At 35.8% G+C, this 143,407-nt stretch overlaps 13 protein-coding genes across 21 annotated transcripts; 9 read left to right on the top strand and 4 right to left on the bottom strand.

Moving 5' to 3' along the window:
- Window positions 1-14,310: 14,310 nt before the first annotated feature.
- On the top strand, window positions 14,311-15,951 carry LOC106434328 (probable calcium-binding protein CML20). The gene is made up of 6 exons (XM_013875168.2): window positions 14,311-14,461; window positions 14,858-15,012; window positions 15,095-15,122; window positions 15,231-15,383; window positions 15,472-15,574; window positions 15,665-15,951. The coding sequence occupies exons 1-6, from the start codon at window positions 14,459-14,461 to the stop codon at window positions 15,730-15,732; spliced, it is 510 nt and encodes a 169-aa protein (XP_013730622.1). The 5' UTR covers window positions 14,311-14,458; the 3' UTR covers window positions 15,733-15,951.
- Window positions 15,952-31,900: 15,949 nt separating this feature from the next.
- LOC106434341 lies at window positions 31,901-46,281 on the bottom strand. 2 transcript variants are annotated; one of them, XM_022695048.2, is made up of 36 exons: window positions 45,849-46,281; window positions 45,666-45,759; window positions 43,410-45,595; window positions 42,765-42,879; window positions 41,421-42,194; window positions 41,089-41,338; window positions 40,549-41,015; window positions 40,306-40,429; window positions 40,101-40,225; window positions 39,325-39,956; window positions 39,089-39,206; window positions 38,899-39,015; window positions 38,695-38,789; window positions 38,259-38,479; window positions 38,109-38,164; window positions 37,800-38,013; window positions 37,132-37,551; window positions 36,783-37,060; window positions 36,622-36,707; window positions 36,463-36,549; window positions 36,120-36,384; window positions 35,627-36,022; window positions 35,441-35,537; window positions 35,015-35,334; window positions 34,771-34,887; window positions 34,519-34,686; window positions 34,194-34,319; window positions 34,012-34,101; window positions 33,795-33,901; window positions 33,558-33,706; window positions 33,380-33,462; window positions 33,200-33,295; window positions 32,977-33,099; window positions 32,685-32,768; window positions 32,433-32,573; window positions 31,901-32,348 (listed from the first exon to the last, which is right to left on the bottom strand). In XM_022695048.2, exons 1-36 carry the CDS (start codon window positions 46,127-46,129, stop codon window positions 31,995-31,997), a joined length of 9,456 nt encoding a protein of 3,151 aa, XP_022550769.2. In that variant the 5' UTR covers window positions 46,130-46,281; the 3' UTR covers window positions 31,901-31,994. The 2 variants fall into 2 exon arrangements, with proteins under 2 accessions (XP_022550769.2, XP_013730639.2); XM_013875185.3 differs by having other exon boundaries at window positions 38,259-38,401.
- Window positions 46,282-51,275: 4,994 nt separating this feature from the next.
- LOC106434338 (GDSL esterase/lipase At3g50400) lies at window positions 51,276-54,106 on the top strand. The gene is made up of 5 exons (XM_013875182.3): window positions 51,276-51,605; window positions 51,706-51,836; window positions 52,310-52,555; window positions 52,637-52,895; window positions 53,753-54,106. Exons 1-5 carry the CDS (start codon window positions 51,344-51,346, stop codon window positions 53,974-53,976), a joined length of 1,122 nt encoding a protein of 373 aa, XP_013730636.1. The 5' UTR covers window positions 51,276-51,343; the 3' UTR covers window positions 53,977-54,106.
- Window positions 54,107-62,776: 8,670 nt separating this feature from the next.
- Window positions 62,777-63,898, bottom strand: LOC106350234 (glyoxylate/hydroxypyruvate reductase HPR3-like). Its single transcript, XM_013790142.2, has one exon. It carries the CDS (start codon window positions 63,883-63,885, stop codon window positions 63,241-63,243), a length of 645 nt encoding a protein of 214 aa, XP_013645596.2. The 5' UTR covers window positions 63,886-63,898; the 3' UTR covers window positions 62,777-63,240.
- A 336-nt stretch (window positions 63,899-64,234) lies between these two features.
- On the top strand, window positions 64,235-66,720 carry LOC106351721 (dof zinc finger protein DOF3.4-like). The gene has a single exon (XM_013791477.3). It carries the CDS (start codon window positions 65,824-65,826, stop codon window positions 66,538-66,540), a length of 717 nt encoding a protein of 238 aa, XP_013646931.1. The 5' UTR covers window positions 64,235-65,823; the 3' UTR covers window positions 66,541-66,720.
- Window positions 66,721-67,760: 1,040 nt separating this feature from the next.
- On the top strand, window positions 67,761-71,501 carry LOC106434329. Of its 6 annotated transcripts, none has more exons than XR_007318580.1 (14): window positions 67,761-67,911; window positions 67,991-68,053; window positions 68,116-68,169; window positions 68,239-68,337; window positions 68,507-68,596; window positions 68,686-69,246; window positions 69,360-69,791; window positions 69,885-69,946; window positions 70,025-70,124; window positions 70,242-70,321; window positions 70,530-70,775; window positions 70,856-70,913; window positions 71,038-71,148; window positions 71,234-71,501. XR_007318580.1 is itself a non-coding variant. In XM_048745968.1 (13 exons), exons 1-12 carry the CDS (start codon window positions 67,855-67,857, stop codon window positions 70,893-70,895), a joined length of 1,884 nt encoding a protein of 627 aa, XP_048601925.1. In that variant the 5' UTR covers window positions 67,761-67,854; the 3' UTR covers window positions 70,896-70,913; window positions 71,234-71,501. The 6 variants fall into 6 exon arrangements, 1 of the variants encoding a protein (XP_048601925.1); XR_007318579.1 differs by having other exon boundaries at window positions 71,038-71,152; XR_007318577.1 differs by having other exon boundaries at window positions 71,033-71,148.
- Window positions 71,502-83,205: 11,704 nt separating this feature from the next.
- On the top strand, window positions 83,206-86,643 carry LOC106434334 (salicylate/benzoate carboxyl methyltransferase-like). Its single transcript, XM_013875174.3, has 3 exons — window positions 83,206-84,900; window positions 85,180-85,834; window positions 86,187-86,643. The coding sequence occupies exons 1-3, from the start codon at window positions 84,863-84,865 to the stop codon at window positions 86,565-86,567; spliced, it is 1,074 nt and encodes a 357-aa protein (XP_013730628.1). The 5' UTR covers window positions 83,206-84,862; the 3' UTR covers window positions 86,568-86,643.
- Window positions 86,644-94,327: 7,684 nt separating this feature from the next.
- On the bottom strand, window positions 94,328-96,655 carry LOC106345726 (LOB domain-containing protein 28-like). Its single transcript, XM_048745967.1, has one exon. It carries the CDS (start codon window positions 95,491-95,493, stop codon window positions 94,951-94,953), a length of 543 nt encoding a protein of 180 aa, XP_048601924.1. The 5' UTR covers window positions 95,494-96,655; the 3' UTR covers window positions 94,328-94,950.
- Window positions 96,656-99,189: 2,534 nt separating this feature from the next.
- LOC106434340 (phosphoglycerate mutase-like protein 4) lies at window positions 99,190-104,919 on the top strand. 2 transcript variants are annotated; one of them, XM_048745964.1, is made up of 3 exons: window positions 99,190-100,428; window positions 100,502-100,577; window positions 100,669-104,919. In XM_048745964.1, exon 3 carries the CDS (start codon window positions 102,184-102,186, stop codon window positions 103,450-103,452), a length of 1,269 nt encoding a protein of 422 aa, XP_048601921.1. In that variant the 5' UTR covers window positions 99,190-100,428; window positions 100,502-100,577; window positions 100,669-102,183; the 3' UTR covers window positions 103,453-104,919. The 2 variants fall into 2 exon arrangements, with proteins under 2 accessions (XP_048601921.1, XP_048601922.1); XM_048745965.1 differs by having other exon boundaries at window positions 100,669-101,039.
- A 1,616-nt stretch (window positions 104,920-106,535) lies between these two features.
- On the top strand, window positions 106,536-107,834 carry LOC106434336 (nuclear envelope-associated protein 2). 2 transcript variants are annotated; one of them, XM_013875176.3, is made up of 4 exons: window positions 106,570-106,674; window positions 107,061-107,114; window positions 107,255-107,357; window positions 107,480-107,834. In XM_013875176.3, exons 1-4 carry the CDS (start codon window positions 106,622-106,624, stop codon window positions 107,618-107,620), a joined length of 351 nt encoding a protein of 116 aa, XP_013730630.1. In that variant the 5' UTR covers window positions 106,570-106,621; the 3' UTR covers window positions 107,621-107,834. The 2 variants fall into 2 exon arrangements, with proteins under 2 accessions (XP_048601923.1, XP_013730630.1); XM_048745966.1 differs by lacking the exon at window positions 107,061-107,114 and having other exon boundaries at window positions 106,536-106,674.
- Window positions 107,835-110,987: 3,153 nt separating this feature from the next.
- On the top strand, window positions 110,988-114,241 carry LOC106434344 (CDPK-related kinase 5). The gene is made up of 11 exons (XM_013875187.3): window positions 110,988-111,934; window positions 112,032-112,162; window positions 112,230-112,271; window positions 112,350-112,458; window positions 112,540-112,618; window positions 112,703-112,999; window positions 113,068-113,180; window positions 113,260-113,367; window positions 113,444-113,506; window positions 113,587-113,754; window positions 113,836-114,241. The coding sequence occupies exons 1-11, from the start codon at window positions 111,425-111,427 to the stop codon at window positions 113,971-113,973; spliced, it is 1,758 nt and encodes a 585-aa protein (XP_013730641.1). The 5' UTR covers window positions 110,988-111,424; the 3' UTR covers window positions 113,974-114,241.
- A 229-nt stretch (window positions 114,242-114,470) lies between these two features.
- On the top strand, window positions 114,471-115,852 carry LOC106434333 (glutamic acid-rich protein). Its single transcript, XM_013875172.3, has 2 exons — window positions 114,471-115,544; window positions 115,611-115,852. Exons 1-2 carry the CDS (start codon window positions 115,399-115,401, stop codon window positions 115,765-115,767), a joined length of 303 nt encoding a protein of 100 aa, XP_013730626.1. The 5' UTR covers window positions 114,471-115,398; the 3' UTR covers window positions 115,768-115,852.
- Window positions 115,853-116,654: 802 nt separating this feature from the next.
- Window positions 116,655-119,810, bottom strand: LOC106434331 (3-oxoacyl-[acyl-carrier-protein] reductase FabG). The gene is made up of 5 exons (XM_048745963.1): window positions 119,369-119,810; window positions 118,212-118,483; window positions 117,579-117,672; window positions 117,372-117,483; window positions 116,655-117,038 (listed from the first exon to the last, which is right to left on the bottom strand). The coding sequence occupies exons 1-5, from the start codon at window positions 119,508-119,510 to the stop codon at window positions 116,834-116,836; spliced, it is 825 nt and encodes a 274-aa protein (XP_048601920.1). The 5' UTR covers window positions 119,511-119,810; the 3' UTR covers window positions 116,655-116,833.
- Window positions 119,811-143,407: the final 23,597 nt, after the last annotated feature.

Here is a 143,407-nt window from a genome sequence, read left to right as displayed (position 1 = left end):
GTAGCCCTATAAGGGTCGGGGCGGGCTTTGAATTCTAGGCCCAAATTATTTTCGGACCGGGCCGGGCCGGGCTCAAATATTTACGGACTTAGCGGGTTTGGACCGGACCGGGCCGGGTCAGCCCGAATTGACACCCCTAGGTTCAATGTCGCAATAATAATTATGAAAAATGTCAAATCTCTTGGTGTGATAAGTTTGTTTTCGTAACTGATTTTTCTTGTTGGTTGATGTTAAGAGAACATAGGAGCTCAAGGTTTGGTATATTATACTTCCTTTCGACTGACTGAAAAGATAGAACATGAAAATGACCCAAATAATATCATATATAATTACATATAAGGATAAATATTAAATCTACTAGCACTGGTAAAAGATAATTACCAAACCTAGCTAGTGCATATTCTAACTAATTTTTCGAGACTGGTCGGACGACTAAGCCATGATAATTGTATTTGTCCAGAAAGAGTGGTATGTGTTGGACTTTAGTGGACCAAAGGAGAACGATTCGACCACTAAGGAGGGACCGGAACTGCACCTCCAAGCTTTCCAGAGCGTATATGTTGGTTGTAGCCTACTCTGAAGGATATAGTATTAGTTTCCGCTGTTTTAAAAATAATTATACTAAGCGAAATCGAATCTGAGTAGTGTTTGTATCCTATTCAAATTGTAATATGGAAGAAAACATTAAAAAATGTATTGATTTGATCGTTTATTCTTTTAACCTTCATTTATCGCATTTTAAGGCGAACCACTCAATATAATAACAAAATTTACAAAGAAGACATATCTTAGTCATGGACTAGTATTAATTATGCTGAAACCTCATAACCAATACTAATGATATATAGTTATATATAAATTGCAAGAGGGTTAAAAGCTCGATCACGCAATTAAAATATCACTACCAATGTGCTCAGCACCTTATCACTACCTTCCACGGTAAACCTACTTTACGAATAATGATGAGAAGTAGACCGTATTATAAATGTAAATAGATATATCAAGTTGCTATTTATAATTTTAACTCATATCCACAACAAAATACAGTATATCATGTTCTAATCAAATATAGTTACAATCTATTACAGTTAAAGTCTGAATTCAAAAAAAAAAAAAGTCGTCTGAATTCAAAAAAAAAAAAAAAGTCGTCTTAATTCTATTTAAGGTCTTATGAAAATTTAAAATAAATATAATAGCAACACACAGAGGCGGCCTATATCGTTTCAACGAAGACTAGTATGTATTACAATATGAACAAAACCTAGTTTCATCCCTAATGTAAACCTTTAAATTCACATCTCTTCTTATTACCAATCAAAAATGCACATAAATTAATAATAAAATACATTATTTTTCTTTTAAAAAAATTTAAAATAATTCAAAAAAAATAATGACGTTCATTTTAATGACGATAACGCCACTAACTAAACCCTAAATCTTAAATTCTAAACCCTAAACCTTAAATCTAAACCCTAAACCCTAAATTCTAAACTCAAACTCTAAACCCTAAACTCAAACCCTATATCTTAAACCCAAATCCTAAACTCAAACCGTAAACTATAAACCCAAACCCTACGCCTTAAACTCAAACCCTAGATCCTAAACCCAAACCTAGACTCTAAACCCAAATCTTAAACCCTAAAGAAACAACATCAGCATTAACCCAAACCTTTAGGATATAGGATTTGGGTTCCGGGTTTACGATTTGAGTTTAGGGTGTAGGGATTAGGTTTGGATATATGGTTTGAATTTATAGTCTATGATTTGGGTTTAGAATATAGGGTTTGGGTTTAGGATTTACGGTTTGGGTTTAGGGTTTATGATTTAGGTTTAGGATATAGGATTTGGGTTTAGGATATAGGGTTTGAGTTTACGGTTTACGGTTTGGGTTTAGAGTTTATGATTTAGGTTTAGGGTATAGATTTAAAGTTTAGGGTTTAGTTAGTGGCGTTAGTATCATTAAAATTGACGTTATTATTTTTTTCAATTATTTCAGTTTTTTTAAAATAAAATTAATCTATTTTATTATTAATCTAGGTGATATTTTGATTGGTAATAAGAAGAGAGGTGAATTTAAAAATTCACCCTAACCTAAATCTTGTGCTTACAATATATACTAAAGATGCATAGCAATACAAATAAATTCAAATAGGCTTAATTAATGCTTCCCCATGTGCTTAATACATCATTAGTTATTATCCTCCACATAACATGTCTGCAAATAATTATGAGAACACGTAGACCGTATTGAATACGCACGTAGTTATATAATGTTTATTGTAACTTTTAGCGTCGTAGCCTAATGGTTAAGGTTCGAAAGCTTTTACATTCAGGTCTGGAGTTCGAATCTTAGACTATGTAATTTCTTGCAGATTATAGAAAATCTAGGTTTCAAATCCCAGAGAATGCAATTTATTAATACAGACTACAAAATAAAGGCTTACAAGGAATCTTCAGCATCGCACAAGTAAAATCTGGTCAAAAATGAATCTTTATAGGACGGCTCAGATGATACAGTTAGGCGTAGATCTTCATAAGGCAGATAATATTGTCGGTTATCGAATCGTCTATGTAATCTTTCTCATAAATGTAATGTCATAATAAATCAGCGTTAAAAAAAAATATATATATATATATATATCATGTTGCTTAATTTAAATATTTCTCTAACTTTTGGTTTGGTAATATTACAGATATAGTTATCATTACTATTTCAATTGTATTGGTAAATAGTGCCAATATTTTATTGTTTCTAAATGAAACGGAGAGACTTTGATCGATCATGCAAAAAACAACGGTACAAAGTTCATTTAGTAAATTTTCTTTGTTATGGCTATGTAGTTACAATTCATAATTTTCTTTTAGGAATTGACATTAAATATTAAATATAACCAACGATTCTTTTTTTTTTGACAATACAATTCTAGTTTCTTCATATTACTAATGCAGGCCTATAATATTAAAAATAGACGATTCTATTCAAAGTAGAAGACACTATATTGCTTGATTCGCTACCACTTTGTTATAAATCATTCACACTTTGTTGTTATTAAATTAACACTCGTGTGGCTGATATATCTCAGATCTCTTCTTTACAAATCGATTCTTGGTAGGTTATATGAAGGCTATAAAGCCTACAACTGTAGAAGCAAGCGTGCTTGTGGTGGCGAGGAATAAAGTGAGTTTCTCAATGTTGTCTTCATTTTTTGTCCAAGATATGTTTTCTTTTTTAGTTTTGAATTTTGATATTTCTTTTATTTTTATGTTGGAATGAGGTTTGCAAATCGCAAGTGTGAAAGTTGGTTCACTCTATTTTTTTTTTTCAAAATAGATTAACTTTATAATAGAGTTGAATTCTAATCAAATAATATTTTATTTGTGAAAAATAAAGTGATGAACAAAATTTAAAGAAATTTTTTAAAATAAAGTGTTGAACAAATAAAATTTTAATTTTTCTCAAAATATTATATAAAGGAAAGTTTTAATTCTACAAGTTTGATACTACTTTTCAAATTTACTTTTAAAGTATAATCATTTTCGAAAATACCACAAAATTTTGATTAAAAGATTAAATTAACTCTCATAAATCATTTATAAATATTTAAGAATGATTTATAAAACATTTGTAGAAGTTTATAAACTCAATCTCACCCCCTAAATATTAAACCCTAAACAATTATCACTCAACCTTAAACTCAAAGGTTATAGTATTTTTTGACTGAGTGTATTTTGTAAAGCGGTAGTCAACTTAGGATATTTTAATCAATTTCTTATGAGATAATAGTTTTTTTACATTTTCTGTTTATATTTAATATACGAATTATATATAAAATAGTCTATAAATATATATTATTTTTATGCATTATCATCTATAAATATGTTAATAGAAAATTATACATATTTAGCTAAATATACAAATATTTTTACAATATAATTTCCTTCCACTAAGTTATTATGCATGTTGTTTCTACATCATCTGAATATGTAACTTTAGTGTTTGTTAGTAGGTTGTAAGGATATCAGAGAAAGCCTTCGGCCATTTGAAAAGAGAAATTTAATATGATAATCTTCAATTTTTTAATTAAAAGAAATATAACTCATAAGCACATCACTGTAGTCTCTATTTTTAATCAAATACAAATAAATCTCTTTTTTTACCTGTCCATTTTAGTCTCTTTAAAAATTAGATCATTTAATTTTTTTAGTTATATTTAATGAATGATTTTCGATGGGACTGTAATAGCGTAGTCAACAAAATATAATAATTTTTGGTTCCAGTTTTAAAATTTAAAGAGTAAAATAGTATTTTAAAATTCAAGTTTTTTCAAAGAATTATGAAAATTTTAATATGTTACAAATAAGTTAAATTTTATGAACAATAATATTCAATAAAAGTTTGTATTTGTTTACAACATATATATTATGACACATGTATGCATATTTTATTTTCTTTTAGTTAGAACTAATATTTTGTTTATATATCTAACTTACATCATATTTAAACATTCAATATTCAATCAAATATAATAATTATGTAAATTAGTTTGATTACTTAGATATACATGTATTCTACTTAGTGTTTAAATAGACTGTTTCTGTGTTGTCATTCAACATTTACTCATAACTATAAAGTGGTTCATTTTAATAAATAATAAAATATTTCTGATCTGCAAACAATTCAAATATATTAGTAAAATCTTGATCCATAAGCTAGAGTACTAGCACATCATGGAGTGTTTTCAAGCATTCTGGAACCTTTCATTTTATAATTAAACTACTTCTTGAAATATTATATAAATTATTTTAATTACTTATAACTTTTACAAATGTATAGTTTAGTAACCATATATATGTAATATCAAAATAAAAATTTAAATATTAATTTTTATAATTAGGTTATATTTTGCTTTTTAATTAAATTTTTGTTGTACTGGATCTATTTTATTTTATATTTTAATATGTTTTCTATATATTTTATTATTTATAAATTAATTTATTTTTGGATAGTAATGTAAAAATAAATATTTAGTTAGATATGAATATTACATATTTATATCTTATATATATTATTATGTAATTATTATGATTCACATAAATTTTAATTTATATGTTATATAATTTATTCTAACTTTGTACAGAATTTTAAACTGTTTTTCTCATTTTTACCATTTAAACATAAATTTTAAAGTTTAAACTATTGAACCCTTTTGATCTACTTTTGCACCGCTTGATTTATTCCATCTTCATTTCTTCAGTTCGTTGTCAATGGATATTTTACGCATTTTCGATATAAAAATCCGCCGGAAATTCATCGGGTATTTCAGATGAATTTTTTGTCTTGTTGAGAATATGTGAGAAATTATAACGGTTATCTAACAAATAGTTTGTTCTTCTCATTTCGTCAGAAATTTTCTAACATACATGCTTTATGATGAATTTTGAACAAAATGTTATTAGTTGGGAATTCCTTACGGATTCCCGACAATTTCCCAGATTTTCATTTTCATTGGAGTTTTATTAAGAATTCTTGACAGATTTTTTCGCATCGGAAACCACCTTATCTTCTTGTAGTGTATTTGTTTTTTATTGTAATCTTTTTATTTCAAATAATCTGCTTTATTTGAAATGTTTTCCTGTGATAAAATGTTTGATATATTTTATTTACATCTCTTCCACTTGATTTGCTTTGATATGTACATTTTAAACTGTTTTTACCATTCGAAGCCTTAATGTTTGAATGGAAATGTAGAATAAAGACTGTTCCTATACTTAGACATGAAAATTGCTATTGTGTTGCCATTCAACATTTACTCATAACTATACAGTGGTTCATTTTAATAAATAATAAAATATTTATGATCCACAAGCAATACAAACTAATTTACCGAATCATCATAGTTGATTGAATGTTGTAAATTTTTAAGATAATGAAAGTTAAATATATAAAACCAAATATTAGTTTTAATTATAAAATAAAATAAAAATACTTACATGTGTTGTAATATATATGTTAGAAAAAAAAACTTTAATTAAATATTATTAGTCATAAACTTTAAGCTATTTGAAACATATGAAAATTTAATAATTCAATAAAACATAACTAACTGAAAACATATTTTATTTTTTTTTTATTTGAATGGATGTAGATATATAAAATAGCATGAAAATATAAAAGTAATTAATTAAACAATAAATAAAAATGCATGCATGTGTTATAATATATAGTATTCAATTATTACCAACATAATTTATATTTAACTATCTTTCTGAATATTATATAAAACAGCCTAAATTGATCAAATTAAAAAATGCGTACATATGTCATAATATATTTGTAGACATTAAGTAAAATGTTTACTGAGTATTATTGAATATAAATTCTAAATTTAACATATTAATTTTTTAATTATTCATTGAAAAAACTAATTAAAAGCTTACCTTAATTTTTGAATTATTTTTGTTGGATGTAGATATATGAGTCAACTTGAAAAATATAAAAAAATTAATTAAACACAAAATAAAAATACTGCATGTATTAAAATATAAAATTGATGAAATAAAATATAGTGTTTGTAAATGGTATAATATATTTTTAGAGAATAAGTGAAACTCTTATCATATTTTTAATCAAAATAAATAATATATTATACTATTTATAGATAAAAAAAACACTACATATTGTTTTAATCAAAAAGCTTCACATGCCCATCGACATCCCTTCTTATCTCTCATTTACCTGCTGTACAAAAAAACAACACATTTAAGGATTTAAATGGTAACGCAGATCAAACAGAAAATATAGATCAAAAAGAAAAAATACATCTCAAGTAAATTGTTTAGATAATTAATCTATATGCAGATCTTCTGTTATTTTATAAAAAAATTGTTATGCTTTAAATATGCAGAACAAATACAGATCAAATAGATTGACTTATAATAGCAAAATCAATTCAAGAAGTACATGTTACGCATATCATGTAGGATAAGTGCATATGTACATCAAGTGGGACAAATGCATACACGCAAATCAAATAGTTTATTAAAGTTTTGAATGATAAAATCAATTCAAATAAAGCAGATTATATATTAAAAGTAATTATTATAATAAAAATAAAAACTCATAATATATAAATGCACTATACAAATAGCAGTAGATATTGCACTAAATCAATGTTACTCCAACTTTAAAATCAAATACGAAAATGTTAGAAACAAAAAAATACATATCTCTTCTATACATATTTAAGCTACAATATAATATATTTAAATAATACATATTGTAATTAAAACCATATACATTATATAGATATAATAATTTTAATAAATGTAAAACTAATATGAAGAAAACAAAGAAGAGCTAAATAGACAATGATAGTTTTTTGTATTGTTAGAGTTGTGATTAAATTAAAATGAAAATATGGTATTTGTAGAAGAAGTTAATTTATAAATAATTTAGTATATATAAGACATTTAAAAAAATATCAATAAAATAAATTCAGTTAATGTTAACTTTTAATAAAAATTTGAAAATATAACTTAATTTAAAAAGTTTTGTTTTCGATATATTATTATAATATATGTTCACAAAAATTTACATTTTTAAAAGCTTATAAGTAACTAAAATATTTATTTACTATTATTAATTTCAAAAAGGTAAATTATAAATGTAAAGGCAAAAAATGCTTGAAACACTTCAAACATGCGGTCTAAAAAATGTACATGAGGAGAGAGACAAGAAAAATGCAAAATAAATAATGATGTAGAAGAGATTGCATTTTGTACTCACTCACAAATTAAAACCCAGAACTAAAATAATTAATAAAATATTAATGTACTTCATCTAAATTATTAGATTTCGAATGGGAATACAAATAATAAAATGCAGATTAAACAGATAATGCAGTTTAAGTATAACAAATGCAAATTAATTAAAATATGCCGAAAAAATACAAATCTAACTGTTAAAACTAATTTATCAAACCAGCATGTTTGACTGAATGTTAAAAACATACAAAACAATGATATATAATATATAAACAGAAATATAATTTCTAAATAAAAAAAATAAAATATATGCATATGTTATAATTCATTAATTGAGAACAAACATAAAATTTATTGATTATACAATTTTTTTTACCATATTAAAATTTCATAATTTCTTGAAACATAACTAATTCAAAAACTAAATCTTGATTTTAGAACCATTTATTATAGATGCAGATGTATTAGACAATCTAAAAATGTAAAAAATAAAAATAAAAATTATATTCAATACTTCATTTTGTAAAAATATTTATTTCTTCTTTAATAATGCATTACATTTTTAGAAGATTTTAAAAACATACATAACTACTTATTGCATTGAAGTTATATAAAAATGTGAATATATAAATTATAAATAAACTCTTCTAAAAGGAGTTATTACGTAATACAAAAAATTGAAATAAAATATTAAACTATAGTTGTAAAATATTTTTTGTTTAATTTAGAATTGTTTGGAATAACTCTAATAAAAATATCTATAAAAAGCTAATGAACACAAAATATACTTATATGCATTGACCATCTACATGTTACCCACCAAATTTTCTTATATTTTTGCAGATCAACTATTCAACGACGAACATTAATCTGCATGCAGATTTGCAAATATCTTATGATTTCGATTTGTTCTGCAATTAAATGGATGAGCAGCAAATAAATGGAGAACAATCTTCATAATAAGGGTATGAATGTCAAGCAAGAGAGAGAGACATGACTACATTTAGTACTCATTCACCACTAAAATGCAGAATTGAAAATAATTAATGAAGACCTCGAATGGTGACACAGAACAAAAAATATAGATCAACCAGAACAAATGCAGATCTAGTAAATTATGCTGAACAAATGCAGATCAAGTTAGGTATGGGCATTTAAGCTTTTCAGGCCGGATTTGTTTCGGTTCCTACTGGGTCTATTCTTTTGGATCTAATACTTTTGGATTCAGCTATGTATTTAGAAATTTTTGGTTTGGGTTCAGATCAGTTATTAATGAATTCAGATAGGTTCAAGTGTAAAATTAAGATATCTATAAAATGCATATTATTTTGGGTACATTTTAGATCCGATTATGTTCGGATATTTAGGACTTAAAAGGACCTAAAAACTCGAACTCGATCAGAAACCCAAAAATATTACAAAATCCAAAAATACTTGAAAATATTCATTTATCCGGTAAATACAAAAACATTTACCCAAAATCTGACTTAAATACCCAAAATACCGAAACTTTATCCGATACCCAAATTATATTTATAGAAATGGAATTTATACCCAAAATTATAGCCGAAAACCAAAACCCGATACTTCAAAAATATCTTTAATACCAAAAAGTACCAAGATACCGAAACTCAAAAAGTATCCAAAATCCCAAAAAGAATACCCGAAAATACCTTAAGATATTCAAATACCTGGTAAATACCCGGTATTTTATCCGAAATCAGATTTGAAGACCCAAAAATGATGAAAATTTGATAAAATGTTGAAAATTTAAAATGATGTAAGTTACATATCTTAAACACTACTTCTAATTAAAGAGAAACAAAATTGCATTCATGCTACATATGTTATAATATATTTTCCAAAAAATCAATTAAACAAAAGATAAAATACATGCATGCATTATATGTTGACAAAACATGTTATAATATATATGAAATAACAAAAAATATATCTGATATTTTACTGTGTAAAATATGAAGTAACTATAAAATAAAATTTAAACTTTAAAAAGATATTCAAATAAAATAAGAGTTATTAGATTACATGCATGAATTCATTAAACTAGTTTATGTTAAAATATCATAAAATAAAAGTTATTTCTTTGTAAACAAGTATTAATTAATTGTCTTATTTATATTAATTATTGCCAATAATAAAAATTAAAGAAATATAACATGTATGTTTCTCTTTTTACGTAAATATTATATATGATTCTACAGTGAAGTTATATATTTTAGATGATATAAAATAATATATGTAAAAGAATAAATATTTGAAAACTATTTTTATTAATAAATTTGTAATTAAATTAATAAATAAAAACAGAAAATGTAATACAATGTTAAATCATATTTCTGAAAGAATATTGAGTTTATTTTTAGAGTGAATGAAATAAGTTATTAGTAAATATATTTTTAAACAACTAAAAGAGAGAAAATTTAAGCATATTATTTTTCAAAAAACAATTAAAGCATGCATCGTGATTAGCCCTCAACAATGTCTTCCTTTTTTGCTCTGCATATCAAAATATTAGTACTAGTAAATATTCTTCTTACAGTTCATTTATTATTTTATTGTTTATTTATGTTATGCATTTAAATTTGTGAATGGAAAAAAATGCATTTTAATCTGCATTTTACATGTAAAGCATTTAACTTTCTTTGTATTGTGTTCATATTCAAAGCCTTCGGCCTTGAAAGTGAAGTAGAACTAATGCAAGAGAAATGAGAAAATGTTGACATGCAGAGGGAACTATATATACTGTTCATTCAGCTATGAAAATGCTGACCTGAAATAAATAATAAAATATATATAAACTGCATGCATAAGATTTTTCTATGTTCTTTTTAAATTTATTTTGCATGCAGAAATTTATATTTTATACATTTTATTTTTGTTATTCAATTAAATAGCTGAATAATGACAAAATGCAGTACAATCTACAAATATTAATGGACTGTATTTTTTAATTTGGATTTGTTCTGCATGCTCATTCAAACCTTTAAGGTATGAATGAATATATAGACAAATTTAGTACAAAAGCAGTTTATATATATGCAGATTGAACTACATTTTTTTTTTGTTATTCACCATTCAAAAGGTAAATGCAAATCAAATGGTATAGATCAAATAAATCAAGTGGGATAAGTGCAAATCAAGCAGATCATGTGGGATTGATGCAAATCATGCAAATAAAAAAATATTATAGTTGTAAATGGTAAAAGCAGTTCAAAAATGCATATCATATATTTAAATAAAAAAATTACAACCAAAAAATCAAAACACATAATGTAGAAATACAATACATAAACAAGGTAAAATAATTTAATGAAAAATATTTTGATTTGCCCATAAAATATCTACAATATTATCTATAATGTTTGTCATATGATTTCCAAGAGCCATATTTGCTATATTCATGTCACTTAGGTCACTTTTAGAATATTCGTTGCTGGTATATGTGTGTCTCATTACTTCAACAAAATTTTCAATAAAAAGATTTGAAATTCTAAAAAAAAAAATGTAGTCTCATTGTAGCATTTACAACTCTTGTCTGAAAATGAATATTGTATTCCAAAAAATCACACAAAATCCTCTATTTCTCTTCCAGACTCCAGATATCTTTTCAATAACACAACGTAGAGATACATGACATCGATTAAATAGTTCTTTTTATTCTTAAGAGGAAGACCATTGTTGAAATGAGACATGTGATACCTAACAACCCATTCCGAAAAGATTTACAGGGAGCTAAAAAACATCTCGTATTTACTTACATGCATATGTTATACGTAAAAACTCTAAAATGTATCATATATATAGGATTTTCCAATTAGCTAAACTATATTTTCAGTTATTAATATGTATTATATAAATATAATAAAATAAAAATAAAAGGGTAATCTTACCTTACACCAGAGAGGAGCATAATACACAACAACAAGAGAGTTTTATTTTGACAAAGTATAGAACTAGTAAGATTATATTTATGGATAATGAATCAATATTTATAGAATTAATTTATTTCAGTGAAATTACCTATTGGCTAGAAAAAGAGTGAAATAGTTAAACAACATCAAAAGCACTAAAGGTAGAAGAAATACATGCAGGTGAACTGTATTTATGCAGAAAAACAAAAAAAAAATTATACTTTATGGAGTTTTCCTTCTTTCTTTTTTTAATTTTACATTAAAAAACGTGAATGATTTTATAGTACATAAAAACCCATGTGCATGACACTTGTCACTGTACTGCTTTTCTATTCAAACACTTTGATCTGCATTTATTTTATTTGACGTGCATTTTTTTAATTTACATCACCATTCATTCGAAATCTAAGTGTTAAATTGTTTAATATGTAAAGAAGGAAAAAAAATATAGGAAAATTGCAGATGGCCAATGAATTATTAACTATGTATATCCTACATAAGTATTTGGTCAATATTTATTTAGCTTGCATTGAACTGCTTTTTAATTTATAAGAAAACATACATTTCTTTTTTTGAACAACATATAGAAGTATCATAAGTAAAGAAGGTTCAGTACATCAAAAAGAGTTCGGTACCAAAACCGATTTCGAAAGAGGATCAGCAATGGAGTTATACTCCCTACGGATAAAGGAAAATACAATGAAAGAGAAAGACGAAGATAGAAACTTGACATCCATGAGAACTCCAAAAATCTCCACCGGATATGACTTCGAGTCTATTGCTCTAGTGAGCTCCTGAGAGTCGGATCAAAACCAGACATTTGGAAGAGAAAGGTTGTTAGCCGCTGCCACTGCTTCTCTGAGTGCTGCTAGTGCTTCGGCCAGCAGTGGTGACTTAACATGAGTAAGAAGTTAGTTCCCCGTAGGGGTGGGGGTTCGAGTTCGAAACGGGTATTTCTGATTTTTGGATATTTCGGTATAGAGGTATAAAACCCGTCTAAGTATTTCTACATTTTGGGTCGGGTTTGGGTATTTTAAGTTTGGGTTTGACTATTCCAGATCGGGTTCAGATATTTAGATTTTGAAGGAAAAAAAATAAATTCTTCATTGTTTAATTTTTTTTGTATTTAACATATATACTTTTAACTTAACTTGTTTTCTAATTTTTAATAGATTAAACTATTAATAGGTTTAAAGAAAAAACTTTAAAATAGAAAGATACTAATTAAGTTATTATTTTAAAATTTTGGATGCAACTTTTGTTAATGTAAGAAACAAGAGCTTGATATGTATTTTAAGTGAGTAGCAAATAATTTTTTCTATAATTATATGTATATTTATCTGATTTTTAGTCATGTGCAGCATCAATATAAAATTTTGAATAAAAATTAGAGAAGTAAACTAGAAATATAAGGTCAAGTATTCATATGTTCGGTTATGTTCGGATATCCATTTGGGTTCAGATGTTACCAGTTCGGGTTTGGATATCTAATTTTTCCTAATTCACTACCCGCTCTGATATTTTGCTATTTCGGTTCAGATTTCGTTTTTGGTTTTTCAGGTCGGGTTCGGATATGGGTTTGGATATCGGGCAAAATGCCAACCCCTAGTTCCCGGGGTCGCATTATCCTTGGAATAAAGGTCGAGGATCCAACCTAGGCCCGCAGTAAGAGAGTCACGGACCCACGACGCATCAGAGTTGCAGCGGATCGTTCCCGAAGGCAGAGATGGTGGTGTCATCGCTCCGATGGATGAAGGTTGTCGAAGGCTATTGTCTTCAAGTTGAGCGAGCTGCCACTCTCGAGCCCCATATATAGTCTTAATCATCAGATCACTAGCATGAGAAGCTATGTTTTCGAATAAGAATTTGTTCCGTGTAGTCCAGATTTGCCAACAGATCCAAGCAAAGAGATTCTGAGTGAGGCCGGTTGGAGGCAGTCGATTGATTGAGCATGAACAAGAGCTTGGGTGTACCAAGTAAATCAGATGTGCAATCTCAGAAAAAAAAAATACTCTATGTGGTGTCTGTTCCAAGAGTTGGAACCTCTAGTAAGCAAGTCTGAGACCATAAGGTCTCCCTCCAGATCACGCGTCGGACCAAAGGGTATGATGTGCGTCGAGGAGGAGATCCAATTATCTGTCCATGTGTTTGTTGTCTCGTTGTTGCCGATAGATTTGCAGAGTTGTGTCTTGAGGAGATCTCGGCGAAGAGAATCCCTCTCCACACATGAGAAGCTGAAGTAGAGCAGGATATCGACAAGAAAGATGGACCGTAGCAGTATTTTTCAAGGAGAACACATACGAATAATCTCCTCGGATTTTGGACAATCCACCAAGATAGTTTGCCAAGCATTGCAACGTTAAAGGCGTGTATATCCCTCATGCGTAAACCACCATCACTCTTTGTGTTCACCGGCAAATCTCACGCTACCCAACACATTTTTTTGTTGTATTTGAGTCCTACCAAAAAAATGGGTCGAAGCAGATTGAATCATGTTGCAAAGTCTGATAGGTAAGGCAAAGCAAGACACGAGAGTTTAGCTAAATGAATTAGTTAGTTAGTTTTGGATTCATGAGTCGCAATTTGGGCCGGCGTATTTGTTTTCGTTAATGGGCCTTTCAGTAATAGGCCCATCTGATCGACTTTTTCCTGGTATGAAAGAAACGAGGAAAGTAGAGAGAAACGTTTAGATTACTTTTCGAGAAATCGACGCGGAAAGAGCTTCTTCTTCTTCTTCCATCTCTCCGATTCGCAAAGAAGGAATGGTTCGTAACTTCGATTTGTCTCAATATGTGTGTTAACGATCAGCAATTTCTTGAGATTGGATCAAAGTTTTTGTGCTGAGATATAACGGCGAGATTGTTAGAATCAATCAAGGATGATTGATATAGAGTGTCTAGTAGCTTGGAGATTTTTATGCTAAAAAGATGTCTTTTCTTACATGCCCGTGTTAAAAAAGTTTAGATTTTTAGTAAAATTGAGATGTCTTGTCTTGTGTTGGTTTCTCTATGAGTGCTTCCTGTTCTTGAAATTTAATCGTGTCTTAGTGTTAAAAGTTTATATTTTTCTTTTGTTTCTAGTATAGTTGAGCTATGTCTCGTGTTGTGTTGGTTTGGTTTCTCTATGAGATGATTGATGTTGTTTAATTGTTTCTTCTGCAGTCGAGTCTATACAGAGGTGTTTCAAGGAAAGAGAAACCCAGACGTCATCATGGGTTGAATCAGCAGAAGAGGCAAGAGATCAAGGAAGCTTTTGATCTCTTTGACACTGATGGCTCTGGTACCATCGATGCTAAAGAGCTTAATGTTGCTATGAGGTGAATCTTTTTTGGAGTTCTGCAATGTTTTATTTTTATTTTTAAATATTAATCTTTCAAGTTACTACTCTGTGTGATTTAGGGCGCTTGGTTTCGAGATGACGGAAGAGGTAACATAAGTTTCATTTGTAGGTTCTTTTACTTCTTTGAAGAATGAAGGATTCTGATATATATATCCTCTTTGTTTTGTTTTGTTTTGTTTTGTATAATGATTGAAGCAAATCGAGAAAATGATAGCAGATGTGGACAAGGATGGAAGTGGAGCCATAGATTACGATGAGTTTTACCATATGATGACTGCTAAAATTGGTGAACGTGACACCAAAGAAGAGCTCACCAAGGCTTTCAAGATCATTGATCTTGACAATAATGTATCTATAATGCTTTCTTTCTTTCTTTCATCTCTCAGAGGATTACAATATCTAGTACAAAAGTCATTCTTTTACATATTTGTTGCAGGGGAAGATATCTGCTGATGATATCAAACGCATGGCAAAGGACTTGGGTGAAAACTTCACTGATGCTGAGATACGTGAAATGGTGGAAGAAGCTGACCGTGACCGTAAGTTGCTGAAATTTCTCTATTTTTTTCTTGGGCAAAGAACGCTTGGTGAAGAAACATGATTGACACTAAAATAAATACAAAATGCAGGTGATGGTGAAGTTAATATGGAAGAGTTCATGAGGATGATGAAGAGAACTGCTGCTTATGAGTACTAAAATATAGTTGTTGTTGTATTGGTACTGATGAGGTCTCTGTTATAAATACTTCCTTTTAACCGTGGCATTACTATATGTCTTTACTGAAGATACGTGTTTCCGTTTTTTTATCTATTTTATGAGACAAGTTTGGTCTTTTGTGTTGGTTTATGTTGTATCAAAAGACTTCGGATTAGTTTGCAAAAGTTTCTTAAATGTGGAGGAGGTTGCTTTGGTTTATTCAGACCCCTTTTACTGCGCAAAAGAATGTTGGATTTCATGTGAAATTTGATTTTAGATAAACCGGGAGAAGTTTTTCTCGTTTTTATGTTTTTGACCCCATATGAGATATCATCTCTGTTTAGCCCACAACTATTAGTTTTTATACAGTAAACCCAATTCTGTGTCTTCAATCATACAAACTTTGTTTTAATGACAATCAATTTGAATAGGGGTCTGTTACACAATTGTTACCTCGACGACATGATAGTACTTGACCTCGACGACAACAGCAACAAGAGAAGAAAAACATTATACTTGGCGATTCACAAGAATTTGTTACACAATTGTTACCCTAGTCTCCATATTAAACCATCATCTTTGTATAGCCCCCATAACTATATATCAGTTTTATACATTAGAAACCAGTTATGTATTCAAACCACGCAACTTTGTTATATAGTAAACAATCAAACATGACAAAAATTGAACTAGACAGCAACAACAAAGAGATTCACAATAATTCGTTAAAACATTGTTCAGAAAATAAAACCCTAGTTCTTATACTCGATCTTCTCCAAGCTTCGTGTCTTCCAAGCAACAGTACCCTTCTCTTCAACTAGTTGCGAGAAGTGAGTAATGTTTGATCCAAAATGGTGTTTATGCCGGTAGTGTTTGTTGAATCAATACAATAAAAGAATTTAAGAATAAGAATTAGATTCTTGAGGCATAGGAGAAATCTTGAAATGAAATCAAATGGAAAAAAGAATATAAAAGAGATTTCATTGATTGAAGGTTCATCACCAAGATGATTACAAAGGTAAAGTGAACCTTAGAATACAAAATCTCTATGAAAATATGTTCTTAAAGTCTAAGAAGAGGAGAAGATCATTTCTCATAAGGAGGTAGCTCCTTATTTATAGAAAGATGAAGCCTAGGGCTTCCTAGCAATATGAGCTTAGTTCAATGTCTAATGGGCCTTTAGGAGGATGTAAATCCATCCCCAACAGTAAGTCCCCCCAAGTTCGTAGAGAGAGATGAAGTCGATCTCTGTGAATTTTACGAATAGGGTTTATTAGACAATGAACTAGACACATTCATGCCTATGACGGTTTAGGCGAGTTTATTTTGAACTTGTGCCTAGTAATAAGCGAGTTTGCTTTAAACTCGTGCTTAGCGAAAGACGAGTTTACTTGACTCATGCTAAGACAAAGGCGAGTTTACTGAGAGCTCGTGCCTAGTAGAAGGAGAGCTTATGTAAACTCATGCCTAGCCAAAGACGAGTTTCTGTAAACTCGTGTCTAACAATAAGCGAGTCGACCGCAAACTCGTGCCTAATAAAAAGCAAGTTCAATTTAAACGTGTGCCTAAAATACACATTTACCGAACTATTGCTGATCCGAAGCCTCGTGTTGAGATCGTGTGTGCCAAACAAGTTGTTGGCTTGTGTGTTCGTCGGGCTATGATGATGTTGAGAAATGTGTCGGCTTGTGCTGTTAAGTTGGTGATCAGTGACGATGAAGTCGCCAAGAGAGTTGTGAGGACTGTGACCAAATCGCCATCATTTGCAAAGAGCGTCTCATATTCTTCGTCTTCTCTACTCTGTTTGTATAAGGGAAAGTGCTTGTCTCGTGATGATAATCTGGAGTTGTTCATGCTTTGATGGAAACGTGATGACACGTGTTGAAGATGAGTAAAAGCTCGTAGAACTTGATTTATCTGAAGCTTAACGTGTGACTGCGCATCTTGTTGTCTCTTTCCTCGTGACTCCCATGATCCCTTGATGACACTAGTGGCGTGTGCATACTTTCTAGCCGGGCAATGGACATCTCACTGTATTCTCTATTAATCATGGTGTCTCCTCGGTGAAGATACAAAATGAGTGACGAGATGAGATGAATGCCGAGAACAAAGCCGGTGCGGAGTCTTGAGAACTTGGCGACAAGCTTCTGTTGACGGAGCTTTTGAAGACGTCATGGCGGTGAAACGTAAGAAGCCGGGTGCGGAGATCAGATCGTTACTACCAAGGTCATCACGTGATTGCTACTGTCCGAGGCCGAGCTTAAAGACGGATGAGAGAGGCGACTGGAATGAGTCTTGAGCAGTGAACAAGCTTGTGAAGCTGAGTGGAATCACAACAGCGGCAGTGACAAGCTGGAGCATGCCTTGCGAGATGTTGCAATCTCCACTTCTCAAAATCAGTCATGATGAAGAAGAAACACAGACTGTCTATTGACGTTGGAGCTCAAGTCTTTGAAAGACAGAGCTCAAGTCGCCAAGAAGCTGTCCTTTGTGGAGCTTGAGAGCGTCTCGTTTCCATCCGAGTGAATGATCATAAGCTAAGCTCTTTATTTCCAAGTGTACTCAAGCACGAGTTAATACACGTCTTGCAACGAACATCAAGCATGGACCTGCCGAACTCAACTCTAGCAAGCTTGTGAAAGACACGCCTTTGGTGGAGGCCTCGTCATGACAAAGAACAAAGCTCAACTCTGCTTTCAGCTGCCGTTGATGGAGCTCAAGTCTTTGAAGAACAGAGCTCAAGTGGTCAATAAGCTTTCCCTTGTGGAGCTTGAGAGCTTCATCATCAAAAAGATAATCTTCACAAAGAAAATCTCAATGTATCGCTCTTATCTGAGCTGAGATGGTGGTGAGCTATGTGTACCACAGAAAAAGCCGACAAAGAGAAGCAACAACTTTCAATGGAATGTGATGGGATTTCGTCACTGACACTGCCACTGCTTGTGGCGAGATTATGCTGGGGGTCAAGCACGTTTGCTCGCCATTGCTTTGGTACAACGAGAAGCTTTTGCCAATTACGGCAACCTTGTCTCGAGAGCTTCAGCGAGGAAGCAGGGCCTTGATGGCGAGAAGAAGCGGTGTCTGTGTCCCGGTCCATCAGCATCCACATAGACCAGAGATCGACGATATCGAAGCTCAAGACTTGTTCTAGACAAAGCTCAAAACTTGATCTTGATAGAGCTCAAAGACGTTGTCACTGATGGAGCACGAACGGCCGAGCCGAGAGGTTCGTCGGAAGCTTCTTGGCTCGTTACTGTCGGGAGATCATAAACTTGATGATGATGCTCATACTAACGTGGCGAGCTCTTGGTCATTACCCTCCATTCTGCTATGCCCACTGATCGAACCCTCGTGAGGAGATGATTGATTGCTCGTCACGGCCACAGCCAGAAGTCTTCAAAGTTAACGAGATCGTGATCTTCGTCGGCAAGGTCGAGGTTGAAGTCGGCAAAGAGGGAAATAGCCATTGTTGCTTCACGTTATTATTAGCCCACCAAGTGTTCGACGAATTGATGCAGAAAGCTTCTAATTGCATTTCTTCTCTTTGATGAAGAGACTGTAAGCTGACGAGAATCTTTCTTTATCCCGAGACCACCGTGGTTTGCCCGGATCTTCTATTTGTCGGAGACTTTGATTTTTTTTTTTTTTTTTATAGCTCGGGCTCTGGAGCTAACCAGTCACGGGATTCAGAGATAGCTCGAGCTCTGACGGACGGCGAGGATACGTCGGGAAGAGAGTGAAGGAGATGGCTGAAGCGAGGATGGCTCGTTTTCTCGGCGGTGGCGATCGAGATCATTGTCTTTGATGTCGTTTTGTGGGATTACGAACATGAATGGCCATTGTTGCTTCATGTTACCATTAGCTCACCAAGTGTTCGATAGAATTCCCACAAGAAGGATCAACAGCAGAGCTCATGAAAAAGTTTCTTCCTTTATCCAGAGACCACCGTGGCTTGCTGAGATCTTCTAGTGAAAGATCTTTTTCTTCTCTCCTTCTGTCACATGTTAGATCGTTACCGGCGACCATGGAATGAGACTCGACGGATGTGAGAAAGCAGCGACGGCCTCGTCCATTTAGGAGAACCATTCCATTCTCCAGGAGTTGCAGGTTGTCGTCGGGATGGAATGGAAGTCAACGGATCTCCGTTTTGACGGCGACTCCTAAATCCAAGATAAGTTTTTTTTTAAAAAAATAAATTTCTTTCCAAAGGTTAAGCACATGTATATTATGCTGTGGTTAGTGAATCAAAATTTAATAATGAAATATGATTGTGTAAACTTATCTTTTAGACAATGACTTTGATAGCTTGTCGCCTAGATGAACCGAGATCGAGATCGATAGATCCATGAGTTGTTCCCAAGTTCGATTCTTTGAGGATAGTTCTCCTTGCCCCCTCCTTCTAGCGCCAACTGTTTGATCCAAAAATGGTGTTTATGCTGGTAGTGTTTGTTGAATCAATACAATAAAAGAATCTAAGAATAAGAATTAGATTCTTGAGGCATAGGAGAAATCTTGAAATGAAATCAAATGGAAAAAAGAATATAAAAGAGATTTCATTGATTGAAGGTTCATCACCAAGATGATTACAAAGGTAAAGTGAACATTAGAATGCAAAATCTCTATGAAAATATGTTCTTAAAGTCTAAGAAGAGGAGAAGATCATTTCTCATAAGGAGGTAACTCCTTATTTATAGAAAGATGAAGCCTAGGGCTTCCTAGAAATATAGGTCTAGTTCAATGTCTAATGGGCCTTTAGGAGGATGTAAATCCATCCCCAACAAGTAAGAGCGGATTTAGACTCAGACCTTATTTTAGGGTTACCATTCGTGGCGAGGAATTGAAGAGAGCGCAAGGCATTAGTTTTGGTGATGAGTCGAGGAGTGAGAGGCAAGCTTCTCATCATTCTGAGAACTTCAACGCACCGTATTGCTTCGGGAGAGACGGTGTAGTATCCTTTGTCTTTTGCGATACGAGCGACTCTTGTAGCGACGCTGAGAAGTACTTCAACGTCTTTGCTTTTCACGCTTCTTCTTTTTCTGTTTCTTCTCTTGACATCTTTCGTGAGTTGGGGAGGAAGATCATCTGACAAAGTCATCTTTTTTCTTGAGACTCAAACAAGACAAAGACAGAGAGAGAGAGAGAGAATGAGGAGTAGTGGTGGGTGTGAGAGGAGAGGAGACTCCGTTTGTTTACTACTCTTTATATAGCTGGACTTATTTGGTTTTCGCAAAAACAAAGGAAATAACGAAGAAAATAATTTTAATATTTTCCTTTTTTCTTTTAAAACGAAAACTAATTTCTTTTTTCGGTAGCTTGGGGTGTCAAGTCTGAAAAACACACGGTTTTACACTTTTACTTGTCTGAAAAAAACACGGTTTGGAGATTTATCATTCGGTTCTGTTGGTTCAATTTCCCGGGTCTTAGCTGTTTTCCCGGTTTAATATGCATCTTTTAAATATTTTGGTTTTTAAAACCGACGTAATGGTACTAGTTTTTATTTATATAGTTTTTGTTTTTCTAAACCTTTTTTAAAAATATTTATTTCTATTATGTATTAATTTTGGTTATGGTTTTCATCAAATTTATTTCAAATTCTTTAAGTTTCATTATGATGAAAAAAAAAATTTCTGTTAGATTTTGTTTTTGGTGACCTTGAGTTTTGAATCTTTTGATAAAATTATCGTAAATATTTTTTTCCCAAGTTCTTCAGTGCCCCACCCTAAAAGATTCTTTTAATCTCTCTTTCTAAGATTCTAAAATGCTTCTTCATCTTAGACACTAACCCGTGAAGCATATCATTGTTTTCCAAAGACAATACCTGCAGCTATATATCCGACTCTGATAAAGCAGCGGAAAGGATAGGAGAACGAGCCCCGAGGCTCAGAAACTAACAGTGTCCAAAAGACAAAAAGCTTCATCTTATATCTACAACCAGAAAACTAATATGTTGCACTTACTGCATAGCTGATTTATATTTCCGCTGGTAAGTAAACATGCATGGATGGTAGACCCTCCTGAAACAGGTCTACAAGTGAAGCGTCCACACCAGAAACAGATCTAGTTTCTGATTCAGACACTCCTTCTGTTTCTGCCCGGACGCACAGAGAAGCCTTCACCAACGTTCGTTCAGCTGCACCCCTTTAAAAAGGATCATCTTTGTTTAGCTCATAATTAATTACCTGTTTTATGATTGCATTGTCACCGAATTGTGTATCGTAATAGTAAATCGCGCAACTTTGTTATAGCCAGTGGGGGAGCCAAAGGGGGTTCAATTGACCCATGTTAATTTTTGAAAAAAAAAAATTTGCTTGTATTTCCAAAGAAAAATCTGATGAATTTAGTTTATTGACCCTTGCAAAATACATTTGTTATCACATTGACCCCTCTAAAATAAAATTCTGCCTCCGCCACTGGTTATAGCTAGTAACAATATATTTGATCCGAACATGATAAAACGTTGCACTACACTAAATTAGTTAGCGATTCACAAGAATTCATTCGATCGGTACAAATTTGTTATAACACTTTTTTCAGAAATAAACCCTATTGCTAGTCTTTTTATACTTTCTCCCGATCGATGTTTGAGATCTTTTGTTCGTCATCCTCGTCTTTCCAAGCTAAACCCTTGTTGATATGTGATCTAAGCTTTAGTCTTCTCGGGTTAGTTATAAGTTTGTTACTTGGGTAGATTAGGTTGTTGGTTAAATACGGTTATGTGTTGAGCCGGTTTAATACTTAATCTTGGTTAGGCTTTGTAAGTCCTCGATATATAAGAGGATATGAGCTCAGAGAGAGTAACAGATTAGAGAGAGATCTGAGAGAGAAGAAGACGCGATCGATCAGAGTTGTAGAAGATGATTTATGTTCTAGTGGATTTGCTAGATTGAATCTGGCTCCAGGGATTAGTTCTCCACATCTGAGGGATACCCTGGGTGATCAAAACTGTGTGTTCATCTTCTTTGTTCTTTCTTTTACTTGTTCGATTTTGAGTGTTTTCTCGTGAGTTATTGTGAGATTCAGATCGAGCGTTAGTGAGTTCGATTGAGACTCTGATTCATCTCGAATCTGAGTGTTTCCGTACAACAAGTGGTATCAGAGCCTCGGCTGTCAAGATCCGAGGGTTCCGATGACGACGAAGAAGATACGGGCGGAGGTGGAGCTATTCGACAGAACCGGCGATTTCTCGCTATGGACGATTCGAATGATGGCGCACTTCGGAGTATCGGGATTAAAAGAAGTCGTGCTTACGATAACTTCGAGATCAAAGTTTCAGCAAAGAAGGAAGAAGGAAAGAAGGGAGACGACGATGACTCCGTGACTTCAGAGTCAAAGACGATTCTTGATCCAGTAAAGCTGGAGAAAGACAAGAAGGCGAAAGATATGATCATACTCAACATTGGAAACCAAGTCCTTCGCAAGATCAAGCACTGCACTACTGCAGCCTCAATGTGGCCATCACTTGAAAGGTTGTATCTCTCTAAGTCTTTGCCTAATCGCATATTTGTTCAATCTCTGTTCTATACGTTTAAATGTGATAGTGCTAAGTGTATTGATATAAACGTAGATGATTTTCTTAAAATCGTTGCAGAGATGGGAAGCTTGAGTGTCAGCGTCACAGGCGAGATTCAAGCTATATTCTTCCTGAGCTCGTTGCCTGCGAGTTACGATCAACTCAAGCACACGCTCAAGTATGGAAAGGATTCCCTCACCTTGGAAGAAGTCATATCGGCTGCAAGATCCAAGCAAAGAGAGATTCAAGATAGTGGAAGAAGTGAAAAGGGAACCACTACAGTTCTTTACTCTTCCGAAAGAGGCAGGCAGGGCAATGATTCGCGTGGCAACAGAGGCAGGAGCAAGTCCAGAGTTAGGAAAGTCACCTGCTGGTACTGTAAGAAAGAGGGGCACATCAAAGCGGATTGTTTTGCGAGAAAGAAGAAAATGGAACCAGATAGCGATGGTGACGCAGTTGTTGCCATAAGCCAATCAGACGTTCAGGATGCTTTAATGGTGACTAGAAATGGAGCAAATGACAACTGGGTGATTGACTCAGGGTGTACTCATCACATGACATGTCGTCGTGATTGGTTCACTGATTTCAAGGAGATCCAATCAAGCAAGATCTTATTAGGGGATTTCCACACAGTGGAGACGCTCTGGATTGGAACTGTGAAGATAAATGCCCGTGGTGGTACTGTGAAGATGATGCAAAACGTCAGATATGTACCATCCCTCCGCAGAAACCTCATTTCTACAGGAACCTTAGACAAGCTGGGCTTCAAACATTGTGGAGGTGGCGACAATATCATCTTCACGAAGAACTCTAAGGTCGCGTTGCAGGGTAGTCTGATAAACAGTCTCTACATTCTGGATGGTGAAACGGTTATTCCTGAGATCTGCAATGCAGAAGGACTCAGACTAAAGGTACCAATCTGGCACAGCCACTTGGGACACATGAGTTACAAGAACCTTCAACTTCTTGTAAGGAATGGGATACTAACCAAGAAAGATGTCGGAACGGAGTTCTTCTGTGAGCACTGCATAATGGGAAAGGCCAAAAGAGTAAGTTTTGGTACTGGTAAGCATGATACTACTAATGTGCTAGAATATATACACGCGGATTTTGGGGATCACATAATGTTCATCCATCATTGTCTGGTAAGAGGTATTTTCTATCCATAATAGATGATCATTCTAGGAAGGTCTGGCTATGGTTTCTTAGAACTAAGGGTGAAACATTTGCTAGTTTTAGTGAATGGAAAATGCTTGTAAAGAATCAGGTTGATAGGAAAGTTAAATGCCTTAGGACCGATAATGGTCTAGAGTTTTGCAACCGTGTGTTTGATGGGTTTTGCAAGAAAAATGGCATAACTAGGCACATGACTTGTGCCTATACGCCGCAACAAAACGGCATAGCTGAGAGGATGAATCGTACAATAATGGAGAAGGTGTGATGTCTACTAAACAAATCAGGCCTCAGTGATGACTTTTGGTCAGAGGCTGCAGCATTCTCGGTGTATACTATCAACAGATCTCCAACATCAGCGGTAGGCCTGGAAATTCCAGGAGAGATATGGCTTGGGAAGAAGCCATGGTACAAGCACATGAGGAAGTTTGGCTCCGTAGTGTACGTTCACTCAGATCAAGGAAATCTGAAGCCAAGAGCAGTCAAGGGTGTCTTTATTGGTTATAATGTGTAGTCAGCAGAAACGTGAAGTTTTGTGAAGACATGATGTTCAAGGACATACCTAAGGACATTAAAGAAGGAACGTCGAAGGAAACTGCTGAAAGTAGATATGCCCCTTGTGAAGAAAACTGTCCAAGAAAGAGTAGGCAGCTCAGATCAAGGAGGAGATACTACAAGCTCAGCTGATGAAGGCGAGTCAGAAGACTACGAAGAAGCTGGTGTGGAGAAAGCAAGGACCAGTCTGACCAACTATCAATTGGTCAGAGATAGACCAAGGAGATCTGTAGTACCACCAGTCAAGTTCAATGATTACGACTGTTCTGAAGTGGCCTTCGCGTTGTCTATGTTCGAACTCATGAATGTAGAAGAGCCTAAAGACTATGCTGAAGCAAGGGTAAGTGCAGAATTGGAGAAGTGGGACTTGGCGTCTGATGATGAGATGAACTCACTGATCAAGAACGGTAAATGAGTATTGGTGAAAAGACCTAAAGACAGGAAAGTAATCAGCTGTAAGTGGCTTTATAAGATCAAGCCAGAGATAACTGAAGAAGATCCTAAGAGGCATAAAGCACGTTTGGTAGCTCGAAGCTTCACGGAAAAAGAAGGCATCGACTACCACGAAGTGTTTGCTCTAGTAGTCAAGCATGTGTCTATCCGTACACTGATGTCACTAGTGGTGAACTTAGACCTGGAACTAGAGAAAATGGACGCGAAGACTGCGTTTCTGCATGGAAACTTAGAAGAGGATTTCTACATGGAGCAGCCAGAGGGCTATGAAGACAAGTCTAAGCCGGATCATGTTTGCTTGCTAAAGAAGTCCCTATACGGTCTCAAGCAGTCACCTCGCTAGTGGAACAAACGGTTTGATGAATTCATGACCCTTCAAGGTTACAAAAGGAGTCAGCATGATGTGTGTGTCTACACAACAGAAGGTTCTGATGGAAGTCTGGTGTATCTCCTACTTTATGTGGATGACATGCTCCTAGTATCTAAGGACATGAGAGATGTCAAGAAGCTTAAGAATCAGTTGGAGTCGAGTTTTGTGATGAAAGACCTAGGACCAGCTCGACGAATCTTAGGAATGGATATCTACAGAGACAGGAGTAAAGGCGTGTTAAGACTGTCCCAGTCAGAGTACGTCAAGAAGGTGGTCTCAAACTTCAGGATGGAGGGAGCAAAGAGTTCTCTAACACCAATGGGAGCACACTTCAAGTTATCAGCTGTAAAAGATAAAGATGAAGGCATCGACACTGAAGTTGTACCTTACTTGTCAGCAGTGGGTAGCATTATGTATGCTATGGTAGGATCGAGACCAGACCTCGCATATGCAGTGGGTCTCGTAAGCCGATTTATGAGCAGACCAGGGGAGATTCATTGGGAAGCTGTGAAGTGGCTTCTTCGGTACATGAAAGGATCATCTGAGGTTCAGTTAGTCTGCACTCAAGAAAAGGAATTTAAGATTCAAGGCTACTGCGACTCAGATTATGCAGGAGATAGAGATAGAAGCAAATCACTGACTGGTTATGTTTTCACCATAGGAGGAAACGTGGTGAGTTGGAGGTCATGTTTGCAACCAGTGGTGGCATTGTCGACGACTGAAGTAGAATATCTTGCTTTAACTGAAGCAGTAAATGAGGCGATATGGCTTAAAGGTCTGCTTGAGGATTTTGGGATTGTTCATGGACCAGTTCAGGTGTGGTGTGATTCGCAGAGTGCTATCTGCTTATCTAAGAACGTTGTGTTCCACGAGAGTACAAAACACATGAGAGTGAGACATGATTTCATTCGGGAGGTGGTTGATGAAGGAGAGGTTGAAGTGCTGAAAATTCATACAAGCAGGAATCCGGCTGATATTTTGACGAAGGTGGTTCCAGTGAGTAAGTTTAACGCAGCGATAAGCTTGCTCAAAGTAACTCAAGCTTGAAGAAGCTTGGACCGTGCCAGATGGTGTAAGTCTAGAAGGTGAATCCTCTGAAGAGAACAGAGGTGACAGTTTGATTGTTGCATCAAAGGTTGAAGTGTCAGGTGAAGCTTAGCTCAAGGAGGAGTATGTTGATATGTGATCTAAGCTTTAGTCTACTCGGGCTAGTTATAAGTTTGTTAGGTAGATTAGGTTGTTGGTTAAATATGGTTATGTGTTGAGACGGTTTAATACTTAATCTTGGTTAGGCTTTGTAAGTCCTCGATATATATAAGAGGATATGAGCTGAGAGAGAGTAATAGATTAAAGAGAGAGCTGAGAGAGAAGAAGACGCGATCGATCAGAGTTGTAGAAGACGATTTATGTTCTAGTTGATTTGCTAGACTGAGTCTGGCTCCAGGGATTAGTTCTCCACATCGGAGAGATACCCTGGGTGATCAAAACTGTGTGTTCATCTTCTTTGTGCTTTCTTTTACTTGTTCGATCTTGATCGTTTTCTCGTGAGTGATTGTGAGATTCAGATCGAGCATTAGTGAGTTCGATTGAGACTCCGATTGAGACTCTGATTCATCTCGAATCTGAGTGTTTCCGCACAACAACCCTCTCTTCAACCGCTTGCAAGAACACCCTTCAAGTGATAAAGAAGGGATTTAGACTCAGACCTATTTTAGGGTTACCATTCGTGGCGAAGAATTGAAGAGAACGCAAGGCATTAGTTTTGGTGATGAGATGAGGAGTGAGAGGCATGCTTCTCATCATTCTGATAACTTCGACGCATCTTATTGCTTCGGGAGAGACGACATGGAATCCTTTGTCTCTTGCGATATGAGCGACTCTTGTAGCGACACTGACAAGTAATTCAAGGTCTCTACTTTTCACGCTTCATTTTTTGTCTCTTGACATCTTTCGTGAGTTGGGAGGAAGATCATCTGACAAAGTCATCTTTTTTCTTGAGACACAAAGAGAGAGAGAGAGAGAGAGAGAGAGAGAGAGAGAGAGAGAGAGAGAGAGAGAGAGAGAGAGAGAGACTGTTGCTAGAATGCTAGTGAGAGGAGACTCCGTTTGTTTATATAGATGAACTTGGGTTTTCGGAATGAGGAAAGTAATTTTACTAATTTCCTTTTTTCTATTAAAGCCTATATCAGTTTCTTTTTTTTTCATGTAGCTTAGGGGCCAAGTCAAAACACACACGGTTTTGCAAAGTTTAGCTGTTTTCCCGGTTTAATATGCATATTTTGGTTTTTATTGATACTTCGAACCAGAAAAATTACCGGTCGGGTCTGGGTTTCGAATCTAGATACAAAAGTTAATTATTGTTCATGTCCGAAGAAGCTATCATCGTTTTTTTTTTTTTTTTGCCAACTGAAATTTTATTAAGAGGGACAAGGCCCAAACAGCCGAAGCCCAAAAACAAACATTACACAAAGAGGCCCAACAAACATGCAAACTACACTTTACAAAACTATGGGCCGTAAGCCCATAGGAAACGCCTGTTGAGGAAGAAAGCGACACGTCGCCCACCAGATGTCTGATTGCCCAGTGATCAATGGACACGCGTCAAGGCACGGATCACCATCTTCCACCGGAACCAGAGGTTAGACACGACGGAGCTCCGCCGTTAGCGGAGATGAACCAAAGGAGAACCGTTCAACGGAACCGTCTTCACAGAAGCTCGACCCGAGGCATCAGTCTGGGGGATCTACGAATCACAAGAGAAACTTCAATCGCCTTCAATCGATCCAAAAAGTCTCCGACTTTTTTGCATGAATGAACTGGCTTCTTTAAAGATAGAAGTAAGCTTGAAGAAGCAAAAGCCCAAACGATTAGGGAGGAAGAAACATCGGAGGATTGGAAGGAGAGGTAACTTGAAGAACCCTAAGATAGGAAGGATCACTTTAGCTGGGTGTTGGATATGATCCGAGAAGGCAAACAGCACTTCTGGAACTGAGATGGATTGAAAGGATCGTCAAGAGATGCGGAATGACTCTTGATATACCCACGATCTAAGGCTAACCACCAAAGAAAGAATGAATGTGTTGGCTAACCACCAAACAACACACAAAGATGAATTGGCTGACCACCAAATCAACAAGCCGGTTCACACCAATGAACTAGCTAAAGAACTTTCTCTCTCACTCAGAGAAGAAACAAAATAAACAACCAAAATTGAACTGATTTTATTGATGAAATGGACTACATATTTATAGTGTTTTGTAGATCTAGGAATTAAATGAAAAAGTAGATCTAGATCTAGTCTTTAATACGAAAATAAAGAGATAAGACTAGACAAGGTGACTGTTCGGCTTCTGTCCAGATTCGTTGTATCATGAAGCCTGAACCGCGGTAAGGAGAACGACGGATGTGGGACTGTCCGTATGAACCACCATGTCCGGATTATGAACCAGACTGGACCAAGTGCGTCCTATGTTTTCAGAAAGGTGAAAGATCCTTGCCTTAGTGAGATTTGGCTGATCAAAGTGCATGAACTGATCAAAAGGGTCGATCAGTCCATCAGTACGGTCGCCGGTACGTGCAGTATGATCCAATCGAGCCAAAAGAGAGAAGTCTCGATCATTTTGTGAAACCTCATGATCCAAGTCAAGTCTGGCATGATCTTTCTCAAGTCTGGCATGATCCAAGTCAAGTATGGTACGGTGAAAAACATGAACCTCGGTTGAAATATTCAGAACGTCCTGAACTCCATGCTGAGCTGGTTCCATGTAATGATCCGTGGACTGCGGCACATCATTCCCTTCCTCTTAAAAAAGATTTGTCCTAAAATCTGAAACATTAAAAGGAAAATGATTATAAGCAAAAGAACCATAATCAGAATGTTGCTCACATTAGTGTTCAAATCAGAATTTGAAGGAGAAGAAGAATTACTTTGTTGTTTTGGTGCAGAAGAAGTGTTGTGTTTCCCTTCTTTTTGAGTTGCCGGACAACATGAATCGCCTTATGCAACATCTTTTCCAAGCTGGCATAAGTCTGAAGCTCGTTCTGATCAGACACATCACGGTTGCTTCTCTTGGCTTTGGTGAAGGGACAATCACCACTCCTGATCCACTTCTCATCATCATCGAACTTGTTTTGTCTCTTCCTTTGGTTTCTTTGTTTCTGCACAAAATCAAACCTATTAGAAGCAAATTGTTTCTTATTTCCAAAAATCATTTTCTCTTTTTCTAACACGGTTTTAAAAGGAAAGTAAACGTTTTGTTGTAGTTTTGATTTCTTGAGAAGTCCAAACATCCTGAAAACACTTAACAAAAGAGTTAGCAAATAAAAAATCCTCACACTATCAAAGTGTTTAGCTCACGATTTTTAGGTGATCACTCAGAGTTCTTTCCACTGGTTCAAAGGATGATAGGCAGTCAAAATTCAGCAATCAAAACCCAAAACAAACTTTTGTGGGAACAAGAAAAGAGAAAGAAAGATGAAGAGAATTTTGATATGGATCCGCCTTAACTGTCCTAAGGCTGGGTTTCTCTTCAGCCAGCAGGGTTTCTCTTCCACCACTCCCCCTGGATTTCTCTTCAGAAGTGATTCAAGCCAAAACTTTTACTCCTTTTTTTTTTTGATAGATTTTTTTCTCTTTTTTTTTTTTAATAACTGGCGATCACAAGGGAGTAAAAGAACAGCCCGGATCCAACAAGAAATAAGAAAATAAAATTGTGGAGAGATGAGAAGATGAAAAGATGAATTGAAAACAAACCAGCCAAAGTGGCTCTGATACCAATTGAAGAACCCTAAGATAGGGAGGATCACTTTAGCTGGGTGTTGGATATGATCCGAGAAGGCAAACGGCACTTCTGAAACTGAGATGGATTGAAAGGATCGTCAAGAGATGCGGAATGACTCTTGATATACCCACGATCTAAGGCTAACCACCAAAGAAAGAATGAATGTGTTGGCTAACCACCAAACAACACACAAAGATGAATTGGCTGACCACCAAATCAACAAGCCGGTTCACACCAATGAACTAGCTAAAGAACTCTCTCTCTCTCACTCAGAGAATAAACAAAATAAACAACCAAAACTGAACTGATTTTATTGATGAAATGGACTACATATTTATAGTGTTTTGTAGATCTAGGAATTAAATGAAAAAGTAGATCTAGATCTAGATCTAGTCTTTAATACGAAAATAAAGAGATAAGACTAGACAAGGTGACTGTTCGGCTTCTGTCCAGATTCGTTGTATCCTGAAGCCTGAACCGCGGTAAGGAGAACGACGGATGTGAGACTGTCCGTATGAACCACCATGTCCGGATCATGAACCAGACTGGACCAAGTGCGTCTTATGTCTTCAGAAAGGTGAAAGATCCTTGCCTTAGTGAGATTTGGCTGATCAAAGTGCATGAACTGATCAAAAGGGTCGATCAGTCCATCAGTACGGTCGCCGGTACGTGCAGTATGAACCAATCAAGCCAAAAGAGAGAAGTCTCGATCATTTTGTGAAACCTCATGATCCAAGTCAATTCTGGCATGATCTTTCTCAAGGCTGGCATGATCTTTCTCAAGTCTGGCATGATCCAAGTCAAGTCTGGTACGGTGAAAAACATGAACCTCGGTTGAAATGTTCAGAACGTCCTGAACTCCATGCTGAACTGGTTCCATGTAATGATCTGTGGACTGCGGCACATCATAACTGAGACAGAGAGACTCAAGAGTCGCAGATCAAACGGCGGGAAAAGACCCCGAAGATAGCTGGCGAATACGGTGCTTAGGAAGTCACCGCCTCCCGGAAACAGAAGCCGACGAAGCCAGCGCTAAAAGAGCCACCGCTTCTCAGAGTCGAAAACCCAACGGACTGGGTATAAGACGGTTTTCGACGGACTGGGTACAAGCCGGAAAGGAAACCGGCGTAAGGTTTCATCTCAAGAGAGAACAGAGGAAGGAGAGAGAAACCTTATTACAAAGAGTTACTTATGTCCTCTCGGTTGAAAGTTACTCGTGGAATTTGTAAATTTATAGCTATCGTTTTTCTTGTGTGGAGAAGATAAAAAAGAAACATCAAACTAGACAGATGCAACTAGAAGAATGATGTGGCATATTTCTTACTCTAATTTTGAACATTATTACTCTTTTATTATGTAAAGAGCATTATTACTTTTACACTGTAAGGATATAATATTTACTGAGGAAGCCATTATTATATTATTGGTCATTGCTTTTGTCAAGAAAACTTAACAGAAACCCACTTACAATCCGACGAGCTATTGGATTAGGAATCTGTCTACACAGACGTCCGTCGATGTAAGCTACGATGCCTGAAGCTACGAACTGACCAATACCAGCTTTCCACCTAAACTTCATCTTCTTTTTCTCTTTGTCATCAAGTACCGGTACTATTGCAGTACTGGGACCAGTGTCACTAGCCTCTGCTTCTTCTTCTTTCTTTGGCCTACGACCGGATATGAACTTAGTGGCTTGCTGTCTAAGCATGCGAATCGCAAAGCTTACGAAGAGATGTTCACATAATGTCATCACTGTTGGCCCGATCTTCCATTCCTGATCATAGCAAATGTTCATATATTACTCAAGAGATCCATCAAACAATCAAAGGAAAGAGTACAAAGGGATATGAGTTTAAACCTTATCTCCATGGAGACGGCGGCGAAGACGAGAGCTTGAAGGATCTCCTTTGAGCAAACCCCTGCTTTCCAGAAAATCTTTGACTCGGTCTATCATCTCATCTATCAGAGAGTTGCTCGGTGGCAGGTTTTTCAGGAAAACCTATAAGTGAGTGTATATATATATATATATATATATATATATATATATATGTTTGGTCAGTCAGGAAAATAGCATCATGGCAAAGCAAAATCTAAGTTCTTGAAATTTTACCTGATCATCAATGACTTTGACTCTGAGATACTCCTGTCTATACATTGTATCCAGCATAGCTTGAAGGTATCCTTCGATGTATAACTGCAATGAGTGAATATGACCATGAGCATACATACTAACTAAGTCTCGCAAGAATGTGTGACAACGATTCTAAATATTTTTAAGAACTTAGTAGATATGACGAGAAGCTTATTCTCTCTAAGTTTTACATGTTCAGGAATCCGTGTAATCCTTCTATTATAAAAACGTTAGTCCCAAGTGGTATAAGATAAAGGCCGTGAGACATCACCTCATCAATACCGGGACTACGATCAAGCTTGATTGTTCTATCAGGTCCACCTTCCATCAAAGCTGTTCCTATCACCGAAGGTTCCATCGCTAATTTTAGGACTCCATGGTGGAAACCGCTAACCTGGGAGAAGATAGAAAAAGAGATGATTAAAAAAACGACTCTATTGCTAATGGAACTTCAGCCTAACTGATCATCAGTATGAAAGGAGAAAAGTCCTCACCAGTCCATCAAGCCCTTTCATTTCTGCACCCCTCAGAATAGAGTCTGAGATTTCAGTAAGAGCAGCGAAGACGACATTCGATCCTGCTGTTCTTAGCTGCGACATGGTAGTTTCATAAGAAATTTAATGGAAGAAATAAACTGGGAAGTTCATGATCTATATATATTATATGGTACGTACAGTTTTCCCAAGATCACCAAAGTAACGTCTTGTCCCTGACAATCCTTTGTTATCAATAAATTTGCTGAGGAGTTTGAAGGTGCCTACAACAGATATAAGCAAAGTATATTTACACCTTAAATGATGCATATAGAAGCCAAAGATGAAGGTACTGATACCAGAGATGCTCATATCTTACCCACTGTCAAACCAGGGACGTTCACCAAGCCTCGAGAAGGATCAAAAAAGGCATCAAGAGAGGAAGATGCAAAATCATCAAACATGGATGCGAAAGCTGGCGGAAGTAATGGACTGCCTTTTGCAATGTAGATTGCTCTCATTGCATACCTAAATAGCAGTTATCCAAGTTAATAGTATCTGAAAACAGAGGGAAGTGTACTTAGGAACTTTTTAACATACTAGCAAAGGATTATACCATGAGTAATGTTTTACACATCGGAGAACTAGCTCGCGAACCGTTATCAATGCATGAGTGACCAGTACACCATTTAGCTCGACAACCATGTTTTTTATCTGTGGAACCTACAGAAAACAAAGTGCCGGACACGTATTAGCTCATAAAAAATGATTTACACGTGAACACACGCAAAAAGGAAAAAATAAAAAGAGATGAAATTTTTTGATGCACATACCTTAACAACACTATGCAGCAATGACCTCAGAGTTTCTTGAGCGGAATTATAGCTCGAGTATGAACTCCCAGGAACAAAATTAGCAATTATCTAATCGAAAAGATGAGAAACGGATGTAGTATTTTTAAACACAGTATACAATAATTGAAAAGAAGACGGTTAGAACAACTGTTAGAACAAACCTTTATTGGGTGAATTTCAAAATTGTCAAAATAATATTGACTACTTTGCGTATTTGTACTGAGAGACGATCTCCAAAATGGCACAACTCTCATCAAAGTCTCTTCGTCTAGGTTCAAATTGACTGGCTGCACATAACACATTCAGAATATAAAAATCCAACAGCACAAGCAGGAAATGTTTGGATCGAATTGCTCTAATATACTCAATACTTGAAGAGTCAGAAGTTGACTCTAGCTGTCTATTTTCTACTCATTGATTTAGACAGTGTGGGGAGAAAACGGTAAGGTGAAATTCGAAGGGAGTGACACCGTAACCGCCTAATACCTGCAAAACTATTGAGGCGTGCTTGACTTGTGTGACGCTGGATCCGCTCGATGCTAGAACAAATACACATTTGAATAGACAACCATTTCCGTCACTGGAATCTGAATGATGCTGACGAAGCATGGCTGCAAAGGGTGCCCCTACCCATTTGTGATCAACATTCAGAGCCTGCAGTATCCAAAGACAAAAGCCGTGTTTTATTTCTGCAACCAGAAAACCACGCCAACCTATTTGCACTTCATAAAAGTATACCTCTATACATAGTTGGTTAAATTTCTGTTGGTCAGTAAACATGGATTGTAGACCAAAATTATCTAGCCTTGCCACTAGGATCGGAGAATATGACAGGACAGTTTTCTCCTCTGTATTCTGCATAAACATTTGAACACAGAATCAAGTATATGAGGCAAAGGAGGTCGACAAAAACTAATGCAGGAATAGCTACATAATACAGATATGATGGTGCAAAAGAGAGAGAGATAGAAGACCAACTTACTTGCTTCACTTTTTCAAGTATCTGAATTCCTAAATGGGTTATACGGAATTGAACTTTTGAACGTGAACGGAATACTGAGTCTCCCTTATGGCTTTTTGAAACTTCACAAATGCGAATGACTCGAGTCAGACCATCTGCATATACTTCATATCCGACCTTTACCATCGGCATGCTACTCAATTGCTCGTAGGCCGTTTTGTGATCTTTGGCTTTCTTTTCCAACATTAAGTGGGAGGCTATGCTTCTGTGTTGAGTTGCCTTGAAAAGGGGTTTCCATGGACGAACCTTATCTAAGCTGACTTCACGCAGAGGTATCATGCCTGAAAAAAAAATCAGCTTTTTGGTCAATCAAAAATACATATGACTGAACATGGAATATACTGCCATTTTTAAGACGTTATGGAAGCTAATAACGTGTACTATTACCATCTACTATAACTACAAGCTTGTGAGGAAGGGTCATATCATCCCATGCATAATCAGCACCATTTCCGGGTCCAAGTACTTCAATCTCTGATGAATCCTGCAATTCAGCAACGGACACTGATTGATGTACATCCATTTTAAAAAAAACACATAGGTAGCGATGACGTTAATTAGGATGTGACCAACCTTTTGGTAGTAAGTGAGAGATGCAGACAAGAAATTCTCAATTCGATATGGTGGTGGGGTATTTGGTGGTTTTTGGAAGCGCACAGCAAGAGTTGATCCTTCTTCAGTAACATTTACAGTTGCGAATTCAATTGCGCCTCTGCCTGTTTCAGCTGACTGCTTTCTGAACTTGAGGAAAAAACATCCAATTGATGTGATGCATAGTGGGCCTGACCAACTCCAATCTGCCTTGGTCAACCGGAACTGAATGAATGTCAAAGGATTAGCATTGTCACTTCCGTGCTTTCTGATAAAATTTTCGAACAGATGACGTTCTTTTCTCAGTGTAGTTTCCTCCTGCAATCGTAAGGCTGCTCTCTGCTTACTTTTGATGGTGATTATGCCTACAGAGTCATCCTTCCAAGAAAACCAAAAGTGATAGAAAGACAAGTAAATAAATCATGTTCCCGAGATGAAAGCCAAAAATATATATAAAAGGGGACACAACAAGAACCTGAAAATAGCGTTGGCGGATGTTGATGGTCTCCTCCGATTCATTGGTTACAAGATGTCTCGGAACAAAAGTCACAATCCGCGATGGAACAAACATCTTACTTGAGATTGATTTAACTGACAACCCAAACCTTGTTATATATCGAACTCCAGAGTCATCTTTTGTTCCCAAACTAATTTCTGTAAGTCCTGATAAAGCATCCAAATCCAACACTGCTTCAGTTGCCCCATGACCATCAGCCAATATAACCTTAACCTTGCGAGATCTGGCCAAACAAGGTGTTGAAGTAGTTTATAAAATGATATCGGGTAAAATGACTATATGCTGAGCACGGATAGCCTACCTTACAAACCACGACCCCTCTGTCTTTTTGGGCAAATACAATCCAAACTCAGGGGGTACAATATGATCAAGTTTCTCCAAATCTTCCCTGCATTTTTTTACTTTAAATGTAAATAGCCATCACCAGGTAAAAAGATATCTTCTTTTAGATTTCATGTACCCGGATAGAGGCTTTTGATCAGGGGGGTAGAAAAACAAGGTGCAATCTGAGTCGTTTTTAAGAATGTACGGCGTGAAAACGGCTGCCTGCACCAACCAGAAAGATATATTTTAAAGTAAAAGCAATCAGGATGGAAACATAATTCAAGATAAAATCATGACCTCCAGTACGCCTCTTTTTCCTAACGACAATCTCAAGGAAGCAAAGTATTTCCCACCAGCAAAATCAAGACCAACATCCAAAGATTCTGCATCATTTTTCTGTTTCTGTAACTTCTTAACCCACTGACCACTGTTGACTGGTTTGCAGTTCGTTTGGGTAGCAGTGAGAGTAACTCTAAAGTATATCATGTCAGGATTAGCATAGAAATCCATTGTTTTCCCGCTCTGTACTGTCGCATGCTTGCCAATGCTGTGCTTCTCCATCGACGTTAACTGATCTGCGAGCAAGATAGCAATGTTAGATGCAGAAATATAGGTTCCCTAAGAAGCGCATACTTTTCTGCAGTACCAGTCTCTGTCAAAAAAATGGCTGCTTCGGAGGACAGGAAGTTGGACACCTGCACGGTGGGCAAAAGAAAAATTTCCTTCTGCTCTCGCAATGCAATACATGCATTCCGTCTCCCAAACACATCAGAAGATGCATCAGGCCGTATAATAGATACTTCCCTCCCAATGCTGTGGATCAGAAAATGCACCTTGTGGACAGACTGATTTTCAGATGTGACAGAGCAATATGTAGTAGTCAAGGAGACGTTCACTGATTTGATAGCTAAAGCCCTTTTAACTCCATAACTTAATTTATCAAAAATTCCTGTTAGGCGTACCGCCTTCCCTCCTTCTAGCTCTTCAGACCATTCACTTGCCAGTGACTTCTCACTCTCAGAAACTTTTTCCAGAGATTTAGGTCTGAACGAGAGTGAAAAATTACCTGCCATTTAGTTTATGAAACCAATCAGGATGCCACTAATAGCAATCAGTGTGGTTAATCATCAGGTCTTATAAGAGAAACTAGACAATTGATATCACCTGCATAACTAAAAGCAGAGAATTATAGAGAAACGAAGAAAAGCAAATTAATGGGAAACCTAGTTGCATAAGCTATAGTGATGAGCGGACATTTCAACCTTACTTAAAAGTTCAAGTTATGAATATTGTATAAACAAACAAAAATCCTACCAACAGCTAAAGATGTCAATGCCTTCTTCAGATCTCCCGATAAGCTTATGGCGTTAAATGCTGCCACTGAATCATCAATTGAACCACCAGGCTTCAGAGGTACAGAAGCAAAAACATCTTTCTTCTGCTTAGATCGTTGGAAACGTATCTCCATCGGAAGACTAGTTTCATTATGAATCCTTGTCAAAGGAGAAACTGAGATCGATAAACCATCCTACAGGTAGTAGTCAAATACAAAAAAATAAAGGAAAACTGCAGTAATTATTAAATCATTTTATAGAAAACCTTGGGAATCAGCTTTAGACATACCTCAAATCCCTTCTTAACATCAACAACAATAAACGGTCCAGGATGACTCCTTGAATCTATAAAACATATATAATGTTCAGCAGTTGCTGCAACGTACGCTTATTCAGGTGGGAAACCATGAACATATAGGTGTGAGAAGCATCAAAGTACCTTGGAGTGATACCATCCTAGTTCTCCAGGCTAGTGTTCTGGCTTCTAACAAAGAAACGTTGATAGAAGAAGTTACGAAATTTCCAGAAGATAGCTGGACCGCAGCCACTGGAGGAGTTTCTGATTGATGGTTCATTGAATGCCTTTGAAAGATATTACATACAATTAGTGATCTGCCATCCACTTTGTTATCTAAAAGCAGAAGTGGACGTGTTTCTGCACTTTCAGTTAGTTCAAAAAGATTAATTTAGTACTTTTCTTCTGCGCCTTATGTGTAAAAAGAAGTATGCACTACACTAATCAGAAAACTGGGAAAAGTTATTTCAGCAATCTAGTTAAGAGAATGCCAAACACTGTCCGCTCTCACTACAAAGCATAAACACATGCATCTTACTGTTTCAGAATAAAATAAAGCATTCAGGGACCAAGTAGTTACCGCAGAAAAATCGAAGCAGTTTGCTTTCTACCAACTGTGGCAGTCTGTTTCTCATTGAAACGGCATGTGAGGTCAAGGCCAGAAAGGTTTTCTATCTGAAAAAAGATGAATTCTTTTCATGGTTCCTCTACATAACAGGTGTAATCAAGGAAAAAAACCACAAAAACTACAAAAGCAGTGGACTGTAATCAGGGAAAGGATAACCTTGCAACAATTGGAAAGAATAACGGAGGTTTTCACAGAAAATGGACCAGCAACCTCCAGTTTCCCAAGCATAAAAAGGAGCATATCCAATGACAGCTCGGTTACAAAGACTTCCAACTGCAAATGCGAGGGTAAAAATATATAACGAATTATATAGCTCCAAAACTTCATGGAAACAGTATTTGAGAACCTTTCCAATTCTGCAGTAAACATGGCTAGGTACTTTGTGAATAGTATTTTCAAGATCCTGGGTCTGAAAAGTTGAACGGTAGAAAGCACTAACTTCAACTGGATGTATAAATTCCCGCCTATTCCAGAAGAAAAGAAAAACCATTGACCATTGCTCAAGGAAATTCTACATAGGCGAGGAAGATGCATAAAACAGAAATACGTATCTTAAGAGATCAGGGAAAGAGAAGTTCTCACCATTGGTTTGTCTGAGCATCAAAATACAGCACTAAAACGTTTGATGTGCTCATAACCCTGACTTTACAAGATAGGATTTGTAAAGTTAGCTGAGACATATTGATTGAACCACGAAACAGGGGAAATCTGTCCCTTGTTTCTGAAAGTTCATGAACAATGGTCAGAGATACGGCGTCAACTGTAACGGTAATAGAAGGGGGAGAAGAGTTCATCACAGATTGCGTTTCAGAATCATTGATCTCAGGAGGTACCACTGATGTAATATTACGAGTCGCCAAACTTTCACGAAACACTTTAAACTTGAATGGATTTCCTGGCTTCCGGACAAATTCTGGAACACCATCGACAAATGCAACAGCTGAATCACCCTTCTTGTTGACGAGGTAAAATGAATCTTTCACCAATTTACGGTATGTCTCCCAGTCGATGTCACCCTTATAATTTTGGGATTCACCAACAGAAGCCTGAAAGAGTGTTGGTGCATTGTCATAAAGTCCGGAGACGTTAACAATATCTGACCTTGAATGATAGTTTAACCGTAATGGCTCTCCTTTACTGTTTTTGGCATACAAAGATGTCAAGGAGAACCATAAGACGGATGAATTCCATCCTTGATGGCGGTGGTAGGTGACCTGCACATGAATTCAAAATTTCTAGGGGATATTATCTCACTGAAAAAAGACAGGGAAACAAATAAAAAGGCCTGATTTTATTCTAAAAAACAAAGAATGCTAATTATTCCACGTCTTCTTGTTCTCAAATTATAATGTACATACCCTGAAAAGAGCTCTTTCTCCGACTAGAGAATAATGAAGGGTACCAGCCACAACACACTTGTCACCCCTATCTTCCACTGTGAAGAACATATGTTGGTGTATATCTTGAATAGCAACAATCGCTCCTAAACATTTATAAATTTTCCATTAGGAGAATGAACCCAGTTTTTTTATGAATGGCTCAAACATTAATATACCTACTTACCATCAGGAACTACAGACTCAAAACTTCTTTCAGGTTCACTATTGAATGAAGGCCTTTCTAAAGAAGCTGGAGTATTTTCTCCTCCAGGTAACGCAGAAAAGGATGAAAGCATTGAAAGGACCATCTGATGTACCAACACATGCATGATAGGCCAACAAACAGGTGTATTAGTACATAAGGAATAATTCAGAACTGTTTACATATGTATTCCAAATCTGATAAATATATCACTAAGAATGATACCTGCAATTCTGACAGAGAAATGGTTATATCAAATCCTAGAACAGAACAACCGCCTTCCCAGGCCTGGCTAAACTGGTGACCGGTAATTTCTCGCTTCTTAACAGATGCAGAGACACGTAGGTCTTCCAAAATATAGTTTTTATACCGAGAGTGAAACTCTTCCTCTAAATTGCTGTTCATAGAAGATTCTCTTAGACCATTAAAATCTCCTGAAACACTTGTGCTATCACCTGAACTGATTACATCCCTTTGCTGAAATGATGTTTCAAGAGGAGCACCAGATATAAAAGAAGATTCACTAAATGCTGGAGAAGAAATTTGTGTAATATTTATGTCCCTTTCCACGCTCTCAAGAATCTTAGAAAGAACTGACAGGCGAGAAACTTCACAAAGAAACTTTTGTTCTCTGCCTGTTGAATCAAGGGAACTGTGCAGAGTGATCTCCAGAACAATTTCCCTTATACCTCCTGCAAAATCAAGAAATTGTCATTTCTTTGGAAATTTAGTATAAAATAAGTGGATAAAGATAGTACAACTTACCATATTCATCAACACAGACAAAACCCAGAGCAAACTGGGTGACATCTATAGAAAACGCCTCCACGAGGTACCGATTTGCTTGTTGAGAAGGAATATTAACTTCACTGCCCCCTGTATCAGCTTTTACTTGCTCAAAATCTAGTGCAGAAGATTGAATCACTGACATCTTACTTGAAATGAAATGAAGGTACGCGGAAAAACCATGAATTAACCCTATCAAGGCCTCTGGTTCAAGGACAAAAAGACCACCCTGCCAACAACATGGCAAGTTACTTCATGCACCATATAGAGGTAGTCATATGTAAATAAAGCGAGCAATGTTTAATATTTACCTTGACTCTACAGAAAACTAACTCAAAATTTCTCCCAATAGAGACCGATGTTACGAAGTTACTTGACCGACGAATTTCAACCAAGACATGTTTTGTTGAGCACCTCGCCACAAGTAAGTTAGTCAATGCTAAATCGATGTGTATCCAACGGGTTGAATTGGACAGTGCAGAGTCTGAAGCAGAATCCAACTGGTCCACTTCTCTTTCAGCCTGAACTCTATTTGTAGTAGGTTCATTTTCTGTTGGTGCGTTTCCTGGAGAATCATCAGCCATACGACAGGCGACCCCTCGAGCTGATCGGCTTGAGAAATCCATACACACACTCAATATGCAGCTAGAAAGACATGCTTCAAACAAGATATCATGTGACCTGACAGGTGAAGATTCTATGATAAAGTTGCCAGAACTCTTCCATATATTATCCCTATATCTGAAGAGTGTAGATTGGAGCTCACAAAAATCAAGATTGACCAAAAACCCCTGTTCTTCACAAGATAGTTCAGCGCATGCTTCCTGGACAGAAGACCAGATTCTCGAATCTGCTAGCTCCGTTGGCTTCTCAAATTTTTCTGTTACAGGAACATCAAATATCACATCTAGAGCCCTCACCTTAATGCTCGCTTTCACTGCAAAAAGAGTTTTGCAAAAAGTCTTCTCGATCTCATGTTCCACATGCACTGCGTCAGACCTGAGATACCCTTGTCCCAGTGAATGACCCGCAGAGCTAGAGCCGCTCAAACCACGGGATAGCCCAGAAACTAAGCTCAGAAGCATCTGGTAAAAACAACAAAACTTACTTGCATGCACTTTTTAACAATCTAAAAGGTAAAGTAAGATCTTGAAGCTATTCAGATGGTAAGCTCGGAATTTTACACCGAACAAGTACAAGGACAGGCATTTAGATTGAGGAACTCAAAAGTATTTGAGCATCATGTCCAAGCTATAAAAGCCTAAAAGGATCTTTTCTGACAGAACGCCGAACCACAAAGAAAATCCGCATCCTGTCTTTCATTATATATAAAGTTTCTTTAGGCCTCTTTATAATATCTCTTACCAATATCCAGAAATTAATAACTTGGGTTAGAACTTAGAAGAGTACATTACTAAAAAGCGCTTTTATCAAATTATACTACTGACAAAGATTAACCCCATGGGCTATGGCATTAAGTAAGCACGGACAGAAGGCACACGTTTAAAAAGGGATATGATAATAATGCTTCCAAGCATCTGAGCCTTATATGCTACCAAAACAAATACAAACTCCTGCGGTAGGAAACTAATTTTCTATATATTTTGCAGATTAAAGACGTGAAAAGTAAAAACTTCCAAGAAAGCCTCTCTTACCTGAAAGTAAGCACTTAGGTCATCTGCTTTTGATACAATAGTCAGTCCCAGCACCAACACATCCAAACCAGTTGAGAAATGGATAATAGCTTCGCTAAAGGAATAAACATGCTCTCTGCAATACATTGCAGTTCTCTCAGATTCAGATGGAATTGCATAATGTAAATGATGCCTGCTACCAATTTACAATGCTTGATTGCATAATGAAGTCATGTTATATGATAAGAGATTCTGAGCAGGAAAATAAAATATATCACATAAAAGGATATAAATACAAAAACTCATGGAAAGAGGAAACGGATAATTAGCTGCCACATAGAGCAAGATAACCCGGGGTAAGACCCTCTTTTCTTTGATATAGCATCACCGAGATTGAAATATCTTATGGACATACACTCACTAGTTCAATGAAGCACCTAAGCTCAGTCCTATAATTTGGGGATGATATGCAACTTAGTACCAATCTTCAGCGCTAAATGACGTTATTAAACAAATCTCATATGACATGACAAGTAAAACATGTATCAAGCAAGAAGATAAAAACAATGTTTAGCTTACTCTAGCAGATATGTAGCAATAAAAGGAAAAAAAAAGTTTATCAATGACTAAAAGAGAGTAATTTGATATAAGAAGAACCCCACACACCTTAAGGATGAAAAGCAGATAGTTACGGGTCTCAATACAAAAAATTGTCTCCACTTCTTCTCTGCCATTTTGCAGAAAGAACAATCAAAACCAGAAAACCCTAGGTGTGAGGACAGAGAATTCCGTCCCTGAGAAACATATTTTCCAGAACTTGGAATCCAAGTATCACTTAGCCCCAGCTCCTGAAGCGAAGGCCTATCTGATCTTGTGCTGTCAGGCCCTTGAAACATCGGCATCACGTCAGATTTTGAAGTCGGCCAGACCACAAACTCAAGATCATGGATATCAAATAAAAGAAGATCTTTCTGCCCAGTTAAACAATCCACTTCTTCAGCCTTCTCCACCAGCAATTTGACCTGTGGACCACCAACAATTATGCCAACCTGAATCTGTCTCTCTGGATGAACTTTATGCAAAGACAGTTCAATAATTCTTCTATAGATCCCATATTCGTCAGAACTAGCCATTTCAGGATTAACACCACCAGTAATTCCGTCTACAAATAAGCTTTGACACTGTTGTGTCTGCCAAATTAGCAGAGCCATTGAAAACAACGATGGATAATCTAAAACAATATCGAACTTCCCCAGCAACATGCCGCATTTCCAGATTCCAAAATCTTGGTTACCAGCATCCTCATATGCCAAGCAGCTTTTAGTATCAACGAGTACACAAGGGTTATCAGAAACTTTGAAAGTACTTCTATCCAACTTCAAGCATTTGATGTTCCAGTTCGACCACATTTCTCTCAGAAGATTTTGCAGATGCAGAATGCCTTCCTGTCGATCATTGCTATTATTGTTATCTGTTTTGGAAAGTAGGATTGGCTGTGCTGGGTCCATCTCTAGGATAGTTTTCACATCTTCACGCATATGCTTCTTATTTCTTTCCGTAGAAGTACTGGGATCTTTTGTAGATCTCATGAAACGACTGGTTTTTATAAAACTAGAAGACTCAATCTTCAGTTTCCCACAGGAAGCAGACGACCACTGATTAAGACAGTCAGCAGTATGCATTACCAAAAACTCATCAACTGAAAGGCAAAGAATGACAACATTTGAGTCCAAGTGTTCAGCACTATCTTTTGATGACATCGAACCTGAAATCATTTTCTCTGGATAAAATGTGATAGAAAGTCTCCCAAGATTGACAACTGCATGAAACTCAAGAGATACCCGCTCGGAATCATCTTCGTTGTTCCCATCAGTTTGTAGTTCTTGGGTCGACAATTTCTTTAACGAGAGAAAGCAGGCTATAGACCAGAATGCTCTACTAATAAGTCTCCAGATATAAGCTAAACCCCAGGTGATCTGACACAAAAAACTGAAGTGGCCATATAAGGAAGTTTCTTCATAATCATCATTAGCATTCTGAGAATTCAGGCAAGTTCTGTATCGGGCTACTCTCCGCGCCCGTGCGATTGTTTCAGCAGGGAGCTCTTTCTCAATATCACATATCATATCCCATTTACGTCTTGCAGCCACAAACTGCCTTTTGTTTTCTGAAACTTTCCAGAGTGATGATTTTTCTGGCATTTTCCTAGAGTACCCAGCTAAAGATAACAAATACTCATAAGCATTCACGTATCGCATCCAGAGGATAACAGCACTAACTAAATTCTGGAACGAGCTAGTGTGAGGCGAGATCATCAAGCCACTTCTGCGAGCAGCTACTTTCCAAAGATAACGCCCACTTCTGACAGAATTGCCATCTTTGGATGATAACTTCGACAATCCCATTAAAACCGGAAGATCGGTGGGTCTAAACGAGAAGCTTAACTCTGGAACACGGACGATCAGATCAGTAATTTGAAGATTATGCAGCGTAATCAGAACAACAAGACTGTCAAATGCACAAAGGTCACAGGTATCATTGTTCCGCTTGTATGCAATCTTGAAACCGTGGCCACTCAGTGTCAAGGAACTACGGCTCAAAGGGAATAAAACTGCAGCAGCTGAAGTCCTCAATAAACTAAGGTTCCCAGAATCCTCAGAATCACTCCTCAGCTCGTTGATTTCAAGAACACAACCCAAGTCATTCAAACCCGGGAAACAGACTTGAACATTAATACCATGTATCTGAATACGGAAGTGCCTGAGAGCAAGATTCGAGAAAGAAGTCTTCAGCTTACTTCTATGAGAAGTGCCGTCCAGCATTCTTCCCAAGATTTCATGTAAGAAGCATCCCTGCAAACCACATACAATAGTTACAATTACACCAATCCCAAGAATCAAGAACTGGGGAAAAAGCAAGTACCTCGGGATCAATAGACGACAGAAGTTTCTTTATCTCATTCGCTACAGTCTCACGTGACGCTTGCATCCTACCTGAGCTTCCTTCCTCCGTCCCTCTATACGCAGAACCGATAAACCCTAATCAGCTATAGACATTGAAACCAAACTAGACGAAATCAACAATTGAGCCACGGAATCAAGTTACCTAGCCGTCAATTTGACATGTACACCGCGAATTTCGATCTGAATTGCCGGACCTGACCACACGGAGAAGCGAATAAACAGGTAGTCGACGGTAAAGCCTTCGAATGAGAAACTAGATCCATCGAGGAGCTGATTAAGCTGAGGGACATCGAATCGGAAGTTCCTTAACGTGAGGAGAGTATCAGTAAAACCTAATTTGACCTGGAGATCAGGATCTTCCCGAGAAAAAGTTCGCAACAGAGTACGGAGTTTCCGTCGGACGAAATTGCAAAGGAACGTCATGCGACGAATTCAAGTCAAACAGATGCTGCTACTACGATTCCTCCATTAATGCGTTGGAAGATGTTCGACGAGAACCAAACGGTTGATGAGTGAAAAGATCCTCTTATCTTGCAGAGCGGGAAAGCAAGAGGACAAAGACTACGCCACGGACTCACGGGAACTAACCCTTGCAGACACGTGACGGCGATGAAGCTTCTCTTTGCCGTTTTCGTCCTAGGCAATAGGACTACATGTAGTTTTCAGAAGTTACTAAGAGCATCTCCAATGTATTACTCCATTTTGGAGTAGAAAATGGAGTAACTCCAAAATAGAGTTAAGTTTTACTCCAATGTATTACTCCATTTCCCACTCCAAAATAGAATATTCCTAATATTTTATATTTTATATTTATTTAAAAATTAGTAATATCACCTTTCATTTATACTATTTGCAAAACAGTCCATTTTCAGATTGTAATAATTATATTAAATACAATATTAACCACAATTAATTTTTTATTATATAAATACTCGACAAGGTTTATAAAGAAAATATTTATTACATTAAAAATTACATTACATAGCTTAAACACAATAATACATCAACTTAAATTATTCATTAGAATTAGTATAATTTTCCCACAAATGATCAACTAATGCATTTCGAAGTAAAAAATGAGCTTTTTTATCTTTGATTTTTCTGAAACGGGAAAGAAACTCTTGGAATCTCGCATTATTATTTCCTACAATCTCGCATTATTACAAAATCGAAGTCTTCAACAACAAGCTCAGCAAGCTCCTCCTCCATCTACATCGTTTGGACAATATTTTAATAACTTTAATGGATCCGGAGGTGATTTACTGGATTATTAAGTAATTATCTTTGTTGTAAGATTTATTTTATGTTATTTCTTTTGTATGGTGCTTATCTTTTATTTTTTATATGTATGATCTGTTATATTTTATATTATATATATTTTGTTGCATAAAATAGTTCATTAGATGCCTATATATATAATTAAAAAATGTTAACAGTAAATTTTATAATATATATAGTAAAATAATATTAATATACTTATTTATAACAATTTTACTGAAAATGAAAATATTTAAAGGTGGAGGACCATTTTATAAATAAAAAAGTTCAACTCCATTTTGGAGTAATGAGTTGGTTTACTCCATATTTGGAGTAATCATGTCTATTACTCCATTTTGGAGTGGGTTTTGGAGTGGGGTTGGAGATGATTTTACTGCAAAATGGAGTTTGGAGTGGGTTTTGGAGTAGGGTTGGAGATGCTCTAATTATGCCATTTACTCTTTTTTTTTCGAGCAACACAATAATAATATGCTATTAATTTTATCAAGGGCTTATTGGGATAGCTGAGTATCAAATTAAGTAAATAGCCATGATTTTGACATAATTAAATGTCAGGCTTTTGGCACCCAATCTAACCGGTTATACCATTTCCAACAACAAGTTTCCAGTTGCATTGTCTAAAGTAAATGACTTGGTTATTTTTTTGTGGCTTATTAACAATCACAGAACTGTACTAAAGGCGTACATCAGATATATTTAACATATATGATGAAAGAATATGCATCGACATTAGGAAATAATATTTGTCTGTGTAACAGAACATACGTACACGTAATGGATATTTGATGTTATTGAAATTGCTATTCCATATAGATAAATAGCACTGTTCACGTATTACAGGCCAAGATATATGTGTTGTACGTACTCAATGCTTCTCAAATGATAACCTCTGGAAACATGGTTATAAGAGAGTAATCCATTGTATTTTATATAGAAATGAACTTTTTATATTTCAAACATTACAATGATGAAGAACGATAGTGCATTCGGTACAGATTATGCAATTTCATTTCTAGTAGAATAGTTTGTCAATCGATTCCATCTCAAATAGAATAGTTTGAACATATAATTTTTCATATTCTATTTCAAATAGATTATGCATAAAAGATCTCATACAGACAAGTTGTATTGACTAAACCCTAAACCCAAATATAAAGGAATAAAATAAATAACACAATACATATTGGTAAAATTATAAAATGTATATAATTGCATGGAAAGAAGTTAATGATGACCCTAACCATACCATCTCACCTTTTAAACTCTAATCACTAAACTCTAATCACTAAACCCTAACCCAAATATAAACCCTAAACCCACATATCAAAATCTAAAAAATACATAATTTTATATATGTAATATTAAATTATACAATGTAGATCATAGTATGCTTTTTACAGATTCAAAAACATGTAGCCACAGCGAGAACTTAAGAAAATTACAAACTATATTTATAAACAAAATATATCACTTTTTAGTAACCGTCAAATAGAATGGAACATGATAAAATAGTATAGTAACAAAATATATCATTTTACAAAATATGAAAATACATATTGTTTTACATTTCTATTCTATATGCATAAATAAATACATTGGTTTCGATTGTAGAGATAGAGGTGATCGCCACTGCAAAAGTCTTATCTCTCACCATAAGAGTCTTTGAAACTCTACAATTCTTCGCCATCAACATAGAAAATTTCATCAACAATCTCACAATTACTATACTATGCGGACAGACATCTGTACTATTCCATTTATATACAACTCCTTCTGTACCCTAATTCTGAGAGAGCCCCAAATTGAAAGAAAATAAGCAGGGATGAGAAGACGGTGAAGAGAATCAATGGAAAACAAAGAGAACTTATGGGAGTTTCAGAGATCTGAGAAGAATCGAGTTGGAGAAGTTCGGTAGAAAGGGTGTGCTACTAACCGCCGCTTAAACCCTAACGGAGACCCCTAACGCCGAAAACAAGTGACAATGGAGGATGAAGGAGATGACAATGGAGGACGAAGGAGATGGAAACTCTGTCGATTGCATGCAGAGTCGAGGCTTGGAGGAATTCGGTGTTGGAGACTTTTCGACTGCTACAAATTTACCACATAAGTTAACACAGAAAGATGTGAACGATGGTGAGACACAAATTATTTTTGTAGGGATTTTTCTTAAAATATTTATTTAATTATAGCAGCAGGTTGGGCCGGTGATGTTTTAGGGGTATTAGCGTATTAATATGTAATTGTAACAGTGCGTATAGAAACATTAGGTTAAATAGCTACTTTGTGAATTACCATTTTTCATGGTTATACGATCCTATTTCCCTTTTATCAAATACTAGGTGGTTGTGCAGATGTCCTATGAAAAGAGGGTAGAGTATTGGAACGTAGAGGCTTAACACGGTAATGCCTTTTCTTTTTTGTGTGAGCTAAAAAAAATTCAAGAAAAACTTAAAAAAAAAAAAAAACTAACTAATTATAGGGTCCTATAAATTTTGTCGCCCAAGGGCCTCCGGTTATGTTAAGCCGGTCCTGGGTAGAGTATTGGAACGTAGAGGCTTAACATGGTAAGTGTAACGACCCTGATTTTTTTTTGTGGAGCTTTTTTGTTTTTATTAAAATTAAAGTCCAATTCTCTCTTTTTATTTTGTCCCACATTGGAAGTTTAGAAAATCTACCTCCTTTTCCTTCTTCTATATAAGAAATTTCACCATTTCTCTTTATTCTCATCAAGTCAAAGTATTTCTTTGAGCATGACGAATTGTTGTTGAATTATCCGACGACCAGTCACTAGTGAATTTTTCCGGTGGGATTTCTGGATGAGCTTCCGGCGGGTTTTTTAATTGACCATCTTCCGTCGATCATTCCAGCCAGTGACTGAGGTGAGGGCTATCCCATTAAACCCCGAGCTAGTTTAGTACTACTATTATGCGAAGTTTAGTTTCGAAACATGATTCGTCTCTGTGAATTTAGTATGTTTGAGTCTTGTTTGTTTATTGTTATTATTGATTGTTAAACCGGAAATATGATAATAGAGGTTTCAACTGATGATTGAAATGAGTGATGTTAAAGTTGCTAATATATATATATATATATATATATATATATATATAAGTCCATTTGTGTGGATTGCGGGTGCACAAAGACGTTTGTGTAAGCCGCCGACGAGCAGTGTGATTGCGGGTGCACAAAGACGTTTGTGTAAGCCGCCGACGAGCAGTGAGATTGCGGGGGTACAAAGACGTTTGTATCAGTCGCCGACGCGCAGATTGTGGGAGTGCAGAGATGGACTACTGTACGCCTGGAGATATACATATATCCTTATGAGGAAATGCGAGGTTCATAGAGTAGTATGTACTATCAGCGCATTGGATGTTTTATGTGGTGTACTAGACACTGTGTTTGTTTCATGTTATAGATAGGCCTACATGGTCGTAGTGCTATGTACTAAGTCAGTGGTTTGCGGTTTAGCATCTCATACCTCACGGAGTAACTTCCCTATTACTCACCCCTCTTTCTTCCCCTTGCAGGTGAACATGACGAGTAGTTGGATATGTGGACGGATTGGTGTCTTAGGATCGTTGTATTTTATTTCGGTTTTAATTACTTTTCGATTTAATGTATTTGGTTTTAAATTATTAACTTGTTTTATTTGGAAGTTATTTGATTAAAAGTTTTTACATTTTATTCGGTTTTATAAATCGGTTTAATTTGGTATTTTCCGGTTAGTAGCACGCCGTTCTCGAGAGAGAAAGAGACGGGTGTTACAGTAAGTGTTTAGTGTTGAGCGAGCATAGGAAGAAGCAAGAAGAACGTCGTGATTGGAACCGAATGGTTCATGTGTACTCGAGTGGTGTGTAATGCAAATCAAGATTATTTTCTGTTCAAACCGTCACTGTATAGATGAGATATTGCTTTTGGATGATATATACATCTGCTCTCTAAGCCCAATAATGATAAAGCCCATACGAGACTTTTCGTATTTTCTATTTTATATTCCAGCTAAGATTTTTAAAATAATAAGTCGTGAAAATAATCATAATTATAGAAGCATGATGATGTAATAGAGCTAAGAGTAGATACCAAAACAATGGTCTTCGATTTTCAAACTTTCCAAACCATAAACCACAACAAATATTTGGTGTCCTAACTTTCTGTATATTATGTAATAAAAATTTTAAAATTTGGGAACATGTTGACCATGAAGAAAGCTTTTTGTTTGTTAAACAACCCAGTTCTAAACCGAACACATAAAGGTTGCTTCTCCTACCTTCTTAACCAGTCAGAAGAGTTATCTATATAAACTCTTCTTTGTCAAAGAACACCAAAACACACAAAAGTCAGAACTTCGGAAACCATTTCATGACAATGAACAAAACTAGTGTCTTCGTCCCTTTCTTCATATTGTTCTTCTTTGGATCAAGAAGAGTAGTTACTGCAGGAGATCAAAACGCCTTAGCCGCGTCCTTCGTTTTTGGCGATTCGCTAGTGGACGCAGGGAACAACAATTACTTGCAAACACTGTCTAGAGCCAATAGTCCTCCTAATGGAATCGATTTCAAACCATCTCGTGGGAATCCAACCGGCCGGTTTACTAACGGTCGCACTATAGCTGACATCGTTGGTAATTTAGGAAAACCATAATTTCGGAATATATAAATCATTCTCATTTTTGTAATGATTATGCTAATGCCTTTGTTTTAACTATGTTTTGTTGTCTGTAGGAGAAAAGCTAGGGCAACCCAATTATGCAGTTCCATATCTAGCACCAAATGCAAATGGTGAAGCATTGTTAAATGGTGTGAATTACGCATCAGGTGGTGGTGGAATTCTCAATGCTACTGGAAGTGTATTTGTAAGTCTTTTAGCCTTCACGCACACGTATTTATCGTATATTACGTATGGCAACTGTTTGATTGGCCAGAAAAGTTTATTTTAAAACCGGTTAGATTAATTTTATAAATATGTGTTTAAAAATGTTTTTCAACTCAAATTATTTGCTTGCCGGTCCTGACATTATACAGGCTAGAAGCAAAATAAAAAAAAATTGGCCACTTTATTGTTAAAGAAAAAAATTAAAATTATAACATGTAACTATTAGGATTCGAACCTAGCTTAAGCGGGAGGAGAATTGTTTCAGGGAAATGAACCACTAGGCTAGCGATACTTTTACTGAATTTGCGGCCGATATTTTACTTATTTAAATGCGGCCGGAAGCATAGGCTTCATCTGCTTGGCCCAAGGGCCGGCTCTGTTGACTGTGTACATAGACATGCAGTAGATTTTTGTATATACCTAAACCTAACGGTTCAAATTACGATTTTGTAGGTTAATCGGTTAGGAATGGATATACAAATTGATTACTTTAGTATTACAAGGAAGCAATTTGATAAGCTTTTGGGTGAAGATAAGGCCAGAGATTACATAAAGAAATCTTTATTCTCCATAGTAATTGGCTCAAACGATTTTCTCAACAACTATTTAGTCCCTTTTGTTGCGGCTCAAGCGAGATTAACACAAACTCCTGAAGCTTTTGTTGAGGACATGATTAGCCATCTTCGTGATCAACTCAAGGTATGTTAGATAGATTAAAAAAAAAGTAATTCTAATCGTTATTGGTGCTAATTAGAATATGTTTTTGGGATAAAAATTTAGAGATTATATGCATTGGACGCTCGTAAATTTGTGGTCGGGAATGTAGCTCCAATCGGATGTATACCGTACCAGAAATCAATCAATCAGCTAAAGGATAAACAATGTGTTGATTTGGCAAACAAGTTGGCTCTTCAGTACAATGCTCGTCTCAAAGATCTCTTGATGGTGGAACTGAAAGATAGTCTAAAAGACGCACACTTCGTGTATGCAAACGTCTATGATCTAGTTATGGACCTTATTGTCAACTACAAAGAATACGGTATGGATATTAGTGGCCCATGGGTTTTTAAACAGCGAGTGCACACTTGGATGTTTCGGTTCTTTTACTCCAAAAATAGTATTTTACCATTTTTGCAATTCACGTTATCGTCGTATTTTTCTATTTTGTGGTTTTCTATCAAATTGTAAATTTCTACGAGGGCAAATCTCCAAAATAGCACATTTCTAAGTTTAAGTCACAAAATAGCTTTCAAAAACTAAAATAACCAAAATAACATTTTATCTTTTGAAAAATTTAATTTTTTTTTATTTTTCAAAATTTGAAATCTTATCCCAAAACCCCATTCCCCAACTCTAAACCCTAAACTCTAAACTCTAAACCCTAAATTCTAAACCCTAAACCCCGTCTCTTAACTCTAAATCCTAAACTCTACCCCTAAACTCTAAACCCTAAACCCTAAACTTTAAACCCTAAACTCTAAACCCTAAATCCTAAACTCCACCCCTTGACTCTAAACCCTAATGTCTAAATTAATTTACCATTGGGATATAAATGTATATTTATCTCTTTTGATAAAACATTAAGTGATATTTTGATCATTTTTATTCTTATACGCTATATTTGTGAAAAAAACTTTTTTAATGGTATCTTAGTCATTTTCTCTTTTTTAATATTTGATATTATCCTCGGTGCAGTTTTGAAATGAAGTAATAATTTGGGTAGTATATGTATATATATATCAGGAATTCAAATTACTACTTTTAGTAGGGATATTTTATCGTGGTTTTGGCTTTGTTTTTAGGTTGAGTTTTAATTAGGTTATTTTTTTTACTGTGTATATAGACACATTTCCTTGAATTAATTTTAAAATAGTTATTATGAAAAAATGATAATAGGGTTTAAGACATCAAGTGAGGCGTGCTGTGGGACGGGAGGGAGATTGGCCGGGATATTGCCATGTGGACCAACCTCAAGCCTTTGTACGGACCGGTCAAAGCATGTGTTTTGGGACCCGTACCATCCTAGCGAAGCTGCTAATCTCATCATCGCTGACAAATTACTCAACGGAGACTCCAAATACGTTACTCCCTTTAATCTCCTCCACCTTCGTGACCTTTAATAATCTATCTCTTCCACCTTCGTGACCTTTAATAATCTCCTTTTTAAAAAATATTTTTCTTGTGAAAATTTGTAATTTCTGTTCTGAGAATGTGAGATTTATTCCTTGTTTCTATTTGTTTCTTTGGTTATATTACCCCTAAAAACATGATATAGTCGTTTTCCTTTACATTTTGCTGATTTTAAAAATGTAGCCATTCTAGGCCGTAGTTCAATTCATGTGGTTTGATTTCATGTATTTCTAGGCCGTAAACATTGGACCGTAGTTCAAGTGCAGTACAACCAATTGATGCTATATGGTTCTTGGTTTATTGATATAATTAGTTGTTAATTTGCAGATATTTTTGTCTCAGGGGTATAGCAGTGTTGCCACACTTGTCCAAAAGGAAACAACCCTTTATCTCCGAACATTAGCTCTTTGCGTATGTAACCAACTAGCTGATTTACATAGTTTATCGAAATTCTCTTGGATAATAAAATTTAAACCGTTATTATAGCTACGACCTTATACCAAGATCGGTGACCTTGTTCCGATTTAATGGAAGAGTTAATCTAAGATTGATATCAACTGTGGTTTATCAAAGTAAAAAAGAACAAATGAAATCTTTTTACTAAAAAATATTTTCTAAAAGGATATTTTTAAAAGGGAAAGAGAATAATGTTTACTTGTTTATTTATGGTAACTGAGTAAAAAAACATTGGACCGTTGGGCTCAAGCGACCGTTTGTCGCAGATAAACACGGCGTGATCAATAAAAGGAAGAAACTAGCCCTCTTTGATGCACATCGAAAAGACAAGAACACCCTCAGATCAAAGGTTGTGATATAATTAGAATCAGGAATCAGAAATCAGAGAGGATTAAGGAAGAAAAAGACAAGAAGAAAGAGTGAGGGAATAAAAGAGGGGTGTCAGTGGGTATGATTTGAAAGGACTGGTCCGGACCAGAATAACCGACAACAAAAGGACGGCTCCAATACAAATGGGACATATCGTCCCTTATGGCACAACACAAACTACACCTCTCTTCTCTCTCTCTCTTCTTTGTTTTGGGCATGAAAGCGACTAAAAACGAGAGAAGTTGTTGAAATGGATGGTGATTCATTCATGCGTAGGTCATATGACTCATATCCATCTTCCTCCGGCCGAGCGTGCTTATCCACAGCTTCTTCGACCCGACCCGACCCGACAGCTTCACTCTTGTCTTTCCGCCCGTTTTCTTTTAGACTCTGTCTCTCTCTCTCTTCACCGTTTTGCTACTTATGTCTCTACATTTTTGTAAGTTTGTTTGTAACGCATTTTCCCTCTATCTATACTAATGGACTAGACCAGTATGAAAACTTTACCTTAAAGAAAAGGTCGGATTTGTCATTTGTCTTAATCACGTTCTATGTTTTGTAGGGTATGATGATAATTTATGATGCAGCAAAATAAAAAGAAACCACAGTTAAATATCCTAGTGATAAAATTAAAGAAGAATTTGGGGTAAAACAATCCTATAAACTAAGTTATCATATGCTTGATTACATGAAATAGACAATGGTTTATTTCTCATTTAGAAAATTCACAATTTAACTATTCGTCGGTTTTAGTTTCCTAAGATATTATTTAGGTATCTCGACCTAAACACCCAGAATTTAAAAGACAAAGAAAAAGAGAGATAAGAGTGAACGAGAAATGCGGAGAGAGACAGAATGATGGGAAGGGTTGGTCAAGGCGTGAAAAATTACTATCACGCATTTTCCTATGATTGCGGTCTCCGAATCTGATTCTCTCCGTCACAGTTCTTATAAGAAAATCATTATCTAAGTTTGATATATAAATGCTAAAAATATTATTTAGCTTCTGGTTATAGTCTTCACTTTATTATCTGAATAATTTAGAGAAAAATGCATCCTTATATATAGTTGCTATACTCTAGGTCACATCCTCCTTTGTCACATTTACAAGAAGATATTGGCATACTCTTATCCTCTGTATAAAAGTTTGTGTTTTTTTCTTCATGTCCTAACTTTCTATCATAGAATCCTATATCTATTGCATATATATTTTGGTCTCCATGTAGATTGATGTGGTCCTCTTGAGCAATCAAACGCCAATTCAATTATTTTTACAATACAAATTTGTTTTTGTTGGATTGAAGACGGACTTTCTTTTTGCACTATTACGAATATGAAATAAAAATAATAAAAAGTGATCTAATTATCAGTTACTCATATCAGAAATAAGATTAATTAGATTTTGAACCGCGCTTCCAAAACATGAGATATTTTGTGATGAAAATTTCACTAACAATATTACACATGTTTAGTTAATTTGAAATCTATATATTTTTGTAAACAATGTTTTCATTTGAATCAGCGTTTTTATACTTAATGGACTAGCGGTCGAACTAGTCCAATGATCCGATATGTAATTTGGGTATGGTTTTTAAAATTATCTTATATTTAAAAACCCGCAAAAAAACATCTAAAACCCCGAAGCTAATCAGTTGAACGAATGAGTGACCGATATGTAATCTAATTTGATTTAAATTGCTATTTTTAAAATTTAAAAGTCAATTTAAATATTTGCATTATATATGTAAATACTTTAATTTTACTCTTATTGTATTTTTATAAGTTTCAACTCCAACTTGTTACACAAAATGTTTAAATTATCTTTTATTCTTTTATGTGAAAGAAAAAAATATTTTAAATGTTTTCTGTATTTTTATGGTTATTCTTTTATTTTTAATATTGATATTTATAATTGTATATTAAAACAATTTAAACTATTGACCCATGGTTCACCCGCGGTCAATCCAATAACCCAATAATATAATATTTTGATTAGAAAACATATAATTTATAAATGTTATATTATTATACTTTTTGATGAAACTATATTATAATGTTTTACATAAATTGTGTAGATCTTTTATGTTCTTTTAAATAATGTTAACTGAAGCGACAATATTTTTTTGGAAAAAAAAAAACTCAAACGATAACGTTTGCACTTTCAGTTTTTAACAAGACATCCTCGATGTCATCTTTGAATATGGATAAACCATTACACCAGATAATTGTCCATTAGAACCTATATTAAATATAAGTAAACCATTGAATTTTTGTAGTATTAATAGAATTATTTATAAGGTGATTGATCATGTCAGATGTCCTATATTTGATGTCGATTTATTGTTTGAGTTATTATATAATAAATTAAATAGAATAATAAATTAGTTCATTTAAATTAGATAAAGTATCTCTATAGTTAATTAATTATAGAAAATAAATATAACACTAAAATATAATAAATAATTAATAAATATGTGCAATAAACTTTTGTAAGTATATTTCTATAATGATTATTTTTTAATAGTACAAACTAGATTTTGATCCGTGCTTAAAAGCGCAGATTATTTTTGTTGACCGTTTGATAAAATTCGATTGAATTTATAATTTTTATTAGAAATAAGTAATTTAAAAGTTGTTCTATTATAATGTTTGAGTTTCAAACATTATTTTCATAGTGTTTTCATATCTAATCTAAACTTGTGGTCGAACCGATAGATCCAGTGACCTGTATATAGTATAAAACAAAATACGGTAAAAATATGGTAAAAATCCAAAAATCTCCTATTAACCCGCGTCTGATATCGATTGATCCGATAAAAACCTAAAAATCTGATAACACATTTCAAAGAATTTGATTAAATTACTCATATAATTTTTAATGTTACATAAAATTGAATAAGCTTGTGATTCCTTAGAATTTGATGAATTTTTTATATATGTCATTCAAAAAATGAAAAAATAGTAATAGAAAGGAAAAACAAAATCAATTGATATGAAAATATTAGTTTTGTATTACTCACCTATTATAAGTTTATATTTTATTTATTTTAGATTTGAAAATTAATTTTATGATAGTTTAAAGATATTTTTAACGCTCAAAATTTGAAGTTAGTTATTTTGTGAAATATTAAGCTGGTTAGCACATAGTGATCAAATTCGGTATAACTTATGGGTAACACATCTTTTGTACACACTAATTTTGGAATGATAATATATTTCATACTATTTATTAATTTATTATAGTGTAATTTTTGAATTGCAGTATTGGTAGTATATTAAACTTCATAAGTTATGCACTCCAAAAATAATAGTGTTTTTCATTGAAAGAGTAGTTAAAATATCATAGTATTTACATAAACCAAAATATTGAGTTTTTTGGAATTTTGAACATATCAACATACTAATATATGAGTATGGGGTTGTTTAATATTTTTAAAGAGTGTATGATTTTGTTCTCGTAGATGGAATGTTTGTAGCAATCGTAATATTTTACGTAACCATTTAGCAAATGAAAAAATGGTGAAATATAAGTTCCTACAATAGGTTCGAATTTGAAAAAAATAAAAAATAAAAAGGTTAATAAGCTGTAAATACACGTGTCTTGGTGATAGTAAATTTAGTGTGTGTGACAAAAATGTGAAATAAATCAAATGGGCTATTGAATTTTACTAACGGTTACTGAATTTATATGGTAATTGTGTCTATTGGTTATAATTGGTTAAATGTATACGAAATCTCAGCATGATAAAAACAAATCTCAACATAACAAAGAATCAATTATTTAGACTACTGTATGGTTAGAGAAAATAAAAGTAGGACCATGATATAATAAATAGTTAATGAATAGGTGCAAAAACTTTTCGCAAGTAGATTTTTTAGGACTCGTTCTTTTTTAATAGTATTGATAAACTAGAAAAAACTATTTCATATTTACGAAGTAAATGGTCATATGTAATTTTGAACCAGCCATGTTCTTATGACTGCCAATAATTTATAGTATATACTATATTGTGTAGAGGAAAATGCGACTAACATACATACAACATATGATAAATTATTTCATTACAAAGCTTGAATAGAATAGATAGATTAAGTCAACTTTATAAATACCACTGTAAAAGTCTTTTATATATTTATGACTATGTTTTAATAAAATAGATGTATTTGTAAAAAGTTAAATTATATTTAGTTTCTAAGGAAAAATGATAGTTTGATTACAAAAAATGGAATATGCTTAGCAATCTTTAGATTTTTTTGTTATCAATATCTATGATATAATATTTTCTTACTATTATACATGTTATTAATTTATATATTATATAAATCTTAGTAAATAATTTTATAATATATATAATGTAACTATACTATAAAAATGAATTATTAAAATTAATCGATACTAAATATATACATTCGGGAATTAAGTGTTTGAAAATTAGCTTTAATGAAATCAAACATGAGTCAAAATATTCATCATTGGTTAGCATAAGGCATATTTAAAATGAGAACCACTTTATTAAAAAGAAATAGTCAATCCGGGCTAGGTTTAGTCATCTAACACGAGTAATTGTTTGCTTAAAAAAATCCAATTAATTGTTATTTTTTGCAATAGTTTATATGTGGAACATGATTTTGATTGGGTATAGTTAGACTGTTGCACAAAATATGGTAGAAATAATAAATACATTTTGGTAGTTTTGTAATCCATGAGTAATAAATTAAGGTAAATATTAAGACATATTAAATTATAAATGAAATGGTTCAATCTAGACTATTTATAAGTAGATAAAAAATGTTTCTACTTTAATAGTATTGGTTATAATTTTCAAATCAAGGCAACTCATTCAAATAGTTTTTTTAAAGTTTTTATTACAAAAAAATAATACTCAAATAGGAAAATGACCACAATAGATTATATCAAGAAGCAAAAGATCCTTATACCTATTGCTTTATAGATATATAAATAATAACATAAATAATAAAAAATAATGTTTTTCTTATAATTTCGAATTATATGTTTTCAAGTTCGACTTTTCCTAATTTTCTTTTCAATTTTTAATATTTATCTTCAATTTTTAAAATTTTAAATTCCACCGCTTAACTTTAAACCCAAAGTCTATCGTAGAAGTATAAAGTATATTTACTCTTCAATAAAATATTAGAAAATTTGTCAAATATGACTCAAAACTTGATTTTAAATGCAAAAATATACCCAAACTTCAATCAAATGCAAAATTAACTCAAAAGCCTTGTGAAATTATAATCAGGCTCTTATGACCAAACAAAAAACCAGAATTCATTTTTACAAATATAAACCCGTAAAGTCTTCTCGAACTCTTCTCTTATAGTATATCTTAAAAATAATTTATAAATTTTGTAAAAAATATTTTGATAGGAAAAAAATTAAAATTATGCAATTATAAACAGTTGCAAGTGGTATAAATAAAGATATAATAAAATTAAAATATTTTCAACATATATGAGTGAAAGTAGTGAGTCATGATATTCTTTGGTTTAGGTTTTGGTAACACATGTTATAGTATTGTATATATTCTTAGGGTTGGATTTTGGAACCTTAACATTTTTTTTGAAAAATTAAATTGTGATCTATATGCATTTAGTTTTGTGTATATTAAACACTTTTTAAGTTGTATTAAAGTTTAATGAATTATTTGTTTCTATTTAGTTAATTATTTGAGTTTAGGGTATATTTAGGGTTTAGACGACTTCCATGAAAGTTTTCTTGAAGAATTTTTGGAAGTCTTCTTGTGTTTTAATTACAAATTGTTTTATATATTGTTGATAACTTTTGGTTTTATTTAGCGAAATTATTTTTTGTTATTTCTTTTACCATTTAATACGCACTATTTTATATTTGCAGTTTTTTTTTTAAATTAAAAAAGTCCCTCTTAGGTAACTAATGAACTAGGTAGTAACATGCGCTTTGCGCGGGATAAGATATCTATATTAATGTTGAAATTATATATTATGATTTTGTATAACATAAGATATACTTTAATTGTAGCTAGGTAGAATTAAAGGTATGATTGTTATCAGGGGGCGAAGCCAGAGGATTTTTACAATGGGTACAGTAATATTAAAATTTGATATACGGTGTTTGCAAGTTTGAGAAAAAGCTTTGGAATATAATCTTTTTATATTTTGCCTATCACGTTTTAGTAGTTATGGACTTAGGGGTTTAACAAATAAAAATCAGAAAAACGTAGTTATAACCAAACAATAACTGGGTGAAATTAATAAAGTATAGTTCCATAATTCAGAAAATGTAGTTGCATAATAAAAGCAATTGAAAGTTATTCCACCCTCTGAAACACATAATTAGTTTAAAAAAGAAAAACCAAAATAACATAAAACTTGCATAAGATAATAAATTAAAGTTTTCAACTCTCATGAAGTCGACTCAAAATGGAATGGAATCATGAAAGTAAATATTTTTTTTAACATCAATACTATTAACATAATACTAACTAGACCTTGATCTGCGCGCTAGCGCGGATTTGAATTTTCGGTTTTTGGTTATTTATTTAAATAAATAATGTATTTGTGATATTTGATGTATTATATTCACCAAGTAAATAGTTTTTTTTGCATCTTAAACCATCTATTTACGATGAATATTCGATATCATATAAAAAATTGAACAAATAGACGTAATTAGAGAATTGTAGACGATATATAAAAACAATGGTTATTAATGAAAAATATGAAGAAATATTATATTATGACTTAGTATGGCATAAAAGATTATAAATTAGTTATACATATTTAAAGAAAATAAAATGATTTTTAAACTTCTATGAAAAATTTAACATATAAAAAAGGGCGATGAATTAGTCATCAAATTGTAAATAATTTCATAATTTTACTAATAATAAATTATTTATAGTCTTTGTTTTTCGTCAAGATAATTACTAAATGTCCATAACATTAATATGTTAAAAAGTCATATTATGAAAGCCCATGTTGTAACCGTTTTTTTCCGGGAAGTGTAACAAAAAAAAAATTACATTTAACTCTTCGTTTTGTTTAAGTTTGTGTCTATAAAAGATTAAAAAAAAAATCTCTCTATCTTTTTTAATGTTCAATTTGAAGCTTATTATGTGGAAATCATACGCAAATATATGCAATTGGTTGGAATCTCTATATCTTTATATTCTTATAAATTTTAAATTTATTGTTTCCTCTTCTGCAAGCAAATCAATTACCGAAGTAATAGATCAATTGGTTGGAATCAAATCTATTCTTATAATTAGTGTAATTATGGTTACAGTTTCTATATTTAATAGGTACATTAAAGATACGACATTGAAGCTATTATGTTTTGATTAATAGAAGATATTGGATTTTGAGTTTGTATTTATTGATGTGTTTTTTTATAAAGCTTAGATAATCAATGGGATGATTGGTTGGTTGATACATCCTATAAAGAAAACAAAAACTATAGGTGGTTTGAATATTGTACATCGATCGATGCATGATGTAAGTTGACTATATAAAACTTGAACATGATCATTTCAAACTAAAGTATAGGTAGGTTATATGCATTTGTTATGTTGTAGTTAATATATTTTAAATATTACATAAGTCAAGTGATTCACGTTTTCGTAAAAATAAAATTCAAGTTCATTATTGGGCCGTACTCGTATGTAATAAGCTACGTTAAATATGATGTATTTTTAGGTTCATTTAATGACATTAAGTTTAAATTTGATTAAGGAAAACTCATTAATTTAACTGGAAAATACAAACATAAAAATAAATAGGTTTATTTAATGACATTAAGTTTAAATTTGATTAAGGAAAACTTATTAATTTAACTGGAAAAGACAAGCATTAAAATAGGTAATTTAATTTAATTCTCAATGGCATGGAAGTGTAAATAAGTTAGAAAACTTAGGGATATTTTTTAATGGGTACTTCTCTTTTAATAATAGAGATTATGTTCACTACTGCTATAATAATATTTTGAAATCATAATAAACTCACATTGATTTGTAGTACTTTATTTCAGAAATTTGAGAATCAAATAAAATATCCGAACGGTCTTCAACTGTTGTTAGATGCCTGAAGCGACCTATAAAACACAAAAATTAAATAAAATTTTAAATTACTTTAAGATGAAATAATGAATTTACAGTTTACAAATTTTAAGTTACTTCTCAAATTTTGTAAACTGTAAATTCATTATTTCATCTTAAAATAATTTATAATTTTATTTAATTCTTCCACAGATCGCTCCAACAATTACACATTAGCATTTTGATTTTAATATTCTGTCTTCTTCTATATATGGGAGTCAATGATCATTGATCAACAATACACTTCTCTTTTTTTTCCTTTTCTTAACCATATCGTGCAATAATTAAAAATAGATTTGATTATTAGCCCCTTTGATCAAACCGAACGATCTTTCAATCTAACTGAACCGGGAAAATCAAAGGCTGGTCCGAGAAGAACGCCTTCAAGTTAGCTAAAGCAAGCTGCGCAATATTGTCCAAAGACCCTGGCGTGACCATAGCAGCATGTGGAGACAAGACAACATTGTCCAAACCAAACAACTCCTCAGGAACTCCCAGTTCTTTCTCAAACACATCTAAACCAGCACCACCAATCACACCATCCACCAGACACTTAACCATCTCCATCTCATCAATCAGCCCTCCTCGTCCCACATTGATTATAATCCCCTTCTTCCCAAGAGCCTCCATCACTTCTCTATCCACAATGTGGTGCGTCTGATCATTCAGAGCGCATGAGAGAACGTTGACATCGTTGTTTGCTGCTAAGGAGAGAAGGTCCGGGTAGTACCGGTATGGGATCCTATGTTTCTGACTCGTCGAGTTGCAAGAGATGATGCAGCCAAAAGGTTTGAGTCTTTTAGCGATAAGGGACCCGATACTTTTCATAAGTGTTCGACGTAAACCTTCAGCTTCATGTCCGTAAACTTTGTATGTAATTTTTTTAAGGAAATTTTTTGTTTGCATTAAATTCAAACTTTTGGTGAAAAACATACTTTGCGTAACACCTAAGCGTTTTGCTAAATAAAAGCTTCTCATGAAGCCACGTCGTCACACGTATACTAAAGCACAAGTCACGTGACCAACAAAATTTTGACACATGGCATATGGTTATCAAATTTAAAGAAAAAAAATTCAAATGTAAAAAACAACTTAACTGCAAAATAAAAATTAGTAACGTTTAGTAACTGATTTTTGTATATAAATCAAATTTAGATATAACAAAAGCCTAATGTTTGTCACACTACTTATTATGATATTATGACACTCACTCTCTCTCTCTGAAAGAGTTTCATTTCTAACCAGATAAATGATGGCTTCTGACGATATTTGAGAAAAAAATATTTTCAAAAGAGAAAAACACAAGTTTTCTATGGTGAAGCTTAATGCAAACTTGGCATATGAAGATTAAACTTCAGGTTAGTGAGACTAAATACACCCAAACTATTCAATATTGAAATCATATTTTACATCAATTTTTTTTATAAATCTTGATCTCTTCTAAGTTACATAAAATATTTATCCTTTTAACGTAATACATTTGATCAAAATCATTTTAAAATAGACTAAATTAGTTTTTGGTTTGCTAGAAAATGTTGATTGGCTGTGGTGGTAGTAATTTAAGAAAGGAAAGTAACAAACTCACCTTAAAACAAATTTACAATGCTGCTAATAAACTTATTTTTTTGCAAAAGGCTTTAGAGTGCCCTTAGTAAACTTGAGAAGCACTATAAAGCCAAAAAATGGAGTTTAAGAAACGGTGGTAGAAATGAGGACTCATGTTTACTTTCTATATCAAAACTATACCTCAGGTTAGTTTTCCATATTTTAAAATATGTTTTAGTCTTATAGATATATTATTTCTTGTTACTAACAGATTAACATACATTTTTATTTTGTTTTTCTTATATAATGCTATCAATTTTGTAGACTTTTGCATAAACAAAACATCTAATCAAAAATAACATTAGAAAAGAAAAAAGAAAAAAGAAAAAAGAAAAAAGAAAAAGAGTACTACAAAGACTGAATATACATGGAAAGAATGAAAAGACTAAAAAATACTGACCACAATTATCTACAAAAGTAATGTTAACATTCTAAATGTATTTGTGCACGAAAAATGCTTTCCCTGAATTTTTATATCTAATTTTTTTATTGTTTTGGGAAAAAAACAACTTTTTAATATTCATTTTGGTTTTATAATTCGCACGGGAGATAATACTAATTGCCAAAAAGTTAAGTTTTAAAATTGTTTCTTTTTTAATACATAATACATAGGAGATTATTAAAAAGATGGTCTAACTAATCTATCAAAACTCATTTAAAAACAAACAACAAATGTAAAACTCCATAACCGCTAACAATGTATTCTCTCTGGATTTAAATGTATGATGTTTAAGATTTTACACACATATTAAAAAACAATAAATATATTATTTTAATTGTTACTTTTTGGTCATATCAATAAAGTTTCACTACTCATAATTTTATTTTTTAATTTATATTTAAATTTTTAAAATAAATACATTAATTATATCTCAAAACGTCGTATATTTGTATACAAAATAAAAAGATAAAACAATTCATTGTTCAAACTGAAAACATTGAAAGAAGAGCCACCTACGTAAGAAGTGAGCCGACTCATAGTGTGTAGGGAGCGAACAGAGCCATCACTGTTCACGACAATCCATAGCCGACTCAATACTCCCAGAAACAAAACTTCATAAAAAGACAAACTTTAAAGACAGAGAGAGAGAGAGAGAGAGAGCGTGGCCTCTAATCAACCCAACACCCTCTGTCAGAAAAGCCTGACTTTCTCCTCCGTCCCCAGCGCATGTTTGTTTCCTCCATAAAAAAGCAAAACAAAATCTCACTCCCTATTAACAAAAGTTTCAACCTTTACTTTACTCCATACATAACAACAACAAGAAAGCTCCAACCTTTCTTCATTCCCACGTTTTATAATCCTTCTCCGCCATGACGACAACGTCTAACACCAACGCGATGAGACTTCACGGCGTAATAACGGGGAATCCTCCTCCGGCAACAGAGCAGCAAGAGCAACTCCCTTGTCCTCGCTGCAACTCGACCAACACGAAGTTCTGTTACTACAACAACTACAACTTCTCCCAGCCCCGTCACTTCTGCAAATCCTGCCGCCGTTACTGGACTCACGGTGGTACTCTCCGCGACATTCCAGTCGGCGGCGGCACTCGCAAAGCCGCCAAACGCTCCCGCACTTGCTCATCCTCCGCCGGAAGCCGCAGCGTTCCGTTGCAAGCGACACCTGTTCTGTTCCCTCAGTCGTCGATCTCTAACGGCGTTAGCCACACCGTAACCGCTCCTCTTGACGGAAAGGGAAGCGCTTTATCTCTCAGCGGCAGTTTCACCTCTCTGTTGAACCAAAACGCCACTGCAACGCATGGATCCGGGTCGGTTCTCGGAATCGGACTTGGGTCGGGTTATGATGACGTCAGCTTTGGACTCGGAAGGGCGGTGTGGCCGTTTTCAACTGTGGGTGACGCTGGGACGACGAATGTAGGGAGTAACGGTGGTCATCAGGGAGTTGTTACGATACCAGCCACGTGGCAGTTCGAGGGTTTAGAGACCAACAACGCCGGTGGGTTCGTCTCCGGTGAGTACTTTGCGTGGCCTGATCTCTCCATCACAACTTCAGGGAACTCTCACAAATGATAGAAAGCTTCCGTCTTTTTTTTACCACAGGGTTTCGATTAGCTTATGCTTCTCTAATGGATTTCGTCAAATCTTTAGTGATCTCTTACTCTTTAGAACTTGGTGTACTGAATGAAAGTAGAAAACAGAGAAAGTTTGTGTTTTTTTGGGACCTAACCTAACGATCTTTTAACCTTGTTACCTTCTGCTCTGTTATTACAGTTCTTGCACAAGTGCTTTAGAATTGAAACGAGGACGACAGTTGTTTAGAACAATTATTAATCTCAACAGACAAGTCAGTGATCTTGTTCAATAGATGAGGAACTACACAACGTATTACTCGCTAACCTATGTAATTCATCTTGCGCTTAAACTACTTCTGGATTAGACTGGTTTCTAGAGGAGAAAACTTGTGTGTGTGTGTTGTTGTTGTTCACTTCAATCCAGCTAAATCATTGATCTATAGCAGAAGCTAGCTCACCTCTAATCTTTCTTCTCATCTCTGCATCATCATTTCATATCCCTTTAACCGTATAAAGATTCGAAAGGAGAATGTGTGTTGCAGTGTATTCTGGATCAAATTCACCATGCAAAGGAATAATATCCTTAAACCCTGCGTTGATGTTTCTTTCCTTCATTTGGTTCCACATGAACTTACCTTGCTGAGATGATCCGCTGTGGCGGCAGACTACTAATAGATAAGAAGTATGTTACTGCACCGTTTTTGTAGGATTTTTGTTCAGAGAACCTCTTAGACCTTTTATATCATTCCATGCTGACTATAAGCTCCTGGCATTGAGTTCCAACATTTCAAATCTGATTTTGAAACAAGAGAATACTGATTCTGCAGCATTGTTTTTACCGGTCACATACCAGACACAGCGTATGGAATCTTGTCTTCACGGCAAGAGAATGGAACACTTCACCACCTTCTCTTAATGTTGCCATCATGTCTGAACGAAGCTCCTAAGACTGCTCAAGGAAAAGCCAAAAGTTCTGTTTTTTTTTCTGTATACTTGTTTACATTTTCAACCAAAAGGTGCTAAGTTTGTTCCAAGGAGCCGCACCTATCATCATACATGAAGAGTGTGGAGCTGACGCGCCCGTTTTAGTGCGGCAATCGAAACGCATTTCGGTGTAAGAAGCTATTTCGCTCAGTTGCACGTAACTCAGTGGACAAAACGCTGCGTTTTAATAGTTAGCCCTCAAACGCTGCGTTTTACTAATAACGCTTCAAAACGCTTACAAAAAAAAAGAAGGAAAAAAAGGCGTCCCGAGAACGATGGCAGTGAAGAGGGTTTAGATTCCGGTGAGAGAAAACAGTCGCCGGAGAAAATGATAGTTTCTCGCCTTCATCTCTTGATCGATCGCTGTGTCCGCCGCCGCCACGCTGTAAGGACTCTATTTAACTCTACTTCTCCGTAAAGACTTGTGAGTTACATATAATCCCAACAATGAACCGTCGTTGTAGGAAGGAGAAGTAAATTTGCCGGCGGAGGCAATGGAGAAGGATATGCTTCTTTCTCTATCGCAGGTACATCTTTGGTTAATCAATTGTGGATTCTGAAAGACGGCACTGAGTCTGATTCCTTCCAGGTGTCGAGAGAGATTCAATCTTGGATTAGTGAAGCTGGCCTTGATTCTGCTTCGGTTAGATCCCTTTGGTTAATTGTTTGATGATTGCTTGCCACAGCTATTTTGATTAGCTTCGTTCAACAGGATCAAGGACAGGAAACTACTGATGCTGATGCTGATGCTGCTGCTGCTTCTCCACAATCCAAAGATCATTTATGCTTAGAAAGACTCGTGGTCGATCTTGTAAGTTCCTCATCCTCTCTTTAAAATAGTTAAATTGATTGTCTCTGCAGAAGATGGATACGTTTCTGTTTCTAGTTAAGTGTACCTTTGATTGCTAATGATTTGGAGTTGTTTGATTAAGCCGCAAACGAGTTCATGTCCCTAGCTTGATTTTGGGGTTTTCTGGCAGGTTGGTTTGTTTGGTGCGAAGAAGAATGTGCATGTTCAGCATTTGGCTGGCAACATTCTTGTGCAAGTATCTGACTCTCTGGTTGAATCTGTACGTTTCTTCTCTGCCTCCTCACTCCAGATTTTAGAATCTCTTTATCTACCACCTCTCCTATATTACATACTGATTTATGTTCTTAGGGAAGTCCATGGGATGATTTCATTCGCTTGCTTTGTGACTCTTTGCACCTAGCACTTGTCTACAGCTGCCCACTTCCTTCTCCAACTGGATTTGAGGGTTCAGATATTGGTTCTGTTGTTCTTAAAGGTGAGATGAAAAAGGCTAACTGGTGCACGGTGTCTGGTATCTTTCGAGTTCTCCGTAATATATTGAAGCGCTTGGGTCAAGAAGAAAACGAGGAACTTATTGATGTATACTTGGAATCTGTCAACTCTACACTTGCAAAGATCCCTTGGTCCCGAGTGGACACTCATTTTTCTAATCGTCATGGTCATAATGGAACTCTAGGAAGCATTGGAAACAGTGAGGAAGGAACTGTATTTCTTGGGAACTTTGTTCAGTTTCTCTCAACCGTGGTTCAGCAGGTTCGCTTTCCAGAAGATTCTGATGCTTTTGGAACTACACATTTGATACTCCAAAAAATCACTGAGCTTGTTCCGGATCTCCTCCGTTTGTGCCAGCCAAAGTTAGAAAGTCAAAGTGGCTCTTCCATGTCAAGATACCTAGTGCACAAGTTGCTGGTACGTTATTACTTCTGTTTATGAAGTTACAAGTTCAAAGAACTTCTTTGCTTTCCTTCTCAATATATCTCCTAATCAGTCCTTCTTACGCTGCTATATCTCCCTGTTTGTAGGTGTTGATGATCAGACTTACATATCAGTCCAATATAAAATGCTCCATCCTTCTTTCATGGCTGCAATATTTGCAACACCATTTTCAACGCTTTCTCCAACACACCCTAAATAGGAATAAACCCGTCCAAGATAATTGTTTAGAAGGATCTCCATTTTTTGTGAGTTTGACTGATAGGGATGTCAATGAGACGCATTCTAATCATTTGCAAAGACTATCTGTGTTTCTGTTCCTACGGTGCTCACTCACTTTACTTTATACAAGTAGACATGCCGACAAGGACTGTGAGTTTGACTGTAGAAAGAAAGGGATGGAAGGGGTGTTTAAATGGATTGAACAACAGGTTCCAGGTGATACATTTTTAGATCACGGAACTTATAGCAAGAAGAGTGTTGACTTCTCTACATGCTTCATCCAGCTGTTCATGCATGAGGTTTTGGTTTATACTTCTGTATCTGCCATATGTGATTGGGGTTTTATAACCATACAGTAGAGTTTTAAGAAATCTCTTTTTATTTAATTGTAGGATGACCTATTATTCAAAGTTCTCCTGCAATTGCTGTCCGTGCCGTTGGCTGGAGAGGAACTGTAAGTAGGGTAAAGCACTGTCTTTTTGAGTTAACCAAATATCTGTGAGCTCTCTTATGGGCGTTTTTTTCTGTATAGGCTTAAGGGGGAAGAGCGTTTGCTTCAAGATAAGGAGATTTGCGTCCGTATATCAACATTGTTCAATCCTGTGATCCTCTTCTGTATATTTCTTTCAGAGGTAGTTTTCAGGAAATTCACACAAGGGAATTTACTGTGCTGTGTTCCATGAAGGCTTGTCTTTTTGTTCAACTATTGCTAAACTTCTTAATGTGCACACCTTTGATTTCTATTGCAGCTGCATTTCGATCATCAAGTCCTTCTTGATTACCTTATATCTAAAGACATCGGGGCTAGCTGTGCAGAGTACCTGCTGAGGTTAATCCTTTTCTCTTAAATAATTTAACAGCTCCATCCCGAGTATCAAGACTGGACGAGATACTTTTTTTTGTGTGTGTGATCAGCCATGTTATCTCGTATGCTAGTCTTTGAATGGTTTCTCTAGTTTCAAAGGAATGTACTTTTCCAAACAGTTACATAAAAGAGGCGGATTCCTGCTTAACTCCCCACTGTATTTTCCTGGTAGATGCTTGCGCACAGTCTGCGACTCTTGGACTTTGTTTGTGGAATTCCCATTTGAAGAAAATATAAATGATTCATCTTCGAAGAGAAGGAGATTGCTGGTTGAGACTCCGGAGGTTGAACAAAACCAGATACTACATCCCCAGGCTTTCGAAAATGCCAAAGAGTGTCTGCTTTCTTTACAAAACTCAATTGTGAGGCTACATCAGAAGAAACTATTTCCATACAACCCAGAAGCTCTTCTACGACGGTTAGTCTGTCATGGGTACAATAAACTCATCATCCTATGTATATAATCACCTATTTGTTTTTTGTTCTATTTTGAGGCAGTTTGTCAAGGTTTCAAGAGCTCTGTCTACTCCACGAGTAATATTATCTGGACCCAAAGGTAAATCAGTTGCATACCTGAAGCATTGTTATATGTAAATCTCCATGATGCATAACCTCATTTCACAGGACTTATATGCAATTGTGATTTTGCTGATAGAGAAGTATTTAACTTCTCAGTTTAGTGTTTCTCAGTCTCAGCTTAGATTCTATTAGACAGAAGGATCAGACTCAAAGAAGGGTTCTTTCCAGATCAAGTTTCAAACTAACTGCCTCACATGTAGAATTGTATATTTGTATGTAAGTTCGAGATTCTCATGTCAAGTCGAATTTTCTTGGGTTCTGATGCAAGAAAAGCTAACATGAGTTATGTTTCTGCAGAAAGACGATCCTACATTTCTTGGTTGTCGGTGGGATATAAATCACAGAACGTTATTTTCTTACCTTCACAATCTAAATCTGAAAGGTATAATAGGATACGTTGGTCAAGCTTAGTTTGAAACTGCCCCAGGCAATTACAGTAAGCAAAATGTAATGTAGAATATTAACAATCACAAATGTTTGAAGCTCTCTTACTCATATCATCATAAATGTAAAGTGAACCGTGAGGTATACACACACTCACTACCGAGCTAGCTTTTTCCTCTCAGCATCTGAGAAAAGCTTACTGAGCATGGCCATATGACTAGCAAATCGATTTTCCGAGTATTGGATAATTTGATTTTGCAATATGAAAACTAACCAAGATAATTTCAAATTTTGGGTCATGTTTGAGTCGGGTCTTCCCAGGTCCGGGTGGGCTTAAACCAAGCACCCGTTGTAATTATATTTGAAACACATATTTTCATCCAAAATAATCTCTCATTGATTTTACAAATAAGCAAACTAATTTCTGAAGATGCAGTGGACAAATTGGGTATCGTTCGTGAGACACACCCAGCGCCCTATACCCTCGGGTGGCTTAACGACAAAGTCAACATCCGTATTTCCCAACGTGCAATTGTTGCTTTCTTTGTTGGACTATATTATAAAGATCACATATACTGTGATGTGGTTCCAATGGATATAAGCCACTTAATGTTAGGAAGACCATGAGAATTCGATCGCGACATCATCCACTATGGAGCCGAGAACACTTATCAATTCACGTGGAACACTCATAAGATTCTTCTTATTCCATCTAAAGACTCTCCTCCGCCATCTCTGATCTCCACCATTTCGCCAGCCTACTCGCCATCAACACAAAAACAGCCTTCTTTAATTTGTTCATACGAGACGTTTAAATCAGAACTCACCACAGAAGGCATGGCGTTTGCACTAGTTCCAGCTAATACCGCTCGTCTTCTCCCCACCTCGGTACACAAAGACATCGCAGCAGTATTAACCGAGTTTCAAGATGTCTTTCCAGCGGACCTACCAAGTTCCATACCTCCGTTAAGAGACATTCAACATCATATTGATCTTGTTCCAGGAGCAACACTACCTAACCGACCTCACTACATAATGAGCTCGGACGAACACGAGGAACTACGCAGACAAGTGGAAGATTTGTTTCGTAAATGACACATTCGCGAGAGCTTATCTCCTTGTGCGGTTCCCACCCTTATTATTCCAAAAAGGACGGCTCATAGCGTATGTGTGTCGATAGTAGAGCCATCAACAAGATAACAGTTCGATATCGTTTCCCGATACCACGGCTTGATGATCTTTTGGACCAAATCGGATTAGTTTCACTTTTCTCAAAAATTGATATAAAATGGGTATCATCAGATACGAATCAGGCCTGGAGACGAATGGAAGACAACATTTAAAACCCGGGAAGGATTGTTCGAATGGCTCATCATTCCTTTCAGGTTGTCTAATGCACCGAGCACTTTCATGTGTATCATGAACCAATCACTACATCCGTTTATTGGGAAATTTGTTGTTGTCTATTTCGACGACATTTTAATTTTCAGTTCTTCCATGGACGATCATCTTTCCCATATCCATGAGGTCTTGCGCGTCTTTCGCCGTGATCAACTGTTTGCAGCAAAGCAAAAATGTGAGTTTGGCGTCCCTGAGGTATTATTCTCGGGATATACCATATCAGGAAAAGGTTTGGCGATGGATCAATCCAAGGTGGAAGCCATTAGATCATGGCCGGTCCGCACGACCGTTTCAGAGGTTCGAAGTTTCCATGGGTTGGCTTCCTTTTATTGCCGATTCATGGCCAATTTTAGTTCTATTATGGCTCCAATGACAAGTTGTATGAAGGATGGAAAGCTCAATTGGACACCTGAAGCAACCATAACTTCAAACAGATCAAGGCGAAATTAACTATTTGGCCTATTCTCGTGTTGCCAGACTTCACCGATACCTTTGAATTGCACAGTGACGCGTCAAAATTAGGCATTGGTGCAGTCCTCAGTCAGCGTGGCCAACCGATTGCCTATTTTAGCAAAAAACTGGCTGGTGCTCGATCCCATTATAGTACTTATGATATAGAATTTTACGCAGTCGTCCAAGCAATCAAACATTAGCGAGATTATCTGGTGCACCGCGAGTTTATTCTATTTACAGGCCAAGGTCTCTTCCCATCACACATCATGGATCGCCTATCTCCAGCAGTTTACGTTCTCAATTCGTCATTAATCGGGCAAAACTAACTGTGTGGCCGATGCCCTCAGCCGTCGCCATAATGTGCTTACATTGATGCAAACGTCAGTACCGGTATTCTCATATTTGGTTGAGCTATACCCGACGGACGCATACTTTGGTCGCTTGTTGATCGAAGCAACAACTGGTGTTTCCAAAGACTTTACTTTACATGATGGATTTTTATTCAAAGGTTTGCGTTTATGTATTCCAGAGAGTAGTTTGCGCTTGAAGATAATACAAGAGCTCCATAATGAAGGTTATGTTGGCCGAGATCGGACGCTTCACCTTGCTACTTCCTCGTATTTTTGGCCTTCTATGCGCCGAGATGTCGCGTTTTGTGCAACCGTGTCACGCCTGCCATTTTTCGAAAGGCAAGGCGTATAATGCGGGTTTATACCTGCCCTTACCTCTCCCAACGCAACCTTGGACGTCTATAAGCATGGATTTTGTTCTTGGATTACCACGAACTCAGCGTGGGCATGATTCCATCTTCGGCATCGTGGATGAAATTTTTAAAGATGGCGCACTTTGTGCCCTGCAAGAAGACTTCCGATGCCGTCAATATTGCTACCTTGTTCTTTAGAGAGATCTATAAACTGCACAGCTTTCCTATTTCGATAGTGTCCGACCGTGACACATTTTTTTGGGCATTTTTGGCGCTCCCTTTGGAAGCTGCACGGCACTAGCTTGGATATGAGTTTGGCTTATCATCCACAAACTGATGGCCAGGCAAAAGTCACTAATCGTTCTCTTGGGAATCTTTTTCGTTGTTTGGTTGGCGACAATATTAAGAGTTGGGATGCCAAGCTTTGTCAAGCAGAATTTTCACATAATCATGCTCTCAACTGGAGCTTAGGTTATTGTCCTTTTCAGGTTGTCTATGGGATTATTCCTCGTGCTCCGATCGACCTTTCAACGTTACCTGATAAGACTCGCATACATGGTGAAACCATCGACTTCGTGGAAGGGTTGCAAGACATTCACCGTCTTGCTCATGATCACTTATCAACTTCAACGGCTCGGTACAAACGAGATGCAGACAAGAAGCGGTGTGAGGTCTTTTTTGAACATGGGGACCTCGTCTGGGTGGTTCTGACTAAGGAATGCTTTTCAGCCGGCGAATATAATAAACTCAAATCAAGCAAGATTGGACATGTCCAAGTTCTTGAACGCATCAATTCCAACGCTTATCGGGCTCTCCTCCCGTCCCATTTGCACACTTCTGATGTGTTCAACGTCAAGCATCTGTTTCCTTATCATGGTGACGATACCGGTGCAGATTCGTGGGCGAATCCTTCCAACCCGGCGGGACCTGATGTAGCTCCAGTCGTGATCCCAAACACGACAAGCTCCACTGCTATTTAAGACTTTCCTTTATTTGTTTTGGCTTTATTTCCTTTTCTTAGTTAATGTTTCCAATTAGGAAAAGGAGTTTATTAATCTCTTTAGGATAATGACTTTTTTAGTTAGTATTTAAAGAGTTTTGATTAACGATTGTAGGCAGATCTTTTTGGTTATTGGATAAAGTTTTAGAAGTTTTAAAAAGCTTTCACAAGCATTGTGAAGAGTATTCGTGCCTTTTATCCTTGTTTTCGAACTTCTTTCGAGAACATGTCACTAACTTATCGATCAAACCCTTGACCCATAAGTTTCATAGCTTCCGCTCTCTATCAGAGGGGAAGGAGGAGAACGGAGGAGGGGAGAGAGAAAAAGGGGAGGAAAGAGGAGGAGGGAGGAGGGAGGAGGGGAAGGAAGAAAAAAGAGGAAAAAAAAAGATATTGCAATAAATAAAATAGCATACCATAAATATCAGTAAATAGTGTTTTGAATATACGTAAAATCATGTATTAAATTAGGTATATTATTCTGTTTTAATATGATTTAAATATAATATTCCTTCCGTTTCAGATTACTTGTCGTTGTTGTAGGGTAAAAATTTTGTTTCAAAATAAGTGTTTCTTTGGAATGCATAAATGTTTTTTTGAAAACTTTAAAATTTACCTAAGTGTGTTTATTTTTGTGTATAGTAAACACTATTTAAGTAAAACTACGGCTTTATAACGTGGTTAGTTAGTTAATTTAGTTAATTTAGTTTAGGGGTTAAATTTAGGGTCTTGGACGACTTACTAGTAAGTCGTCCAAACCGGACCGAACCTTTAATTTTTCAATGTACTTTTAAACCTAACCGGATTATTTACCGGACATATATAAGGTGTTTTTTTATTCACTGTTTCGCGAAATTCAGAAAACCCTAACGCCGTTTCTCTCAAGGCGATTTCGAAGGCGATTTCCGTCGATTCTCTCTAATCCATCGTTCTCACCGCCGGTTATCTCTCCGCCGTTATCACCGTCGTTCTCACCACCGTTCTCACAGCCGCTTCCCCTATAAAAGATCTGAGAGGAAACCCTAGCGCGCATTCTCTCAGAGGCGTCCCGTTGAACTCTGCCGCCGGTAAGTTATATCTCTTACTGTCGAGTGATTGATTGAGAAAAATATGAACATAAAACGTTGTCTCTATCAATTTATACACTCGTTCTTTTTTTCATGTCTATTTTTGCAAATATATAACCGCTATGTCGAAGGCGACTATATCTTCTCCGAATTTTCAGGTCTGCTTTAAAATGTTCTACTGGAAGTCTTTCAGCTGGAAAACTTGCCAGACGACTTAATTATAAGTCTTTGATTGTTTTGAGATGGTTGTCTTTGATTGTTTTGCAGGAAAAAAATGGATATACCAGAACTCACCTGTAGGATACATACATTAGGGGAAGAGCCCCCTGCAGTGCATAGCATTACGAATATGAAGAGCTGAAGGAGTCGAAGTTGGGAGTTTTCATCAAGTTCCAAGAGCTGGGATTTGATTGGGCTTCAAAGCTGGTTCACTACATGCTCGGTTTCCAGCTGGACATAAAGAAGAAGTATGAGCTGTGGAGTCTCGTTGGTCCTGAACCTGTGAGGTTTTCATTGTTAGAGTTTGAAAACCTTACTAGTCTAAACTGCGAGTACATCGAGGACCTTGAGAGACCTCACTGTGTCGTTTCAAAGGAGTTGACTTCTTTCTGGGAGATGTTGAGAGTTCATGTCGAAGCTGGGCCATCTACTCAGGAGATAATAACAACATTTGAGAGATGCGAAGGGTGGTCTCGGGATGATAGCAAGTGGCTCGCGTACCTTGCCATCTTCACTGGATACATTGAAGAGAGAAAATATTCAACCCCTACACGGGTTAGTCTGGCAAGGCTAGTGATGGAGCTTGAACGGTTTGAGAATTATCCATGGGGGAGAGTCGCGTTTAAGGTGCTAATGGACTCTGTGAAGGGCATAGATATTTCGGGTTGTTACACTATTAATGGGTTTGCGCAAGCTCTCCAGGTCTGGGTGTACACAGCTCTGCCGGAATTGGGTGATAATTATGGTAATCCTCTCTCAAACAATCCCTCTCCACCGATACTGGCTTACAAGGGTCGCAAAGGACGCATATAATTTAAAGAGGTTATCCTCAGTCAGGTATTTACTGCAATCTGGACTACTTCGCAGAAAACTTATAATTAAGTCGTCTGATAAGTCTTCCAACTGGACGACTTAATAGAAGACTTATAATTAAGTCGTCTGGAAAGTCTTCCAGCTGAATGACTTAGTAGAAGACTTATAATTAAGTCGTCTGGAAAGACTATCCAGACTACTTAATTATAAGTCTTCTACTAAATCTTCCAGCTGGAAGACTTTCCAGACGACTTAATTATAAGTCTTCTACTAAGTCGTCCATCTGGAAGACTTTCCAGACGACTTAATTATAAGTCGTCTACGAAGTCTTTTCTTTCCATCTTTCTTAATCCGTCAAATATCTAAGTTCATATCTTCTATTTACTGCAGACTAGGGTGATCAACTTTGTTCAGAAGGACATTGGTGAAATGTTTTCAAAATGGGAGTTTGATGTTGAGGACACGCCCGCGGAGAACATAATTAAACTCATGTTTGTAAAGAAACCGTGGAAGTGGACCATGGATTGTTGGAAAGTCACCGGTACTTGGGTCAATAAAAGCCGGCGGTTGTGAGTCCAACGAAGAAAAGGATAGTGAAGGAAGACAGTCCAAGATCTCGGAAGAAAGCTCGTAAAGAGGCTAGTGAAGAGGCTAGTGAAGAGGCAGCTGCAGTGGCTAGTGAAGAGGCAGCTGTAGAGGCTAGTGAAGAGGTTCATACGACTGTTGGTGGGTTGACCAAAGAGGATATTAAATCCATGTTCAAGGACATAGTTGATGCCAAGAGGGAAGGGTTTGGGACGTGCCTTAAGGAGATCAAGTATCTGTCGGAAAGGGTGGAAGCTGTGGAGAAGAAGGTTGGTATCACCACAAAACGGAAAGGGACATCAGCTCAAAACACTACCCCTCCACCTAAACCGACGCTCGAACCCGGAGTTAGTAACGAATCCTCTCCCAACAAGAGATTGACTAGACAAAGTCTTAAGAATAAGAACTGAAAAGTTGTATATTGCAGAGTGAAAGTGTTAATGGGACGAACGCGGGAAGGAAGAGCTTGCCGGAGGATAAAGGTCCAGATGTGCCCGCATATGCTAGTTTCTCGAAAGATAAAGCTCCAGAACCGAGCCTTGTTCTATTGGAGAAAAATCAATCCACTGTTTCGGATTTACAGAAGGAGGATGCTAGATATCTGGAAAAGAGGGATGCTGCTTTGGCACTTTGCCGTGCAAAGAGTGATCGAACAAGGAAACTTGCTGCCTCACAACAATCTCCTTATACGACAAACAGCACGGCCAAAGTGATCATTCCAAATAAAAAGCTTTATCCAGGCTATAATCCTTTTGCACCAATTTACAAGAAGAAGTTGAAGGGGCTCGCTGATTGGTTGAAAACTTGTCCATAAGTGTTTGCTTTTCCCATAATAGCTTGATTTAGTCTACAAAAACTGATTGCTTTTCAATATTTTGTGTTTTCAGTCATTATAGAACACCTCTCGATAAAAAACCATAGACAAGTAGAACTTGGTGGTATCAAATCCTCCGGACCTCCTTAGAGTGGCTGGAGGACTGTGTAAGTCTTCTGCTATGACTTAGATGACTTACTGATAAGTTTTCATTGTAGACAACTTACCAATAAGTCGTCTGGTAAGTCGTCAGAAGATATAAGACGACTTACCAGTAAGTCGTCTGGTAAGTCTTCTACGTAGAAGACTTACCAGTAAGTCGTCTGATATCTTCTGACTTGTACCCTATTTTATATGCAGCATATTGATGCTTGGATTAGTGTGCTGAGGAAGAGGTACGACGCTAACCCACAACATTTCAAGAGCGAGAGAATGTGCTTCCTTGATCATTTCTTTGCTCAGAAATGGAGATTCAACTACAAGGATTTTAAGGACTCGGAGCCCGATCAGAACAGTTTAGGAAGAAGACTCCCTGGTGGGGCGTGGAATTATTATACAGGCACTACACCATCATTTTGCCAATCGAACAAGGTTTGGGGGACGGATATTGATGATGTCTATGCGCCAGTGAACTAGAACGACACTCATTGGATTGCTATGTGGATATCGATCCCTAAGAGGCACATAGTCGTCTGGGACAGCATTTGTTCCAGTATCTCCCCAGAAGACCTCGATGTGGTAATGGAGCCTTTTCTCTACATGGTCCCTTATCTGCTTGTTGAGTGCGCTTCCTCAGACGAACAACGTGCCCAATACAGCCTGGAGCCATTCACATATGAGAGACCGACCAATATACCTTCGGCTCGAGCTGGTGATTGTGGCGTGTACACTCTAAAGTACATTGAATGTCATGCTCTTGGGATAGAGTTTAGTAAAAAAGACTTTGCTAAGGCCAACGGGAAGACTATGAGGGATAAGATGGCGGTGGATATATTTCAAGAGCTTCCTGACGCGCATGAGTTCGAAAACAAGGACAATGATGCCAATCGGGGTGCGTATGATGGGTGATAAATAGGCTTCGTTAGATTATTTTGTACGATAGATTAGGCTGATGTGTGTATTTGAACTTGATCCATATTTTGTATTTGAACTTGATCCCTATTTTGTAACTATATTCTGCGCAGAAGACTTACATTTAAGTCGTCTGGAAAGTCTTCTGAGCAGTGACCTTTTGTAATTATATTTCGGATAATATAAAGGGCAAGACCATCTCAAATTTGTTTGGTAGTGCAATTTGACAAAGAAGTTGACAAATAAGTTCATAACACAAATTTTTAATACATAGGCTAAACCCTGGACGAACTTCTGGACGACTTAATTGAAGGTCTTCTGGAAGATTAAACACTGGACGACTAACTTGAAGGTCTTCTGGAAGAAAAAACCCTGGACGACTAACTGGACGACCTTCTGGACGACTTAATTGAAGGTCTTCTGGAAGACTAAACACTGGACGACTAACTTGAAGGTCTTATGGAAGAAAAAACCCTGGACGACTAACTGGACGACTTAATTGAAGGTCTTCTGGAAGACTAAACACTAGACGACTTACTTGAAGGTCTTCTGGAAGAAAAAACCCTGGACGACTAACTGGACGACCTTCTGGACGACTTAATTGAAGGTCTTCTGGAAGACTAAACACTGGACGACTTGCTTGAAGGTCGTCCACGTCATTTCTTACATTGTGGTTTCGTATGGCCAGTTTTCTTGCATTTTGAGCATCTATAAACCCTGTGTTGCTTCCGGGGTTTGCGTCCTCTCATCCTGGATAGCTCCAACCAAGATTGCCATCTTAATTTCTTCTGTCTTCCCGGACCACGCTTTTCATCCGGAGGAAAGCATGTGCGTTCCTCAACTTGTTGTCCAACACAAGGATATATATTCTCTGAGTATCCTGCAAACAGAAAATCCTTTGAGTACACTGGACATATAAGTGTGGAGATATGCAAACCAGCAGATGTTCCAACAGCTATAGCATGAGAGCAAGGTATTTTCTCCACTGCATAGACACCACAATCACACTTTCCATGTTCCAAATCAACCACACAGTCTATTTTGCCACCTTTCACAAAGAATCGCCATCCATCACTTGGTTGTACCGTCATCGTATCCGCTATCTCCGATCGAACAACAAGCATTTATTCAACACCTTGACTATGTTGAGTTGGGGGACTCAAAGCATCTTCTCTCCTTTTCCAAAACCACTTTCCTAGCTGCTCCCTTATGAACTCCAACAGGAACTGAACCGGAAATTCTATAGCTCGCTTCAGAGCGGAATTAATAGATTCAGTGATGTTGCTTGTCTTTATGTTGTACATGTCCCCCTGACAATAAACCCTTGACCATAGGCTGACGTCAACATTCTCCAAATACGTTGCAAGGTCCGGGTTTGCACTCCGTATCTCAGCCATGTACCGGTCAAAATCTGAAACCGTATGAGCATAAGCAGCACCTTTCACCAAGTACAAGAGATGTTTCCCTTTATACTTTTTGACAATGTTGTCTTGAAGGTGATAATAACATATTCCTTGGGTTGCCCAAGGAAACACCTTATCACACACACTTTTAATGGCCGCGTGCCGGTCGGAGACTATCACCAGAGGCTGCTCATCAGATACACAACTAGCCAATTTTGTGAAAAACCATTCCCAAGAAGGTTCATCTTCAGCATCTACGATCCCAAAAGCCAATGAAAATATCTGAAAATTCCCATCTTGTGCGGCTGCAACTAACATAACACCTCCATACTTCCCACTTAGGTGAGTCCCATCCACCACAATGACCCTTCTCTGATACTTAAAACCTTTGATAGAAGCTCCAAAAGAGAGAAATAGATACTTAAATCTATTGATAGAATCAAGTTCTATAGCCGTGATAGAATCGGGATTTGCTAAGGAGATTTGCTCGAGATATGATGGCAGACGCGAATACCCATCTTCTGCTGATCATCTCACTAATGTTTGTGCATATAAAAGTGTTTTGTATGAAGTGGTGTAATCAAGCGTCATGTCAAACATGTTCTTCATTGCATCAGTGATATGCTGCGGATTCAACCCATCAATGATTCCAACACGATCAATGAAAAGCCTACCAACATACTTCGGAGTACAGTGTCTCCGCTGAGCGAGTCGGTCTCCCACTGAGCATGTATGTTTTTCCACATACTTTGTTACCCAAAATGTGTTTGTCTCATGTTTCACACTCGCTCTGACCTTCCATTGACAACCACTAACTGGAAATGTTGTCACAAGGAGAGTTTTCGTTGACTTGTATATTCTGAAGAAGAACCTAAACCTCACTGCTGTCAACCGCAGCTCTGATAGCAGTGCATCCTTGCTAACAAAACTCTGGTTGACATAGATACTGTTACCATTCGATCTTCCTCTTTCAATCTTTTTGATATCTTCCTCATCCTCATCTTCAACCTTTCCATAAACACTGTAATCCTCACCATTCTCGTCCGCTTCAGCAACAATAGAGATACCGGCATCCTCCTCCCCATCGTCCTCCTCCCCATCATCCTCCTCCCCATCATCCTCCAAATCATCATCATCATCTTCAAAACATTCATCAGCTTCATCATCTTCTTCCCTGAACTCTGAAACCGTTTCCACCTTGCTACGGCTTGATACACAAAGCCGTACTCCATGCGTTTTGGTTATCTCGAGGAAGTTTCGAACTTGTCTATCACTTGTAACATGAAAGGGAGGGGTGTCTGGAGCATGCATCATTTCTGCTGGTAATGAGTAGGTTATCTCCACAGATTCTGTGCTCATGTCCAGGATATAATCTTCTTGAGCCATTGCAAGAAGTCCAGCATGTGTCGAACCTTCCCCCAAAAAAATGATTCTCGCTCTTTTGACATTATCAACCACAAAATCCCAACGGCAATCTTTCAACAACCATTCTCCATACACTGCATGTAACTGACGCATCATCTACAAAAATTCAAAATAAAACACATTAGTAAACATAGAGAAAATGAAAGTTTACTAAACATTGACGCAGACGACATACCAGTAAGTCGTCTGGAAGACTTACCAGTAAGTCGTCCAAACAAATCATTTTTGCAATTGAATTTTAAATAGGACGACTCAGCTTTGTTTGTTAAAAAAAACCCCTAGACGACTTGCTGGTAAGTTGTCTAGGATAAACGGGTTAGTTTTGCATTTGACCGAATTGTGTCAGATATTTGACTTTTCCTGGACGACTTACCAGTAAGTCGTCTCCGGAAAAACAAAAATTTTAATATTTTACTAAAGCTAGACGACTTATTTGTAAGTCTTCTCAGGTTAGTTTGCAATTCGAAAAAGAAATTTAAATATTTAACTTTATCCAGACGACTTACTTGAAAGTCGTCTAGGTAGACGACGTACGAGAAAGTCGTCCGAGATAAGCAAGGTTTGACCAGAATCTAGGAAATAAATCTGGACGACTTTGCTTATCCTGGACGACTTTCAAGTAAGTCGTCTAGGGTATTCTCTAGATTTTTTGTTAACAAACAAAGATGACGATTTACAAGTAAGTCGTCCGTTTGACCAGAAGACTTACGCGTAAGTCTTCTACAGCCAGACTACTTACGGGTAAGTCTTCTACACGAACAGATCTGGAAAAAAATTCAATTTCATACCTTAAACTAGTGTGATGACTTCCTTAGCACACAGAGTCTTCTCCAACCACCCAGAATCTCAAACGAAAGTAACCCACCAAGAATAGTATGCTTGAATGACTCTATCAACCATAAAAAAAAAAATTGAATCAAATTTGGATGAATATGTAGACAAAGTGAAAGAGATGTTGTTTTTAGTTTATAACAAGTGAGAAAGAGAAAGTGTAAATTGATTTTAGGTGCATTAAGAGCTTCAAATTGGTTGTTCATGGTGGTTGGGGTATTGATGACAATGAAAATCTTGTAATTACTTGAAAATGATGAGGGGGAGAGAGAGTAAAAATGTCATTTTCGGAAAAAAAAAAATTGATGACATTTTCGTGAATTTTATAAACTTGTGGAGTGAATAGTACAAAAAAAATCCAAAAAAAACATGGATTAGTTTTAGGTTTGACTTTGAGTTTTGAGTCAATCTTGCAAAAAAAACCTATTATATATATGCATAATACTCTAGCCTATGAGTTGTAATGGATACGTATTTAATTTTGGTTATCCAAGTGGTCTAATTTCTCAAAAAAAAAAATTTCCAGCACAGGTGCAGACGCACAAAAGGTTTCGCAGCATATTTATTGCTACTGTGAAAATTTATTTCGCGAAAAAATGATTTCACGATTTAAAATATAAACGTGGAAAGAGCGCGTACACACATTAAAACATAAACGTGGAAAGAGCGCGTACACATATTTCTATGGTTCCTGACATTACAAATCTAATCATTCTCCATACTGCAAAACAATAAACAAAAATTAAATAAATTCTTTTTTTTTTGTCAACAAACTTTTCATTAGCTTTTATAATAAAGATTGGGCCAATACATATTAAATACATGTTACAACGATGGGTGTAAGCCCAATACGAAAACCCTAAACTAGTGTCTTCGTGAGGAAGCAGCTGAGACACGTTTCTTTCACCGTTTCATCCTTCATTGCCACGTGTATGAGACATGCATCTGGGGGAAAGATCTGGAATCGACATCCATCGGACCTCTCCGCCGGCTCCGCCATTCAATCTCCATGCCTCCTTATGATTGACCCGATCTCAGGCTTCTTCACCACCAAACCGTTGCTTATAATCGGAACCTGCCTCATCTACAGATAATTAACCTGGGACTGATCAGATTGACTTGATGAAAGATCTTTTGTCAGACCACCGTGAAGGTGCCAACTCTACTAAATCTTCATGAAGCCATCAAACTGAATCCAACATCACTTCTTTCTCTCTGTTTAGGATACTTTTCTTCAAGATCGATCTATTGGTTCCTTAAGAGGAGAGAAAAGATTGATTCCTGTAGGAGAGAAATACATGCATATCCGAGAAGAAGATGAGAACCAATTCAAAGCTGGACGGAATTTAAATAAGCTCAAGTGAAGAGCCAATGAAACCGATCATAGATGATCGGACTTTATTCCATCACCACAAAAGTCGCCATCGCGAAGGAGAAACTCGCCGAGCGAAAAAGAGAGTCGATCGTGAGATCGAATTATATTTTACATAAAACAACAAACAAAAAGATGGTTGATGACCGGCGGCAAAAAGCCACCGGCCACCAAAAGCGGTATCAGATTATTCGAAGCTTAGAGAGAAGCTGGAGCTCTTTTTAGAGAGAGAAAAGAGTTAAAAATTAAATAAATTCAGAGTGTACTCTTCTTCCCTCTTGTGCTTATATATTTATAATCCTAGTGTCGACTTTCCTAATTTAGTCTTAATAGATTATATACATTGGGGACTTTATCATGAGTGTTCTTAGCATGAAGGGTGGGGATGGAGAGCATAGTTATGCAAATAATTCCGAGGTGCAGGTAAGTGCTTCTGTATACTTGGTACTATAACCCTTTGACAAAAAAATAGTTGGTACTATGAATCTGGTTTTGCTACATATGAACCATATCGCTTTGGCAAACATATTTTATATATACATCGCAAATCAATTTATTATTAGATGATTTGATAACAACTTTTCTGATAATACATATGCATTTTCTGTGTCACTCTTCTTAGGCATTATAGGCTTATTTTGGTTGGTTCAAGGTTTTTCATGTTCCGTATGAATATTAACTTTACTTTTCAACTTCTTATAGAAAAAATATTAACTCCCATGCAAAACTGGCTGTGGTCGAAAACGTAAAGGAAGTGATAGTGAAATTGGGGTTTCCTGAGTGTATCAAAGTGGCCGACTTGGGGTGTTCTTGCGGAGAAAACACGTTCTTGGCTATGTCCGAAATCGTCAACACCATCATAGAATCATACCAACAAAAAGGACAAAATCTACCAGAGATAGATTGTTGCCTGAACGATCTTCCAGACAACGACTTCAACACTACCTTCAAATGGCTCCCTTCCTTCCACGAGAAGCTCAAAATGAATGTCAAAGAGAAGTGCTTCGTCTCAGGAGTCCCAGGCTCATTCTACTCAAGACTTTTCCCTAGCAAGTCTCTTCATTTTGTTCATTCATCTTTGAGTCTCCATTGGCTTTCTAAGGTTCCTGATGGGCTTGAGGAAAACAAGACGAACGTGTATCTTAGAAGTCCATGCCCTCCGAATGTGTACAACAGTTATTTGACTCAGTTCAAGAATGGTTTCTCATTATTTCTAAGAATGCGTGCGGAGGAGACAATGCCTGATGGACGTATGGTTCTCACTTTAGTGGGCAGGAAAGCTTTGGACCCTTTATCCAAAGATTGCTTCCAGAATTGGTCGTTGATATCTCATTCCCTCCTAGATTTGGTCTCTGAGGTAATCTTGGTTTCATAATATAAATTGTTTTACAAAGTTTTTTTGTTGTTTTATGATAAAAATTGTTTTCACATTTCTATAAAACTTCTTTTATTTATTGAATATTATGTACTCAGTTTAGAGGGTTTTTATCATCGGTTGAATTGTATTTACTTTATATATGAAATAATACTTTTTGAAGAATAATGTTTTTCTAATTTCTTGTTTTTAACTAAAACAGCATATATTATCAACCAAGTGAAGTATTGTTATAATGACTCTTTGGGATTCTAGATTTTTTTTTTTTTCATATTATAGTCGTATCCATTTAGATCGTAGTTCTAATCGATTTCGGGTAACGTTTTGCGTGCAGGGGATAGTGAAGGAATCAGATGTGGAATCTTTCAACTTGCCGTTTTACAATCCTGACGAAAACGAGGTGAGGGAAGTTGTTGAAAACGAGGGCTCTTTCAAGATCAACAATTTCGAGACAGTATTTGGTCTTCTCTTTTCATACAAAACTGGTCGTACTGAAGTGAAAGATGATGATAATGTGGACCAATCATGTCTACTTGAAGTCGTTAGAAAGAGAGCAAAAACCATAAGATCCATTACCGAACCGATGCTTGCTGCTCATTTTGGAAGCGCCATAATGGATCGTCTGTTCGACAAGTATACATACCATTTAGCCCAACGTTACGATATACCATTTAGCCCAACGTTACGATACTTTGCGCAACAAACCAACCGTTAATTTCTTTCTTTCGTTGATCAGGAAGAAACACGCCTCCGAGTTGATGCTTTCGTCCAATTTATATTAAACTTTAAATTTGTTTTATTATAAATGTAATTCTATATTTTAATATATGTTTGACATTAATTTCTAAAATTTGTATTTCTATTATGCATTCATTAATTACACTACAAGAAAACATCAAGGTTACTGAGGGAAAAAATCGTCGGAATTTCGTCGGAATAACGTTATTCCGACGACATATCGACGAAACAAGTCCTCGGAAATAATTCCTCGGAATTTCTTCTTTCCTCGGAAATCCCTCGGAATTTTCCGACGGAATTCCGAGGAAACAAATTTCCGAGGAAATTCTGAGGATAACTAGTTTGTCGGAAATCTCCTCGGAATATACCGAGGGAAAACTTCGTCGGGATATTTCCTCGGAACTTCATCGATCGATGCGTTTTTGGACATATATCCATCGATCGATTCGTTTATAAAAAAATCGTTAGGAATATACCGAGGGACATCTTCCATGTGGATACGGAGTGAGATACGGAAGATGGTCACGACCGGGCTGTTGAACCAACTTTGCAACACTCATCACTCCCGGAGGACCCGGAGGAGCAGGAGCGGATGAAGCAGCGGGAGCGAGAGGAGCAGGAGCGGGTGCAGCAGAGGGAGATGTATGGTTGGAGCTGTGGGGCGAAGGGGAATCCTGAAAATGGGTGGAATCCCGAGACTGGCTCCCCGTACCACCACGACCACGACGTTGTGGAGGCCGGGTCTGATCATCATGAGACCTGTAAATTAAAAAAACATATTTAATAAATACAGAAATACATAAATTAATTTTTTTTTTAAAAAAAATCCCAAATAATAGTTTTTAATCACAAAAAAAGATTTATAGATATTAAAAATATTTAATAAATATATAAAAATAGTTCTAATAAACAAAAAATAGTTTTAATAAATAAAAAATAGTTTAATAATTACAAAAAAATAGTTTTAATAATATATATATATATATATATTAAAAATATTTTCAAATCCCAAATAATAGTTTTTAATCACAAAAAAAAGTTTTATAGATATTAAAAATGTTTTGTAAAATCCAAAAAATCAAATTTATATACAAAAAAAGATTTTGTAAAATCCAAAAAATCGAATTTATATAGAAAAATCGTTTTGTAAAATACAAAAATCGATTTTATATACAAAAATCGATTTTATAAATACAAAAAAATAAAAAAAATTATAAAACAATTCTAAATCAATTCAACAAAACGAATTATTCAACCAAATCACAATTCTAAACCTATTATACAGCCAAATCACAATCCTAACCAATCACCCTAACAAAAATCTATCAAAACTACACAAAAACCTAACAAATTGAACCTAAGAGAGTGGGATAGGGTCCTTACATAATTTGTGTAAGAGAAGGGGGAGATCGCCGGAGATATCGTCGGATTTCAGGGGGAAATCGCCGGAGAGAAGAGAGGAGTCGCGCAGAGGAAGAAGAGAGAAATGGGGAAGAAGAAGCGGCCCGTGGTTATAAAACCTAGGGTCCGACGGACATTATCCGTCGGAATTTCGTCGGAATTCTAATTTCAATTTTCGCGAAATATTTGCCCGGTAAAATGAAAATATTCCGAGGAAATTCCGACGGATAGTAAAATATCTGTCGGAATTTCCTCGGAATATTCCGAGGAAATACCGAGGAACTAGTGTTTGGGGTTTCAAAACATCAATTTTTTTTTGTCGTATTTCATTTCTTATACAATTGTAATGCATACCATTGAGGATTCTTTGTATAGATGAGCATAAACCATGAAATAACAAATTTCAAAACTAATTGAAAGTATTCTCTTTACCGTTCATTAAAAGGTATAAGTGTTTCTCTTATGTTGTGGGATTTCGTTCATACAATCGGAAAAGTGTTAATTATACGGTAAGGAACAAATTTTTGACTTCATAATGAACGTAAGACACTTAATAAGGGTTATATAGGTGTTATTCAAACCGCAAAACGTTGTTTTCGGTTTAAAACCCCTATTTCCTCGGAATTCCCTCGGAATATTCCGAGGAAACCCTTTTCTTCCTTGGAATTCCGTCGGAATATTCCGAGGAAATTCCGAGGAACTAGTGTTTGGGGTTTCAATACGTCAATTTTTTTTTAAACGGATCGATCGATGGACATATGTACAAAAACGCATCGATCGATAAAAAATATATCAGGTGTTCCTCGGAATTTCGACGGAATATTCCGAGGCTTTTCCGAGGAAACAGGGTTTGGGGTAACAATGTGATCGATCGAGCGGAAAATCTCGTAAGTTTTTTTTATAAACGGATCGATCGATGTATATATATCCGAAAACGCATCGATCGATCACTAAGATTGACCAAAGCGTAACAATGTGATCGATCGACTAGATTATCCCATCGATCGATCGAGAATCTCAAGTGTTCCTCGGAATGTCCTCGGAAAATCTCGTACGTTTTTTTATAAACGGATCGATCGATGTATATATATCCGAAAACGCATCGATTGATAAGATGGACCAAAGCGTAACAATGTGATCGATCGATTAGATTATCCCATCGATCGATCGAGAATATCAAGTGTTCCTCGGAATTTCCTCGGAATATTCTGAGGCTTTTCCGAGGAGAGAGGGTATATTAAGTGTTCCTCGGAATTTCCTCGGTATTTCTTAAAAAAAAAAAAAATCAATGGTAGTCTGTTTCCGAGTCATCATCACCAGATGAATCTGAATCTGGATCTTGGTGAAACTCTCCAATCACTGGTTCATCCTCTACGTGAACGACGGCTTCCTCTCCGAAGTCGGTTAAATCGACTACAAGGCCAACTCCAGCCAAATCTTCTGCTGCACTTAAGTTGCCGAATGTGCTTGGTTGTAGTGGGTCTTCCAGATTAGAACTTCCCTGAACTCGGCCTCTCGGGTTGAGTCTTGTAACAGTAACCCATGGATCATCTCTGTTCCTTACCTGGGGGTACTTGATATAACAAACCTGTAACATTTAGAAAATTATTAGTAAAATTATAAATTAATACACATGATGATGAATCATTCTGAATAATTAACATTTAATTACCTGATCGGCCTGAGAATCAAGAATGAAAGGATCATAATATTGCAGCTTTCGCCTCGAATTTACTGATGTAACACCAAATGCATCTGTTCTCACACCTCGATCTGGAGTGTTGTCGTGCCAATCACAATAGAAAACAGTACAACGCAATCCAACCATGCCCAAATACTTGATTTCCAAAATCTCATGTATGTGTCCGTAGTATACATCATCTCCTGATGCAGAACAAACGCCAGCATCATAAGTCGTACTCGAACGTCTCCTCTTCCGAGTTGTGAATGCATATCCTCGAGTACAAAATCTCGGATATGACTTCACAACAAAGTTTGGTCCAACGACCATCTCACGTATCCAATCGTCAAATGTTTCACCTCTGGCCAAACCAGCAGACACCTATTAATAGCACATATATATATGTTATATCAATAAATGTGAATTAGTATAAATATGTGATAAAATATATTTTAATTTGTTTAAAGCACTCACATAAGTAAACATCCATCCAGTAAATTCTCTCTGCTTCATTTCTTCTAGTTTGTCCTCTGTGGCGTATCTATACTCGAACCGCTTTTCTGCCATGAAAATCCTGTATATGATGACAATAATGTAATTAATTAAGATTTAAATTTCAACTTGTTAAAATAAAAATTTGTAAGCTCATTTATTTACCTCTCATATTGAAGAACGTCTTCGCAGTTGGTGAGCAAATATGTTTGCAAATGACTGCGCTCCTGCTCAGTAAGTCGACGGTCCTTTGGTTTTCCGCTAAGTCGTCCAACGTCTGTGAAAATGTCTGGAACCGTAACATGATATGTTGCCCGTTCGCCTCTATCATCATGCCGAGCAGGTCTTCTGTTTTTGGTCTGCACTTCTGCTGGAAAGTAGTACTCGGCAAAGTTTAAAGTTTCTTCATTGATCATCTGTGCGACTATAGAACCTTCCACCCTACTTAAAATTTTCACCATCTTCTTCAAATGGAACATATACCGCTCATACAGATACATCCATCTATACTGCACAGGACCACCAAGTTCCAATTCTCTTGCCAGGTGAATAACAAGATGCTCCATAACATCAAAAAATGAGGGAGGAAATATCTTCTCAAGGTTGCACTGAATCACAGCTATGTTAGTCTTCAAATTTTCAATACCTTCAAGAGTCACTGATCTCGTGCATAAATCGCGGAAGAAACCACTTATCCCTGCAGTTGCTTCATGAACATTTCGTGCTAATAGTTCCTTGAAGGCGAACGGAAGGAGGCGCTGCATCATTACATGGCAATCGTGGCTTTTCAAGCCAGTAAACTTTCCTTCCTTTCTGTCGATACAGTTACGCAAATTTGATGCGTAACCGTCTGGAAATTCCACATCGTTTGAAATCCAATCAAAGAACGCATCTTTTCCCTCTGCATCAAGTCGGTATATGGGAAAAGGAGCCCTACCATTCTCATCAACATGAAGTTCTGAACGAGCACATATATCGACAAAATCCAGTCTTGACTTCAAATTATCCTTTGTTTTACCTTGAACATTAAGGATCGTGTTCATGAGATTGTCAAAAAAGTTCTTCTCAATATGCATGACATCTAAATTATGCCTTAGCAGATGATCCTCCCAGTATGGCAGATCTCAGAAAATACTTTTTTTGTGCCAGTTATGTAGTTCTCCAACAGCATCTACCGGAAAACGCTCATGTCCACCGACGTCTGGCGTCCTTTCTGCACCAAAATCTCTTAGTTGTATCTTCAAATCTTTCCCACAAATTTCCGGAGGTGGACTGTCAAACACCCTCTTGTTCTTCGTAAACAAATTCCTACTCCTACGATATGGATGATCAGGTGGTAGGAATCTCCTGTGACAGTCAAACCAACACGTTTTCCTTCCGTGTTTAGTTGGAAAGCATCAGTGTTATCTTGACAATATGGACATGATAGCCTTCCATGCGTTGTCTATCCAGACAACATACCATATGCTGGAAAATCACTTATTGTCCACATTAGTACTGCCTGCATTTGAAAGTTTTCTTTACACGAAACATCGTATGTTTCAGCACCTTGAGCCCATAGTTGTTGCAACTCATATATTAGTGGCTGAAGAAACACATCAAGTGATCTCTTAGGATGCTCTGGTCCAGGAACGAGAATCGAGAGAAACAAAAACTCTCGTCGCAAACACAAGTTTGGGGGTAGGTTGTATGGTGTAAGAATGACGGGCCATAGAGAATACTGTCTTCCACTCTTGCCAAACGGACTGAAACCATCAGTACATAATCCAAGGTAGATATTTCTTCTCTCATACGCAAAGTCGGGATACTTTGATTGGAAATGCTTCCACGCTTTTGCATCTGAAGGATGTCTGATCTCAGCATCTGTTGAGTGCTCCGCATGCCATCTCATTGGTTGCGCTGTGCGTTCAGACAGATACAACCTCTGCAACCTTTCTGTCAAAGGTAAATACCACATCCTTTTATATGGCACTGGAACTCTTCCACTCGTATCTTTATAACGAGGCTTTCCACAAAATTTGCATGTAACCCGCTGTTCATCCGCCCTCCAATAAATCATGCAGTTGTCGCTGCATACATCTATTACCTGATACGAGAAACCAAGACCAGCTACGAGTTTCTGAACCTCGTAGTATGAACCAGGAGCTACATTATCCTCGGGTAGAATACCTTTTACAAAATCAGCAATCGCATCCACACAGTCTTCAGCCAAATTATAATCTGTTTTAATGCCCATCAATCTTGTAGCAGATGATAAAGCTGAATGACCATCTCTGCAACCTTCGTACAATGGTTGCTTTCCAGCATCCAACATATCATAAAATCTCCTAGCTTCTGCATTGGGTAAATCTTCCCCTCTAAAATGATCATTTACCATCTGCTCAGTACCTACACCATAATCTACATCCGTTCTAATTGGTTCTTCTAATCTAACCGCTGGCTGAGGTTCGCTAGTACTACCATGTTCATAATCAGTTTCCCCATGATGATACAAAATTTTGTAAATTCGTGTAAACCCACTCAAATATAGATGAGTCCAAACATCTCACTCTTTAATAACCTTTCTATTTTTACAATTAGAGCAAGGACATCTTAACATACCTGTTTTTGCTTCCGGTTGTCGGTGAACTAACCCCATGAATTCGGTTATACCTCGTTGGTATTCTTCCGTAAGCAATCTCGTGTTCGGATCCAAATGAGGTCGATCGATCCAAGAACGAAAATAATTTGAAGAAGACATATTTTTTATGAATCAAATTCGTGTGTAAATAGAGTAAGAGGGAGGATGAAGATATGGAGTGAATGAAGAGGAAGAGGAGTGCTTGTATTTATAGTTTAAATCCTACCGACAGACCGAGGAAATTCCGACGGAATTCCGACGCCAACGGCTAGTTCGTCGGAAATTCCTCGGAATTTTGTAAAATCCCCCAACGGCTATAATATTTCCTCTGAATTCATCGGTTTTTTTCCGAGGAACACATTTTTCCTCGGAATTTCCTCGAAATATTCCGACGGATTGATATTTCCTCGGAATTCCGTCGGTATATTCCAAGGAAATTCCGAGGAAACCAAATTTTGTGTTTCCTCGGAATTTCCTCGGAAATTCCTCGGGATATTTCGAGGATTTCATTTTCCGTCGGAATGTCCGTCAGAATACCGCTGTTTTCTTGTAGTGTTAATAAAACTAGGTGTTTTGCACGCACTTGCGGACATAGTCATCTTATGAATACTTATTATTTTATGTCTTATTAATCCAAAAATCGGCATTATAAAACTTTAATTGGTGAATATGTTGAAGGAAAAAAATTATGGTGAATTCTTTGTTCCTCAAAATTTATACCAGTTATGTTGAAATTTTAGTCAAATTATTGAAAGGTAGATCCCACTTTTTTCTTCTAAATTCCCAATGGAGGAATGAATTTATAAGAAAAAAATTTCCCTATGCAATTTTGATAAGGAACAAATCGAAAAAAAATTCATATTTTTTTTTTCAATTCCTCGAATGAAATTTTATTTTTTATTTTGTTCATTTTTTTCATTCTTCTAGTGGTCACCAACTGAACCTATAGTGTTTCACGGATTAAACTTAAACTGGTTTAAAGTAAAAGCAAGAAAAAAAATTTTGAACTCAGTCACAAGTTAAGTTATTATTTATGATTTTAAATAGTTAAATAAAAAATCAAATTATTTATATATGTCAAAAAAACGTTCATCAAACTATGTACTTATTATTGTGTTAAAAGTTTTAAAACACTCATATATTAGAAATAGTTGAGAAAATATTTTTATATAAATATTTTTGTTTGACTAATATTTAATTATAAATTGTTTTATATCTTAGTTTTTAACTTTATAATAAAATATTATTTTCAGATAGCAACACAATATATATAAGAATTCTCTTAATTTTTAAATATATTGTCACAATTTTATTATATTAGTTTATAATTAATTATTTAATATAACATATAAGTTAAATATTATTAAAATAAAATGTGTGTTTTATTATATATAAAATTCATTACAGGTTTTGTGAAAATTAATAAATACTCAGCGAAAAACTAATAATAAATTAGTGACCTATATAAAAGCTTAAAACCTAATAAAATATGACAAATAAGAAAATAAGAATTTTAATATAACATATAGATTTAAATATTATTAAATCAAAATTCGTTTTTAATTATATATTAAATTCATTACGGATATTTTCTTAAATTAATAAATTAGTGATTCAACTAAAATTATATATCTAATTACATATTTTATAGTTATATTATTTAAATTAATAAGTTATGAACTCAACTAAAAACTACTCCGTGAGCTTAAACCTAATTAAAACATAACAAATAAGCAAAAATACCTAAAATCATGAAAATCATGACAAATAAACTAAATCACTTCATAAATAATAGTATAGATCAAATCAAATAATGCACTAGATGAGAAATAGAAAATTTAATAATTCTCACTATATATAAAATTTTCAATCTTCTAAGAGAACATCCCTTCTTCGTGGTGCTGCCACCTCATCAATAGATATAGCTAACTCACTTATGATTAATATCTTAATTATGCATGTGAACCAAACGATTGCTACCAAAATGATTACACACGCACACAGAAGAAACAACCATCTTCTATTAGAATATTAGAGAGATCACACTTGTCCTAAACCATGAAGTTTTTTCTTTAACAAATGAAACAAAAACCACAAATTTTTAATATGAAGCGTCCGACATTACCATCAAAACTATTTACATGATATCTTTGATGGTATCTTTTGTCATGGACAGTCATCCCTCTTTGAGGGTGCTGCATTTGGCTGCATTTGCTGCACTTGAGCGCTTCTTTCAGATTCAACCCGATGAGCCTCTTCATGTAACTGTTGAGTTAACGGACCATCATAATTAGACACAACAGGCATCAACATAGGGTTGTGATGGTTTTGCTGATACGTAATCGGAGGAGGTAGGTCTAGCGGTGGGACGATATTATTGTAAGAGGCGAGCTCGTTCCTGGCGATGTGAAGCTGGTCCTGAAGGTCTTTGAGCTGACGCTGGAGGTTGTAAACGTGAGGAGAACAGCCATGGACCGGGTCAAGGAGAAGAGTTTGTGCCTCATAAACGAGAGAGGTCACGGCGTCTTGTCTCTGGCTTGGGTGAAGGTCGTTGAGAATTTTAGTCACTTGGCTTGCTCCGAATACCTTGTGGATCGCTGCGTAATCTTCCTGTTTGTTAGGTGGGAAGTAAGGCGCAAACACGCAGGCTTGTGTGCATTTTCTCCTTAGGTACTTGCATGCAGCGCATGGCGTCGACATCTTCTCCATGTGAATATATATATATATAAAAAAAGATTACGGTGAATTTTTAAAAATTTCTGAAAACTAATGAGATTAATTAACCATAAGAATATGGAAACGAGGTAATCAGCTCGTATTATATATGCTGATTAAAAACAAAGATGAATTAAAGCAAATTGATCACCTATCTAGCTAGAACATGTTTTCAGATAGAGAAACGATGTTTCAATGAGACGTACGTGCATATGAATCAAATCGATATTTTTACAAAAGCGAAAAAATAAAAAAAATCAATTAAAATAGATTTTAGCCATACCTTAAGCAATCCTGTTGTATAATCTCTATTGGCTTCTTACTGGAAGTTTGTTTAGAGAGAGGACCCATACAAAAGTTGATTAACCGTAATCAATCCCCCTTTTACTTAAGTCAGAATCTTTGGCACGAAAATTCTGTTTTATAAAAGTCAAAGTCTACTCGCAATATATTTGAAAAAGCATAAATTTGATTTGTTTATGTTACAAACGATAAGATAAGTATAATATTAGCATAAGAGGTATCAAAAGTTACGCGATAATTACAAGAGTAGGTCGGTGAATTATTTTTAAATAGGTAAAATTGGATGCATAGTTATCTAAAAGGTAAATTTGCAATTTGAAAAGTTAGTTTATCCTACATATAAATATCTCCTATATATAACTGAAAAACATTAAAAATTTGTAATATTATGTATTTATTAGAAAAAAAACTTGTCAATTTATCTTACATGACAGCATGAGAAGTAATTTAATAATTTGTAAATCCCAAATCAATTCACTAAAAAAATTTATATTAACTCAAACATAAAGTGTATGATAATAAGTTATAATAAACCAAATTGGAGACCATATTCGCTGGGCATAGAAACAGTTACGTATAAATGATGAGAAATTGTCAAAATACCATATTCATAATACCACTTAAACGCTGACATATTTACCGAAACCTGAATCCGAACCAAACCAAAAACCCGAACCGAAAACCGAACCGAAGTTAAAAAAAATCCGAACAGGTTTAGGATTCAACCAGTCCGGATACCCGTACCCGATTGGTTATATCCAATACCCGAATCAATTACCCGAAGTACCCATATATATATATATATATATATATATTATTAACCCTAAACTTACATCTTCCATTTCCATACATCTTTCCGTCTTCTCCTTCTTCAACGTATATGTTCAATACATACTTAAGCTCATTTTATGACTGATTACATATATGAATCACTATACTTTGCGATTTTGATTTATGTTTGATTACAAGTAGGATTTGCGATTTGTTTTCTCTTTGCTCTTTACACTGGCATGAGCTCAAACATTCATGATTATCCGGGTTTGATTTATGTTTGATTTTGATTTATGAATAGAATGATTCTTTACCATTTTCTATTCAAGATAATTCAAATAGAAATTACGCGGAAAAAAAGAATACAGACTCGTGTTCCTCAACGTAATAACAAATCAGAAAGAACATAAATCTTATATCAAGTTGCTCAATCTTCTAACTTCAACAAATTGTTTCTGGTCTCGCAAAGTCAAATCAATGATACATAGAAATTTTTTTATTTGTTACACAGTTTGGTTATACCCGAAATAATCTGAACCCGAACCTTAAAAACCCGAACCCGATCCGAAGTATAAAATAACCCGAACGGATTCTGTACCTGTCCATCCAAAAACCTGAAGCACCCGATCCGAACCCGAACCCGAACGGGTAATCTAAACTTAGGGTTTATAGTTGAGAGGATGGGGTATTGGTTTTTGAAATGTGAAATTTAGGATTCTAATAAATATATAAATAAATACTTTAATATATTTTTTTAAAATAATAGTTTCAAATATAATTTTCGATTTTCTAAAAAAAAAATTGAAAAAAAATTCCAGAAAAAAATTTATAAAAAAAAATTCGAATTTGGAAAAGTATAATTCGAAAACACTAATTTTTTTTTATTTTTTAATTTAAATAATTATTTATTATATATATATATATAATGAATAATGGTATAAGAATCTTTTGCCTTTTAATGAAAAATGTATTTTTAAAAATGTCTCTTTAGTGGTGGTAAACATAAATAATGGTACCAAGAAAATGGTAAAAATGAAAATTCCCCATAAATGATAGTTTCTTTATTAAAAAGAATAATTAAATACTATTAACTTAATATTGTATGCATAAATATCCAATATAATGGTTTTGAGACACAATTCGGTATGAGGTAAATATGGATTTTTTTATTTAAGATGCAAAAAATCAGACCAACTATCTATGATATTTCATATTATATTTAAGATGCAAAAACATGAACAACTATCTGGTTTTGATAGCGAAGATTTTCATTGTAGTACAAGAAACATGTTTGCAAACTATCTACTATTTAGTAATTTTAATTAAGGGTGTTCAATTTTGTAAAAACCGGACCAACTAAAACCCAACAAAATCGAAATAGAAAAATTAGTTTGATTTGGTAACATTGTATAAACGGAATAGATATTATTTTTAGATATTGTGATATATAGATATAGTTCAATATATAAACCGATCAAACCATATATACAGAATAAACTGATTAATTTAAATAAAGTAGTATAGTTTTATGCAAATTATATACATGTAGTTTATTTTATTTATATGATCTTGATATTTAAGACGTCAATTTGAATAATTTACATATAATTGTCTTAAATTTAGTATATTATTAATCATTTTTCTTTTCTTCTTATAAATCTGTAATAATTATAATTCATTTAACAGTTGTTTTTAATAGTTAAATATAATAGAAAAACATTTTATTTAAAAATTAGAGTAGTATTTAATAAATTTGATTTTTAATCATACAAAATTATATTGAAAATGTAATAAAAGATAAATATAGTTTAATTTTTCTGGTATAAAATTGAATAAACCAAAAATCGATAGTATATAAACCGAACCGAACTAAAATAAATACGATTTTAATATGGTATATAATTTTATAAACAAAAAGAAACAAAAAATCAACTGAGACTAGACTAAAATTGAATAAACAAAAAACTGACAGTATATAGACTGAACCAAACCCAAACATATATGAATTTAATATAATATCTAGGGCAAATCTCCAAAATAGCACATTTCTAAGTTTATATCACAAAAATAGCACTCAAAAACTAAAATGACCAAAATAGCACATTTCTAAATTTATCCTTTGAAAATTTTAATTTTTTTATTTTTCAAAATTTGAAATCTTACCCCCAAAACCTAAACCCTAAACTCTAAACCCTAAACCTTAAACCCTAAACTCTAAACCCTAAACCCTAAACTCTAAACCCTAAACCCTAAACCCTAAATCCTAAACCCCACCCTTTAACTCTAAACTCTAAGTTTGTGACTTTTGATAAAACATTAAGTGCTATTTTTGTGACTTTTGACCTTGAGTGCTAGTTTGGCAACAAAAACTTGATTTAATGCTATTTTTGTCTTTTTCTCTGATATCTAATCTTTATAAATCAAAATATCAAAAACTGAGTCGAGACCAGACAAAAATTCAGATCGAACAACCCTACTTTGAATATATGATTTCTATGTATATCTCTATTCCCTCGTCCTAGTAAATATTTAAGCTGAAATGAATCATGAATCATGAATCATGAATCATGAATCATCATGAATCATCATGAATCGAGAAGCAAGTTGACACGTGTGCTAGTGTCTATGTAAAATCAATAATACACAAGTAAAAATACTGAGTGGAATATTTGAGTTGAATTTAATAAAAGTGAGGGAGGGCTAATAGATATAATCATCAACTTTTAGCTTTAATGAAATGGGCTAAAATATTAGGCCCATCAGTGAATATCCAATGGGCTGAAATGAAATGATGATCAAGTTTCGACTCCGGATCTAATCGAAAGCCATTGATCGATTTTGAGCAATCTCTCCCATCCATGGCGGAAGAAGAGTATGCTTCTCGTTCTCACATTCGAACATGTGTGTAATCTTATGATCTGATTCTACTTTTTTACTGGGTTTTCTCGCAGTTCCGTTGGTGAGGGTTATGCTGAAATCGTTGTTGTACGTCATGGAGAAACATCTTGGAATGCCGAGAGAAAGATCCAGGTAATATGATTGAATCTTGATTGGAGATCTAGTAAGAATCTGGTTGAATTGGGTTCTGTTGTGTTGTTACAGGGTCATTTGGATGTTGAACTAAACGATGCAGGAAGACAACAAGCAGAAAAAGTATGCGACTTTTTGTCTTTTGATTGTTGATGTAATGATGATGATGATGATGCCTTTTGAAATTTTTTAAGGTTGCTCAACGGTTATCAAAGGAGCCTAAGGTATCTTATGTCTACTCTTCTGACTTGAAGAGAGCCTTTGAGACTGCTCAGATTATTGCTGCTAAATGCCGCAACCTTGAGGTATTATAACCTCACTTCCTTTTGATGAATCTCTTCCTAAAGTCTCCACCTTTATGTTCTCTTTTTTTTTGGTTGTTAGTATATTATTCCAAGTTGGGTCCTTAGACTATCTCCAATGGTTTACTTACGGAACTCTATAATAGAGTTGGATGTTGCTCCAACGGTACTCTATTTTAGACTGAAAAATAGAGTGATTAACAAAAAAATAAAAAAAGTTACCCTATATATAGAGTAAAAAAATAGGTTTACACTATTACAGAGCAGAAAATAGAGTAGCATTGAAGCATTTTTACTCTAAACTCTATTCTAGGGGGGAAAATAGAGTGGGGTTGGAGATGCCCTTAGAACTTCGTATAGAAGTTTCAAATGTGTGTAAATTGTTATGTAGGTACTTACTGATCCTGATTTGCGGGAGAGACATTTAGGGGATATGCAAGGTCTTGTGTATCAAGAAGCTTCCAAACTTCGTCCAGAAGCTTACAAAGCCTTCTCATCTAACCGCACTGACGTTGATATTCCAGTAAGCTTTAGTTATAAACAAGAAGCTTACTTACTATATGGATGAATCATGCTAAATTTTTTTGGTCATTTAGGGTGGAGGAGAAAGTCTCGACAAGCTTTACGACAGATGTACATCTGCATTGCAGAGAATCGGCGACAAACATCAAGGTTTCTATATTTTTTAACCGTACATATTAGTACTCAACACATGTTCTTCTAAGTATTGCTCATCTTGTTTTAACTTGTGGTGATGATGAAGGTGAGAGAGTGGTGGTAGTGACTCATGGAGGTGTGATTCGATCTCTCTACGAAAGAGCTCGTCCAAGTGCACGAAAAGTTGAAAAGATTCTCAACACTTCGGTCAACGTGTTCCGTTTATTCGACGGTGACAAATGGACAATCCAAGTTTGGGGAGATGTGTCTCATTTGGACCAAACCGGTTTCTTGCAATCCGGTTTTGGTGGTGACAGAACCTCTGGTTAAGATTCATATACTCTTTTCCACAGATTTTCTGTGATTTAAGTTTGACTCCGTTACTTTCTTCTTTCGTAATTTGACCCCATAACTTTGGGGTTATCCCGATTTATCCTGTAATTGGGATGATTGATAAACTAGTTGCTATTAATTGAACGTGATGCATCTGCTAAGCTATAAAAATTATAATATATCATCATTTTCTAGTTAAGAAATCATTTTAGTTTTCAATCAATTTGGACTTCTGGCCATTATAGAAAATTATGCTTAGCAGAATATTACTCCCTCCGTTCTGTTTTATAAGTCGTTTAACAAAACTTCACATGGATTAAGGCAGTTAATACAATGTCTATTTTGTCCTTAAAATAACGTATCCACTTATTTGAAATTACTACTCCCAATCTCATTAATTAGTCAAATGTTACTAATCCCAATTTATGCTAGTCTCGGCCATTAAACACCATCATAATTTCACATAAATATATAAATGCTCAATATTCCTTTAGTCAACTATATATGTTGATTTGAGAACATACCGGTAAATAAGATTTGTAAAACTTTTAACAAATTATGGAGCCAAAACAAAAATTTAACATCGAGCCAAAACAATAAGTTCAAAAACTACATTGGAGCCAAACTTAAAACAAATTATGCGTATATATTGATCGAAAGACAAGTCAAATGAATCACAAATGCACTCATGAGTTCTAATTTTGATCTAAATCTTCCATTCATAGTTAATGAATCTGAGTTTTTGTTTGATCTGAACCAAACTCCAATAGATGAAGACGTCGACGTATTCCATAATGAAGATGACGATGTGGCAATGGTTACTGATCAAGTGGACTCCAACAGTTTTTCTTCTGAGGAAGATCCAGGTATTTTTCTTTCGTACATGGATTTATTCTCACATTTTTTTTGTTCTAATTATTGCACACTTGCCTTCGTTTTGCTTTTAACTGTTATGTTTGCAATATCTCTATGCACATGTCTAATTTGTTTCATGCATGTTTATTTTGATATATTTTTATTTTTTGATCGAATTATTTAAATTTTTTATACAATCACAAGTTTGAAACAATAAGTCAACAAAAATGGATGTTTGTTTTTTTCTTTATTTGTATACATGCATTTGGTTATAAATTATACCATCAAATCAAATTTGACTTTTGTTTCGATTTACATATGTGTGTGTCGTATTTCTAATGATTAATTTAACAATTTTTATTATTTATATTAATATGCAGAAATAGATGATCAAGTAGAACTTCAAAACAAAAAAAAAGGAAGTTTACCTCAAATGCAGAAAGATTGGATATTTATAATGTTCTACTGGAGAGAAGTCAAAATGGGGGTACTACCAAGGTTTACTACTCAAGAAGTTGCAGATTTATTTTTGGTGTCAATCCGCACAGTACAACGGATTTGGAAACAAGCAAAAGAAACTCCAAACGGTGAAGAGCTTAGTGTATCCCACAAAAAAACAGCACATTGTGGTCGTAAGAAAATCCCTCTTGATTTGAATCAAGTTATGGCTACTCCACTTCACAAGAGAACGTCACTTCGATCATTTTCAATGGCTTTGGGTATTGCTCCTTCAACATTGCATAGGCGTGTCAAAGAAGGTACGATTCGACGCCATACTAATGCAATTAAACCAAGTTCAAGCGATGCGAATAAGACGGAAAGGTTGAAGTTTTGTTTGTCCATGTTAGAAAATGAATCTTTGGCTCATGAACCAAAATTCATCAATATGTACAATATTGTACATATTGATGAAAAATGGTTTTATATGACAAAGAAAATGGAAAAATATTATTTACTTCCCGAAGAAGACGTGCCACATCGTACCTGTCAAAGCAAAAACTATATTACGAAGGTTATGTTCTTAGCGGCGATGGCTCGACCTAGATTTGACGAGGAAGGAAATGAGACATTTTCTGGAAAAATAGGAGTGTTTCCTTTTGTGACCCTCCAACCAGCTATAAGACGAAGCAAAAACAGAGATGCTGGAACGTTAGAGCTAAAAGCATCAAACTCCATGAAGAGAGAAGATATAAGAGCATGTTTGATTGAAAAAGTCATTCCGGTAATCCATGAAAAATGGCCAGCTGAAGATCAGGGTAAAACTATTTTCATTCAACAAGACAATGCAAGGACGCATGTTGGGAGTGGTGATAAACAATTTCAAGAAGCTGCGTGCAAAAACGGGTTTAACATACGTCTGATGTGTCAACCAGCAAACTCTCCAGATCTAAACATTTTAGATCTTGGCTTTTTTGCTGCTATCCAGTCACTACAATATCAGACTTGTCCGAAGACTGTCGAAGATCTTGTTCATGCCGTAGAAGAATCATTCAATGAATATCCTACAGAAAGGATAAATTATATTTTCTTGACCCTTCAGACATGCATGAAAGAGATTATGAAAGTGGGAGGAAAAAACACATATAAAATCCCGCATATGAAAAAAGCAACTCTTGATAGAGAAAATCGTCTTCCTCTCCAAATAAGCTGCGATGTTGCACTGGTCCAAAGTGTAATAGAGATGCTAGCATCATCTTCATAAATTCGGGATTCTTGTTGGGGTTTTTTTATTTATTTAGAATTTTGTGGATTTATTTATTTGTGGTTTTTATTTTAAATGGAATAAGAATTGTTTTTGTGTTTATTTTATTATTTGTATTTAAGTAAATTCTTTTCACGTGTTAATGTTAATCAAATATCACTACACTCTTAGATTAAACTAACCAATCCCTATTTCTTTGTTGACAGTCACATATATAACGCCAATATAATATACTGCTCATGTTAGGTTCATAGATTCGTTGCATGTTCTTTAATTTCATTTTAACAAACAAAGTATTGATTGGTTGGAAGAAAATATCAAACTAAAACGATAAATTACTACTAACAATATCTACAAAAAATATTTATCAAAAGTAATCAAAGATGGAATAGATCTTAAATTTAACATGATCATTTTTAAAAAACATCTTCTGTTACTAAAATTCGATAAATATTACTTGTATGAGGAAATGAATAAGAAAAACATTGAAATGTGAAATCATAAATATAGTTTCACAGACTTATTATCATGAAATAACCTGCAGTGATACAATAAGATCACATCTGAATTTAAAAAGAGTGCGGGAAATAAATCTTCAGCATTTCAATTATAACTTCTTCGGTTGCTTTGTCAGGGTGAAGTTCTCCTTCATCATAGAAAAACAATTTATTCAAATCAAAATCACGGCTCACACGGTAACAAATCTTGTAAACTGGTAGATCATCTTCATCTTTGGTCTCTGCTTTTTCTTTGGTTTCTTCATTCTTCATTTTCTTAGTGAAAGTATCGAAAAAAGACAAGTGGATCATATAGTGGAAGATGCTGAGACTTTATAGTTACTAAATTTAGATTATTAAATTTTCAATTGACTGAAAATTGCATGTCTTGTAAAACGTGGATTGCTCTGAAACTTGAAATGATTGACTGGAAAATAATTTTAAAATCAAAGGGTAGATAAAGTAAAAAATGATCAAATGTTACATAGAAGTTTGGAAACGACTATTATTGTGATACAAAACAAAATCCCTAAAACGACTTAAAAAACAAAACGGAGGGAGTAGATGATTAGCTGATTTGTTTGCAGTGAACCCCGATCAACTAGACAGACTAATTAAGGATAATTGCAATAACAAATAACGTCTTACAAATCAGCTATATAAGTATTTTTCTTTCTGCAACAGAGAAATACGGTTGAAGATTAAAATTGTTCTACAAAAGTATATGTGTGTGACATTGAATACTGAAAAATAATCAATATTGGAAATGACGTTTAGGTTCTGAAGGGGGACCAAATCGTGGTGTTCCAAGTATCACTGCTTTTGAGAATATAAACATTAAACATTAAGTGTTTGCTAACTTGACTGAACAATAGCTACCCTTCAATTAAAACATTGGGATCATTGGCCCCAAAGATCCTTTAATTTAGGCGTCACTGCTACCATATGCCCCAAAGCTCTCTCAGGGGGTACAAATGGCAAAAACATAAATAGGTGAGCAAAGTAGAGATGTGTTATTTTTATTAAGCTCCATGATTGTCGTCATTAGGACTTCAAGTTCTCGAATTTGTGGTTCGTATTTGATACTTATACTTGTAAAATACAAATTGCGGCCAATGCAATTATTCACTAGATTTTAGCCAAAGTTTTTTCGCTGTCTTAAATTTTACATATAATTATGTGTATCAATGATGTAATGGTACTATCACGTTCAAGAAAATCGATGTTGTAGCTCAAATGAGGGCTACTGTTATGTATTAAACTGAAATTGGATGCATTGAAGAAAACATTTCAAGATTATGAAACTACTGAAAGTCTTTTTGGTGTTGGAAAACAAAAAAAAAGACGAAAAAGTGTAAGAATTGAGTAGAAACATTGAAGAAGAAAATTAAAGGGTGGACAATATTTTATCATTGTCGAGCACCATGCGATAAATCAGAATCTATGCTATATCACTTTATATATAGTTTTCCTGCACCATTCATATATCATAAGATTTTCGAAGTTGACTTCGGAAGCTCTAGTCGACTAGGTATATTTTATCATCCCATCTTTTAAGGAGGATGCACAAAATTATAAAGTAAAAGTCCATTCATATTTTTCTTGAAAATAGTTTTTTTTTCTCTTTTATGTTCTCTTATATTATTAGATCCAATTCTTTTATGAAAAAGAAATAAATGATAGGTTCATGCATGAGATGTTTTTTTTTTGTTTTGTTAATAGCATGAGATGTTTTGTTACATAATAGGTTCATGAGATGTTAAGCCTCTGATAAGTCAGCTTGACTCTGTGATCTGCTCAGTATGTAGCAAATTTGATTTTCGTGCAATTTTTTGTAGATAGCTACGAAAAATCTGTAACTATGTTCAACAATATTCTTTAAGCGATCCTACATGGATATTTGATACACATGAATATGTTTACCACTAGGTGTACATGCATATGAAAATCCACTAATACGAATATAAGTGGGTAAAATGATAGCTAGTATAAAATTTGAATTGGCCTCTCAAAATGTCGAGTGCAAACAAGCAATCTAAGCAAAATTTCGTTGTACAGTAAAAATTCTATAACCTAATAATTTTGGGATTTTAGTATTTTATTAATTTACAGAGTTATTAATCTCCGAGTGTATGAAATATGTTTCATAAAATTTAAATGTGATTTTAGATATAGTTTTACTGAATCTCATCAAAATATATCAAATGTTAAAAAAATATAAACATGATTCTATTGTGAATATATAACAAACAATATAATGGCTAGTTTGTAATTATATAAAATTTCTATACATATAAATTATTAATTTATAATTTTAATGGAACCATGTATTTACATAGATTTTTTTAAAAATTTATTATCTTATCATTTTATCGATTTGTATCATATTTTGAACTGGTCCAATTCGGAACAAGAAAAAAATATTAAATTATAGTGCTTATTAATTTATAGAGTATGAATTTATAGAGTTTCTACTATATTGTTTTTGTTTCATAATATTAATACTTGGTTTGAAACCTCAAGCATTTTAATAATAATTTTCTACCAGTAAGACCATGATTAACGGGATTGCTTAGGTAGGGTTCTTAATATTATTAGGATTAAAAAAAACAAAAAATTAGCTTAAGTGAGAAAGAACGGTTCTTAATCAAGAGTTATAAGACACAGTTCTTATGTGTTCCTCTTCTGCGACTTCGCTCTCCTTCTTCCGCTACTATCTCAAGAGGTGACCCCTGGTCTCCTTCCTTCTCCTTCTTCCACGATTATCTCCAGTGGTGGAACCCACCTCTTATGCTTTGATCGAATCTGTTTGTTATGGTTTGTATAATCTGTTGTGATTGAGATTCAGAAAGTTTTAATTTTTGTGTCCTTTTGTGGATCTTTTGTGGTTGAGATTCAGTATATAACAAGTAAACATATCGAATTTAGTACTTATTTACTCATCTCTGGTTGAAAGCTTTGATCTTTTTGTGGCTCTGTTTATTTGTTATATACTGATCTCTCGTGGGATTGGTAGACCCTTTTTTCTCTTGTTGAAGAAAGGTCTTGTCTTTGATCTGTGAAGCTACTCGTTTATATTTGATGAATGTTCTCTCTTTGTAATGGTTTCAGTCTTGGTGCTAGATTCCTACTGCTGCTAATGAAAAACACAAAGACTCCAAACCGGTATTATCATAATTGCGTTTGGTTGAGAATTTGAGATTGGTTTGTGTGTGTTGGTTGATTGTTTTTGTTTTAACAGAGTTTGTTCCTTCTCTTCTTCTTCATGATATAGTTTCTGAAATTTAATTTGATGCTTTAAACAGATTCAGGCGGAACGTGGTGTCTATGGCGGCTGAGCTGAAGCAAGTGAAAGACTGTTTAGTTTCTCAAGAACAATTCTTTGTTAACAAAACCCTTTCTAGAAAAGTAAGTCCATTTGTTTATTCTCTGATTGTTTTTTCCTTTGGATTATGTCTTTGTGGAGTCAATTTTGTGTTTATTTGTTTGTAAATGATTTGTTCTCTTTGTTTTTGTTTTTTTTTCTCCAGGAAAAAAAGACAAAAGTTAAAAACATGGAAAGAGAGATATGTAAATTGCATAAGACATTGGAAGACAGAAATTGCCAGCTCGAAGCTTCATCATCTGCTGCTACAAAGGTTTTAACTTTGACATACCCTTTTGTCTTTTGAGATATAATCTATAAACTTAAAAGCTGCCTGGTGTGTGTTCTTTTTACTCCTGGCGTGTGTTCCTTTTACTCCTCTGGTTGCTATTTTGATATTGAGTTACTTTCAAAGATTCTCTAGCTATGTTGGATAACATGAGAAGTTGTTTATTTATGTATTGTAGTGTTGTAAACTACTATTGAAGTTTTTTTTAAGAACCCTTAGTGGAGTTCTACCATTGGAGCACTCAAACTCATTGTCTCTTAACAAAAGTTTTTAAGTGGAATTTATTAGTTAAATATTCATTAAGGTTTTCATGGTTAATCATGCTCTAACATAGCTTACATTTTTTTTGTCAACACGTAGATGACATTTAGATCGTCAAATTCTACGAGTAGGAGTTGCATATATACTATAATTTGTAGGTTTTGTGTGCTGTACGTGACGTGAGAATAGTTGACCCATAACGAAACTGAATTAGAGGAATCATCGCATCACAAAGTACCCACCACAATGAGAAGCTTACATTGAAGGACACATTATGAGTTTTGTTTTCACTAGAAGACACATTGTAAAGATGAGACACTTTGTTGTGACAGCTGTATAAATCTGGACGAAAATAACCTTCCACTTGTGTAAGTAAGAGAATGTTGATTTTAAGCATGTAACCGTAAGGAACCAAATTCTTTTTTGGTTGCAATAAATGAAAAAGTTTTGAAAACAAAGGTAGGTTTCGGAGATTGTTTTCAGGACGTTGGATTAACTTTTAGTAAGAAGATCTAATGGTTGAGAAACTTTCATCCTTAATGGCTGAGAAACTCTCATCCTTCGATATACAAAATTTGATTTTTACTTTTAAATACTTCTTATTGTAGTTTTGATTTTTAATTTTCATATGTAAACTAACCGAGAACTATCATCATAATATAATTTCATATGCTAATTTCTTATTGTCACGGCAAAATATCACTCATGATATCCACAGATCTGTTGTTCACGTATCTCATGTCCACCACTATCCTATCCACTGAATTTCTTGTCCAAGAAACTCATGTCCATCCATCTTCTACACATCGAAACTCATGTTGTTGTTTGCTATCCACAAAGCTGTTGTCCACGTATCTCACGTCCACGACTATCGAAACTCATGTTGTTGTTTGCTATCCACAGAGCTGTTGTCCACGTATCTCACGTCCACGACTATCATATCCACTGATCTCCTATCCATCCATCTTCATACACATCGAAACTCATCTTCTACCAGTCTCCAATCCACGCAACTCCCCTTAACTCATGTTGTTGTTTGCTATCCACAGAGTTGTTGTCCACGTATCTCATGTCCACGACTATCATATCCACCGATCTCCTGTCCACGAAACTCTTGTCCATCCATCTTCATACACATCAAAACTCATCTTCTACCAGTCTCCAATCCATGCAACTACCCTTAACTCATGTTGTTGTTTGCTATCCACAAAGCTGTTGTCCACGTATCTCATGTCTACGACTATCATATCCACCGATCTCCTATCCACAAAACTCTTGTCCATCCATCTTCATACACATCGAAACTCACCTTCTACCAGTCTCCAATCCATGCAACTCACCTTCACCAATCTCTCATCCACCAAATGCCCATCCACAAGACCACAAGATGTCTCCAAATACATCGAAACTCATCTTCTACCAGTCTCCTATCTGTTGCGAAAAGCTTCCCGCTCTCGGGAAGGCGGAGGTCTTTTCCATTCTCTGCAAAATCATTAAAAAAAAGAATGCGATTTTTGTTTTAGGCAGATAAGAAAAATTTGACTTATGTAATTGTTTGTGAAATCAAAAACTAACATTCCCTGCTGAAGATTGAAACCGAAGCAAAGCGGCGGAATCGAACACATGTTGCAACTGATGAATCGGATTCTTGATTAGAGAAGGTTAGGCGATCCAAATTTGGATCGAGAAAGTGGAAACAGAGAGAAAGAGATTGAGATTTTGTTCGTGAGAGGTTACTTTATTTTAGGAAAAAGGAAATTAAATTAATTGTTTTTAAAATAATCTGTTTGTTCTAGTTAGAAAATTCAATGAAACCCACTTTCACTTAGTTGATGGCTAGATTGGACAATTCAACAAGAGAAAGTGCTCTATAAGTCTAATGTGTCTTTATGGGTAATTGGAAACTTGGAATGTGTCTTCTAATGTAATTTTTTCCACCACAATATCCAAACGGCAATAGCGTTAATTAAGGAAGGAGCAAACCTACTTCTATATTACTCTTTCCGTTTCAATATAGATGATGTTTTAGAAAGTTTGTTTTGTTTCAATTTACATGAAGTTTTGAGATTTCAAGGAAATTTTGAAATTTTAAGGTTAATTTTAACTTTATTGGAAACTGTTCAACCAATTAGATTTTACAGTTTTTTTTATAATTGGTTAACTGATTTTAAAATTATATCTTTAAAATATTTTTCTAGAGAAATGTAATTTTCTTAATCTTTGTGCACTATTACAAAACATCAAGTATTATGAAACGGAGGGAGTAATATTTATCTATTTGATTATTAATTCTTTAACGAGCTGGACCACCACCTAGCTTAATGGGTCCCAATATTCATAAGTGGTTCTTATAAATGTGTTCAACAAAATGTATCGGAAGACTATATGTTCAAGTTGCCTCTACTATCGTTATACAAATGTATCATATACCCCATATTCAAAACTAATAATATAGATATGTGACTTGTAGTTGACAAAAATAAGAATTTAATGTGGATTGTTGATTAGCATATGAATTATTTTTGGAGTTAGATGAGTACCAGATTTTTCTATCCAAGTTGGTCTTTCTAACCAAGTGTTTTAAATCATAATGTAGTCATATTTGTGTTAAATATTTTATGTGGTAAAAGTAAAACTATGAAAATGCTACCTTTTTTTGTTTTAAATGGAAATGGTCTTTCCAAAAAATATACAAATTTAAAAATATTAACATTTTCTCAGTAATCCAAAAAACTACTTAAGCTATCCCGAAAATCGTTAAATTCATAATATGCAATTACAAATGTTAAATTGATTAAACGGCCTCACCAAAAAGGCTATCCGGATAGAAAATCTTGTGCACATCCAAGAGTTGGGACTTGGCAGAGGATTTTAAATGCATCTCTCTGTACGTATAGATAATATCACAATATTCTGTCAATGTCCATTGAACTGGCCAATGCAAATCCCCTTCCAAAATAACTTATATTCAAATAAAACTATAGTATTGAATGAAGTTAGTTAGACTTTATTTTCTTGATTGGGACAATACAAATTGTTTTTATTTTTTTTTATTTTTTTTTATTTTTTTTTGACAATACCAAAATTTTATAAATTCATTATTACAAATCGCTCAAAATATTATACATCCCCGTAAAACTATTTACACTGTTTAAAATGGATAATTTTCACCAATTCTCCTATTTTCTAGTACTAATTTGGTATTTGTCTATTTCATTACACGTATTTATTTTGTAATGAGTGTGTACAGTACTGATATGAAGTTAATTAAAATTAGTAGAGTGGTTCAATGTAAATAAAATAAAAGCGAAGTTTGTAGTAGTTTATGTGTTTAGTCTAACTTATTCTCTTGGATCCAAATATCTCGGCATCGACAAAGGAGATCCTTCCAAAGAAAGAAGACGAAACCATCCAGCCCCCTAATATAAATAAATAAAAAAACCGAGAAACAGAGTTTTAAGAAACACACAGCACAAAGCTCAGTTTCTCGTTTTCAAGATTTCAAATTTCGAAATGTTACTCTTGAGATTTTGATCTGTGTTGAGACTTGAGAGATTCGTGATGGGCCTCTGTCATTCGAAACCTCCAAGCTCCGATCGAGTTCCGGCGCAGAATAGTCCTCTTCCAGCGTCAGAATCCGTAAAGCCTAACGGCGACAATGACGGAGATCACTCTGCAGCCAACAATGAGGGGAAGAAATCTCCGTTCTTCCCCTTCTTCAGCCCGAGCCCAGCTCACTCCTTCTTCTCCAAGAAGACTCCGGCGACCAGCGGAAACTCCACGCCGAAGCGATTCTTCAAACGGCCCTTTCCCCCTCCGTCTCCGGCCAAACACATCAGAGCCGTTCTCGCGAGACGCCACGGCTCCGTGAAGACCATCCCGGAAGGCGGCGGCGGCGAATCCGAGGTGGGTTTGGATAAAAGCTTCGGGTTCTCGAAGGGCTTCTCGAGTAAGTACGAGATGGGTGAGGAAGTGGGTCGTGGTCATTTCGGGTACACTTGCGCTGCTAAGTTTAAGAAAGGCGATGCCAAAGGACAGCAAGTCGCTGTTAAGGTTATTCCCAAAGCAAAGGTTTGTTCTTTTTTATTTATTTATTTATTTATTTATTACAGAGATCTGATGATGTTCTCTGTTTGGTATTTGATTGTTTGGGATTTTGTTTGTGTAGATGACTACGGCTATTGCTATTGAAGATGTGAGGAGGGAAGTGAAGATATTGAGAGCTTTGTCTGGTCATAACAACCTTCCTCATTTCTATGATGCCTATGAGGATCATGACAATGTCTATATTGTGATGGAGTAAGCTCTGACTTGATTCCAAAATCAACACTGGAGTGTCTTTTAACAAGTGGTTTGTTGGTTTTAGGCTATGTGAAGGAGGAGAGCTTTTGGATAGAATACTCTCTAGGTAAATGGATGATGGTACACTTGAGAAGTAAGATTGGGATCATTTTGTATTGAACTTGGGGGTGTGGTTTATGTGCAGGGGTGGGAAGTACACAGAGGAGGATGCAAAGACTGTTATGATTCAGATATTGAATGTGGTTGCCTTTTGTCATCTCCAAGGTGTTGTCCACCGTGATCTCAAACCCGAGGTGATTGATTAAAATGCTCTTTACTTCCTTCCACTTATACTTTTCATCTTCATTGAAGTTTACTTAAACTGTTTGGATCAGAACTTCCTTTATACCTCAAAAGAAGACACCTCTCAACTCAAGGCAATAGATTTTGGCTTGTCAGATTACGTGAGACCAGGTGAAAAAAAGTTGTCTTCTACTTAGCCTCCACAATCCAGACGACCAACATTTGTTTATATACTTATGACAATTCCATTTGCAGATGAGAGGCTCAACGACATTGTTGGGAGTGCTTACTACGTAGCACCTGAGGTTCTACATAGATCTTACAGCACAGAAGCTGATATTTGGAGTGTTGGTGTGATTGTCTATATTCTGTTATGTGGAAGCCGACCGTTTTGGGCTAGGACAGAGTCAGGAATCTTCCGTGCTGTTCTAAAAGCAGATCCCACTTTCGACGACACTCCTTGGCCTTTGTTATCTTCAGAGGCAAGAGATTTTGTGAAGCGGTTGCTAAACAAAGACCCTCGTAGAAGATTAACAGCTGCTCAGGCCTTGAGTAAGTAACTTGCAAAAGTGGCTTGATTGTGAGAAGCTTGTGTAATCATCATTTTACATTTGTTTCAGGTCATCCATGGATAAAGGACTTAAATGACGCCAAGGTTCCATTGGATATTCTTGTTTTCAAACTCATGAGAGCTTATTTAAGATCATCGTCTCTCCGTAAAGCTGCATTAAGGGTGAGTTTCTGTTTGTTAACTTAAATGGTTGCTTCTCTTTTTTCTTTTTTGTGCTTACCATTCACCATCTTTCTTGCAGGCTTTGTCAAAAACACTTACGGTTGATGAACTGTTTTATCTGAGGGAGCAGTTTGCTTTGCTAGAACCTAGCAAGAACGGAACAATAAGTCTAGAAAACATCAAATCTGTAAGCTTTATCTATCTTCCATCTGTGTTTTTAGTTTATTATCATGACTCTGGCTCAAACTCTCCCTCCTTGTTAGGCTCTGATGAAAATGGCAACAGACGCAATGAAGGATTCACGTATACCTGAATTCTTAGCACAAGTAAGATGATCCTTTAACTGAACAACTTTAACGTTTGAAATCACACGATTATTGAACTGCATCTTTTGGACTGTCTGCAGCTGAGTGCTCTTCAATATAGAAGAATGGACTTTGAAGAGTTTTGTGCAGCGGCATTGAGTGTTCATCAGCTAGAAGCTCTTGATAGATGGGAACAACACGCTCGTTGTGCTTATGAGCTTTTCGAGAAGGAAGGAAACAGACCCATCATGATAGATGAACTCGCTTCGGTCCGTTCCTTTTATTACAAAAATGTAGAAGTAGAGCTTTGAAAATGTTCTTATTAACTCATCGGTTGAACTTGTTTTCAGGAACTTGGTCTTGGTCCTTCTGTACCGGTCCATGCAGTGCTTCACGACTGGCTTAGACATACCGATGGAAAGCTTAGTTTTCTGGGGTTTGTGAAATTGTTACATGGTGTGTCTAACCGCACTATCAAAGCTCATTAGATGGCTGTTCTAGAAAGTTCCGCAATATGTATGAGATCTGTCTTAGATCTCTTCTCTCCCAAGAGCTTTAGACCAAATTGGGTTTTAATATGGCTTTGTCTTTTGTGATGAAAGCTGAGAAGAAACGAAGAGAATGTAGCTAAAAAGAGGTGTGTGTGTTAGTTTATAGAAGATGGGGATAGTTTCTAAATTTGGTAACTTATGATGATTGTTGATGTTTCTGACCTGACTTCTAGATTTGGATCTTGATACGAATCTTATTCTCCTATTGTTTTTCTCTTTTTTTTTTTTAAAAAAAAGAAGAAAACTGGTCTTAACTCTGTCTTGAAAAGCATCCAAACTAGTTTAGTTTCTCCGGTCTACCAAAATTAGGGATCTAAATAATTTAGTAAGGATTTTAACAAAATATAAATTTATATAAATTTAATGATCTTTGTTTTAGTAAATTATTTTTTTGAGTCATAAGCTAATGTTTCATTTGTCTATGACCAACTACCAAATGAACTACCTATAAAAATAGTCCAATTAGTAAAATATCTCCTGTTAGTTGCTACCGATGATGAACATATACAAAAAGTTAATTGGAATTTGCATTCCCGACAAAACTAATCTGCATAGAATTGCATGTTTTGGAATTGCTCCATTTGAACCAAACTGAAGAAGCCTATATGTCTTCTCCAGAGAGAAGCTTTGACACTTAATACCTCCAAAGCTCCAACCATCCAATTTTTAAGAGTCTTTCGATAGATCCCACAAGAGTTTGGAACTTGAATAGTAGTCAAATAAACATGAAGATTATAGGCCGGTTCTGATTTTGGAGAGGGAAGAGTCTAGTCCTCAATTCCACTTGTGCATAAATTTACATAGAAACAGTAAATCAAGTAAAATGATACAACTTTTGGTGATAAATATCACATAACTGTTAAAAAAAATTATTTTTAGTATACATGAAATTTTAGAGGTTATAGATCATTTAGTAAAAGTTCTAATTTTTTTTTTCACAATTTGGATCTAAATTCTTAAATTTTTTGAGGTTATAAATCAATGTTTCACTTGCCTAGATCTAAGACCCAGTCATATTTACTTATAAGGCATATTAATAGTTTAAGTTTATGTAACAAATTTGTAATCTCATTTTAATATAAAGGAAATGACGTTGAAATCTGTTATTTACTTAAAATAAATATCCATATCTTGTTATTTGCTGTACATTAACATTAAATAAAAATTATATAGAGAGAAAATAACGATGAGGGTGTTTTTTGTTTACAGAAACAGAATTCATTTAAAAAAGGATCCAACTGTAATTACGACAGACAAGCGGATCCAGTTGAAGAGTCTTTGTCGGGGCTCCGACAGTCTTTAAAGTTTTACTAAAAATATCCCCAAAAAAATTCAAAAGCCGTTTGCTTTTTTGAAAGTTCCATGGCGGATGAGAAGGAGATCATCGATATTTGTAGCTCCGATGAGGAAGACGAAGAAAACGATATAAATGGCGAGACCAGTGAAGAAGACGAGGGAGAAGAAGATGATGATGATGATGAAGAAGAAGATGATGATCGGAGCTTGAGGTATTAATTTGTATATTTCCGATGTAATCGTAGTTTTTTGATAGATTCTGGATTAATTTGAAACAGTGGAGATGATAGCGAATGGAGTGAAGATGACTCCACGGATTCAAATTCAGACTTCGATGATGACGAAGATGAAGATGACGACGAAGATGATGAGGAAGATGATGAAGACTCTCTTGTAGATAAAGTCACTCGCCTGCTCAAGGGTTTATCTATTTAGGGTTTATGAATCTTGATTGCTATCAGTGTCTCGTTGAACTTGTATGGACTTATTATTAAATATTATAAATGTAACGATTGATTAATGAGTTCGTTTCTTTAGATTACTCATATAATAACTCTCAAGTCTTAGTTTTTTGTGAGTTTTGTAGCATAATCTTGAATTTGAAGTAATCAAAGCGTCTACGATTAGATTAGATAAGCTGAACAAAACCAGTTTGTATTGAAAGTAATTTTTGAGCATTGCAGCCATTTAACTTTGCTCTAGCTATGTTGTTCTTTCTTATCTATGTTGTTTGTTGCATTGTCCTAAGAGAAATTGTTTGCATCTATGCCTGCGGTCAGGGGTAGCCTTGGGTTAAATGCCACCAAGTAGGTGGTTGATTGGCCTTAGCTAGGCTTCATCAGAGAGTTGTCACTTCTTTAGTGTACTATTTGTGTGGCCTCCTTCAGGCAATACAAAGAACACAGTGTTAGCTCAATTCATGTGTAGTCAAAGAACTCTCTGTGTCTTGTTAATCAAAACTTATTATTACTCTTTTTTTGTATATCTCTATATTCATAATCTTTTGATGATTGTCATTCAACGTTTTACTCTTTTGTGAAACAAATGGACCCCGAGAAGTTCTTGGACGTGACAATACTTAAAGGACGATACTTTAAAGGGTGTCCATATTTTGATTTGTAATCAATCAGATTTTGTCCATTCACATGACATGTCGGATCCGTTCTTGTGTCCTAAATTTAAACACGGAGTCATTTGTACCCTTTTGAACTTAAACGCCACAACTGAAGATCAAACCTTACCCGACAAGACCAAAAATCATCCCTAAAGTCATGCAAACTAAAAATCCAAAAGTTATGAGATTGATAGATCATTCACACCAATCACAAACCAACCCCTTTTATAACATACTTAATGGACATTCCAAATGCAAGAATATACATATCAAATGATCACACATACTTACCATACCATACGACCAAAATAACATCGGAAAAAATCAGAAACCCGAAGAATCAAATCATATATATATTTTTAAACGAATCAAATCATATTTTAACTACTAGAACCTTGTGTTTGATGGTCGGATATCGAGTTCTTGAGTCCAAGCTCTCCGATCTTGAACGTGAAGGCTCCAGTATGTTTGAGCCAATACATCAGGATCCATTCCCATCACTCCGGAGCTTTCGCCTTCTCCTTCTCCATCTTCGCTTCTAAAGTTGTATGATTGCTCTGCGACCATTCCTCTCTGTGGGATGTTTGTTTCTCTGAAAGTACATTTTCCGGAATTTTATCTTATCCGATGCTATTTGTTTCTTAGATCTTCAAATGCTTAATGTGCCAATTAAAACTTTTGTCTGGTAAAGTCCGATAGTGAAAAGGTTCTTTATATATTAGCGATTCTTAGAATCTTTTGGGTTCGGATCAGAACAATGCCGTTTATGGGTAGGAAAAGTTTAAAACACCTTTCTATACAGATTTTGTGGTTCTAATTTCGTCTTCTATTATTTTCCCTACTTTTGTAGATAATTTGTATTATATATATATATATATATATATATGTATGTATTGTGTAATTAATGACCATATAACTTAAGTACCTTGGAGGTCCAACCACACCGTCGATGATAACATGAGCCACATGAATTCCAAAAGCTTGATATTCTCTTGCTAAGCATTGAGAAAGTGCCCTCAACGCAAATTTCCCACAGCCTATTCCATTTTCAAATATTTCTTTAGTTATTAATATCCATTATTAAAAGCATATTTTCGTTTTAAAGATATTAAAATATTCAAAAGAGAATTACATAGCTCGGAGAAACCAGCAACGCCATTCAATGACGCCGAGCAACCGGTGAAGAGTATAGTTCCTTTCCCTTTCTCCATCATCCCGGGAATAACCTTTTAAATAAAATCAAATGAATTTAAAGCCGTACAACAATACAAATTATCAAGCTACGAATAAAAAACAGTAGAAATTATCTTTACGTCAGATTCTCTTGTTTTTTTTAGTCAACCTTTACAAAAAAATCGAATTGTCGAAATCACTCAATATTACTTATACCCTACAGACTAAAAGCTAAATCACAGAAAATAATAATATTTTATAATAAATTTTACACAACTAGTACCTCAACAAATGATTAAATGTCGTATCAAAAAGTTTGAAATGTGGAAATCACTCACTCCTGGCTAAAGATTACCCACATAAAATAAAAGCAATATTATACACACCTAGTATACATCATAAATTCATAGTTACGACATAAATGATCTTATTCGTTTTAAACAAAATATTGCAAGTCTATTACTCCAATAATAATAACAAGTTTTTTTCCATAAGTGGATAAGTTATAGGCCGAGACACATTATCATAACAAAATCGCCATAAAATACAGAAAATTAGCAATTTAAAGTATTTAATTTAGACAAAGGTATACCTGTTGGGCGCAAAGGAATGCAGCGAAGACAGAGACAGAAAGAGAAGTATGAAAAGATTGGAAAGGAATGTGGGTGAATGAAGTGGGATGGTGACTTGTGTAAGAAGAAGACGAGTGATAAGCATTGTACACCAAAACCTCAACAAACCCTAACGACAACACTCCTTCGAAAGCTTCTCTTACGCTTCTTGGATCAGCACAATCAATTCTTATAGCAAACACTTGCGCTTTCTCTTCTCTCGCTATCTCTTCAGCCACTCGAGATAACCTGCCTGCACAATTCAGCCGACCATATATATCACGAGAATTGGTTGAAGTATTATATTTCTATTTAGCACCGCTCTGTGATTAATATAAGTACATGGGTGTGACTGGTAAAAAGCTGGAGTAAGAATATGAGAGAAGGTATTAAGTGGAATGAAAGAGGTAAGACTTAAATGGACATTTAACATTTACACCAAAAAAGACTTAAATGGACAAAAAAATCTTAACATTAAATAGAAATTAATTAAGTAAATAATTTTTCATTACTGAACAGGATGAAGAATAAAACTCCAACTGTTTCAAGTATTTTTGTCGAATATTCTGAAATTATTTCAATTTAATTAGACAAGTTTTCAGTCAACTTGTTCTAAAGAGCTTAGTTCAGCTAGCATGTTGCAGAAACGGTTAAAGCTTCTTTGCTATGTGTTATTTAATGTATAAGAAGAAAACTTTAGTCTGCTATATGTCGTAGTTACCAATCAATGTAACTCAGAATAAAACTTACACAGTCAATTTTGTTTAATTTTTTTAATATTTGTTAAAAATATAGACTGGTTGCCAACCAATTAAGCCTACAGAAATGTAATGATGTAAAACTCGAAGTCTTGTTAAGCAAATCTGACTTCTTTTCTAACAAAATTTACATTCAAAATATATATTAGAAAACACCTTTGACTTAATTATATCTAATAAGAAAAAAAAATCTAAAATAACTCCTTTTAAAAAGAAAAACTGCCGCAATTTTGGAATATAATAAACAGAGAAGGAAAATTTCGTGGGCGCATTAGAAAAAGGCACATACATATACATTGAATCTCTGCTAGTTTATGTGTGTGCGTATCTGTATGTATGAGTAGAGAGAAATCGATACAAACGAGTAAGAGGACTCAAACCTAGATCGCGGGCGAGAATGGCGACGGTGTAGCCTTCATGTGCGAACTTTCGAGCGACTGAACGGCCTAGCTTTGGACCTACGCCGACCACCGCCGCTATGCCTTTGCTGCCGGAGCTCGAACTTCCTACGTTTCTCATCATCAGTCCTTTATGATATGATCACTTTCCTTTCCTCACCTTCTCTCTTTGTAGTTTACTTTTCTCTCAGTTGTGGATAAAAATATAATTCTTATACTTGTTTACGCAGGCTTCCCCCTTAACCTAGGCCAATCTCTTGGCTCTCTTACTTTCTCTATTTAATAAGACTGGGTTGACTGTTATGAGAGAAAGAATTATTCTTGTGGACTAGATAAAATTTGGTGGCTGTATATATAAGCCTTTCTTTTTCATTTTTATCATAAAGTTTCCATCTACTTCAATAAAATAATAATAAATCGAGATTTGCCAAGATCTAAAATTTATATCTAGATAGGTATATATACTTTTATTAATATACGTATATATATCTTTACTTATTTAATAGGCTGCATATAAATATATGTGTTTCTAGGTGAAACATGGTCTCTCGTGTATATTGTAGTTCTTAGACAAAGACACATGTCATGCCGGTCCTCGGATTTTGGGAGTCCATGACAATATTTTATGTAAAATTTTGTTTTTATTAGTTTAGGAGTTTAAAAATTATTTTTTGAAGGCTTATGTCTATGTAATTCTTTTCAAGAATTTTGGAGACCTGTTGCAAGTGTTTCACATAACATTGCTAGGGCCGGCCCTGGTCATGTGGTAGAATTTTTGGCGATTGGTTGTTACACTCGAAAGATGTTTCGAAAAGACTAAGGTAGGAGGTGGAATTTGTAAATTAAGGGTTAAATTGAGTTCACTAAATAAAATGTGAGAATCCAATGTTCTCCATATAAATATGTGTGTTCTAGGTAAAACATGGCCTTCAATGTATATTGTGGTTCTTAGACAAAGAGACCTGTCATGTGGAAGAAGTTGTGGCAATTGGTTCTTGTTAGACTCAAAAGATGTTTCGAAAAGACTAAGGAGGTTTTGAAAATTAAGTGGTTGAGGACTCATCTATTGGCCAAGACTATGGATCAAGTTTTACTGTACGTATTCTGAAAATTCATCTGCATTCGTTTATGTGATCGTTATAAACATATCTTGGACTAATTTGAGCATATGATTAACTGGATTATAAAATACGAAATATAGACAAATTCTCTGTGATTTACTAACCGATGTTAAAACTTGATTTAGTTTTATCATAGTATTGTGATATATTAAGTTATCACATAATCACATAGTATATATGTTTTTTTATATACTCTATTGGGTGATCCGGTCAGCCTCACGAAGAACACACTTAGTGTTACATAGTGGATTGATTATCACATTGTCTGATCTTAGTTTGGAATGTCTTCCGACTAATGCCAGAAGTGGACAGATCGTCTGTTACAGCCTATCATGGTAACCATTTGGACCGGAATCTAATCAACAAAGTATTGATAATTTATTTTACAAGAAAAATCGAATCAATAACTGATGTGGGTACACACAAGCTCCAAGCGAACATATATATGCATATGTTATATATGCTTTTTAAAACTATTTTTTATATATAATTTATTATTTCAATAAAATGATAATGATTTATTTAATAGTTTGAAGCCAGTTGCTTTTCCTTTACGGAGAATATTATTATTTCTCTTTTGATTTTGTATATAAAATTTGGCTTTTATTTTTGTCTTGCAAGTTGGAGATTTGTTGCCCCCTATCCTCTTCTGTCTACAGCTCATCAGCATATCAAGTGTTTTTGCCTCTATCATTAGCTCGGGTAGTCCCTAGTAACCCTGTCTCTTTCCTTATGACATACAAAATTACAAGTATAACATATGCATGTATCTTTCCTTATTTCACCGAAGTTTCTAGATAGACATATACTTTTAGATTAGTCATATACAATATGTACGTATTTTGAACACTACAAGAAAACAGCAAGGATACTGAGGGAAAAAATCGTCGGAATTTCTTCTTTCCTCGGAAATCCCTCGGAATTTTCCGACGAAATTCCGAGGAAACAAATTTCCGAGAAAACTACGAGGATCACTTGTTTGTCGGAAATCTCCTCGGAATATACCGAGGGAGAACTTCGTCGGGATATTTCCTCGGAAGTTCATCGATCGATGCGTTTTTGGACATATATCCATCGATCGATCGGAATATACCGAAGGACATGTTCCTCGGTATATACCGAGGGACATGTCCCTCAGAATATTCCGAAGAACATGTCCCTCGGTATATTCCGAGGAACGGGTTCCGAAGAACATGTCCCTCGGTATATGGTCCCTCGGTATATTCTGAGGAAAGGTGTCCCTCGGTATATTCTGAACGTTTTTTTATAAACAGATCGATCGATGGATTTATGTCCAAAAACGCATCGATCGATCGAGTAAAAAATATAATTAATTTCCTCGGAATGTAAAAAATATTATTTTTTTTTTAAAAATAAAAATTTTGAAATTTAAATTCGAAAATATAAAATTAAAATTAAAATTGAAATCATATTAATTAATATTCAAAGTTTCACAAATAAAAATAAAACATTCCGAGTTTTTGGAAAAAAAAAAAACTACGGGTCTGGCACGTCCGGGAACACCTCGTTCGGGTACATACTCTGCATCATCTCCATCATTTGCTGGTTCAGCCTCCTCTGTGCCTGATAGCCCGCCTGTTGAGCCGCCATCTGGGTCTCCAACAAAGATATGCGATCATCCTTGTCCTTCTGAGCCGTAAGTACTTCTGGATCAACAAAGGGCGGTGGTGCAGAAGAAGGAGGAACCGACCGGGTGCGACGACCCAAACCGACCAAACGTCCCTTCTTCTTTGGAACCGACTGAATAGAAAATAGCCAAATTTACAAATTTAAACCAAGAAATAAATGAATTGAACTTAAAAAAAAAGAACTTACGGATTCAACGATTTCGTTGATTCGAAACTGGGACAAGTTGGTCGAAGCCGTCGAAGCGTCATCCTCGGTTTGAAGCTGAGACACTTTGTCTACCACCTGAGTTTGGACCAGGTCGACCACGTCCCTCACAAGACCGTCATCAATCTGGCCGGTCTTCTTGTTGGTATACGCCCTCCTCATTAGGGCGAGATCATCAACCGGCTCGCCATCATTTTCTTCCGCCTTGAAAAAAAACATAAATTAAAGAAACATTAGAAATTAGAAGAAATGCACAATAAATTAAAATTCTGAAACTCAAATAATTGAAGAAAAAGCGGTTGAACTTACCATGCGATCTCCCAGAGTGGCAATAGATTGAGCACCCAAGTTATGCTTGTAGATGCCCTTCCCTTTACGGTCGCTCCTGCGGTTGGTGGAGTTGGTGGAAGAAGTTTCTTTCGTCTCTTCCTTATCCCAATGCGCACACAACTCCTTCCAGACCGTGTCGTTCATCGACTTTGGGACCTTTTAATAAAAAAAAAAGAAAATAGTTTAATAAATTAAAAAATAGTTTAATAAATTAAAAAATTGTTTAATAAATTAAATCGAACCTTATTGATTTCCCACTTCTTCTTCCACTCGTGGATCTGCTTCCCATAGTTGTCCATAACTTTATGGACGAAGTGGTGATAGATAAAGAGCGTCTCATCGGAATTCCAGTTGAACTCTTGCTGAAAAAAAAACACAATTAGTAGAAAATTTATATTAAAGATTAAAAATATAAGTAAAAAATTAGAATACTTACCGCAAACTGACGAAACCACAGAACCTGCTTGTCGGTAGGGAAGTGAGTGAAAGTCGGATGTCCCCTGTCGAGGGCCGAGTACATCATACGGTTGATCCATGCGCTGATCCCGTTCCCGGATCGGTTGAACCTAATAAAAAGAACAAACGGTTAATAATGAATCCAAATTTAAAGAAAAAAAAATGTTTAATTACCATGTTTGACCCCGTCCATGTGGATACGGAGTGAGATACGGAAGATGGTCACGACCGGGCTGTTGAACCAACTCCGCAACACTCATCACTCCCGGAGGACCCGGAGGAACAGGAGCAGATGCAGCAGCGGGAGCGAGAGGAGCAGGAGCGGGTGCAGCAGAGGGAGATGTATGGTTGGAGCTGTGGGGCAAAGGAGAATCCTGAAAATGGCTGGAATCCCGAGACTGGCTCCCCGTACCACCACGACCACGACGCTGTCGAGGCCGGGTCTGATCATCATGAGACCTGTAAATTAAAAAAATATATTTAATAAATACAGAAATATATAAATTAATTTTTTTTTAAAAAAAAATCCCAAATAATTTAATCACAAAAAAAGATTTATAGATATTAAAAATATTTAATAAATATATAAAAATAGTTCTAATAAACAAAAAATAGTTTTAATAAATAAAAAATAGTTCTAATAAAGAAAAAATAGTTTTAATAAATAAAAATAGTAATAAAAAATAGTTTTAATAATATATATAATATATATATATATATATATATATATATATTAAAAATATTTTAAATCCCAAATAATAGTTTTTAATCACAAAAAAAGTTTTATAGATATTAAAAATGTTTTGTAAAATCCAAAAATTCGAATTTATATACAAAAAAGATTTTGTAAAATCCAAAAAATCGAATTTATATAGAAAAATCGTTTTGTAAAATACAAAAATCGATTTTATATACAAAAATCGATTTTATAAATACAAAAAAAAATTAAAAAAATTCTAAATCAATTCAACAAAACAAATTATTCAACCAAATCACAATTCTAAACCTATTATACAACCAAATCACAATCCTAACCAATCACCCTAACAAAAATCTATCAAAACTACACAAAAACCTAACAAATAGAAACTAAGAGAGTGGGATAGGGTCCTTACATGATTTGTGTAAGAGAAGGGAGAGATCGCCGGAGATATCGTCGGATTTCAGGGGGAAATCGCCGGAGAGAAGAGAGGAGTCGCGCAGAGGAAGAAGAGAGAAATGGGGAAGAAGAAGGGGCTCGTGGTTATAAAACCTAGGGTCCGACGGACATTATCCGTCGGAATTCCGTCGGAATTCTAATTTCAATTTTCGCGAAATATTTGCCCGGTAAAATGAAAATATTCCGAGGAAATTCCGACGGATATATTCCGAGGAAATATCGAGGAACTAGTGTTTGGGGTTTCAAAACATCAATTTTTTCGCCGTATTTCATTTCTTATACAATTGTAATGCATACCATTGAGGATTCTTTGTATAGATGAGCATAAACCATGAAATAACAAATTTCAAAACCAATTGAAAGTATTCCCTTTACCGTTCATTAAAAGGTATAAGTGTTTCTCTTATGTTGTGGGATTTCGTTCATACAATCGGAAAAGTGTTAATTATACGGTAAGGAACAAATTTTTGACTTCATAATGAACGTAAGACACTTAATAAGGGTTATATAGGTGTTATTCAAACCGCAAAACGTTGTTTTCGGTTTAAAAACCCTATTTTCTCGGAATTTCCTCGGATTATTCCGAGGGAATTCCGAGGAAACCCTCTTCTTCCTCGGAATTCCGTCGGAATATTCCGAGGAAATTCCGAGGAACTAGTGTTTGGGGTTTCAATACGTCAATTTTTTTTTTATAAACGGATCGATCGATGTATATATATCCAAAAACGCATCGATCGATCACTAAGATGGACCAAAGCGTAACAATGTGATCGATCGATTAGATTATCCCATCGATTGATCGAGAATCTCAACGTTCCTCGGAATGTCCTCGGAAAATCTCGTACGTTTTTTTATAAACGGATCGATCGATGTATATATATCCAAAAACGCATCGATCGATCACTAAGATGGACCAAAAGCGTAACAATGTGATCGATCGATTAGATTATCCCATCGATCGATCGAGAATCTCAACCGTTCCTCGGAATGTCCTCGGAAAATCTCGTACGTTTTTTTATAAACGGATCGATCGATGTATATATATCCAAAAACGCATCGATCGATCACTAAGATGGACCAAAGCGTAACAATGTGATCGATCAATTAGATTATCCCATCGATCGATCCGTATTTGTACAAAAACGCATCGATCGATGCGTGTGCGGGAAACATAATTATAAGGCAAAACCCGAACTTTTTGGATCAAAACCTTAGAACTCTCATCCCCTCCGATTTCCCCTATAATTCGACCCCCCCTTTTTCTCTCTCTATAATCATCCGATTTGAACAATTTTGGGCTCTATTCCCCTTGATTTTTCGAGCTCTACCTGATTCCTACACTCGTTTTCACCCTAAGACAGGTATACTCCGCGAATCTCCACATTCTGAAATCGTGTTCTTGAGCAATTTTTTGGGTTTTGTGAATTTCTTATTTCCGTGTTGATTCCTTGATCATATATGCATGAAACAGATGTTTAAACATGGAATAGAACACAATTGTCTGTGATCAACGAGTTTGGAACAGGATTTGAGATGATTTAGGGATTGAGAATTTTTTTCAATTTGGTTTTTTTTATCACAACTCGATTTCGCCTTTCATTTTCATGTTGATTTGAGTTCTTAATTGATTATAACCATGTTGAGAGCAATGATTCTATTTTGTAGAGAATGAAGCGCACGAAAACATCAGCAAAGAAGAACACACAAGAAGAGGGTTCGTCTCAGCGAGAGAAGCAAAGGCCAAAGAAGTGGGATAAGTCTGATACCACCCACTACAACAACATGAAGAAGGTAGCCGTTCCGGCTACACAACTAGCATGTCCTGAGACGATGACAATATTGGGAATCAAATCAGACATTGAAGGGCTGTTCCAGAACATGGGTCTAGGCCAACTATGCAACCTCAACGAACCCACTTATCCGGAGTTGGTACGCCAGTTCATAGCATCCGCATACGTCAGCCATCCCGATGATAGCCATCAGGAAGGTTTTCTGGCATTCGTAGTGCAGAAAGTATACTTTGAGGTATCTTTCACAGACCTCTGCGGACTATTTGGATTGAGTGCAGGGGAGAGGACATCTGGTCTTTATTGGACTTCAGAGCTGTTGAACTTCTGGGAAACGATTGGCACAGGGGTTTATAGATCTTCTCAGGCAAAGGAGTCACTTATCCGGAGCCCAGTACTGAGATATGCCACACGCCTCATTGGCTCATTGCTATACGGGACAACCACAGCCGCATCAGTCACGCAATGGGAGTTGTGCCTCCTGTACCAAGGTGTGAGGCATTTGCTACCGGCATTTGGAAACTCTACATTCCCACCTGCTACTGCCTTCAACATGGGAGCGGTGCTGGCCGCAAACTTAGCAGGATACAAGGGGAAAGTAACCAAATCCAAGAGCAGTGCATGTGGATTTGGTGCAGTGATTACTCGGATCCTTACACATGTGGGTGTAGACTGCGAGAACCATCAGGTAGCACTGGACAGATCGAACAACATTGCTTGGAACTACCTGGATGTCATTTCTCTAGTAAGTAAGGAGTTCATAGCTGGTCCCCACTCGAGGATCGATCGGGATGGTCCTTACGTCTACGTATTCCAGGACCGAGCGAAGAAAACACTCTACTGCCACCTGCCTCAGATCGGCCTGACTGCTCTACTTTCAGAGGCTGCAGTTGAGTTCCTACCCCCTGCTACCGCACTAGTAGACAAGCCATCCTTCTTCACGCCAAAATATCAGACCAAAGGCAAGGCCGTGGTTGATGAAGAAGGAGAAGATGAGGCTGCACAAGCCATTCCAGATGATTCACAACCCCATCAGCTACTCCCATCAGACTCCAGCCAGTACAAGCTGCAAGAGCTTCCACCGAACGCCACTTCGCGCCAGCAACAACATTGGAGAGATCAGAGCATAAAGACAAACAACGACATGCTACACAAGATCTGGGCTGCCATTTCACGTATCAGGCCGTGTCGTTGCCAAAAGGATGATGTAGTTCATCGGGACAACTCTCCATCCAGCTCTGGTTCGGGTTCGAGTGGTACACACAGGGTAAGAAAGAGGTCCAAGAGACCCAAAGATGCAGGAACATCTGGAGCAGGAGACGAGGAGTAGGAGCTATCACCGGCCAGTATTGCCATTTGATTTCCGACCGCGCTATTTTATTTTCTTTTCTATTCTAACGTTTTATGGTCTTATTTTCTGTTAATTTTGAACTTAGTTTTTTTTTTTTTTTTCTTAATTATGAGTTCGTATTTCTTTTACATGGTTTCTTCGTTTTATTTGGTTGTGTTTTGAGTAGTTTTTAATTCGTATTCAGCTTTGCCTTGCTAGATAAACCAAATAACTAATATCCGAGGAAAGAGGTTATATCAAGTGTTCCTCGGAATTTCCTCGGTATTTCTTAAAAAAAAAAAAAATCAATGGTAGTCTGTTTCCGAGTCATCATCACCAGATGAATCTGAATCTGGATCTTGGTGAAACTCTCCAATCACTGGTTCATCCTCTACGTGAACGACGGCTTCCTCTCCAAAGTCGGTTAAATCGACTACAAGGCCAACTCCAGCTAAATCTTCTGCTGCACTTAAGTTGCCGGATGTGCTTGGTTGTAGTGGGTCTTCCAGCTCAGAACTTCCCTGAACTCGGCCTCTCGGGTTGAGTCTTGTAACAGTAACCCATGGATCATCTCTGTTCCTTACCCGGGGGTACTTGATATAACAAACCTGTAACATTTAGAAAAATTATAAATTAATACACATGATGATGAATCATTCTGAATAATTAACATTTAATTACCTGATCGGCCTGAGAAGCAAGAATGAAAGGATCATAATATTGCAGCTTTCGCCTCGAATTTACTGATGTAACACCAAATGCATCTGTTCTCACACCTCGATCTGGAGTGTTGTCGTGCCAATCACAATAGAAAACAGTACAGCGCAATCCAACCATGCCCAAATACTTGATTTCCAAAATCTCATGTATGTGTCCGTAGTATACATCATCTCCTGATGCAGAACAAACGCCAGCATCATAAGTCGTACTCGAACGTCTCCTCTTCTGAGTTGTGAATGCATATCCTCGAGTACAAAATCTCGGATATGACTTCACAACAAAGTTTGGTCCAACGACCATCTCACGTATCCAATCGTCAAATGTTTCACCTCTGGCCAAACCAGCAGACACCTATTAATAGCACATATATATATGTTATATCAATAAATGTGAATTAGTATAAATATGTGATAAAATATATTTTAATTTGTTTAAAGCACTCACATAAGTAAACATCCATCCAGTAAATTCTCTCTGCTTCATTTCTTCTAGTTCGTCCTCTGTGGCGTATCTATACTCGAACCGCTTTTCTGCCATGAAAATCCTGTATATGATGACAATAATGTAATTAATTAAGATTTAAATTTCAACTTGTTAAAATAAAAATTTGTAAGCTCATTTATTTACCTCTCATATTGAAGAACGTCTTCGCAGTTGGTGAGCAAATATGTTTGCAAATGACTGCGCTCCTGCTCAGTAAGTCGACGGTCCTTTGGTTTTCCGCTAAGTCGTCCAACGTCTGTGAAAATGTCTGGAACCGTAACATGATATGTTGCCCGTTCGCCTCTATCATCATGCCGAGCAGGTCTTCTGTTTTTGGTCTGAACTTCTGCTGGAAAGTAGTACTCGGCAAAGTTTGAAGTTTCTTCATTGATCATCTGTGCGACTATAGAACCTTCCACCCTACTTAAATTTTTCACCATCTTCTTCAAATGGAACATATACCGCTCATACAGATACATCCATCTATACTGCACAGGACCACCAAGTTCCAATTCTCTTGCCAGGTGAATAACAAGATGCTCCATAACATCAAAAAATGAGGGAGGAAATATCTTCTCAAGGTTGCACTGAATCACGGCTATGTTAGTCTTCAAATTTTCAATACCTTCAAGAGTCACTGATCTCGTGCATAAATCGCGGAAGAAACCACTTATCCCTGCAATTGCTTCATGAACATTTCGTGGTAATAGTTCCTTGAAGGCGAACGGAAGGAGGCGCTGCATCATTACATGGCAATCGTGGCTTTTCAAGCCAGTAAACTTTCCTTCCTTTCTGTCGATACAGTTACGCAAATTTGATGCGTAACCGTCTGGAAATTCCACATCGTTTGAAATCCAATCAAAGAACGCATCTTTTCCCTCTGCATCAAGTCGGTATATGGGAAAAGGAGCCCTACCATTCTCATCAACATGAAGTTCTGAACGAGCACATATATCGACTAAATCCAGTCTTGACTTCAAATTATCCTTTGTTTTACCTTGAACATTAAGGATCGTGTTCATGAGATTGTCAAAAAAGTTCTTCTCAATATGCATGACATCTAAATTATGCCTTAGCAGATGATCCTCCCAGTATGGCAGATCCCAGAAAATACTTTTTTTGTGCCAGTTATGTAGTTCTCCAACAGCATCTACCGGAAAACGCTCATGTCCACCGACGTCTGGCGTCCTTTCTGCACCAAAATCTCTTAGTTGTATCTTCAAATCTTTCCCACAAATTTCCGGAGGTGGACTGTCAAACACCCTCTTGTTCTTCGTAAACAAATTCCTACTCCTACGATATGGATGATCAGGTGGTAGGAATCTCCTGTGACAGTCAAACCAACACGTTTTCCTTCCGTGTTTTAGTTGGAAAGCATCAGTGTTATCTTGACAATATGGACATGATAGCCTTCCATGCGTTGTCCATCCAGACAACATACCATATGCTGGAAAATCACTTATTGTCCACATTAGTACTGCCCGCATTTGAAAGTTTTCTTTACACGAAACATCGTATGTTTCAGCACCTTGAGCCCATAGTTGTTGCAACTCATATATTAGTGGCTGAAGAAACACATCAAGTGATCTCTTAGGATGCTCTGGTCCGGGAACGAGAATCGAGAGAAACAAAAACTCTCGTCGCAAGCACAAGTTTGGGGGTAGGTTGTATGGTGTAAGAATGACGGGCCATAGAGAATACTGTCTTCCACTCTTGCCAAACGGACTGAAACCATCAGTACATAATCCAAGGTAGACATTTCTTCTCTCATACGCAAAGTCGGGATACTTTGATTGGAAATGCTTCCACGCTTTTGCATCTGAAGGATGTCTGATCTCACCATCTGTTGAGTGCTCCGCATGCCATCTCATTGGTTGCGCTGTGCGTTCAGACAGATACAACCTCTGCAACCTTTCCGTCAAAGGTAAATACCACATCCTTTTATATGGCACTGGAACTCTTCCACTCGTATCTTTATAACGAGGCTTTCCACAAAATTTGCATGTAACCCGCTGTTCATCCGCCCTCCAATAAATCATGCAGTTGTCGCTGCATACATCTATTACCTGATACGATAAACCAAGACCAGCTACGAGTTTCTGAACCTCGTAGTATGAACCAGGAGCTACATTATCCTCGGGTAGAATACCTTTTACAAAATCAGCAATCGCATCCACACAGTCTTCAGCCAAATTATAATCTGTTTTAATGCCCATCAATCTTGTAGCAGATGATAAAGCTGAATGACCATCTCTGCAACCTTCGTACAATGGTTGCTTTCCAGCATCCAACATATCATAAAATCTCCTAGCTTCTGCATTGGGTAAATCTTCCCCTCTAAAATGATCATTTACCATCTGCTCAGTACCTACACCATAATCTACATCCGTTCTAATTGGTTCTTCTAATCTAACCGCTGGCTGAGGTTCGCTAGTACTACCATGTTCATAATCAGTTTCCCCATGATGATACCAAATTTTGTAACTTCGTGTAAACCCACTCAAATATAGATGAGTCCAAACATCCCACTCTTTAATAACCTTTCTATTTTTACAATTAGAGCAAGGACATCTTAACATACCTGTTTTTGCTTCCGGTTGTCGGTGAACTAACCCCATGAATTCGGTTATACCTCGTTGGTATTCTTCCGTAAGCAATCTCGTGTTCGGATCCAAATGAGGTCGATCGATCCAAGAACGAAAATAATTTGAAGAAGACATATTTTTTATGAATCAAATTCGTGTGTAAATAGAGTAATAGGGAGGATGAAGATATGAAGTGAATGAAGAGGAAGAGGAGTGCTTGTATTTATAGTTTAAATCCTGCCGACAGACCGAGGAAATTCCGACGGAATTCCGACGGAAAAGGCTAGTTCGTCGGAATTTCCTCGGAATTTTGTAAAATCCCCCAACGGCTCTCCAACGGCTATAATATTTCCTCGGAATTCATCGGTTTTTTCCGAGGAACACATTTTTCCTCGGAATTTCCTCGGAATATTCCGACGGATTGATATTTCCTCGGAATTCCGTCGGTATATTCCGAGGAAATTCCGAGGAAGCCCAATTTTGTGTTTCCTCGGAATTTCCGTGTTTCCTCGGAAATTCCTCGGGATATTCCGAGGATTTCATTTTCCGTTGGAATGTCCGTTAGAATACCGCTGTTTTCTTATAGTGGAATACTATGTACGTACATGATTAGTAACCTTTTTTACTTTTAAGTTCATACTAGGTGATTAATTATATACTTTTATAATGGAATACCAATATCATTACTTTTATGATATACTCAGACTAGTTCTGCAAGATACTGATCATACTTTAGACTTATCAAAGATTCTCCTCCGACCGATTTTTTCATCACATTAAATGTATTGGATAGGGTTGTGAGTGTGAATTGTGAAAGATGAAGATTTTCTTGATATATTCTTGCAGATGTGTGGGAGATAAAGTGGTGTGTGGGGGGGGGGGGGGGGGGGGGGGGGGGGGGCGGAGAATGAAAAATGGCAACAAGAAACGAACAAATACAAAAATATATATAAAGCTCCTAATACGGGACCAGAAATGGGGAAGTGAGTACTCCATATCTTCTGAATCTTTCACCCATCCTGTTTCAAGATTTAATGCTCTTGATTTGATCACCTTAGTGTGAAACTGATACATATACAAATACACAGGAGCGGACCCAGGTAAGATTTGGATGTGGCATGTGCCTCATGCTGATTTTTCAATAATTAGTCTACAATTTATGTAAATATCTCTCTTCTAATTATGTTTTATGTTGTATGTGTAGAAGCCAGAAACCGGATCAAAAGAAACGATATAATATAAACAATGTTAAGGAAAATATATGAACGATTCAAAACCGTAACGAAAATGAAACCATCGAGTCGAGACAAATCTCTTTCCTTAACTCTTAATATTCGCCCCGTTAGTACGACGGATCTGTACGAATAGGAGTCCCAGGATAAAATCATGATAGGTTATCACGCGGCACTCGTGAAGAACCTCTAACGAACTAATATTTTTACGAAACACTCTCTAGACTTACGCTATAGGATTTGCTGATTTTGGTTGTGAGAAAACGTTATCAGAAATGAAGGAGGAGACGAGTTTATAAAGAGGATAAGACGAGCCACTTTCCGTAACTGATGCAGCACGTGTGCACGTTGGCGGAAATCTCGTGAGAATCTCGGAGGCGAGGCGTTACGAAACTTTCTCCGCAAGATCTTTCTCGTTTAAGCTTATCGTCAAGAAGAGAGACATCGTGTTGTTTTTAAACGAACTACGTGTTGTTTAAAATAAAATGTATGCCATTTTTTCGGGAATTAAATGGCAAAACGTTGAGCTTAACTTGGTCCAAAAAGAATATTCTTATTGGGCCGGAGACCCTCAACCAAGACCCAAGACCCAAGCCCAAGACCCAAGCCCAAGCCCACGCCCACGCCCACGCCGAGCCGAGCCGGCCGGACGGCGGCGGCGGCGGCGCGCGTGGAGTGCCTTCCTCTCTCTCCAAGTCGTTTGAGTAATGATAATACAATAGCATATATATATTACTCAGACTTGTTGATGTTGTCCAATGTGGGACAAACATCATTTTCTCATTTCTTTGACAATTATTTGGCCTGTGACCCATGTCATTTTTGTTCATAATTTACTAAAGGCCATTGGGCTTTTAGTTAATCCAACAATCCCCCACATGAATAGAAATGACTCTAAACATATGCAGACTAAATGCAGACTCGAAAGACTCTAAAAACCTATACTTATTCTAATCCTGACTAGACTAGACAGACTTATCGAGAGTGTTTGCGAAAATTCACTGTGTTTGAGTTGGTGGCATTTTTAAGCCTTGAACCACTCATAGTTAATATCTGTCGGGTTTACTTTACCAGAAGGTGAACATGATGTCTTGAACCAACCGGTGTTTTATGTAGACCGAGACAACAAGCATAACACAGCTTCATTTTCTCGTAGAACTTAGTTCTCTATTGTGTTCATTGTGGCCCTGAACTATTCCTGGTTTTCATGAGTGAACTTAGAGAATATAGCCTTACATTCATTCTCCTAGAAACGGCCCCATTTCACACTTATTAGGTGATTGACCATGAAAGTATTGAGGAATACTCCGCTTAAGAAGCTATGGAATCATTAAAAGCTTATGCTTATCCTTCTCACATTCTTTAGCACTTTATCATCTTAGGAGCTGGGAAGATACAACTTTGTCTCAAGTGCTTTCGTTAGATTCTGTTTGATTTTGTTTTCCCTTTGAACCTACGTCTTGGGATCTCTAGTCATGATAGGTAGGGTTGCAATCAAGCATCCTCATTCGTTATAGGATTTAAACTCATTCCTTTTGATGATTTAGCAACAACATCTCGTGGCAAACCTTTAGTAAATGGATCTGCTAGGTTATCAGCCGATTTGATGTAATCTATTGTGATTACAACAGTTGAGATAAGTTGTCTAATGGTTTTATGTTGTCTTCTGATGTGACGAGATTTACCATTGTAGAGATTACTCTCAGCCCGAGCTATAGCTGATTGACTATCACAATGTATGCGTATAGCTGGCACATGTTTCTCCCACATAGGAATATCTTCCAAAAAATTTCTAAGCCATTCAGCTTCTTCTGCTGCTTTGTCTAAGGCTATGAACTCGGATTCCATGGTTGATCTGGCTAACACTGTTTGTTTGGTAGATTTCCATGATATTGCTGCTCCTCCTAGTGTAATGACATATCCACTCGTGGATTTTGAGTTTTTAGAATTTGATATCCAGTTAGCATCACTGTATCCTTCTAAAACTGCTGGTTCTTTACCATAGTGAAGCCCAAAATCTTTGGTGTAGCGCAAGTAATTGAGTCCCCTCGTTATAGCTTTCCAGTGTGTATGACCTGGATCACTTGTATATCGACTAAGTACGTTTACTGCATGCGCTAGATCTGGTCTAGTACAATTGGTCAAGTACATGAGACTTCCGATCACACGTGCATACTCGTTTTGTGAAACCGCTTCACCTGAATTCTTTGTCAAGTGCATTTGAGGATCTAACGGAGTTTTTGCCGTACTATTAGAGTAATTTTTAAACCTCTCTAATATTGTTTGAGCATAATGAGATTGGGTTAAGATAATTCCGTTTGAATTTCTTGTGACTTTAACCCCGAGAATTACATCCGCTAATCCCAAGTCTTTCATCTCAAATGTCTCTTTGAGCATATTTTTTGTTTGATTGATAATGTCTTTATTGCTTCCAATAATGAGCATATCATCTACATATAGACATAGCAAAACATACGCATTTTTTGTAGTTTTGTAGTATATGCATTTGTCACATTCATTTATTTTGAAACCATTTGACATCATTGTATTGTCAAATTTTTGATGCCATTGTTTAGGAGCTTGCTTAAGTCCATAAAGTGACTTTACAAGTCGACATACTTTGTCTTCCTGTTCGGGAACGACAAAACCTTCAGGTTGTTTCATGTAAATTTCCTCTTCTAAATCACCATTTAGAAAAGCGGTTTTTACATCCATTTGATGGATTTCTAGGTCTCTTAAGGCTGCGATTGCTATCATCAATCTTATTGATGTTATTCTCGTTACTGGAGAATATGTATCAAAATAGTCCAAACCTTCCTTTTGTCGGAATCCTTGAACTACAAGCCTAGATTTGTATTTTCCACTAGGTTTTCGTGTCATTATCCATTTATTTCCTAATGCTTTGCATCCAGGTGGTAAATCTGTTATGTACCATGTATAATTTTGCATGATAGAATCAAATTCACTCCTGACACCTTCGTTCCAAAATGGAGCTTCAGGTGAAGCCATGGCTTCTGCCAAAGTTTTTGGAACATTTTCTACTAAAAATGCCTTTAGAAATCTTCACCAAAAGATTTTTCCTTTCGAGCTCTTTTGCTTCTTCGAGGTTCATCTTTTTCTTCATTTTCTGAAATATCATTTGTAGAAATCTCGACGTTTGTCTCAGTTTCTGAGTTTTTGACATTGTCTCTTTCTTCTCGAGTTCGTTTTGAACCTTGTTTTTCCTTATATGAAAAAATATTTTCGAAGAAAGATGCATTTCTTGATTCCATGACTGTATTTTCATGAATGTCTGATATTGCAGATTTATGTACCAGAAATCGATAAACATTACTGTTATGTGCATATCCGATGAAAATGCAATCCACTGTTTTAGGTCTAATAGTGACCTTTTTTGGTGGCGGTACCGCAACTTTTGCCAAACACCCCCACACTTTGAGGTATTTATACGAAGGTAAATTACCTTTCCATAATTCATATGGAGTTTTGCCAGTTACTTTGTGTGGAATTTTGTTGAGGATATAATTAGTGGTAAGCAACGCTTCCCCCCACATGTTCTGAGGTAACCCAGATTCCTGCAACATTGCATTCATCATCTCTTTTAGAGTTTGATTCTTGCGTTCAGCAACTCCATTAGATTCTGGTGAGTAAGGAGCTGTAGTTTGATGGATTATTCCATGTTCTTTACAGAATGCATTGAATGGATCATCATACTCGCCTCTTCTGTCGCTTCTAACTACTTTAATAGTTGTTTTAAGCTGATTTTCGACCTCGAGTTTAAATTCTTTAATTTTTTCTAAAGTTTCGTCTTTGCTATGTAATAAATATACATAACAATATTTTGTGCAGTCATCTATGAAGGTCACAAAGTACTTTTTTCCACCTCTAGTTTGTATGTATTTTAAATCACATAAATCGGTGTGAATTAAATCTAGAGGTTTATTAGTTCTTTCAACACGAGGTGATGGCGTTTTTGTGAGCTTAGCCTGTATGCATACTTCACATTTTTGTTTACTTGTTTTGCATTTAGGAATTAGATTTAAATTCATTAATCTTTGTATAGATTTGTAGTTTACATGACCTAATCTTTCATGCCATATATTAAAAGACTCAACCAAATAAGCAACTGGCTCTTTCTTATTCATTGAAACTTTTGGAGCTACAACTTTCGGAAGGACTGTCATTACATTCAACTTGACAAGTCCACCCTTAACATACCCCTTTCCCAAATACATCCCATTCTTCCTAATCACGAGCTTGTCCGCCTCAAAACTTATGGCGAATCCATTCTTGCTGAGCAAGGTTCCCGAGACCAGGTTCTTCCTCATGTCAGGCAAATGCTTCACATTCGTCAGAGTAACCTCACGTCCAGATGTCATCTTCAAAATCACATTGCCGCGTCCTTCAATCTTGGAGACTGCAGTGTTTCCCATCCTGAGCTTCTCCTGAGTCTCGCTTTTCTGATAAGTGCTGAACATCGCCCTATCGGTGCAAATATGGGTGGTTGCACCAGTGTCATACCACCATTCCTTGGGGTTGTTGCTTTCAACCATGTTGGCTTCAGTCACCACAGCAACGAGATCCTCCTCAGTGAGATTTGCCTGAGCCTTCTCATCTTTGATCTTTTTACGACACTCAACAATCTTGTTCCCCACTTTGTGGCAGTAGTGACATTTCCACTTGAACTTCTCCATATTCACATTGATCTCAATGCCTTTGTTCTTGAAGTTTTTTCCAGAAGCCTTCAGGGCTGCAGCAGTTTTGGAAGGCTTGGCAGGAGAATTGGCGTGTGCCTTTCCTTTGCCTTTGTGCTCAGCCATGTTGACATTGTGCTCCTTAGCAGTGATCTTGTCAACAGTTTGGTTTCTGGATTCCATCTGAAGCCTCATGATGAGCTCCTCGAGCCCCATCTTCTTCTTCTTGTGCTTCAAGTAGTTCTTGAAATCCGCATAGCTTGGAGGAAGCTTTTCAATGAAGCTGAGAGTTGTGAATATCTCACAGATGGACATTCCTTCAGCAGCGATTTCATGGTAAATGAGCTGAAACGCTTCCACCTGATCCTTGATGGGTTTTTAATCCACCATTTTGAAGTCATGGAACTTTGCAACCACATACTTCTGGCAGCGTCCTCACCTCTGTACTTCTTATCCAGGGATCTCCACAGCTCTTTCGCAGTGGGAATCTCACAGTAGACTCGGTACAATGGATCAATGAGACGACCCAAAATGTAACCTTTGTAGATGAAGTCGGAATGCACCCATATGTCAACAGTTGCAAGACTGTGAACATCTTCAATTCCGTACAGAATCAGGGGCTTGTCCTCCTGGATGAACTTGTCCAGCTTCATCGTTGTCAGGAAGAACATCATCTTCTTCTGCCACGTTTTGAAGCCTTTTCCATCAAACTTGTCTGGCATCAGTCCTTGAGTGAACACACTAGGGACAGCCGGAGGAGTTTGAACTGCCACCGGACCACTTGCGGTTGCTGAAACTGATCCAGTCTGATAAAGACCAGCACCGAATAGGCTACGTCGAGTGGTTTCATCAGCAGCATTTCCCGCAGGGAGGATAGTGCTTGTTGTTGCTGCAGCGGTTGACGCTGTGATGTTTCCAACGGTTGTCACAGTTGCATCAGTGGCTGCAATGTTGAGTGGAGTTGTTGTGACATCAATGGGGGGTGTTGTTATCGTTCGTCATTTTTCTGTTGAGAAAACATGAAGATGGATTAGTATTCCAATCAACAAATAACATATTATTTTTAAGCAAAAATAATAGTCTAAAATCGATTTTCATTTTTGGTGTTTGAACCAAATCATATCGATATAAGTCTCGAGAAAAACGTTTTGCAAACTCGCTTAAAAGCGTTCGCAGAAATCGTTTTGTATAGATTTGGAATATTTCACAAACTCGCTTAAGAAAGCGGTTATAGAAACGATTCATGTAAATAACATTTTGATAATGTATCAAAAACGTTTCGCAATAATGTTAGAAAGCAATCCGCAAAGCGGTATGAAACAAATAAGAAATATTTCGCGAAGGGGCTATAAAGCAAATCGCAAACTCGTTTTCAAAAGAACATAGAAACGTTTCGCGGATAAGCATATAGCAAATCGCAAACATCGTTTGAATGAAACTATAACAGGTTTGTATGAATCGTATATGAATAAACGTTTTTTGGTAGTGCTACAGAGCAAAACGCAAACCGTTTATGAGATAAATTACAAACGTTTCGCTGAAGTGCTAGAAAGCAAATCGCAAACACGGTTTCAAAACCCGTTTTTATAGATCGTTCTTTAATCCGATCAAACGCTTTAGACAGAAAGCGAAATAAGAGTTAAGATTGTAGAAGCCGGAAAACCGGATCAAAAGAAATGATATAATATAAACGATGTTAAGGAAAATATATAAACGATTGAAAACCGTAACGAAAATGAAACCATGGAGTCGAGACGAATCTCTTTCCTTAACTCTTAATATTCGCTCCGTTAGTGCGACGGATCTGTACGAATAGGAGTCACATGATAAAACCATGATAGGTTATCACGCGGCACTCGTGAAGAACCTCTAACGAACTAGTATTTCTACGAAACACTCTCTAGACTTACGCTATAGGATTTGCTGGTTTTGATTGTGAAAAAAACGTTATCAGAAATGAAGGAGGAGACGAATTTATAAAGAGGAGAAGACGAGCCACTTTCCGTAACTGATGCAGCACGTGCGCACGTTGGCGGAAATCTCGCGAGAGTCTCGAAGGTGAGGCGTTACGAAACTTTCTCCGCAAGATCTTTCTCGTTTAAGCTTATCGTCAAGAAGACAGACAGCGTGTTGTTTTTAAACGAACTGTTGGTTTTAAACGAACTACGTGTTGTTTAAAATAAAATGCATGCCCTTTTTCGGGAATTAAATGGCAAAATGTTGAGCTTAACTTGGTCCAAAAATAATATTCTTATTGGGCCGGAGGCCCTCCACCAAGACCCAAGACCCAAGCCCAAGCCAAGCCCACGCCGAGCCGAGCCAGCCGGACGGCGGCAGCGGCGCGCGCGTGGAGTGCCTTCTTCTCTCTCCAAGCCGTTTGAGTAATGATAATACAAGAACATATATATATTACTCAGACTTGTTGATGTTGTCCAATGTGGGACAAACATCATTTTCTCATTTCTTTGACAATTATTTGGGCTGTGACCCATGTCATTTTTGTTCATAATTTACTAAAGGCCATTGGACTTTTAGTTGATCCAACAGTATGATCCATACTAATTTAGTCTAATTTAATTGTTGGATCCGCCCCTGCGTGTGTGCGCGCGCACACACATATATGTATAATATGTGTCGATAGAAGTATAAACCAGCCCATACCATATATTATATGTCTATTTAAATGGTATCCAATCTACTTTTTGGTTTGGATTTATAGTAAAGTTCTTTTTCTGAACAAACCTTCATTATCATAAAAAAGTCTTACATAGCCTCAGAGGACAAACATGAAAGATTAAAGAGCGCTGCCTTAGCTAAGGTATCAGCCTCAACATTATGCAAACGGTGAACAAAGCGGAAGGAGATAGAATCAAAGAAGGTACATAGCATATGGATGTCATGTAACAAACCTTGAAGCTCGATACACTTGCCACCTGAAGTAAGCAGAGTAATGAGGGTCTTGGAATCCAAGAACATCTTGAGCGAACAGAGTCCAGACGAGACGGCTACAGAAAGAGCAGCTTTAACCGCGAGCGTTTCTGCCGTTAGAGCAGAAGACACATGACGACAGTTTGTTGAATCTTGAAGAGCTAAACCAGTTGGTCGATTAGTGAAAGTCCATCCCATTCCCCCATTACCTCATGACCTCTCGTCCCAAGCTGCATCCACAAAGCAAGATATACCAGGAGTTGCCAAGGAGGTGGAGCAAAACTTACGAGAAGGTTCAGGCCGGTTGATAGGATTTATAGTAAAGTTCATATTAAGAAAGTGAAGCTAAAGTTCATATTAAGAAAGAGAAGCTCAACATCTTAAAATATTTATGAACTCGATCAGTTCATCTCTGTTTTAATGAGAGACGCTGGATCATTAGAGGAAATAAAATGATGAAATATTTACAATATTGCTCTTAATGAAACTTTAACCCGAACCGTCAGATCTTCTCATTATGTTTTAATATTCACCATCGATTTCACTCAACTCTCCTTCTCTTTCATGTATGGGTCCCACATCCTTTTTAGCCACTTTTCTTCTTGTTCATAACACCTTCAACTACACTCAACCACCACAAAAAGTCATTAACTTCAACAAGCAAAGTTCTCTTCTTCAACTCAAAATCCACAAACCTTTTTCTCTGTTTATTAGAGCCCTTCTACAGTTTAGGACACCAGGAAACAACACATCTGCATCCTCCTTGGTTCTACAATGGATTGGTAAGCTAGAATCTCTCTCCTTTTTCTCTCTTTCTCTCTCTCTCTCTCTCTCTCTCTCTCTCTCTCTCTCTCTCTCTCTCTCTCTCTCTCTCTCTCTCTCTCTCTCTCTCTTATTGTTGTTTGTTTCGGTTTAGTCATGTAAAAAGTATGTAAATGCAATGAGTAATATTCTAAGGTTTAATATAAAGTTACTAAAGTATGAAGCATGAAATTGTAGAATAAATTGTTCTTCACGAAGGTACAACTGGTACAACTCATTACACAAAACTCGTTAACAACCGGTTTTACTGGTATAGCTAATGTAGTATTATTGATATTTTTCATACGAAATGTACTAGTCAAGTTGACATCTGATACAAGTGGTCAAACTATATATCAAACCATACTTGTTATACTGGTATAATTGGTACAACTTTTATTTATCAGACAAGTGAAACTGGTACAACAGTTTCTGAAATTTATATATTTCATTGGGTATTCTATATGAAAAAAAAAATCAAATGGCCAAATTGTACGTGTTTAGGGAGGTTCCTTATTATTTTTAATGATTTTTTTTAGCAATTTCTACACCATCACATAAGTTTACATGATATACCTTATACTTTTAAGATTTGTTAACTTGTTTGTCCACATAATTTTTGGAGAACATAGATGAAATATATCTTTACGAAATTGATGATTTCATTGTAACCTGTAAAATGCATGTAAACATAAACAAGTGGTACAAATGATGTTATTGTATTTGTTATGGGATACAACTAATATTTTTCAATTTCACTTCCAAAATACAACTATGCACAAACTGATAAAACTCAAAAACTAGTACAAATATGTATAGTCAGTACAACTAGAAAACTGGTACAACTATTTGTAATTTTATATAGTACTATTTTAAATGTGCATCACATTTTAATTGTTTATCATGTTTTAAACATTTTGGTTGAAACACTAATGTCGAGTAGTTGTACCATTCTTAAATAATATTGTGTAGTTGAACTTGTTGTATTAGTTAGACTAAAATACCTGTAAATTTAAACTAAAAACAACCCTTTCATAAGGAACACAAGTTTCAAAAAGAACATACGTTTTAATAGTTTCAAAAGATATCCCAAAAGAAATAGGTTTAACATTAAAAGAAACATAAGTTTTAATACCAAAAGGAACATAAGTTTTATAAGGAACATAAGTTTTCAAAAGTAACCCCCAAAAGCTATCAATTTGACACGAAAGGAGACTTTTGTTGAATCCTATCAGAACAATAAAAAAAAATTTACAAAATGATTTCAAATTTAATGGTTTACCGTTCTTGGCGCCTCTGTGTCATTCGCTGCGCTGCGGATCTCTGTTGTTAGACCCAATCTCCTCATCGTCTTCTGCAAGAGAAGGACTCTTTGTGGAAAATCCTGAAAGTGAGGTTACTAGATGCATATGATTTTCGGGTTGACTTGGTGATTATGGGGCTCATTAGCGGGCTAAGATGGCAAAACCGTTGATGGTTCCGGGGAAAGACCGTCTTAAGGGTCCAATGGAGATATGGTTTCTTTCTCATCGTTACAAGCCCGTTTGTTTGGACTCGACAAGGACCCTCCCTCCTTCTTTATTTTCTTCGTCACCGGTGAATCACTCTTACTCGTCGCCTACACTCCCTCATTCTTCTTCTTTCCGGTGAATTGCGTTTCTAGAGCCATGGTTGAAGATTTTTCTTGATCCGGATCTACCTTTTTGGCCTCAAGAGCAAAAAGATAAAGATGTTTTTTTCGAAAATAGTATAACTAGTATAATTAGTACAATTTTTAAATAAATAATTATCCAAATAAAATATTATTAAAAGTATAATATTCATGTATTTGATACATGTACATGGGGAAGATTAGACCAACATATCTTATTGGTTCTACGTCATACTCTTTTCTACCATCTTCATACACTGAAAACCAAATAAAGATCACAATAATTAATTGCAAAGTTGAACTACTTATACGCGTTTTACTTGTACCAGTGATACTGTTTATACTCAATCTATATATAATAGTTATATTCGTTTTAGTTGTACTAGTTGTACTAGTAATACCATGTGTTCTTCTTTATCTTGAATCTCGTACGTAAAAGATGAAATTTGATTCTGAATAAGATATAATGTTAAATATGACTATGGGTTGATCGATTTGGGATAAGAAAATTCGTGCATGATTGAAGATTTTTTTTGATTTTGTTTGAAATTGAAAGAATTATTAATGGAGAAAAAAAAGGGAGGAAGAATACTTTGGTTAAAATTGGATTGAATTTCGGGTCTGCATCTGCATCGGATTATGAGTAGAATAGTACTAATGGCATATATTAATAAAATATAATTAAATTAAATTAAATTTAAATACGAAAAAGGCATGGCTCTATTTGAATTTTTTTAGTTCTATTACGGTCCATTTTAGCATTTGTTCCGGATTAGTGCTAAATCTCCGCCTTCGGAAGTTTGTATTAATATTAACCGTCATTATATGACATTTTGATAATAACATAATGGGGATGATTGGTTGGGGCTGTAGATGCTCTGGACAGCCAA

Source organism: Brassica napus, chromosome C1, assembly GCF_020379485.1.
Source record: "Brassica napus cultivar Da-Ae chromosome C1, Da-Ae, whole genome shotgun sequence".
Classification (NCBI taxonomy): domain Eukaryota; kingdom Viridiplantae; phylum Streptophyta; class Magnoliopsida; order Brassicales; family Brassicaceae; genus Brassica; species Brassica napus.
Note: the sequence above shows the minus strand (reverse complement) of the source record. Positions and strands in the feature narration are given on the sequence as shown.

Excerpts from the sequence above, each read along its gene's own strand:
- LOC106434328 (XM_013875168.2), top strand. Across the intron at positions 15,013-15,094 it reads GAGCTTAATGTTGCTATGAG|GGCGCTTGGTTTCGAGATGA; the intron begins GTGAATCTTTTT and ends TGTGTGATTTAG. Across the intron at positions 15,575-15,664 it reads GGAAGAAGCTGACCGTGACC|GTGATGGTGAAGTTAATATG; the intron begins GTAAGTTGCTGA and ends TACAAAATGCAG.
- LOC106434341 (XM_022695048.2), bottom strand. The coding sequence starts at position 46,129 with ATGACGTTCCTTTGCAATTTCGTCCGACGGAAACTCCGTACTCTGTTG. Across the intron at positions 33,902-34,011 it reads TGCTGCATAGTGTTGTTAAG|GTTCCACAGATAAAAAACAT; the intron begins GTATGTGCATCA and ends TGTTTTCTGTAG. Across the intron at positions 32,349-32,432 it reads GCCGTCTCCATGGAGATAAG|GAATGGAAGATCGGGCCAAC; the intron begins GTTTAAACTCAT and ends TGCTATGATCAG.
- LOC106434338 (XM_013875182.3), top strand. The coding sequence starts at position 51,344 with ATGACAATGAACAAAACTAGTGTCTTCGTCCCTTTCTTCATATTGTTC. Across the intron at positions 51,837-52,309 it reads ATGCTACTGGAAGTGTATTT|GTTAATCGGTTAGGAATGGA; the intron begins GTAAGTCTTTTA and ends ACGATTTTGTAG. Across the intron at positions 52,556-52,636 it reads ATCTTCGTGATCAACTCAAG|AGATTATATGCATTGGACGC; the intron begins GTATGTTAGATA and ends ATAAAAATTTAG.
- LOC106350234 (XM_013790142.2), bottom strand. The coding sequence starts at position 63,885 with ATGAGAAGCTTTTATTTAGCAAAACGCTTAGGTGTTACGCAAAGTATG.
- LOC106351721 (XM_013791477.3), top strand. The coding sequence starts at position 65,824 with ATGACGACAACGTCTAACACCAACGCGATGAGACTTCACGGCGTAATA.
- LOC106434329 (XM_048745968.1), top strand. The coding sequence starts at position 67,855 with ATGATAGTTTCTCGCCTTCATCTCTTGATCGATCGCTGTGTCCGCCGC. Across the intron at positions 68,170-68,238 it reads CTGGCCTTGATTCTGCTTCG|GATCAAGGACAGGAAACTAC; the intron begins GTTAGATCCCTT and ends TTCGTTCAACAG. Across the intron at positions 70,322-70,529 it reads TGTGCAGAGTACCTGCTGAG|ATGCTTGCGCACAGTCTGCG; the intron begins GTTAATCCTTTT and ends TTTTCCTGGTAG.
- LOC106434334 (XM_013875174.3), top strand. The coding sequence starts at position 84,863 with ATGGAGAGCATAGTTATGCAAATAATTCCGAGGTGCAG. Across the intron at positions 84,901-85,179 it reads CAAATAATTCCGAGGTGCAG|AAAAAATATTAACTCCCATG; the intron begins GTAAGTGCTTCT and ends AACTTCTTATAG. Across the intron at positions 85,835-86,186 it reads TCCTAGATTTGGTCTCTGAG|GGGATAGTGAAGGAATCAGA; the intron begins GTAATCTTGGTT and ends TTTTGCGTGCAG.
- LOC106345726 (XM_048745967.1), bottom strand. The coding sequence starts at position 95,493 with ATGGAGAAGATGTCGACGCCATGCGCTGCATGCAAGTACCTAAGGAGA.
- LOC106434340 (XM_048745964.1), top strand. The coding sequence starts at position 102,184 with ATGCAGAAAGATTGGATATTTATAATGTTCTACTGGAGAGAAGTCAAA.
- LOC106434336 (XM_013875176.3), top strand. The coding sequence starts at position 106,622 with ATGTGTTCCTCTTCTGCGACTTCGCTCTCCTTCTTCCGCTACTATCTC. Across the intron at positions 107,115-107,254 it reads AACACAAAGACTCCAAACCG|ATTCAGGCGGAACGTGGTGT; the intron begins GTATTATCATAA and ends TGCTTTAAACAG. Across the intron at positions 107,358-107,479 it reads ACAAAACCCTTTCTAGAAAA|GAAAAAAAGACAAAAGTTAA; the intron begins GTAAGTCCATTT and ends TTTTTTCTCCAG.
- LOC106434344 (XM_013875187.3), top strand. The coding sequence starts at position 111,425 with ATGGGCCTCTGTCATTCGAAACCTCCAAGCTCCGATCGAGTTCCGGCG. Across the intron at positions 111,935-112,031 it reads AGGTTATTCCCAAAGCAAAG|ATGACTACGGCTATTGCTAT; the intron begins GTTTGTTCTTTT and ends TTGTTTGTGTAG. Across the intron at positions 112,163-112,229 it reads AATGTCTATATTGTGATGGA|GCTATGTGAAGGAGGAGAGC; the intron begins GTAAGCTCTGAC and ends TGTTGGTTTTAG.
- LOC106434333 (XM_013875172.3), top strand. The coding sequence starts at position 115,399 with ATGGCGGATGAGAAGGAGATCATCGATATTTGTAGCTCCGATGAGGAA. Across the intron at positions 115,545-115,610 it reads GATGATGATCGGAGCTTGAG|TGGAGATGATAGCGAATGGA; the intron begins GTATTAATTTGT and ends AATTTGAAACAG.
- LOC106434331 (XM_048745963.1), bottom strand. The coding sequence starts at position 119,510 with ATGATGAGAAACGTAGGAAGTTCGAGCTCCGGCAGCAAAGGCATAGCG. Across the intron at positions 118,484-119,368 it reads CATTCTCGCCCGCGATCTAG|GCAGGTTATCTCGAGTGGCT; the intron begins GTTTGAGTCCTC and ends TGAATTGTGCAG. Across the intron at positions 117,673-118,211 it reads CATTCCTTTGCGCCCAACAG|GTTATTCCCGGGATGATGGA; the intron begins GTATACCTTTGT and ends TTTATTTAAAAG.